Consider the following 144,179-nt stretch of genomic DNA (forward strand, 5'->3'; position numbering starts at 1 on the left):
TCCTGAGGAAGATGAAAGTACAAGACTATTCTGTGGTCGAACAGCTGAGAAAACACCGGCCCAAATCTCACTGTTGTCATTACTGATCCATTCTGAGGAGCATCGTCGGGCCCTGTTGAAGATATTGAACGAAGCTCATGTACCCAGTGAGATTTCTGTAAACCACCTGGAAACCATTGCCAGCAAGATTTTCGAGGTGAACAGGGTAACATTCTCAGATGATGACCTACCGGTGGAAGGTACGGAGCATAATAAAGCTCTATACCTAGCTGTCAAATGTGAAGACTCGGTGGTAACTCGAGTATTGGTGGATAATGGCTCAAGCGCCAATATTTGCCCACTATCTACCTTGAACCAGTTAAAGATCGACCACGGAAGGATCCACAAGAACAGTATCTGTGTCCGAGGGTTTGACGGAAACGGAACAGCTACTGTAGGGGATGTGGTACTTGAACTGACCATTGGTCCGGTCCTGTTTACCATGGAATTCCAGGTGTTGGACGCCACAATATCTTATAACCTGCTGTTGGGACGACCCTGGATTCATGCAGCCAAAGCGGTGCCTTCCACCCTACATCAGATGGTGAAGTTCGAGTGGGAAAGACAAGAGGTCGTGTTACACGGCGAGGATACAACGTGCACCATGGGCGGAACCATTGTGCCTTTCATAGAGACCGCTGATGACAATGGTCCTTGGGTCTACCAGGTTTTCGATACAGGGTCGGCCAACAAAAGTTCTGAAGGAGAAATCATCCCACACCCTAGGGTAGCTGCCGCAACGGTCATGATGGTCTCAGAAATGCTGGGTAATGGATTTGTGTCGGGGAAAGGCCTGGGAGTCGAGCTTCAAGGGATTGTCCAACCTGTCTCCCTTCCTAAAAATCTGGAAAATTTCGGATTGGGGTTCAAACCAACCGCAGCAGATAGAAAGCAAGCGCGAAAAATGAAGAAGAGGGTCTGGTTTCTGCCTAAACCAGTGCCACGCCTCTCAAGGTCTTTTGTCAAAGCAAGTGCCAAGGGGTCACCGGTCCCGAAGATTCTAGGACCATTGATCGGTATAAATGAGGACCTGAATCAGAGTTTTGAGAGGCTCTTCGCTGATGTCAGCGTGGTAGAAGCTGGGGAAGGTTCCAGCAGAACAGAGATACAGTTTGTGGGACCTGAGGCCAAGACCAACAATTGGACAGTTACTCCTCTTCCTGTCCGAGGGGAGTCTTGGTAGTAGGCTTTGATTTATGTTTTGTGTGTTTTGTTTTGTTCGGATTATCCCAGGGTGTAATCCAAATTTTACTTTCGTTTTTGTAAAAGTGTGAACCCTTTTATCCCGCAAGTTTAATAAAATTCTCTTCTTTTGCCCATTTTAATTTTGTTTCGTTCTTTTGTCTTTCTGAACAGTTCTCTTTTTACTGGTTCTAATGACATGGCATGCACAGCGGATCTTCGACCTAGTCTAATAAATCAATCTGAATCTGACTCAATGATGCAAGAGGTCGTTTGTGATGATGAATCTGAATGTGATGAAGGTGAAGCCTTCGAAGAGATAAACCAAGAATTATGCCAATTTGAAGAAAAACCCAAGCCTAACCTAAATGACACTGAGGCTGTAAACCTAGGAGACGCTGATAACGTCCAAGAAACCAAAATCAGCATCCACATTGAGCCGAATGTCAGGGAAGAATTGATCAGAACCCTCATGGAATTCAAAGATGTTTTTGCATGGTCCTATGACGATATGCCTGGATTAAGCACAAATTTAGTGGTTCACAAATTGCCCACTGACCCGGCATACCCTCCGGTCAAGCAAAAACTAAGGAAATTTAAAACAGAAATGAGTGTAAAAATCAAAGAAGAGGTGATTAAGCAGTTGCAGGCAAAGGTCATACGGGTCACTCGATATCCCGAGTGGTTGGCCAATGTGGTACCAGTCCCAAAGAAGGATGAAAAAATCAGGGTGTGCGTCGACTACCGCAACCTCAACAAAGCAAGTCCCAAGGACAATTTTCCGTTACCCAACATTCATATCCTGATCGATAATTGCGCTGGGCGCGAGATCGGATCCTTTGTGGATTGCTATGCGGGTTATCATCAGATCCTAATGGACGAAGAGGATGCTGAGAAGACAGCGTTTATTACGCCATGGGGAACCTACTGCTATCGGGTAATGCCATTCGGGTTAAAGAACGCCGGGGCAACGTACATGCGAGCAATGACTGCTGTGTTTCATGACATGATACACAAAGAAATCGAGGTGTACGTCGATGATGTGATCATCAAATCTTGGCGTCAGGAGGACCATGTAGCAGACCTAAGGAGATTTTTCCAAAGACTCCGGAGGTATGATATCAAGCTTAACCCGGCCAAATGCGCATTCGGGGTTCCATCAGAAAAGTTGCTAGGATTCATCGTCAGTCGACGGGGGATTGAGTTAGACCCATCCAAAATTGAATCCATCCGAGATTTGCCACTGCCAAGGAACAAAACAGAGGTAATGAGTTTGCTGGGTAGACTCAATTACATCAGCAGGTTCATCGCTCAACTCACAGCAACTTGTGAGCCCATATTTCGGCTGCTGAGAAAGGATGCTGCGGTAGGTTGGACGGCAGAGTGTCAGGAGGCTTTCGACCAAATCAAAGGGTATCTGTCTAATCCACCCGTATTGGTCCCGCCTAAGCCCGGGAAGCCCCTAATTCTTTACCTGACGGTCTTGGAAAATTCATTTGGTTGTGTATTGGGGCAACATGATGACACAGGAAGGAAGGAGCAGGCCATCTACTATCTTAGCAAGAAATTCACAGTATATGAAGTCAAGTACACTCAACTCGAGAAAACATGTTGCGCCCTAACTTGGGTAGCTCAGAAGTTGAAACACTACCTGTCTTCGTATACTACTTATCTCATATCCCGCTTGGACCCATTGAAGTATATCTTTCAGAAACCTATGCCCACGGGAAGGTTGGCAAAATGGCAAATTCTGCTCACAGAGTTTGATATTGTCTATGTAACGAGGACGGCCATGAAAGCCCAGGCGCTGGCAGACCATTTGGCAGAGAATCCCGTTGATGAAAAATACGAGCCCTTAAGAACGTATTTTCCTGACGAAGAGGTAATGCATACAAATGAGTTGGAATTGCCTGAGGAACCGGGTTGGAAGCTTTTCTTCGATGGAGCTGCAAACGCGAAAGGGGTTGGAATAGGAGCAGTACTCATTTCTGAAACAGGACGGCATTATCCTGTTACGGCTCAACTACGCTTCTATTGCACCAACAATATGGCCGAGTATGAGGCTTGCATTCTGGGTCTGCGCTTGGCTGCTGACATGGATGTCCAAGACGTCTTGGTCTTGGGAGACTCGGACCTCTTGGTACATCAAATTCAGGGTGAATGGGAAACACGAGATCTAAAACTCATACCATACCGACAATGCTTGCATGATCTGAGCAAGCAATTTCGATCGGTGAAGTTCAAACACATCTCGAGAGTTCACAATGAGGTTGTGGATGCATTGGCCACCTTAGCATCAATGTTGCACCACCCTGACAAAATGTATGTTGATCCTCTGCACATCCAGGTCCGTGATCAGCACGCTTATTGCAACGCCGTAGAAGAGGAAGCAGATGGCGAGCCCTGGTTTCATGATATCAAAGAATACCTCAGAATGGGGATATATCCGGAACAGGCCACTGGAGACCAAAAGAGAGCCCTTCGGCATTTGTCAAATGGTTTCTTCCTCAGCGCAGGAGTGCTATACAAAAGGACCCCAGATTTGGGATTGTTGAGATGTATAGATGCCGGTCAAGCCACGACGGTTATGGCAGAGGTACATGCTGGAGTTTGCGGGCCACATATGAGCGGATATGTATTGGCAAGGAAGATCCTTCGGGCAGGGTTTTATTGGCTCACCATGGAACATGACTGTATCACTTTCGTGAGGAAATGCCATCAGTGTCAGATACATGGAGATTTGATTCATTCTCTGCCAACAGAGTTACATACGATGTCAACACCCTGGCCGTTTGTGGCATGGGGCATGGATGTCATTGGGCCCATCGAGCCGTCAACATCCAACGGTCATAGGTTCATTCTAGTGACCATTGATTACTTCACCAAATGGGTTGAGGCTAAAACCTTCAAATCGGTAACCAAAAAGGCAGTGGTGGACTTTGTTCATTCCCATATCATCTGCAGATTTAGGATCCCAAAAGTGATCATCACGGATAACGGTGCGAATCTTAATAGCAGCTTGATGAGAGAGGTATGCCAACAATTCAAGATTACACACCGCAATTCCACCCCATATCGTCCTAAGGCGAATGGAGCAGTCGAAGCAGCCAATAAGAATATCAAGAAGATACTGCGAAAAATGGTGGAAGGGTTCAGACAATGGCACGAGAGATTACCCTTTGCTTTGTTGGGTTACCGCACTACCGTCCGAACTTCCATAGGCACAACTCCTTATTTGTTGGTGTACGGAACTGAGGCCGTAATACCAGCGGAAGTCGAAATTCCGTCCCTCCGAATTGTCGCTGAAGCCGGGATTGATGATGATGAATGGGTCAAAGCTCGATTGGAACAGTTGAGCCTGATAGATGAGAAAAGATTGGCAGCAGTGTGCCATGGTCAGCTGTACCAGAAGAGAATGGCAAGAACATATAATAAGAAAGTGCGCCCCAGGAAATTTGAAGTAGGGCAGCAGGTATTGAAGAAGATCCTCCCACATCAGGTCGAGGCAAAAGGCAAATTCGCCCCAAATTGGCAAGGGCCTTATATCGTGACCAGAGTATTGTCCAACGGTGCTTTGGGTTTGACAGATGTCGAGGGTAGATGTGTCGACATGGCTATCAATTCAGATGCAGTGAAGAGATATTATGCGTAATTTCTTTAATTATGGCAATTTTTGGTTCATTTGTTTGTATTTGGCATTTATTGGATAATGAGATGACGGAGGCAATTCTTTCTTCTATCCACACACTTTTAACCCTTGCTTCCCCCTTTGAGCCTTAAGTTATTCTTTCATACCCCTCTTTTGGAATCACTAATGGAAAAAAAAGAAGAAAAAAAGAGGAGAAAATAAAAGAAAAAGAAAATAAAAAGAAGGAAAAAGAAAAAGGAAGATAAAAATCATAAGAAATGCAAAACCGTGGGAACTACGTTTGACCTGATTCCTCAAAGAGGATACGTAGGCGCCTCACGGCTCGGTCATAGTATGCATCATAGTGAATATAGGATGCATAATGTACATAGTGTGCATAATAGGCACAGTGTGCGTAACGCACATAGCGCAACATAAGTGTAAAAAAATAAATTCCCCAAGCAAGAAAACTGGGGCAGAGGTTATGTTTTAAGTTCCAACAAAGGTTTGATTCCAAAAGTTGTAGCACATCACCCATCAAATTATTTTCATTTTTATAGCCTTTCTTTAACCCCACACCAGTGCCAACATCAACGTCCAAAAGACCTCCCGATCAATGTCCAAGAGATGCCAAGTCAGGCAAATAAGACCGAGAATAATACACCGATCCCTAGCAAAGAAGAAGATCGTAAGATCGGGAATGAATCGATGATCAAAGGAATCTCCAGAAGAGAGGGTCGTATCTACAACACCCCGATTCCTCGAAAGAAATAAAAGGAGAGAGTCTTATCGGTGAAAACCTTCACAGGCACCGAGAGGCGATGTAAGATGAGGAATATGAAATAAGAGAGTCTTATTGGTGAAAACCTTCACAGGCACCATAAGGCGCCGGGAGATGAGAGAAAAGAGAGAGTCTTATTGGTGAAAACCTTCATAGGCACCATAAGGCGCCGGGAGATGAGAGAAAAGAGAGAGTCTCATTAGTGAAAACCCCTCGAAGGGCACTATGAGGCGACATGACAGATCAACAAAAGCTACAACATTCGAAATGGACACTCCTTTATCATCCCCAGCAAATCAAACCATCGGGCAAATCGATTGATACAAATAGACTGGGTCGGGAATCGGTGGTACACGTCATGATCACGGGGACCAGTCATGTCCTCCAGATAAGTTCTTTTGAGTTTCTTCTCCCACTAAAATATTGGTTCAGAAAGATTTTCTCCTTTTTCTATCTTTTATTTCTTTTCCTAAAATGTGTCTTGAAAGGATTTTTCAAAGCTTACTACCAGAAACCGGAGGGGAATTCATCCAATGCAGGATAATACAAACAGTCTTAAAGGCCGATCCCAGGCAATGCAGTGATCGTGCCCGACAATTTTGGAGGAAGTAAGCTCATAAAGGGAGTGGTTTCGGGAGTTAAAAACAGACTCCCGCAGCATGTGCTTAAAGAGAAAGCAGAAAAGGGGATTAATTGAAAGCCAATCCCCCAGCAGGCTAGAGACCCCCAGCAGGCAACTCTGCCCATTAATCAATTATGGGGACATGGAGCAAGAAAAGGGGAAGAGAGAAAAATCGTTCGCCGGAGAGGCACCCTCTACCACCACGATTAAAACTGACTAAATCCTTTTGTTTGCTGCAGGAGAACAAAGGATTGATAATGGCAGCAAGACGCAACGCCAGGGAAACCACCAAAAACTGGGGCAGAAGATTTTCTGTCGATTGTCGAAAATTTTCTCGGAAGAACGGGGAAACAATTTCAAATACATTTAAGTTCTAGGTCGCCCACCAGTATAATGCGGGAATACATATAAGTTCTAGGTCGCCCACCAGTATAATGCGGGAATACATTTAAGTTCTAGGTCGCCCACCAGTATAATGCGGGAATACATTTAAGTTCTAGGTCGCCCACCAGTAAAATGCGGGAATACTTTTAAATTCTAGGTCGCCCACCAGTAAAATGCGGGAATACATTTAAGTTCTAGGTCGCCCACCAGTAAAATGCGGGAATACTTTTAAATTCTAGGTCGCCCACCAGTAAAATGCGGGAATGCATTTAAGTTCTAGGTCGCCCACCAGTAAAATGCGGGAATACATTTAAGTTCTAGGTCGCCCACCAGTATAATGCGGGAATACATTTTAAGTTTTAGGTCGCCCACCAGTAAAATGCGGGAATACTTTTAAGTTCTAGGTTGCCCACCAGTAAAATACGGGAATACTTTTAAGTTCTAGGTCGCCCACCAGTAAAATGCGGGAATACTTTTAAATTCTAGGTCGCCTACCAGTAAAATACGGGAATACATTAAGTTCTAGGTCGCCCACCAGTATAATGCGGGAATACTTTTAAGTTCTAGGTCACCCACCAGTATAATGCGGGAATACATTTTGTCTGTTCATTCCATATTCTAGGTCGCCCACAAGTATAAATGCAGGCATGTCATTACCAATAGGAGACGCACTTCCTCAGTTTAGTTTCACCATAGGAGACGCACTTCCTAAGTTTAATCTTACCAATAGGAGACCTGCCTGTAGAACGGAGTTTGTTGTATGTCGAAGAAAATAGAAATCAGGCGTCCACTTGGAGAACAAGGACAAAGAAAAGAAGTAATCAGGCGTCCACCTGGAGAACAAGGACAAAGAAAAACAGAAATCAGGCGTCCACCTGGAGAACAAGGACAAATAAAAGAAGTAATCAGGCGTCCACCTGGAGAATAAGGACAAAGGAAGGAAGAAATCAGGCGTCCACCTGGAGAACAAGGACAAAGAAAAGAAGAAATCAGGCGTCCACCTGGAGAACAAGGACAAAGAAAAACAGAAATCAGGCGTCCACCTGGAGAACAAGGACAAAGAAAAGAAGTAATCAGGCATCCACCGGGAGAATAAGGACAAAGGAAGGAAGAAATCAGGCGTCCACATGGAGAACAAGGATAAAAGAAATAGAAATCAGGCACCCACCTGGAGAATAAGGGAATACAATTGAAGTATTGAAGTCAAAAGCCCGCTCATATGAGAAAGGAGCACACTTAGAATCAATGAAGCAGAGGAATACAACAAGAATCCCCAGCAGGAAGCAATAAAAATCCCCAGCATTCACAAAAGGCTGGTCAAAAAAGACAACAAGAAAACAAGAGGGGAAAAGAACCCAAGGTACGGAAGTGGAGAACAGATGTGGTCCGCTCAAGAACTAGCACCTACAACTAGCGGTATCAAGGTTCAAATCTGAAGTCTGTATGAAGCACCATTCAAGACTCAAGACCAAGTTTCAGAAGACTTACAGATAGGAATCCATGTAACTAGTAGCTGATAGGCTTAGTTAGTCTTTTTTTTCAGTCTTCAATTTTTGTTGTAACGACAGGACCGCGGACCGGAACCTCAACGGAACGGCACCTCGATCGGCTCCTCACCTCGGTACACTCTACCATCTCTCTCATTTCCGAACTACACGGGGCCTGATTCCTATATAACCAAGGATATGTAGGCAGCTCAGATACCAGGGCTCGGTCACATTTCCTTTCCTTTCCGTAGCGTAGTCCCCTCCAAATAATGGTTGGGTCAAAAACACGTCTAGTCGTTCTTTGTCGGAAAACTCTTCGTGTTTCCAGTCAAAGAGGGGCAGCTGTAAGCACGTGATTTTTGACCCTCCCCGAGGATTTTCACATTTTTTAGCATAAATATGTAATTGGGTCTAATATAGTCATTTTAACTATTTTACATTATTTCGTTGCAAAAAAGAAAAATCACAAAAATATATATATAAATTTTAGTTTATGTATTTCTCATAAACTTGAAAAATACAAAAAAAAAATTGTACTTTATTTTGGTACTTTATATAAATTCGAAAATTACAAAAAATATATAATTCTATTAATGTTTTGTAGTCGTTTTAATTTTGGAAAAATACAAAAAAATATTACTTTATATTTTGTCTTTATTAAAAAACAAAAATTACAAAAAATAGTCTTATTAATATTTTATAGTCATTTTAACTTTGAAAAATACAAAAAATATTACTTCATATTTTATCTTAATATTTAAAAAAAACGAAGATTACAAAAAATAGTTTTATTAATATTTTGTAGCTATTTTAAATCTTGAAAAATATTTTAAAAAGATATAGTTTTGTTTAAATACTAGTCTTATTTTTGGTAGTTATTTTGCTTACATAGGACTAGTTAAGCAACGTGTTCTCATTTCTCGGGTCCGGGCGAAAGAATAATATTCAGGTTAAAACTACCCGGTTTTAGGCCTAATTTCGGACCTAGCCCATAATAAACCGAGTCCATGACACATGGGGAACCCCATCACGCGTGGGGAACACAAGCCTCGAACCCCACCACGCGTGGGGCTCATTTTTCTGGGCAAAGACTATACAAATACACGGACAAACTTTGAAAGAAGGGGAGGACTTTGGAATTTTTTTTTTAAAAAAAGGCCTGCACTATTTAACTCTCTTCTTCAGAAGGAAGAAGAAAACGAAAAGCAAAGAAAACCTAGCAACAAACAACCTTAACCACCTGCTTCCACCTCCGTCAAACCACCCAAACAACCACCCCTTCTTCCTCCTCCATAACCATCGTCGTCAACCCGTCAGCAGCCCTCACCCCGTCATAACTAAAACCAGTCGCGACAGTGACGACCATCGCTTTCATCCTCCTTGAATCTGCCATTGTTGCCGTTACTAGCTCCGTCCTCGACCACTGCCTCGACGACACTGCTGTTCGTCGTCACTGACCCTCCGCCAACGTCCAAACACCACCACCGCAGCTTCAGCCTCCTCCGCCATCGTCAACAAACCACGCAAAAACCCACCAGCTCATCTCCGTCGTTACTTCCCCAAACACCATCCATAACCACCAACCTTCAAACTAGCCCCAAAACCAGTGGAAACCATTTCCCTCCATCACCTTCACCAAACGCCTGAAACCACCTGCTGAGCGAGCAAAACCCAGCAGCCATCGTCGACCACTACCCACGATGACCCCCTTTGTCACTGTACTCCAAAACCACCACCCACAACGCCATAACCTCCACTCCCTCACGTAGCAACCAGCTCCCCCCCAACGCCTGAACCTAACCAAACCCTACCCCAAAACCACCTGCCGAGCCAAAAATCCAGCAACCCTCGTCGTCACCCCCCCCTCGTCGGAACGTAGGCAGCTGTTGCTGCGTTCTTCTACTCCGTCACTGTCCCTCGACCCCTTCTGCTTCATCTTTTCGCACCGAGCAGCTGGGTCGAGAAAGGTCAGTAGCAGCGAACATGGCAGGTTGTTAGCACTCGTGGGTCCGAGCTTTCTATTTCCATCGAGGTCGGCTTTGGTTCGTCGAGGTCCGGTACGTCGAGGTATTTGTCCGAGGTTCCGTCGTTGTTCAGTGAGATCCGGTTTGAGTTCCGTCGGGGGCACTATTTGTCGTTCTAGGTTTGTCGAGGTTCGAAGGTTAGTGTTCTTCGTCCTTTGTTTCATTTCGTTCGATTCGCATATTATGGTTTAAGATGAATGTCAACAATGCAATTTTCGTCGTTTTTTGTTAAAAATGTTCATCTTATGATTAGTTACTGCATATGCTTAAAGTAAATGTGAGAACATATTGTGAACTTAAGTTTTTTTGTACGAGAATGTCTACTTCTATGCATATATTTGTGTTTATTAAGGGAACAATTTGACATCCGGTGATTTGTTGCGAACATATGTGCTCGCATATATTATGTATTCTCGTTGTAATGGGTATGTGAACGTCTGAATGAAAAAAAATCATGACTACTAGCGTTTAAACCTTATTTCTCATTTGTTAGTAATGGAAGTTGGGTTTAATAACAATAACAATACGTTAGCAAAGTTAGGAATAATAGGAACCCTATTAAAATTCTTAGAATTCGGGACAGGCCGGTTAGCGAATTTCACGGCCTTTCCCAAAATAACAATACGCTAGTTGCTTTAAGCGCGTATTTAATAATGTTACCTTCTTAACTCGGGTGCACATTTATGTGACCCAAATCCAAGTCTCAACGGAGTCGAAATGTGTTTCTAATCACGGGTACATTGATTGTGACGTGGTCTGAGACGCATTTCCATAACGTTGTAAATTCTTTTTTTTAAAAATATAATAATAAAATGAGGCGAGCCTCGCCAAATAAAAGGGACAAATTGCGGGGCCCTCACAAAATATATGTATTAAATACTTAGATTCCGGGACGGGCCGTTTAGCAAATTTCACGGCCCTACCCCAAAATAATAATGCGCTAGTTGCTTTAGGCGCGACTTTAATAATGATATCTCCCTAAATTCGGGTGCACATTTATGTGGCCCAAATCCAAATCTCAACTGAGTCGAAATATGTCAATAACCACGGGTGCATTGATGTAACGTGGTTCGAGATATATTTTCACGACGTTGCAAGTCCTATAAAAATAACATTGAATGATAAAAGCGGTTAAAAGATAAAATTGGCACATAAGTTCACATTTGTATAAAATCAGATAATCAAGCCGAATATAACAGTTGAGCGACCGTGCTAGAACCACAGAACTCGGGAATGCCTAACACCTTCTCCCGAGTTAACAGAATTCCTTATCTAGATTTCTGGTACGCAGACTGTAATATGGAGTCATTCTTTTTCTCGATTCGGGATTAAAATTGGTGACTTGGGACACCCTAAATCTCCCAAGTGGCGACTCTGAAATAAATAAATAAATCCCCTTTCGATTGTCCTTTAATTGGAAAAACTCCCCTGTGCCCTAGCGGGTGCGGAAAAAGGAGGTGTGACATGTAGTATCTTCCCTATGAGCTAAAATTGCTTATGATGCCTTGGTTATTTGGATAACATATTTTATGACGCCTATGTCTCATTTTTTTGACTTATGTTCACTTTGTGCTTAATGCTTAATATCTTGTGGCTCTGTGAAACTTGCATTAGTTTGAGAATAGGAATGAGATTGTCCTTAGTGAATCATGTGCCACGTGTGGTGAGATTTTGTGCAGTTCATGTATTGTACTTGTGACTAGAACTTGCCCGGTATGTAAGTTGAAGCGAAATTTTAGATGAAGCTTGGTGTGAAAAATGATTTTAGGCTTTCTTTGATGCCTTTTCGAGCGTTATCGCTATAAAAAAATTGTCCCTAGCTAACCTTTTTGAGCCTATAGATTTTTATTTGGCACCCACATTACAAGCCTATACCATTTTTGTTCTTAATTGATATTTTTGATCGTTTTACCTCTTAAAGTACGTTAATTGTGAAATGAGCGCTAAAAGAAGTAAGAAGGGACTAAGTGTGGGGTGGATTTTGAGTGGAACCAATGAAAGGAAGAAATGTGCATTTGTTCTGTAAAGTAATACATCACTAGCAAAAACTGCAAAGGAAAAAAAATAGAGATTAATAAATTGTTGTCTTGTTCTTGCTAGTGGGTATGAATTAAAGTAGTGCTTAAAGAAGAATGGTACGTTATTAGGGATGATTTTGTTTGTGATATTGAAGGGGATTGAAGAATTTGCGCATAAAGATTATTAAGTGATGTGCAAAGTGCTTAGGAGGGTGAACTACTATTCCTAAATATATCCTTCCCATCCCTTAGCCCACATTACAACCTTGAAAAATTCCTAATTGATTTTAGATCCAGCGAGCTTGCATTAGTAGAGATTTACATTATGAGCAAGACTATGATACCAATTGCATGCATGTGACTTCTTTTGTGAGAGTGAGCGATATTCTTTGATATATATGAGTCCTTAAACTATATTTGAGCATTTGATTTGAATATGTGGATTCAACTTACTCTCTTATTCTTGTGGTGAGGGCACATAGTTCCACGAGAGATAGGTAACGTTATTAGACTTCTCTCTATGATGTTGGATATTTAAGTCATGAGTGCATTGTGATATTGAGTTGGTTTTTGAGGCTAGGATTGTTAGGAGCATATTGTCTTTGTTGTGAATATTCGTGAAGTATGGCATAAGAAAAGGAATTATGTGATTGCATATGCTAGAGTTTAATTGTTGCTATAAACCATGATCGTTGGTATGGTGTGCCTCAATTGTTTAAAAACAAATTGCCCAAGGTTGTGTCTATAAGTGTAGTTTGATTGCTCGAGGACGAGCAATGTTTAAGTGTGGGGTATTGATGTGTGGCTATAATTCCATAGTTTTGTACATTATTTGCCTTGCATTTTATATGATTTAATGATAAACTATACTTTATTTGCGTGTAATAGAGTCTATTTTGTGTGTAGGTGAATTGAAGATGAAAGTAGAGCAAAAGGGATACTTAAACGTTGAAAGTGTGCTCGAGAACAGTGAATGAGAGACCCTGGCGGCGCCAGGCTTGAATCTGGCGTTAGGCTAGCGAGGTCAGGCAAAGGCCAGGACCACCAGGCGTTAGGCTGGTGAGGCTAGGGATGGGGCGAGATCCAGCCCGAGTTTTCAAAAAAAAATTCGTCTCCTGGTTTGACTAGGACTTGACCTACACGTTTAGGTCTTTTCCTACACATATAGATAGACCTAAAAATGCCACTTTGAGGGGAGAGACGAGAGAGATTGGATAGGGAGACCAACATTAAATCAGTGATTCAACCTAAGGAGGCAAGAACACACTAGGAGCAAGGCGGAGAATTCTTCTACGAGTTTTTTCACTTCCTTCTTCCAATTTCTATTATTGGTTATGTGTGACGACCCAGCCGATCAACTTAAGAATTAACGCTCCGATCCCCTATTAACTACTTTCCCCATGTTTATTTCTGCTATTTTGATTTGTCGAGATGTTCGGTTTTGAATTTCAGAGAGTTTTAGGACACTTAGTCCCTAAACGAGAGCTTAAATTTTGGAAAATTTGAATGTAGTCGGAGCAGTGTGAAGACAACCTCGAAATGGAATTTCGATGTTTCCATTAGCTTCATTGGGTGATTTTAGGCTTAGGGGCGTGTTCGGATTGTGTTGTGGAGGTCCGTATCTAATTTAGGCTTGAAATGCCGAAAGTTGAATTTCGAAGTTTCCGGTTCGATAGAGAGATTTTGATCCGAGGGTCGGAATGTAATTCCGGAAGTTGGACCAGCTCCTTAGTGTTGGATGTGATGTGTGTGCAAAATTTCAGGTCATTCGGACGAGGTTTGATAGACTTTTTGATCGAAAGCGTAAATTTAGAGTTTAGAGTTTGTAGGCTTGAATTCGTGGTTGATTCGTCATTTCGATCTTGTTTTAGGTGTTATAAGGATTGGTATAAGCTTGGACAGTTGTATTAGACTTTTTTGTATTTTTGGTTGAGGTCCCAGGGGCCTCGAGATGGTTTTGAAAGGTTGTCGGAAGAATTGGGAGTAGTTTGAGCAGCTTCAGTTACTGGTCTTCTGTCATAACCGCACCTGTGGTTGGGTCCCGCAAGTGCATAGCCACAAAAGCGACAGAATCATCGCAGAAGCGGAAATAGGGAGAATCCGTAGGAGCCATAGAAGTGGGAGTTTTACCGCAGAAGCGGTACCACATCTGCGTATAGGGAGTCGCAGGTGTGAAAAGTTGAGGTTAGTGATTTATCGCAGATGCGACATTCGTTCCACAAAAACGGGACCGTAGATGCAGTCTTATGACCGCATAAGCGGATTAGCTGGGCAGAACATATAAATACTTGCCTTCGCGAATTTGAGTTATTTTTACCTCTTTTCAAACAAGAAGAATCCTTGGGGAGCATTTTCAAGGGAGATTTTCAGAGGAATTAATTGGGGTAAGGTCCTTGGTCCCTAAACTCGTTATTGAGGTGATTTTTATCATTATAAGCATGAAAATTTAAGGAAAATCAATGGTAATTTGGGGGTTAGGGCTTGATTAATTAGAGACCTTTGAGTGATGATTTGAGGGACCATTAGAGGTCCGGTTTTGGTACCTTTGGTATGACTGAACTCATGAGAGTGTGAGGATTTTGGAAATGTAAATTTTACCCGATTTCGAGACATGGGACGGATGGGCGTTTTGGTCATTTTACCTAATTTCGCGTATTAACTTAGAATTTATTTGTAGAATCAGTTACTTGAAGTGTTATTTACATTATGCAATTGAATTGAATAGATTTAGGCCATTTGGAGTCGAGTACTCGTGGCAAGAGCGTGGTTTCAGATTGATTTGAGCTGGTTCGAGGTAAGTGGCTTGCCTAATCTTGTGTGGGGGACATTCCCCTTAGGATTTGGTATTGTGGTAATTGAAATGCCTTGTACATGAGGGGACGAGTGCGTACTTGTGCTAATTGTTGAAAAATCCTGTTTTCACTTAAGTAGCTTAAATTGTGTTTTCCTTTCTTGCTTACTCTTTTTGAAATTTAAATTTGTTGTTAGCTTAGAAAAACATGTTTAATTTACTTAATTGCTTTATTGTTTTAAACTTCCATAATTATATTATGTGAAGCATGTTAGGTTAGAATTACCTGTTTTACTTGGTACGAAATTTAGTTTAATTGAGTATTCCTTGTATTGTTGCTGCGTGTTTTACTTTGGGACTACGTGACGGCATCCGGTGAGATCCCCTATACGTATTTATGATTTGAGTTGAGGTGCGGGATACCGAGAGATCCCTAGCACATATATTGAGGATACCAAGAGATCCCTAGCATATATTGAAGATACCAAGAGATTCTCGGGATACCAAGAGGTCCCTGGCATGTATTGAGTGTACTAAGAGATCCTCGAGATACTGGGAGATCCCCGATTATTGTCTTTGAGAAGAGTGGTATTCCTGGTGATTGTTTCCTGTTTCTGTTTCAGTTGTAGTTATCCTTATTATCCTGTATTGATTCTTATGGTTATCTTTCAACTATACATCTTTATCTTATACTGTCACACCGTATATTTTATTTAATCTTAGTAAGGCCCTGACCTTCCTTGTTGATCACGCCCAACTATGCCTTATAAAAGGACAATGCGGACGTTGCAAATATAACCTAAGTATTTATGCCCAAAGTCGAATCCACAGAGAATTAACCTATCAATTACTTTCGTTGGACTTACTAAATTCTTTAGAATCAACTTCCCCAAACGTTGTGAATAACAGTTGATGGTATATTTAATAACTATGATTGAAAGTCAATAAACAGTTGTAAACTAAATATGCTTAAGTTGTGAACAATAATGAGAAGGTTCTAAGGTAGTGATTTCCCCTATTGATGGAATCCCTTATGTTTATGTTTTATATAGATTTACCAACACATCTCTATCAATCATGAACACTCTTTTTACCATGAATCTCTCCCGAGTAATCACGATAATTTACTAGACGCACTCTCCCGAGATACGCTAGCTGACTTTGTTTATTACAGTTCACTTTATATTGCACCCAAGACTTCGTTATCCCTAATCTCGCCTTTAAACCCGCAGTTATAGATCCCTCTTATACTTTGGGAGTGATGTTGTTCAACAATTACCTAAATATGCACTCTCTCCCGAGTTATGCACACTAATTAGGCACATCTAATTGAGGATCCTGTCAATTAACTACAACAAACACGTAGTTGAACAAATAGAGATTAAACTGGCAAACTATATTAACATAATCAAGAAGTTCATCCTTCAATAGGTTCCATCAAAACTCTAGACAAAGGATTTAGCTACTCATGACAATGGGTAAATAAACTATGAAAATATTCATGATCAAAATTGCTAGAAAAATAAAGAGAAGAAGAAAATATGATGTTTTGGGTGATCTCTCACACTTGTTTTTCTTGCCAAAGTACTCTAAAAACATTCAATGCCTCCCTTGGACGAGTTCTATTGTTTAATATAGAGTTTTGAGCTAAAAATCCCGTGTTTTGCACTTCAGTCCCTCAATTTTCCGCTTCCTATCGCGGTCCTACCGTGGTTATGCCAGGACCACGGCCAACTAGCCTCTCAGAATTCGCAACAGCCTTCTTCCGCGGTCCGACCGCGGTTACGCCGGGACCGCAACAGTCCATCTCCAATTCTGGTTTTGTTGCCTTCGTGTGGTGCACTTAGCGGATATTGTAGGATTGACCTCTTTTTCTCCGTAATTGATCCCAAAAGTACTCCATATACTTCTTTTATTGTATATAGCCTGCAAAGCATGAAAAGCACTAATCAGAGCATTTTGTCATCACTTTTTATCATAAAAACTATACAAGAAGGTGGTTCTTTAGGGCCTAATTATAGTCCAATTCACCTATTATCAACACCCCACACTTAAATCTTTGCTCGTCCTCGAGCAAGTTGAACCACACTTCTAGGCCTAATCGTTCGATGCATTACCCAGTTTATGTCACACCCGCCATTATGAAAGAACAACCTAAGCAGTGCAACAGCCACACCTCAGATGAAGACTCTAATGCCATGCCACACTCGTGCTTACCTAGTTACTCTAAATAGAGGTGAAAACTTGCTTTTTCTTCTTGAGTCATATGCCCTCACATCACATTTCTGAGATAAGTTCCATACATATAAAATCAAGCAACAAGGAACTATAGATAGAACGAATCCACTCACTCTCAGCAAAGAACATTCACATGCCACACAGATACACCATAAACTTGCCCTTAGTATAATACTCTACTAATCGAGTTGTTCAGTCCAAGATCAAGAGGTCTTTATTTGGTTATAATGTAGGCTAAGGGACTAGTAGGATATATTTGGATATAGTGACTAACCTCCCTAAGCACTTTTAATACAATCGTTCCTTTTATTCCAATTTCCATGTTCAACCCAATCATTCTTCCACACTTGTTTCATAGGCTACCCCCACTTTTCTTTAGGTACAACTGGCCTTTTTTTTTTCTTTCTTTTTTTAACAGCCATTGCACCATTCAAGTATTTTCCTGATTTTCCTTTTTCCACTCCATTACTACCCCACACTTTGACTTTTATATGCTCTTTAACGATTCAAGTGCTTCTAGGAGGTACAGGTTCAAACAGTCAAACTATTCAAACATAGGGATGTAGGTTATTATAAGGATATCAAAGAACAGGCTTCAGGCTCAAAGGGGTTAACTATGGCAATATGTACAGGTGGATTCATAATTATACAGGCTACACAATGAACTGCCTCAATCATCTCTAAGGCCAAACAACTTCTATTTCGCTTTGCAAACACACAGGGCAAGTTCTAGGTATCGCATACAAGCACATAATACAAGTATTATCTCACACACACTTGGCATGTAACTCATTCCGAATTAGTTTGTCAACACACTCACGGGAGCGTTCAAGAAAGACAAGGTGTGCAGAATTAAGGCATAAAATTACGAGTCTACAAACGAGCCTAGACGTCGCACCCTCAAGTTCGTTTTAGTTATTTGCAGGTGTGTACATTACGGGTTGCATTCTTGCCTTCACCCATCTTGGTCCAATAGAGTCCTAAAAATATTAAAGAAAAATCTACCTAACCCGGTTCAAGAAAAGCCCTTGGAAAAGAACCGTGGTCAAAAGAAAAACCAAGGAGGAATTACTACACTACCTAAAAAGAAAAAAAAAGAAAAAAAATCTAAATGGACTACTTCCCTCAAGAGTACTGTCCAAGTGGTCCGTCCTCAGGAAGAGTCTCCTACATTTATTTATTTTACAACCAATGTATATGTACACTAACAATACACCACTAAAGCAAGTCTCCCACCCCACACAAAAAGAATATGGCATGTACCCATGTCATAACACAAATAAAGTGCAGAAGGGTAAGAAGATTTCCCTGAGCATCACTCGGAGTCGGAGACGGTGCTGGGATCCACATGACAAGCCCTCCCCAAAGCACGGAACCAAGCTATCATCCGGCTTTCACACCTGGCATGCCGTTTGAGGATGAATGGAAGGGATATGTTGTGGAGAGAGAGATGGAGAAGAAAGGAGGGGCAACAATGGGGGTTTGAGGGATAGGAGATGGTGTGAAAGAGAGAAGAGAAGAGAGAAGGGGATGGGGGTTGCGGGTGGTTTGAAGAAAAGAAGGGTTTGGGGGAATAGTGGGGGGTTAGGTTTATGTTTATTAAAAGGGGGGAAAAAGGGAAAAAAATCTGCAACTTACCTGGCCCGCGCTGGTCTGCTGCGGTCCTACCGCGGTTACGCTGGGACCATGGTAGACCTCTTTCAGAGGGGGTATTTGACCGCGGTCCTACCGCGGTTATGCTGGGACCGCGGTAGACTTCTTTCAGAGGAGGTCCTTGACCGCGGTCCGACCGCGGTTACGCTGGGACCGCGGTCTGGGCGTGTTCCTGCTACTTTTTTTTCATGAAGTTATGCATTACACTTACAACACATTCATGGGTTGTCTCCCACACAGAGCCTGATTTAATGTCACGACGCAGATGAGCGCTTCTAAGGCTCGCTCGACCTCTGTGGTTCAGTCAGGTGTAGCTCAGACACTTCCTTTGGTTCGCTCATGCCCACATATAGTTTCAATCTCTGCCCATTGACTCTAAATGTACGAGAGTCTTTCTCTGTGGCGATCTCGACAGCACATGAAGGGAAAACTTCGACCACTTTAATGGTCCAGACCATTGTGACCTGAGTTTACCCGGAAATAGCCTTAATTGTGAGTTATAAAGCAACACCATATCTCCAAGATTGAAATTTTGCTCCACAATGTTCTTGTCGTGCAACCTCTTCATTCTTTCCTTGTACAACCTTGTGCTCTCAAAAGCAAGATGTCTGAACTTATCGAGCTCATGCAATTCTGTGATTCTCGTTGTGCCCGCATCCTCGATGTCTAGATTCAGCTGTTTCAGTGCCCACCACGCTCTATGTTCAAGTTCCACTGGTAAATGGCAGGCCTTCCCGAACACCAACTTATATGGTGACATACCAATCGGTGTTTTAAAAGCAGTTCTATAGGCCCAGAGTGCATCATCTAACTTTTTCGCCCAATCAGTTCTTGTGGCGTTCACAGTCTTGGTTAGCACACTCTTTATCTCTCTGTTGGACACTTCAACCTGCCCACTAGTTTGCGGGTGATAAGGGGTAGCCACCTTGTGGCGTACATCATACTTTGCAAGCAACTTCTCAAAAGCTCTATTACAAAAGTGAGTGCCTCCGTCACTGATAATCGCTCTTGGTGTCCCAAATCTGGTGAATATGTTCTTTTTCAAAAACCCCACCACCAATCTTGCATCATTAGTGGGCAACGCTGTAGCTTCTACCCATTTGGACACGTAATCCACAACAACAAGTATGTACTTATTGCCATAGGAGCTGACGAAGGGACCCATGAAGTCAATACCCCAGACATCAAATACTTCCACCTCTTGAATTGGGTTCATGGGCATCTCATGGCGACGGGAAATGTTCTCGGTCCACTGACATTCATTGCAGCCCTTCACCCATTGGTGCGCATCTTTAAACACTGTTGACCAAAAGAATCCGGCCTCAAGCACTTTCACAGCTGTCCTGACCCCTCCAAAATGTCCTCCATAAGCCGATGCGTGACAAGCCTGCAAAGCAGAAGATTGTTCTATCTCGGGGACACACCTCCGGATCATATTGTCAACACAAATTCTAAATAGGTAAGGCTCATCCCAATAATACATGCGGCAGTCACGATAAAACTTTTTCTTTTGTATAGATGAAAGGTCATAGGGAACTATACCGCAGGCCAGGTAATTTGCAAAGTCTGCATACCATGGCGCTTCCTCAAGATTAGTAGCGAGCAACTGCTCGTCTGAAAAGATTTCCAGAATATCTTCAACCTCAACTGCATTGTCAGCTCCCTCAAGTCATGATAGATGATCAGCGACTTGATTCTCTGTGCCCTTAGGGTCACGAATTTCAAGGTCGAATTCTTGCAGCAGCAACACCCAACAAATCAAGCGCGACTTAGACTTCTTCTTCTCAATCAAGTACCTGAGAGCTGCATGATCAGTGTATACAATTACCTTAGAACCAATCAGATATGATCTGAACTTGTCGAAAGCAAACACCACAGCCAACATCTCCTTCTCAGTCACAGTATAGTTCAGCTGGGCTCCACTCAGCATTCTACTAGCATAGTAGATTGGATGCATCAGCTTGTCCTTCCGCTGTCCCAGCACTGCCCCCACTGCGTAGTCACTGGCATCACACAAGAGTTCGAATGATTGCTCCTAGTTGGGGGCAACAATGATAGGTGCTGTGACCAGTCTCTTTTTCAGCTCCTCGAATGCTACCCTGTAATCATCAGAAAACAAGAAAGGGTGATCTTTTTCTAGCAACTTACAGAGCGGGTTGGTAATTTTTGAGAAGTCTTTTATGAATCTCCGGTATAAACCGGCATGCCCAAGGAAGCTTCTGATTGCTTTGACTGAAGTTGGAGGAGGTAGCTTTGCTATTACATCCACTTTAGCACGATCCACCTCAATTCCTTTTCTTGACACCCGGTGCCCCAAGACTATGCCTTCTTGTACCATGAAGTGGCACTTCTCCTAGTTCAGAACCAAATTAGTCTCGATACACCATTTCAGCACACGCGTCAGATTTATCAGGCACTCATCAAATGAATTCCCCACCACTGAGAAGTCATCCATGAACACCTACATTATGTCCTCTACCATGTCAGTGAATATGGCCATCATGCACCGTTGGAATTTAGCGGGTGCGTTGCATAGGCCAAAGGGCATCCTCCAAAAGGCATAAATGCCATAAGGGCAAGTGAAAGAGGCCTTCTCTCCATCCTCCGGTGCAATGGAGATCTAGTTGTATCCTGAGTATCCGTCTAGAAAACAGAAGTGTGACCTCCCTGCCAATCTGTCTAACATCTGATCAATGAAAGGAAGTGGGAAGTGGTCTTTCCGGGTGGCTAGATTTAGCTTTCTATAATCCATACAAATTCTCCAGCCCGTGATTGTTCTTGTAGAGATCAATTCATTGTTATCATTCTTAACTACCGTCATGCCACCCTTTTTAGGTACACATTGAACTGGGCTAACCCAGCTGTTGTCAGAGATTGGGAAGATAATTCCCGCGTCTAACCACTTTATTACTTCCTTCTTCACCACTTCCTTCATGTTAGGGTTCAGCCTTCTTTAGTGTTCCCTGGAAGGTTTGTGTCCCTCTTCCAGTAGAATTTTGTGCATACAGTAGGCGGGGCTGATCCCCGTTATATCTGCCATGGTCCACCCAATGGCAGTCTTGCACTCCTTAAGTACCTGCAAGAGTTGTTGCGCCTGCACATCTAACAAACTAGATGAGATAATAACAGGTAATATGGAGTTAGGTCCAAGGAATTCATACCTGAGATGGTTGGGCAATGGCTTTAACTCCAGCTTTGGTGGTTCTTCGATAGATGGCTTGGCTGGAGGAGTCTCTCGATTTTCCAAGTGCAAGGGCTCAAATTCTAGAGTTCTATCCCAGAACCCTCTACCCTCTAATGCCAACACCCATTCCGCCAGTTCCTCTCCATTCACCTCATCCAAATTCATTAAACATGCAGCAAGGGGGTCCTCAATGGTTAGCACCTCATCATCAGCTTCTACGATTACATCCACGACATCAATAAGAGAACAATTGGTGAATTCACTTGGTCGCCTCATAGATTTCTGCACATTGAATGTTATCTCCTCATCGTTCAATCTCATCTTGAGCTCCCCAGTTTCACAATCAATGAGAGCTCTCCTTGTGGCCAAGAATGGTCTTCCCAAAATTATGGGAATCTCTTCATCCACTCTGCAGTCTAAGATCACAAAATCTACAGGGAACACAAATTTCCCTACCTGAATTAGCACATCATCCAGTATACCAGAGGGTTGTTTCACTGTCTTGTCAGCCAGCTGCAACATCATAGAGGTGGGTCTAGCTCTTCTAATGCCCAGCCTCTTGTAAATCTCCAGGGGCATAAGATTGATGCTGGCCCCTAGATCACACAGTGCTTTAGCAAAAGCAAAATTACCAATAGTGCATGGAATTGTAAAGCTCCCTGGGTCAGACAGCTTTTCTGCAATTGGTCTAGTCACCACTGCACTACATGTCTGAGTAAGAGTAACTGTGGCCAAGTCTTTGAAATCAAACTTTCGGGACATCAAGTCCTTCATCATTTTTGCATACCCAGGCATCTCCTTCAAAGCTTCAATCAATGGTATGTTTACCTGGATTTGTTTCAGCATTTCGAAGAACTTCTTGTATTGTTCCTCCTTTTGGTACTTAGCCAGCCTCTGAGGGAAAGGTGCAGGAGGTCTCTTCTTCCCAATCAACTGGGATTGATCCTTATCAGCTGCTACATCAACTACTGGTTCCTGGACTGTCTCAGCTTCTTTCTCGGTCGCATTCGGAATGCTATTTTCTTCCTAGGCAGGCTAGACTGGCACCTCCGTCAGTTTCGTTGACTCATCCAGCTCAATGGGCACTGGTATAAGTGTCTCAGCTTGTCTAGTTTCTCGAGCCCTCTCTTACTCTACATCCAGATCTCTGCCATTACGTAGACTTACCGCCATCAGTTGCTTTGGGCCTTGATCTTTTAGATTTATCTGGGTGTCTTCAAGTAGTGTCCCATGAGGACGATTGTTCAGAGATATAGAAAGTTGGCCCACCTGCACTTCAATATTCTTGATTGTTGCATCATGTGCATCCACTCTCTCATTAATCTTTGCATTAGACCCAATAACCTATTGCATCATTGCCTCAAGTCTAGCAAACCCATCTTCCTGCCTTCCGCCATGCTGCTGCTGAGGAGGGTGATACCCCTGCTGCTAATTCTGATTATTATATCCCTTTGGCCTTGGGTAAGGTGCCATATTGTTATGGGGTCTCATACCTCCCATGTTTCCATTGTTGAACTGTGGATGGACTGGCCTGTATCGCTGATTTTGTTGGCCCCAATTCTGACCACCCTGTCTCTGGCCTCCATAATTAGCCACATAATTCATGTCTTTAGGGTAGTGGTGATGATCATGTTCTGCATTCCATTGGTTACCAATTGGCTGACTAATGCAAGATGTGCACAAACCCTCATTGGTAGTATCTACAATGTGTACCTGCTGCTTCTGCCTTGACTCTTCCACCTTTTTGGTGAGTATACTCATCTGTGTCAATAAGGTGGCCATATTTTCAGCCATAGAGTTGGATGGATCTAAGGGCACTGAGTGAACCACTGGAGTGATCGGTGCATTCCTGGTTGTCCATCCCGAATTTTGTGCCATCTTGTCAAGCAGACTCTGGCCTTCTCTCCATGTTTTGCTCAAAAATGCTCCACCAGCTGAAGCATCAACAATGTTCTTCACGCTATCTGACAATCCCATGTAAAATCGCTGCCCCAACATCAGATCTGGAATACCATGGTGCGGGCATATAACCAGCATCCCTTTAAAGCGCTCCCATGTTTCATGCAGTGTCTCCATTGGTCTCTGTTTAAAACTCAAAATTTCATCAATTTGTTGAGCAGTCTTATTGGGTGGGTGAAACTTGTTATAGAATTGCCTATCTAACTCATCCCAAGTTGTTATAGAATTTATGGGAAGTGAGTGTAGCCAAGTTTGGGCAGCTCCTGTCACTGAGAATGGAAACAATAATAACTTGATTGCTTCAGGAGTTACGTTGGGCTGCCTTTGGGTTTTGCAGATAGAGAGGAAGTTCTTCAAGTGCTGCTGAGGATCTTCGACTTGCGACCCCGAAAATAGTCCCTTGTTCTGCAACAAGTGCAATATGTTATTCGTAATTTGGAATGACTCAACCTGTATCTGCGAAACTACAATGGTTGTGGACAGATTTTCAGCTGTGGGTTGTGCCCAATCATAGAGAGCAGCCTCTGGCACTATTGGTACCGTTGGGTTTTCCTCGTGATCCCCCATGACTATTTCGAATTGTGCAGTTGTTGGTTGTTGTTTGTTTTTCCGATTAGCCCGATTCAAGGCCTTGAAAACTTTCTCGGGATCTGATAATGCTTCAAATACTTCACCAGATCTCGATGAGTTTCTAGGCATGCACCTGTGCAACCAAGTCAACAAACGTTAAAATTTCAATGTAAAAATTGGGTATAGAGAAAAAATGACTACAATAAGAATTTTTGTACTTCTTTCAATTGTAATTGATAACACCGTTAATTCCCCGACAATGGTGCCAAAATTTTATCACGCCCAACTATGCCTTATAAAAGGACAATGCGGATGTTGCAAATATAACCTGAGTATTTATGCCCAGAGTCGAATCCACAGAGAATTAACCTATCAATTACTTTCGTTGGACTTACTAAATTCTTTAGAATCAACTTCCCCAAATGTTGTGAATAATAGTTGATGGTATATTTAATAACTAAGATTGAAAGTCAATAAACAGTTGTAAACTAAATATGCTTAAGTTGTGAACAATAATGAGAAGGTTCTAAGGTAGTGATTTCCCCTATTGATGGAATCCCTTATGTTTATGTTTCATATAGATTTACCAACACATCTCTATCAATCATGAACACTCTTTTTACCGTGAATCTCTCCCGAGTAATCACAATAATTTACTAGACGCACTCTCCCGAGATACGCTAGCTGGCTTTGTTTATTACAGTTCACTTTAGATTGCACCCAAGACTTCGTTATCCCTAATCCCGCCTTTAAACCCGCAATTATAGATCCCTCTTATACTTTGGGAGTGATGTTGTTCAACAATTACCTAAATATGCACTCTCTCCCGAGTTATGCACACTAATTAGGCACAGCTAATTGAGGATCCTGTCAATTAACTACAATAAACACGTAGTTGAACAAATAGAGATTAAACTGGAAAACTATATTAACATAATCAAGAAGTTCATCCTTCAATAGGTTCCATCAAAATCCTAGACAAAGGATTTAGCTACTCATGACAATGGGTAAATAAACTATGAAAATATTCATGATCAAAATTGCCAGAAAAATAAAGAGAAGAAGAAAATATGATGTTTTGGGTGATCTCTCACACTTGTTTTTCTTGCCAAAGTACTCTAAAAACATTACATGCCTCCCTTAGACGAGTTCTATTATTTAATATAGGGTTTTGGGCTAAATATCCCGTGTTTTGCACTTCAGTCCCTCAATTTTCCGCTTCCTATCGCGGTCCTACCGTGGTTATGCCAGGACCGCGGCCAACTAGCCTCTCAGAATCCGCAACAGCCTTCTGCCACGGTCCGACCGCGTTACACTGGGACCGCGACAGTCCATCTCCAGTTCTGGTTTTGCTGCCTTCGCATGGTGAACTTAACGGATATTGTAGGATTGGCCTCTTTTTCTCCGTAATTGATCCCAAAAGTACTCCATAGACTTCTTTTATTGTCTATAGCCTGCAAAGCATGAAAACACTAATCAGAGCATTTTGTCATCACTTTTTATCATAAAAACTATACAAGAAGGTGGTTCTTTAGGGCCTAATTAGTAGGGCCCTGCCCTTCCTTGTCACTACCCAACCGTGGTTAGACATGGCACTTACTGAGTACCACTGTGGTGTACTCATGCCCTTTCTGTGCATGTTTTTCATGTGCAGATCCAGGTACCTCCACCCAAACTTATCATGCTTGAGACGAGGCGTTCGTAGAGACTCCGAGGTATATCTGCCGTGTCCGCAGACCGAAGAGTCCCTTTATACTCTCCTTTTGAAGTATTAGCCCTTATGTATTTTCTGTCCTTGTTAGATATTCTGGAGTTAGATACTTGTATACATTCAAAGGCTTGTGATCATGAGATTCCGGGTTTTGGGAAATATGTTCAGATTTCGAGAGTTGTTATTATGTATGTCGAGCGACACTTTTAAACACTATTTTATTTCACTATTTCGTTCTTATTATTTCCTTCCGCAAATTAGTTTATTTTCCACATTGTTAGGCTTACCTAGTCATAGAGACTAGGTGTCGTCACGATGGTTCACGGAGGGCAAACCAAGGTCGTGACAAGTTGGTATCAGAGCTCTAGGCTCATAGGAGTTATGAATCCCAAGCCGGTTTATTAGAGTCTCATGGATCGGTATGGAGACGTCTGTACTTATCTGCGAGAGGCTATGTAACTATTAGGAAAATTCCACTTCATTTGATTTCCTTGTCGTGCGAGATTTGATGTCATAATTCTAAACTTTTTTTTCTATTCTCTCATAGATGGTGAGGACACACGCTACCCGAGATGATCAGGCACTCGCTATCCTACTGTAGTCGTCAGAGGCCGTGGACAGGGTAGAGGCCGAGGACGCGCACGTGGTGCAGCCAGAACACCTGCGCGAGCTTCCATCGAGGTACCACCAACAGTTCCAATCGGAGTCCAGGCACCTGATACACCTACTGCTACTACTACTCCAGCACTTCAGGAGACTCTAGCACAATTCATGAGAATGTACACCACTTTGGCTCAGGCAGGGTTATTTCCCCTTGTTGCAGCTACATCCCAGGCCGGGGGAGGAGCATAGACTCCCGCCGCCCGCACTCCTGAGCAGCGAATGCATGTTGAGCAGGTCCCTGAGATTATTCCTGTACAGTCTACGGTCCGAGATTAGCCCGAGGACAGGGAAGCGGTTTCCGAGGATGAGTAACTGAGTGATTATTCAAGAAGTACAAGCCTCCTGTATTCAGTGGTCTAGCATCGGATGATGCTCTGGGATTTCTAGATGAGTGTTACCGCATTCTCCGTACCATAGGTATATCAGGGTCGAGCGGGGTTTCCTTCATTACTTTCCAGCTTCGAGGGGCCGCCTATGAGTGGTGGCACACCTATGAGTTAGACAGCTCGGAAGAGGCTGCTTCGCTGACTTGGACTCAGTTTTTAGATCTGTTCCTAAGAGAGTATGTTCCTCAGAGCCTCAAGAACGCATGGCGCGCAGAGTTTGAGAATTTGCGCCAGGGTGCTATGACTATCTCAGAGTATGTTGTCCATTACACTAGTTTGGCTAGACATGCACCAGCCTTGGTTTCTACTTTTCGCGAGAGGGTTCACCGGTTTATTGTGGGGCTTATTCCCAGCATCCGATCTAGCATGGCCCGTGAGTTGGAGATGGATATTTCTTATCAGCAGGTGGTGAGCATTGCTAGGAGGATTGAGGGTATGTATGCTAGGGAAAGAGACGAGACGGATGCTAAGAGGTCTCAAGAGTCGGGCCATTATTCTGGTGTCCGTGCCCCAGCTGCAAGTCGTCATGGTTGTGGTTATATGAGTTGCCATGTTCCTTCATCTCTTCCAGCATCCAGTGATATTCTAGCTCCTCCTAGGCCTCAGGAGCCTTATTATGCACCTCCGGTATCTAGCGCGCCTCCTGCACGGGGTGCTTTCAGAGATCAGTCCAGCAGACCTGGACCGAGCCAGTCACAGCCACCACATCCTCCCAGAGCTTGTTTTGAGTGTGGTGACACATGCCATATGGTGAGGGATTTCCCTAGACTTGGGAGGAGTGCGCCTCCACAGACTTCTCAGTCACAACGCGCCCCGCATAGTTCTCAGGATATGGTGTCTCTAGTTGCTACCCCACCTGCTCAGCCAGCCATAGGTGGAGGTCGGGGAGGTAGAGGTCACCCTAGAGGGGGAAGCCAGGCCCGATACTATGCCCATACCAAGGATGTTGCCTCCGATTCTGTTATCACAGGTATTATACTGGTTTGTTACAGAGATGCATCGGTTCTATTCGATCTAGGCTCCATTTACTCTTATGTATCTTCTTATTTTGCTCTGCATTTGGGTGTACCTCGGGATTCTTTGAGTTCCCCTGTTTATGTTTCTACTCCTGTGAGAGATTCTTTTGTTGTAGACCGCGTTAATCGGTCGTGTTTGGTTGCTCTTAGTGGTTTTAAGACCAGAGCCGATTTATTGTTACTCAGCATGGTAGATTTTGATATTATCTTGGGCTTGGACTGGTTGTCACCCCGTTATGCTATTCTTGATTGTCACACTAAAACCATGACGCTGGCTATACCAGGTGTACCGCGTGTTGAGTGGAGAAGTACTTTAGATCACACTCCCAGTAGAGTTATTTATTTCCTTAAGGCTCAGCGAATGGTTGAGAAGGGATGCGACGCGTATTTAGCTTACGTAAAAGATGTCAGTATTGATACCCCTTCAGTTGATTCAATCCTAGTAGTACGAGATTTTCCTAATGTATTTCCAGCTGATCTTCCGGGCATGCCGCCTGATAGAGATATTGATTTTGGCATTGATATGTTGCCGGGCACTCAACCCATTTCTATTCCTCCATATCGTATGGCTCCTCTTGAGTTGAAGGAAATAAAGGGTTAGTTACAGGAATTGCTTGATAAGGGTTTTATTAGGCCCAGTGTATCACCTTGGGGTGCTCCTATCTTGTTTGTGAAGAAAAAGGATGGTTCTATATGTATGTATATTGATTATCACCAGTTGAACAAAGTTACAGTGAAGAACTGTTATCCTTTGCCTCGTAATGATGATCTATTTGACCAGCTTCAGGGCGCACGGGTGTTTTCTAAGATTAACTTACACTCAGGTTACAATCAGTTAAAGATTCGAGAGCCAGATATCCCGAAGACTGCTTTCAGGACTTGGTGCGGTCATTACGAGTTCCTTGTTATGTCATTTGTGTTGACCAATGCCCCAGCAGCCTTTATGCATTTGATACACAGTGTATTCTGGCCATATCTGGAGGTTCGTCATTGTCTTTATTGATGATATTCTGGGATATTCCCAAAGTCGGGATGATCATGAGCATCACCTGAGGACTATGCTTCAGACTCTGAGAGAGAAGAAATTATATGCTAAGTTCTCGAAATGTGAGTTTTGGTTGGATTTCGTGGCATTCTTAGGTCACGTGGTTTATAGTGAGGGGATAAAGGTGGATCCGAAGAAAGTAGAAACAGTGCAGAGTTGGCCCAGACCATCCTCAATTACAGAGATCCGCAGTTTTCTTGGCTTGGCAGGTTATTATCATCGTTTTATTGACGGATTTTCATCGATTGCAGCCCCTATGAGCAGACTGACCTAGAAAGGTGCTCCGTTCTAGTGGAGAGAAGAGTGTGAGGCGAGCTTTCAGAAGCTCAAGACAACTTTGACTACAACCCCAATTTTGATATTGCCTACAGGTTCGGGGTCTTATACTGTCTATTGTGATGCCTCGAGGATTGGCCTTGGAGCGATTTTGATGTAGGACAGTAGGGTGATTGCCTATGCGTCCAGGCAATTGAAGGTTCACGAGAAGAATTATACCGTCCATGACCTTGAGTTAGCTGCCATTGTTCACGCCCTGAAGATATGGTGTCATTACTTGTACGGTGTTCCCTGTGAGATTTATACTGATCATCGGAGCTTGCAGCACCTGTTCAAGCAAAAGGATTTAAATTTGCACCAGAGGAGATGGTTAAAGTTGCTGAAGGACTATGATATCACTATTTTGTATCATCCAGGCAAGCCTAATATAGTGGTTGATGCCTTGAGCCGCCGAGCAGAGAGTTTGGGAAGTTTGGCTTATTTACCAGCATCGAAGAGGCCTATGGCGATGGATGTTCAGGCCTTAGCCAGCCAGTTTGTGAGATTGGATCTTTCAGAGCCCAATCGGGTTCTAGCGTGCATGATTTCTCAGTCTTCCTTATTTGATCGTATCAGGGAGCGTCAGTACGATGACCCTCATTTGCTTGTCCTCAAGGACAAGGTTCAATATGGTGATGCCAGAGATGTGACTACTGGTGATGATGGGGTATTGAGGATGCAGGGCCAGATTTGTGTACCCAATGTTGATGGGCTTGGGAGTTGATTCTGGAGGAGGCCCATAGTTCGCGGTATTCCATTCATCCGGGTGCCGCGAAGATGTATCAGGATTTGAGGCAACACTATTGGTGGAGGCGGATGAAGAAAGATATAATTGGATTTGTAGCTCGGTGCCTCAACTGTCAGCAGGTGAAGTATTAGCACCAAAGACCGGGTGGGTTGCTTCAGCAGATAGAGATTCCGGAGTGGAAGTGGGAGCGGATCACCATGGACTTTGTATTTGGGCTCCCATGGACTTTGAGAAAGTTCGATGCTATTTGGGTGATTGTGGATCGGCTGATCAAGTCCGCACATTTCATTCCTGTGTATACTACCTATTCTTCGGAGCATCTAGCGGAGATTTATATCCGGGAAATTGTTCATCTATATGGTATTCCAGTGTCCATCATTTCAGATAGAGGTACTCAGTTCACATCACATTTCTGGAGGGCCATTTAGCATGAGTTGGGTACTCAGGTGGAGTTGAGTACAACATTTCACCCTCAGACGGACGGACAGTTTGAGTGCACTATTCAGATTCTTGAGGATATGCTCCATGCGTGTGTGATTGAGTCTGGAGGGTCTTGGGATTAGTTCTTGCCATTGGCGGAGTTTTCCTACAACAACAACTATCAGTTCAGCATTCAGATGGCACCATATGAGGCTTTATGTGATAGGCGGTGTAGATCCCCGATGAGTTGGTTTGAGCCGGGTAAGGCCAGATTATTGGTCACAGACTTGGCCCAGGATGCTTTGGAAAAAGTTAAGGTGATTCAGGATAGACTCCGTATAGCCCAGTCCAGACAGAAGAGTTACGCGGATCGGAAGGTTCGTGATGTTTCCTATATGGTTGGAGAGCGGGTTCTGCTTCGGGTATCGCCTATGAAGGGCGTTATGAGATTCGAGAAGAAAGGAAAGTTGAGTCTGAGGTTTATTGGACCTTTTGAGATATTGAGGCGTGTTGGGGAGGTTGCTTATGAGCTTGCCCTACTAGGAGTTCATCCGGTATTTCATGTTTCGATGCTCCGGAGGTATCACGGTGATTCGTCATATGTGTTGGATTTCAGTTCAGTCCAGTTGGACAAGGATCTATCCTATGTTGAAGAGCCAGTGGCAATATTGGACAGGTAGGTTAGAAAGCTGAGGTCAAAGAACATTGCGTCAGTAAAGGTTCAGTGGAGGGGTCAGCCAGACGAGGAGGTGACCTGGGAGATCAAGCAGGATATGCGCAGTCGTTACCCTCATCTTTTCACTTCTTCAGGTATGTCTTTATGCTCGTTTGAGGATAAATGAATGTTTAAGTGTAGGAGGATGTGACGACCCGGCCGGTCGTCTTAAGAATTAATGCCTCAATCCCCTATTAACTGATTTTCCCGTGTTTATGTTTGCTATTTTGATTTGCCGGAATGTTCAGTTTTGAATTTCGGAGAGTTTTGGGACACTTAGTCCCTAAATGAGAGCTTAAATTTTGGAAAATTTGACCATAGTCGGAGCAGTGAAGACAGCCTCAGAATGGAATTCCGATGGTTTTGTTAGCTCCGTTGAGTGATTTCCGGCTTAGGGACGTGTTCAGATTATGTTGTGGAGGTCCGTAGCTAATTTAGCCTTAAAATGCCGAAAGTCAAATTTTGAAGTTTCCGGTTCGATAGTGAGATTTTGATCCGAGGGTCAGAATGGAATTTCAGAAGTTGGAGTAGCTCCATAGTGTTAAATGTGACGTATATGCAAAATTTCAGGTCATTCGGACGAGGTTTGATAGACTTTTTGATCGAAAGCGTAAATTTAGAGTTTTGGAGTTCGTAGGCTTGACTTCGTGGTTGATTTGTTGTTTCGATGTTGTTTTAGGTGTTCTAAGGATTGGTATAAGTTTGGACAGTGGTATTAGAGTTGTTTGTGTTTTTGGTTGAGGTCCCGGGGGCCTCGTGATGGATTCGGAAGGTTGCCGAAAGAATTTGGAGTTGTTAGAACAGCTTCAAATGCTGGTCTTCTATCATAACCGCACCTGCGGTTGGATCCTGCAGGTACGTAGCCGCAGAAGCGGATGAATCATCGCAAAAGCGGAAATAGGGAGAATCAGCAGGAGCCGCAGAAGCGGTACCACATCTGCGTATGGGGAATCGCAGGTACGGAAAGCTGAGGTTAGTGAGTTGTCTCAGATGCGACCTTCATTTCGCAAAAGCAGGACCGCAGATGCGGTCCCATGACCACAGAAGCGGATTAGCTGCTCAGAACATATAAATACTTACCTTCGCGAATTTGAGTTATTTTCACCTCTTTTCAAATGGGAAGAAGCCTTGGGGAGCATTTTCAAGGGAGATTTTCAGAGGAATTCATTGGGGTAAGGTCCTTGGTCCCTAAACTCGTTATTGAGGTGATTTTTATCATTATAAGCATGAAAATTTAAGGAAAATCAGTGGCAATTTGGGGGTTAGGGCTTGATTAATTAGAGACTTTTGAGTGATGATTTGAGGGACCATTTGAGGTCCGATTTTGGTACCTTTGGTATGACTGAACTCTTTATAGAATTAGTTGCTTGAATTGTTATTTATATTATGCAATTGAATTGAATAGATTTGGGTCATTTGGAGTCGAGTACTCATGGCAAGAACGTGGTTTCGGGTTGACTTTTGAGCCGGTTCGAGGTAAGTGGCTTGCCTAACCTTGTGTGGGGGATATTCCCCTTAGGATTTGGTATTGTGGTAATTGAAATGCCTTGTACGTGAGGTGACGAGTGCGTACTTGTGATAATTGTTGAAAATCATGTTTTCACTTAAGTAGCTTAAATTGTGTGTTTCCTTTCTTGCTTACTCTTTTTGAAATTTAAATCTGCTGTTAGCTTAGAAAAACTTGTTTAATTTACTTAATTGCTTTATTGTTTTAAACTACCATAATTGTATTATGTGAAGCATGTTATGTTAGAATTTCCTGTTTTACTTGGTACGAAATTTAGCTTAATTGAGTATTCCTTGTGTTGTTGCTGCGTGTTTTACTTTGGGACTACGAGATGGCATCCCGGGAGATCCCCTATACATATTGATGATTTGAGTTGAAGTGCGGAATACCGAGAGATCTCTAGCACGTATATTGAGGATACCAAGAGATCCTCGGGATACCAAGAGATCCCTACCATATATTGAGGATATCAAGAGATCCTCGAGATACCAAGAGATCCCTGGCATGTATTGAGGGTACTAAAAGATCCTCGGGATACTGGGAGATTCCCGATTATTGTGTTTGATAAGAGTGGTTAATTGTAAACCGGATTATATCTGCACGACCGCTTAGTCCTTTTATAAGGCATAGTTGCACGTGATCAACCATCATTCTCTACCTCCACTCTTCGGGTATCTTCTTTGTTCTAAAAATGATATTAAATAACCTAGTGAGCCACTCCAAGCCTGCCTTGCTCGCACTCTTCCAAAATTCCACCGGGATTTCATCCGGCCCGGTCGCTTTGCCCTTGCTCATCTTATGCATAGCACCTTCAACTTTATCAACTCTAATCCGCCTACAATACCTAAAGTCACAACGACTCTTGAAGAGTTCCAAATCACTCAGTACTGTGCTCATGTCCCCTTCCTCTTTTAAGAAACTATGGAAGTAGGTCTGCCATCTCCGATAGATAAGCCCTTCATCCAACAAAACTCTACCTTATTCATCGGTGATACACTTCACTTGGTCCAAGTCATGCGCTTTCCTTTCTCGCACCTTGACTAACCTAAACAACCTCTTATCCCCACCTCGGACCTCGAGTTCCTCATAAAATAACTAAAAGATGCAGTCTTGACCATCATAGCTGCTAGCTTTGCCTCTTTCTTAGCCAACTTATAATGCTCCCTATTGCCTTATTCTCCTCCTCGTCTACATTTTTCACTAGCATCAGATATGTTGCTTTCTTAGTTATTGCTCTTGTATGTCAGGACCACGACAAGATGTAATATGATGAACTCAGAGGCGATCTAATTGCTTTTAAGAAAAACCCACTTAGACAGGCAAGTTTATCTTGAGAAAAGGAAAATAATTGCATTTAAAGCAACTGTGGCTGAATCAGAAAATAAAGATGAAGATGAAGAAGGAGGAGAACAAGATAAAAATATAGTTATGCTCTCCAAAGTACTAACAAGCATAATGAGGAGAAACAAAAATAATAGAAGAGGTAAGCCAAATTTCAGAAAAGGGAAGATGGGAAATGAAAATGACAAAAATGATGGAAGATGTTATGTGTCACGCCCCAAACCTGGGGAGGCGTGGCTGGCACTCGGCGTCGCACTGGCCCGAGCGAACCACTTTGTAACTCATGATTATTCGACCAAAACTAGAATATACATAGGTCGAGTTAGCTGAACTCAATCATTTCATAACTATCATGGGCCAACATGGCCACAACTCGTAATGTACAATTGTAAGTGGGCAAATATTATATCATTGAACCATCGTTCATAAAACATGAATACATATGGGTCGTCAAGGCCTCTGACATAAAGTACAAAATGAACCTGTGTCTACAAATCCTCTAAGGTTATTTGACATCAAATGGGATAGGGTATCGGCTGACCCATAAGTATGTAGTAAAACTCTGACACGATGACTCATAGACTCGGCTGCACTTCGAATGAGGTGGAGTCTTACCTATCCTTTGCTGAATGTCAATCTCGTCTACTATGAGGGATCGTCAAACTGATTGTCTACACCTGAGGGCATAAAATGCAGTGTCCCTAGGCAAAAGGGACGTCAGTATGAATAATGTACCGAGTATGTAAGGCGGAACTGAAACATAACACTAAGTCAACATTTATTTAAGTACATGGAAGAAACATAGAGTAAAGGATTCAACCTGTAAGTTTGGATAACTCTGTAAATCATGAAATATTTATAGTGTCATGCATATGCTTATAAATGGCATGTAATACATAGGTCTGTACGTACATATCATCATCAAGCCTCTGAGAGCATCCCATCATATCATCTCGGCCTCTGTGGGCGAAATCATCAACGTATACCAGTTGATCAGGTGGTGATGCGTATATAATGCCATAACCTTTTCCCATATCCCATATACATACATACATATATATATATATATATATATATATATATATATATATATATATATGTATATATATATATATATATATATATAGTCATGGGTAAATGCACATGTAAAAATGAATGCAATGCATAATGAAATAAGACAATATGATCTCTTGGAATGTTATGAGACCCATGAATAGACAATATGGTAGTAGGACATATGGGGAATCAGAAACATACTTAGACATGCTTGAATATCACTTTACGGGAATGAATAACATAGACATCCTTAACTGCTAAGAGTAGAACCACTTATGGAATATCATTACGTTTACGTATCGTTACTTGGATCATGCCAAAAGAAAAGGAGTGATAGCCTTAACATACCCGGAGTAGGGAAAAATCCGTATGATATTCTTGGAAGAGGTTGCACCGTACTCCTTTAGAATCACAAAACTATACGTTTGAATAAAGCCCAAATTCAATAATGCAATACAATGGAACAACGAGGTCAAAGCGATGAGGAAAGCACGTATCTTAATTGAGTAATGTTGCTATGGTTAATGAATATCCTGCCAAAATTCAAGTAAAAGAACTATTCATAGTATAGGAAAGGACCAACTTTTGTTGCTGCCTCTATTTTAACTAAGGAACTAACATTGCTATGTTTTGGATTAAAAAGTAATTTGGATTGTACCGTTTCTTATGTGCATGGTCGAAGCTCTCTTGTGATTTGGATTGTAATGTTTTCTAATATATTAGAAAGTTAATGGAATTGTATGATTTAATAATCACTATTTAAAGTTTTCATCCGTTAGTTAGCAAAATATAAGATGGAAGTCTTTTAAGATCATGGTTTGTGGCCCCCACCTATTGGGGTGACTAAGCCACTAAGCTTACTAACCTTTCCACCTATCTTATTTGCTTAAGAGTCACTACTAATTCCTCCAATTGCTGCCATCTTGCAAGTTTCAATGTTTAAGAGTCATCAAATGGGTATTGCATGGTTGCCACGTGGGGTGGGGTGGGAATTTGGTGTTGAATGTGAAAATACTATCCTTAGTTGTCTAACTTCTTGTTCATGCGGATATGTTTGCAGAGAATGTTCGAAGTTCTACTTTTTGCTATTCTAAGGACTATGAGACAACTATTTGACAAATGTTTAAGATTTGACAACCTTCCTTGCATGAGCTCCACGTGTAACTTCAATGCTTAGCAAGCCTTCCCAAAAAGTGACACCACCTAGCATTCACTTATTAGTCATACACTACTTTAGTTGTCATGGTCCCACGTGGACAAGACAATTCTTCAACTTACCCACTTAATTAACCAATTATCTCAATATTACTTAAAATATTACTCATTTTTAATACACATTAATAAAATGGTCATGTGGTATCATACAAAATAAATACATACACAATTATTTCTTTAAAACAGTCATGTAAAAATACATATATTTTCTCAACTTATAATTTTTCTAATCTCATATAAAGAGTACAAATTTTGTACGCTTAATTCTTAAAATGATAAAAATACAACCTTCTTTTCTTGTGAGAAAATAATTTATATCTTTACAACAAAGAAATTCTTTTTGTACTATAAATTCTCAAAACGGAAAAAAAGATAACTTTTCTTATGACAAGATACTATCTACTCTTATAATAAATAAAACCTTATTTATAAACTTCCAAATGTCATGTACTTAATTTAAAACTTATCACAACCATATAAAAATCGTATCTATCAATTTTTACCGAAAATGGTTCACTTCAAAGAAAATACATATCAAACCAATATATATTAGTTCCGAAATTCTTCAAACTTTCAGGTTCTTACATTCCTATCTTCATGTATAACCTTAATCCCTTCCAACTCATATGTTATTACTTTGACGAATCCTAGCGTTAAAGTACGGGATGTAACATCCTTCCCCCCTTTAGAACATTCATCCTCGAATGTTAACTCTTAGAGATTTGCAAAATTTTCACTAGGGCCCCTTTTGTAAATTAAACTTAAAATCTAAATTATATCTGAAGTCTGGACAATTCACAATCTTTTGTACCTAAGTATCTCATATTTTCTTCACCTTACTTAACTTTCACTCTCGCATTGTATCTTCTCTCTCTTTCATAACCTCCCTTTCACATAGGTGGATCTACAGTGATAGCACCTCTATTGTATGCAAAATTTAGTGGAAGCTTTATACCGACTTCTTACGACTCAGCTTTATGGCACGTTCTTGGAAACAAAAGAAGGGTAACATTTCCTAAATGCCCTATAGCCTCTCAATTATAAATATGGCGTGCAACACACCCATAAGTGAGACTCTACTAGGCACGACTTTGTAGACTCCCTAGGACACGACTCGCTCTGATACCACTTTGTCACGCCTCCCCAGGTTTGGGGCATGACATTATGAATGTGGAAAACTGACACATTCAAGAAGAATGCCCTGAACTGAAAAAGAAACTCGGCAGAAATTTCCAAAAGAAAAAGTCTTTTGGAGCATGGAGTGATGAAGGAGAGTCTGATCACGAGGAAATCACCAATATGTACTTCATGTCTATAAATGTCGACAGTGATGAAGACTCAAGTGAGCTCGCTCTCATGGCAGATGAAAGAACCAGTGATATACGTTCACCTATGTATCCTAATGCAATGAACTTCAAAAATTTATTGATATTGCTCTTGTAGACATTGAGAAGGTCCTAACTGAGCTTCGAAAGATTCAACGAGAGAAGAAAGACGGGGCTCTGAAACTTGAATTTTGTGAAATAAAAAAAAGACATGCTTCAAGAAGAAGTTCATGAACTTCAACTTTAACTGAATGGATAGAGAGAATCCACCAGTCACAATTCCATCAAATCCAACCAGTCAATTCCTCGTAATAACTTATTTAGGGCTAGAACTCATATTGCATTCATTTATTGTGGCAAAAATGGGCACAATTCTAATCTTTGCAGGTTCAGAGATAAGACTTTTGAAAATCTTATTAATCCATCTTGTTTTTATTGCAGAAAACCTAGTCATACCTCTAATAGCGACCTAAGGCCTCTAACTAGGCTAACAATCAAAACATTAACTATCCAGGACCCAAGCAGGCTTGGGTACCTAAAATAAGTAATTTTTTTGGCAGGAACACTGCAAGAAGAATCGAAAAGAGAAATGGTATCTCAATAGCGCGTGTTCCAGACACATGACATGTGACAAACAATTATACAAATATGTCACTAAGCTCGATGATGGATCTATCACTTTCGGAGACAAATAAAAAGAAAATGTAATTGGAGTAAGAAGAGTCCCCCTCAGCTCATCATGTGATGTAGATGAGGTCTACTTAGTAGATGAACTAGGTTACAACCTTCTCAACATCAGTTAACTATGGGATAGTGACTATGAGGTTAATTTCAAAAAACATAGTTGGTTCATTGAAGACGAATCAGGTAAAATTATTCTATCTGGAAATAGAGATAGAAATGTCTATACCCTCAGCAATACTTATAGTCTAGGGAATCAAATTTGTTTAGCTTCAATGATTGATGATCCATGGGTATGGCATAAAAATCTTGGTCATGCTAGCATTCATACTATTCAAAAACTTTCCAAATGTGATCTTGTCATTGGTCTTCCAAAACTACATTTTTCCAAAGATCAAATTTGTGATACATGTCAATTAGGAAAACAAACTCATTCATCTTTTAAAATCAAAAACATTGTTTCTACTACAAAACCTCTACAACTCTTGCATATGGATCTTTTTGTCCAACTAGAACTGCTAGCATTAGTGGTAGAAAATATATTTTTGTTATAGTAAATGATTTTTCTCGTTTTACCTGGGTTATTTTTCTAAGTCATAAAGATGAAGAACTAAGAATTTTTGAAGTCTGTTGTAAGAAGGTACAACGTGAAAATGGATATTACATTTCTGCTATAAGAAGTGACCATGGAGGAGAGTCCGAAGCAGAGCCTTTAAAAACTTGTACAATGATTAAGGAATTTCTCACAATTTATCTTCTCCAAAATCACCTCAACAAAAAATGGAGTGCTAGAACGTAAAAACAGAACCTTGCAAGACATGGCAATAACTGTGATTGTGAAAAACTCTCTCCCACACCACTTCTGGGTAGAAGTTGTAAGCATTGCATGTCGTATCATTAACAGATGCCTGATTCAACCCATTCTTAAAAAGACCCCATATGATCTATGGAATGGTAAGATACCCAAGATCAGTTATTTTTATCTATTTGGCTACAAATGCTTCATTCACAATAATGGAAAGGACAACCTTGGTAAGTTTGATTCAAAAAGAGATAAAGGTATTTTTCTTGGATATTCTCCCTCAAGTAGAGCATATTCAGTGTTTAATAAAAGAACCTTATCTATTGAGGAATCCATATTTATGTTGTTTTTGTGGATACTAACCCTCGCTTAAGGAATGAAAAACTTCATGAAAATGAGAAAATTTTCATGAACCCAAAGTCTGTTGTTATAGAAAAAGACTGTCACGATGAGGCGACTAATCAGCAAAATCAGTCAACTAAGGAGCACATGAAAATTCAAGAACCATCTTCTGTGGAACAATCAACTACATTGGAAAAGGAGCCAGCCACAGCTGTCCCAAATGAATGGAATAGTGAACCTGAATATCCCTACAAGTTCATCATCAGAAATCTACAGGAAGGCATTACTACTAGAAGATCTCTAAAGCTCAACTCTCACGTGGCCTTAATATCACAACTTGAGACAAAAAGGTTGATGAATCTCTCAAATATGACTACTGGGTCAAAGCCATGAAAGATGAACTTTATCAATTTGAAAGGAATAAGGTGTGAGACTTAGTTCCAAAACCATCTAATGCATTTATCGTAGGAACTAAATGGGTTTTTAGAAATAAGCTGAATGAATCTGGTCAAGTAGTTCATAACAAAGCAAGGCTAGTCGCCCAGGGTTACTCACAACAAGAAGGAATCAACTACGATGAAACATTTGCTCTTGTGGCAAGATTAGAATCCATTTGAATACTACTTGCCCTTGCTGCTCATAAAGGATTCAGACTATTTCAAATGGATGTAAAAACAGCCTTCTTAAATGGATATATCTCTAAAGAAGTTTACGTAAACAACCTCCTGAGTTTGTAAACAACAGTCTCCCAAACCATGTCTTCGCGTTGTCAAAAGCTCTATACGGACTCAAACAAACCCCCTGAGCTTGGTATGAAAGACTAAGCTCTTTTATATTAAATCATGGCTTTAAACGAGGTAATATCAATACAACTCTATTTATTAAGCGTTCAAATTCAAGTAATCTTATTACTCAAATATAGGCGATATTATTATTGGAAGTTCTACCTCTGTATTATGTGAAGAATTTTCTCATATTATGAAAGGAGAATTCGAAATGAGCATTATGGGAGAGCTGATTTTCTTTCTTGGATTACAAATCAAGCAATCATCCGAAGGAATCTTCATTAGCCAAACCAAGTACACCAAGAAACTCATAAAAAGGTTTGGGATGGAGAATACAAAACCCAATGGAACTCCAATGAGTCCATCAACAACTTTTGAAGAGGACAAAAATGGAAAAAGTGTGGATGAAACTATATATAGGAGAATGATTGGATCCTTACTATATCTCACGGCTAGTCGACCAAATATAATGTTCAGTGTTTGTAAGTGTGCAATATTTCAGTCGGCTCCAAAAGAATCTCATTTGACTGCAGTTAAATGTATCGTTAGATACCTCATTGGGACCACTAAATTAGGCTTATGGTATGTTCACTCTAACAATTTTGATTTAAAACGTTTTTCAGATACAGATTTTGCATGTGATAGGACTGACAGGAAAAGCACTAATGGCACGTGCCAACTACTAGGAAATGCTCTAATTTCCTGGCATAGTAAGAAACAAAATTGTGTTGTCTTGTCAACTAATGAGGCAGAGTATTTAGTTGTTGGAAGTTGTTGCACTCAAATTCTTTGAATTATGCATCAACTTCTTGATTATGATTTAAATCTTACTTCTACTTCTATTTTTTGTTATAACACAAATGCTATATGTCTATCAAAAAAATTTGTGCATCATTCCAGGGCATAGCATATAGAAATTAAGAATCATTTTATTCGTGATAATGTTGCTAAAGGTAATATTATGTTAAAATTCATTAGCACTGGGTCTCAACTTGCTGATATTTTTACAAAACCTCTTTTGGAAGAATGATTTTGTCTACTGCATAAAAAGATCGGTGTTATGCCTATGGCATAAAAATCTTTTGTATATTTTCAAAATATTTTACTTACTTTTTGAGTTTAATTAATTGATGGGTTTTATTAATTTTATATGAGTGCAATTATTACCTTCCATTGGTGCCGCCGAAGCAACTCCTCATAAGTATCACTTCAACCTGAACATAACCCTTCCTCTAACTGATGCAACCCTTCAATCTTCCGAGCCTAGTTAAGTACCCCTTCCCCCTCTTCTCCCTTTCTTCATCACTTTTCACTAACTTATATACCATGGATAAGAGAAACTTCTCATCCTCTACTGCCACAAGACTAAGCAGACGGATTCCAAAAATCCCAAAACCATAAAGAAATCATCAACCTTGAATCATCTCTTGAGTTAGACCCTCTCAAAATTGATAATGAGAGTAGTGACTCATCGGAGGATCTTACTCTAAGCCAGAACAAAATGGGAAAAAGACCCATGGATCAAACCCCAAAAAATGCATACAAAGAAAGGAAAAGTGGAAAGCTTGATTTTGGGCCAAAGGATAAATTGAACTTCTACGGACCAACTGAGAAATCGAGGTTTTAGTCTTATAAGTCTAAATATATTGCTTAGGGATGATTTGTAAGTCTCTATCTTATGAAACATATTCATTATAATGTGATTTAAATTTTTGATTTTCAACACATTTCTCCTCTACTTGATACTGTTGGAAATTCTGTGTATGAAGAATTTGTGAGGATGTTTTATGAAAATTTGTTTGTTAATGACAAAGATGACTTGGGGTCAATGGTCCTAGGTACTCATATTGTTCTTGATGCTTATCAATTTGAGAAAATTTTATCTGCTAAGTTTCATGGGTATGATATTTTTGTTCAAAACTCTTGGTCAAAAGATTTTGAAGTGTCCTTAGAAGAAGCAAAAGCTTTTCTATCTGAAAACCCCCAGACATTGGGCCTAAAAGTATTAAGTTTGAATATCGCGTGTTAGCTCACATGATTTTTACTACTCTCCTTCCTAGGACTGGGTCTTTCATTGCTTTAACTACTAGGGATATTGATAAGTAGGGATTTTGACTACTTATTTGCACTTTTTTACTTTCGTTTTAGCTCAAAATTGCTTAAAGGTATTCCCAAAAACTAATAAAATGTGCTTGCTTGCAGGAGTGTTAGAACATGAGCTAAAAAGATGAAATCAACTCAAGAAGGAGTAATTTTGGATAAGGACAGAAACAAAGCAAAAAAGGCACTGTGTGGACCGCATAATATTGAGTGCGGCCGCAGATCATGAAGAAGACTTGTGACAAGAAATTACATGCAAAGTGCGGACCGCACAATTCTGGTGCAGCCGCGGAAGACAAAGATCAGAGAGATGGGATTTCAAGTTCAAGAAAAAATACGGACCGCACCATTTTGTGCGGCCGCATAATCAAGAGCGCGACCGCACTCATTTTTATGCGGTCCGCAGAAGTCTCACACAGTCAAAGCCAAGACCAAGGAATGCATACCGCACTATAATTGTGCAACTGCAGAAGCAAGAGTGCAGCCACACTCATAAATGTGCGGTTCGCAGAAGTTGAAGGAGTGCGGCCGCAATCCAGAATTGTGCTGCAGAACTGGAACCTGTCAAGCCAAGTCTCATTGTGAGGACCACACACATAATTGTGCGGCCGCACAACCTCCATTAGGGGCAATTTTGTCATATATTTTCAGCTTAGTATAAATAGATCTTTTTGTTATTTTTAGGGTAAGTTGTATCAGGGTAGAGTACCTAAGCCATTTTTCTTTACTGTTTTGAGTAATATTGTACTAGATTAGCTTCTAAACATCATATTTTCTTTCCTTAATCAATTATTATGCATTCTATCTTAATTTTTTCTGTAATTTCTTCATTTTTCATGAGTAGCTAAATTTTTAGCTAGGGTTGTGGCCCAGCCCTAGTGTGGGTACTTAATGGGTGTTTGATTTAGGCTTGTTAGTGATATTTAGCCTAGTTCTTGCTTGAATTAAAGAATTAATGGTTGCAAATATTGATTCATGCCTAATCAACTTAGTCTCTACTTGAGAAAGAGAGACTAAGTTTAGGAAAACTTGGCTAACAAGAAATTGATAGTCCCAATTAAAGGGTCAAATCTAGAGATAGTAAGACTTGACTTGAGCATATATCACTTATTTTGTGCAATATTCATTTGGACTTGAAAAGGTCACATTGGGAAAATCACTCAAACTACCGAGAGGTATAGAGTGAGTAATTGCGTGTGATTTCTATATTACAACTCCGACCAATCAAACTTGTCCTAGAGTTTACAATCCCTTAGGTAACCACCTAGGTGGAAGTCACGGCCATAGATCTTTATCATTTGAAAAACAACCAAAACCAAAAATATTGTCTTCTAGTTTTATAATTCCAATCAATAGCTTAAAGTAGAAGTAGAAATAACAAACAAGAATGTGGAAGTTTAATTTGAGGAACATCATACAATTACACTAAATATATACCTAATCCCAATTCTAACTCCTTGTGGATTCGACCCCTACTTGCATTGGATTTTTATTATTTCTTTGACCGCCTCACAACCTATACTTGTAGTGTGAGTTTGGGCGACATCAGATTTCTTTGTTCTATATTGTCTTGTGAACAACAAAAGGCTTGACTGGTTTGTGTGGATCCATCGGTATGTGCTTGAAAGTAACAGGGACATATATTTTCATGCACTTGTTTACCTTATAGTCTGTTTATCTCACATATTCTTGAAGTCATTAAGGTTGATCTGACACCCTTCTCTCCCAAGTATATTTCAAGAACCTATGATAAGACAACCTTTGCTATGATGGGATACACCTTAAGTGAATATAGATGAGTCAGACATGTCAAGATTGGAAGTTTTCCACTACAAGTTGAGCCAACCACTGAACCAATAGAGGCTCAGTCGACTGCTACCAACAACTTACAACAAATTCAGCAAGGACTAGATAGGGTAAAAACCACGCTCACTGAAATGAAAGAACAGGTGGACAAGAACAGGGAGGTCGTTATTTGTGTGTATATTTAAAATAATTTCTTTTGCTATTATTTGTTAATTGCTTTTGCTTTAGTCTGTAAGAACCATCACTATGTGCGCTGAAGGCATAGTCCTGCTACCCTAACTGCTATGTTCATTACCTAATATATTATGTACTTTCTTCTTACTCTTTGATTGATGTCAAAGGGTGAGAAATATGAGAGTAAAACATAGCAGAGCAACAACTCAGGGGGAGTAGTAGTAAAGCAGAGTAGAGCAACAACTCATGGGGAACAGCAGCATCATATCACATCACAGTTTAAGTACATGAAAAGAAAGTGTGCTTTGTTACTCTTTTTGATTGTCATCATAAAAATGGGAAGATTATTACACCTAAGTTTTAATGATGACAATAGTGTAAATATAATCTAATCTACTTGATTGCGGGAAATTAGGATGACAATGCTAAATCAAAGGGATCCAAAGGAAATCAAGATGTCACGGCCATAAAAAAGGAAACAAGATCAAGTGCAGCTGTTATAAGAAGACAACTCTTACTTCAAGGATCAATTTGGTAAAAGAAATATGAAGATTCTGAAGATTGATCAATCAAGTCAAGCCACAAATCACTCCCTTGATTATGAATGCGGAAAAGAAGGAAATCATTGAATCCAACCCATCTTTTGAGCAGGATTCTAAGGCAACCCTTGGTTCAAAACTCTTAGACTACTTTGTGTCTAAATCAATGGTCAATCTGCAACGGCTAGCTCAAAAAGAAGTTTGCATGATCTCAAGACTCTCATATAAGAAGGCTGGCAGACTCAAGAAAAAGACTACGCAACTTATCATTGTTTCTATACCTTTCTAGTTCTTGGCACAAATACTGTATTCTTGAGTTTGCAAGTGTCTCAAAAGATAAGAAGTGTTAGAAAATAAATCTAGAGTTGTGTGAAGTTTAGAGAAACATTGTTGCTGAAAATCGTTGGTGGTGAACGTTCCAAAAACCACTACTATTGTAACAAATTATTAAAGATCTAAGAGAATCCTTGTGACCCAAGAGAACTGGATGTAGGTACAATACCGATACTGAACCAGTATAAAACTCTTGTGTTCTCAACCTTTAAATTCTTCTATTTCTGCTGCAAATCAAACCTGTTGAAACAGTTGAGTCAACTTATTCCCTCTTAAGTCGACTAAGTTTTTAATTTGGTTACAATCTCACCCCCTTGTACTTTCAGCAGTGTCCTAAAGTTTAAGAAAAATTGACTAATCATTAAATATATTGTAAACTGTGGATATATTTTAAACAACATGCTTAAAAGTGGCTACCTGGTGTCATTTCCATATTGTATGGGTAGGGGTGGCAATTTGAGTTCAAATTCATTTAACTCACTCAACCCACCCTAAGGTTGAGCCGGTCCCCCGCTTATTTGTTGAACTCAACCCATCTTAACTTAGCTCATATCGACCCATCTAAAGTTGAGCTGATTTTAACTCAAATTGATCCATGAATAACTTTGTTAAAATATCTTTAAAATAATTCTTTTTTATTTGATATGTTATATATGACCATAACAAAAGGAGAAAGTCTTATTTGATAATTAAATAATTAATAAGAAAACAAAGCACATTAATTAAAGCTCGGTAAGAACTGGACGAATTAAGTTATAACCCAAATTTTAGCTAATCTTAAACTAATCCATCTCAGTCCAAGTAACTTGACCCGTTTATTTATTGACTCAACCAATTTTGATCCTTCCAAAATCAGTTCAACCTAGGTAGTTGATATCTCTCCTGGATAAAGAATTGATTAAAGAAATGTAAGTGGGAAAAAACAATAAATCCTCAAAGATTTGGCATAACATATGTGACCAATCTATACATTATTATAGACAGTAATTGGAATACGCTTTTGACCTACCTCCAAATAGAATATAACCTGACCATTCTATTGATAAGATAATTAATTATTTACTTATTTAAAGAAAGCCTTTTCAGATGTATGGGAAACTATAAAAAGATCTGTATCAGTACCCTCAACTACTCTCTCCGTTTCAATTTATGTGAACCTATTTCCTTTTTAGTTCGTGCAAAAAAGAATAATTTTTTTGTCTATTTGGAAACAATTTACCTTTATGCAATGATTTATAGCCACACAAAATATATGTGCTTTATTTTACACAAACTCAAAAGTTTTCTCTATTTTTTTAAATTTCGTGCTCAGTCAAATATGTTCACATAGATTAAAATGGGAGTACTATTTTTATCTTCCCTTTTTCAAAAAGAACTGTTCAATCTCGGCCAAACAGTGGCTATAAACAGTTCAATTATAATATGAGTCTTGCCAGTTTCAACAGAATTTTCGAGTCCCAATCAAAATATTTCCCTGTATGGTGGGAAACGGACATCTGACGAAATTTCCAACTAAAATTCAAAGGAAAACTACTGCTTAAAAATAACAAAATTTTTGAGTTATTCTATGCCCAAATATTTGGAATACGGAATGTTAAACCCCACTTTTGAGTTTTGACAGAGAAATATCCATATAGTGGAGAATATATAACTTCGGATATCAGGACCACCAAGGTCTACGTAACAAGTTTTCTTTTGAAATTTAAGATAAAATTTCTACTATAAAAAAAGACAGTTTCATGGACAAAATATCTCGCATTTAAGAAAATCCGGAAAAAAACTATACCCTAAGGACCCGTTTGGCCATGAGTTTTGCCAAAATAAATTTGAGATTTATTTGGCAAACTCATGTTTGGCCATAAATTTTGCCCACATTTTGGAAAAATCTCAAATCCCAAAATCACCCCCAATTGCTTATTTTGGGCCAAAATCCCAAAACTTGGGAATACATGTTTTTTCAAAATAAAGTTGGGAAATATGTTTTGAAAACGTATGTCCAAACACATTTTTATCTTCAAATCAAACTTCACCTAAATTAAATTTTTCAAAACAAATTTGGGAATCTCTGGCCAAAGGCTAGCTAAGAGTATGACGTAAACCGCTTATCTTGTCCTAATGTTATAAGAGTACATTATTAAATTTCAAAAGTAAGAGCAAAACTAAAAGTAAGTTGAGATGTTTTTTTTAAATAAAAATGAATACTCAAATAAAGTACTCATATTAAATTGTCTGAAAAGTTACTCATTCTTACTACAATCATCCAAATATAGTATTCACGTAATAAAATAATTATCAAAGAAATGCAGCAGAGACATTAATACGGCCCCTAAGAAGTAGCAATAGTAAAACTATGTTCAAATAGAAAGTATTCTGATAGTAACTTAGTAATTAATATTGAATATATGAGATAATATCTATTGGGTATGGTATTGAACTTATTACTAGTGTCACATGGATAATGGACTAAATATAAATTATAAATAATTTAGATTTTCGAAAATCCAAAAATTCGAAGTACCAAATCCAATATACAATCCAAAATCCTAAATTTTTAAAAATTAAATCAAAAATTATGCGTAATCCTAAAATCCAAACTAAAAATTCAAAAAATTCAAATTTCGGTTTGGATTTCGGGTTTGTCCAAACTATGCGCACTCTTAATTGTACAGTTTGAAATCACTGTATTGGTCAAAATCTGATCGTTGTGCTCGGCCCAACTAGGACCTCGTCCAAACAATGGGGTAAGGAAAAAGGCCACGATTTGCTCCAAGCCACGTACTCACGGTGCTCGCTAAGTCGAATAACAATACTCAGGGAATGGCGAAAATGGACGTGGTATGAAGGTGCTTTGACCCAAAAACATAGTAAGAACTCCATGACTATATATAGGGAGGGAACCTTCCTAGAAAAGGGGGGCTTTTTCTCTCTCTTTCCTCTCCTCTTTAATCTTCTTAGCAAAAAGAAGACAAAGTAATCTTCCATTGATTATGTAAAACAGTCATGTCCATCAATTAGTGAGAAAAGAAATGAAAAACCTCAATAAGATTGATCGCCCCTATTTCATCTTATGCATCATTTTCTGATTTGCTTATAGATCTGGAGTTTACTATGTTTGACTAAAATTTACCTCTTCATCTTCATTAATTGATTTAATCAAAAAGGTCTCGATATCTTTTGGTCAAACAATTTGGTTTCGTCTGTGGGGATTTCTTAGTGAAATTTCCTAGTCTCTTCCAGATCAAAAGCCGTAAACATGATCACCCACCAAAAGAGCGGTAAGTAAACCTCACATGTCAACCCAGATCATGATGCTACACGCAAACGGAAGCTACAACTAGCATCCTCCCCCGTACGCCGGGTAGCCCAGGAACCAGCCAAAGCAAACCCAAAACCGCGCAGGGCCAAGGCACGAATAAGGAGGGGAAAGAGCTGAATACGACTGCCGAATTCAGAAGCCACCGCCCCATCAGCCATCGAAACACCAAGAAAACTGATAGCAACGCTACAGATCCACCCTCATCCAACAACCTCTCTAATCGGGGGAAAGAGAATATCATGTTGGCCAACCTTCTGATGTTCACTCAAACGGGAACGCGAGCGCCGCGCGGGCAAGCGAGAAAAGAAACGTCTCAACTAAAAAATGAGAAATTACTACAAAACAACCGAAATATTGCCCACTTGACGACCCGACTCTCCAAAAGAATTGGGACTCACCAGAGGATACCCAACTCCCAAAAAAAGGGAGCAATGACGGGTTAATATTTCGACGAAAGTTCAAAATAACATTCTTAAGGCCAAGGGCCTTCGCCAAAAAGAAAAGAAGAGTTCGACCTCGATTGAACGACGACAAGTTAATATTTCGACGAAAGTTCGAAATAACACCCTTAAGGCCAAGGTCCATTGCTGGAAAAAAAAGTTCGGCCTCGATCGAATGACGATGGGCTAATATTTTGACGAAAGTTCAAAATAACACCCTTAAGGCCAAGGGCCATCGCCAAAAAAAAGAGTTCGACCTCGATCGAACGATGACGGCTTAGTATTTCGACGAAAGCTCAAAATAACACCCTTAAGGCCAAGGGCCTTAGCCAAAAAGAAAAGAAGAGTTCGACCTCGATCGAACGATGACGGGTTAATATTTCGACGAAAGTTTGAAATAACATCCTTAAGGCCAAGGTCCATCACCAAGGAGAAGAGTTCGACCTCAATCGAATGACGACGGGATAATATTTCAATGAAAGTTCGAAATAACACCCTTAAGGCCAAGGGCCATCACCGAAAAGAAGAGTTCGACCTCGATCGAACGATGGCGGGTCAGTATTTTGACGAAATCTCGAAATAACACCCTTAAGGCCAAGGGCCTTCGCCAAAAAGAAAAGAAGAGTTCAACCTCGATCGAACGACGACGAGCTAATATTTCGACGAAAGTTCGAAATAACACCCTTAAGGCCAAGGGCCATCGCCGAAAAGAAGAGTTCGACCTCGATTGAATGACGACGGGTTAATATTTCAGCGAAAGTTCGAAATAACACCCTTAAGGCCAAGGGCCATCGCCAAGGAGAAGAGTTCAACCTCGATCGAACGACGACGAGATAATATTTTAACGAAAGTTCGAAATAACACTCTTAAGGCCAAGGGCCTTTATCGAAAAGAAGAGTTCAACCTCGATCGAACAACAACGGGTTAGTATTTTGACGAAAGATCGAAATAACACCCTTAAGGCCAAGGGCTTTCGCCAAATAGAAAAGAAGAGTTCGACCTCGATCGAACGACGACGGGTTAATATTTCGACGAAAGAAGAGTTAAGGCCAAGGGCCTTCGCCAAAAAGAAAAGAAGAGTTCAGCCTCGATCGAACAACGATAGGTTAGTATTTTGATGAAAGCTCGAAATAACACCCTAAAACCAAGGGCCATCGCCGAATAGAAGAATTCGACCTCGATCGGACAAGCGACGGGTTAATATTTCGACGAAAGTTCGAAATAACACCCTCAAGGCCAAGTGCCTTTGCCAAAAAGAAAAAAGTTCGACCTCGATCGAATGATGATGGGTTAATATTTCGACGAAAGTTCGAAATAACACCCTTAAGGACAAGGGCCATCGCCAAAGAAAAGAGTTCAACCTCGAACGAACAACGACGGGTTAATATTTCGATGAAAGTTCGAAATAACACCCTTAAGGCCAAGGGCCATCGAAGAGTTCGACCTCGATCGAACAACGACGGGTTATTATTTTGACGAAAACTCGAAATAACACCCTAAGGCCAAGGGCCATCGCCGAAGAGAAGAATTCGACCTCGATCGAACAAGCGACGGGTTAATATTTCAATAAAAGTTTGAAATAACACTCTCAAGTCCAAGTGCCTTCGCCAAAAAAAAAAGTTCGACCTCAATCGAATGAAGATGGGTTAATATTTCGATGAAAGTTCGAAATAACACCCTTAAGGCCAAGGGCCATCGCCAAAGAAAAGAGTTCGACCTCGATCGAACGACAACTGAGTAGTATTTCGTCGAAAGTTCGAAACATCCCCGGGGTCAAGGGCCATTTTAAATGAAAAAGGGTGGAAAATAAAACTGGGACACGCGGCGGGATAATATTTCGATATAAAATCGAAAGTAACATCCCTACGGCTAAGGATGTTATTAGAAAAAGCATTCGACGCCATCCGAACTGCGATAGGACGGTACTTCGACACAAGTTCGAAAGTATCGCCCCAACAGCTATAACCACCATCGAAAACCCTACTCAATCCATGTGATGCTAAATTCCCTAAGAATCGGGAACTCGCCACACACAGATCTACTTCTTTGCACAAGAGTTATGAAAAACAAAAAAAGGGAAAGAAATACAGGAGGCGTGCAACAATAAAACATTCTATACGAAACTACTGCGTAAACAGCCATAGATTACACACGGTTAAACCAACAGAGTCCAAGAAAAAGCAATAAGCAACCAATAAAAAAAAAAAGAAAACGAACAAAGACAGTTGTTCTTTTCACTTGGCGTCATCACCGCCACCCTCCTCACCACCATCTCTAGGAAGTCCTTCATCATCACCACCCCCATCGGCCTTCGGTGTCGCAAGGCCATATCTACAGTTAACACGAGCTTCTCGTGCCTTCGTCCGTGCTCCTTCATATGCAACCTCGGGAACACTGCCCGCCTCACACAAACTCTTGTAGATATCCCATTGGGCTTCAGCATAAACCCAAAGCTCATGCAAATGACGGGTAACAGCAGCAGAGGAAGATCCGACTTGAGCCAACAGTTTCTCCTTTTCGACCTCAAGAGCAGCGACCCGGTCCCCTAAGGTCGATGTCTCCCGGTCCCCTAAGGTCGAGGCCTCCCGGTCGATCTCACCAATACGCTTCTCAAGCCTCTCTTCCATTAGTGTGGTCATCGCCCTCCCCGATTCTTGCTCGGATTGGAGGACACAGATGGTGTTCTCTAAAGCCACCGCCCTCGCCAAAGCCGATGACCAAGCATTCTCGATATTTTCCAACCCGACAACCTTTCTCTCCAACTCGGTCAACTTTCCCATCCACTCCGCGCTCATCGTCTCGACCCTGATAAGATTCTGATCCATCTTAGATTACACCGACCTCAGCTTCTCCTGAAGGTATTCGCACTCTGCAGCAACCCATTTGTCCAACTCAAGCTCTTTGTCCTTTATACGAAGTTGCTGCTCGAGTACGCTACTTCTGCGAATAGCCTCCATAAATTTCTGGTCCCTCTTCTATAATTCCTCACTGAGGGATCGAGCATCAGGGTTTGCCTTCAATCGCTCGTGCATCTCACGACACTTATCGCGATAGCGCCTATATTTCTCCAGTATCGTCAGGAAAATCTTGGACCAAGTATCATCCCTACGAGCGCTTTCAATCTCCAACATATACGTCTGAAAAACAAAAGACAGGCTAAGGTCAGATCATCAAGAAAAACGAAAGGAACATAAGAGAAAAGTGAAAACGTACACCAAATCAAGCCATAGCGGCCACTTCATGCATCAAATCAATATCAGGAACATTCCAAAGAGCCTCGCTCTTGGCAGCAGAACACAAGAGGTCAAACTGCGGCACCAGGTCCTCCGTATCTCCAGAAGGTTGATATCCGATGAGATCTGGAGAATACGGGTCAGGCCTCCTGCATGAACTACCGAATGGGTAAGACCCTCTTCAAACATCCTAACGTTATCAGGATCAAGATCAGACTCAGATTCGTAGTCGTCGACCATGACACCCTTTCCCTTTTCTACGGCCGAGGAGGAAGCACGACCAGGTACCGAGGACGAAGGAAAGCATAGTAGTAACAACGGCCTCAAAAGTCTGACCCCCATCACGACAGGTTGCTGATTAATCATAACGGCAGGGATCTCTATTGATGGGGCAGACATAACGGTTGGCGCTGTCTCTATAGGCGGAATGTCATCAACTCCCGCCTTAGGTCCCGTCAAGGGAGGGTCTTCCTCTAAATGTATCACGGTTAAAGGAGCCGTTTCGGACTCCACTCGCTGCCCCTTTGATGGCCTCTCCCCTTCTTTGGCACGGGAAGACTCCCCTGCTAGGGAGGTGACAGGGGTCGGAATCTCAGGTCGAGGGGTAGCCTCTGCACATACGGCTGCATCCGTAGATTCAAATGAAGTGGCACTCGACGAAGGTCGGGCAGTAGATACTGAGGTAGGGCGAGCGGGCGAGGTAGGTTGACGAAAAGCTAGTGGAGGAGCCCTCGCTCTCTGCACTCTCCCTGGCATCGACGAACATCACATAAGAAACAAAGTAAAAAAAAAGAAGGGAAAATAGAGAACAAAAATGATATTACTTACCTGTAAGGGGATTGCATCCATATTTCTCATAAAAGGATGACCATGTGCGCCCCCCTCCACCGTATGAGGAAGGATGGCATTCACCCACTCGCGGATACCATCAACAGGTGTAGGGGTAGTTTCGCGACTACAAAAACAAAAGAACAAATTTCAAGTACTGCCCGAAGGAAAGTGGCCGAGTATCATTCCGACCAAAAGTATAGAAACTTACGTGCAAAGTTCCATTCTCAGGGAACCCTATAGGATCCGCCACAAGGTGATCGATCACACGTAGAAGTAATTTTCGCAGAAATGACGATTGGCTCTGTCGTCCATCTTCACGACCAGACTCTTCGTCCCTCGGTGGCGCATATGAATCATTGTGCTACGAATAAGTTAATGAGCAAAGATATTGAGCATGTGCCTCAAAGTGATCTCCCAACCAGCAAGCTCCACAAACTTGAGCAGCATGAGGAACAATTTATATAGATATGGCGTAAGTTGAGTCGGGCATACCTCATAAAAGCGGCAAAAATCTACCACCAAGAGAGGGAGAGAGAGCGTTTACCCAACAATGAAGGGGTAGGCGTAGAACGCATAGTATCCTGAGCGGTCAAAGTAGACAATGTCGTCCCCCACTGCCAGCAACATTTCGATATGATGAGGGGTTCCCCACCTAGCCTTCAATTCAGCGATCCCCTCTGCAGTTATAACAGAAGGAGAAGGTTCTGGCTCTTCCCCGGCGGGACTGTAGAAATTAGTCCATTGTCTCCCAGGGCGGGGCAAGATCTCAGCCGCCGTCGGAACCTTCTCATCTTCCACCACTTCTACTCCTCTAGTGTCAAGAACATCGCTTTCCAGCACCAGAGTAGTGGTAGGTTGGTCAGCACGAGAAGAATTGCCAGCCATTTGGATCAATTTGACTAAATAAAGAGATATAAGAAAGAGGAAGAGACTAGGCAAAAATTCCTGGTTAATCGGAGAAAGTCAAAAATCTGAAGTATCAGGAGAAAATATGACTCACAATTTTCCTTCAAGTAAAGGCAGAGAAGTGTGTCCATCGAATGACACCTTCTTTCTGTTTATAAGAAACATAAATTCTCCAAGCGCGAAATCCAAAAGTCACCAATCGAAACTGATAGGGCACGAAACGGTTCAATCCTCTGGGAATGTGTGTCATAATGGTGGTAACCACGAAAGACGTTTCAAGTTAAACGACCGCAACAGTCCAAGAGCATCTCAAGAACGTCGTTGCATCACTTGAATCTAAAAATCATACCCAAGGGGTAGAGTCAAATTTCTCTTAGATGAGAAAAATCATAATCCGTCTACCGGGCCTGACAAGAGACGACCCCGGCAGACGGAGGGACTAACTATATTGGTCAAAATCTGACTGATGTGCTCGACCCAACTAGGACCCCGTCCAAACAGTGGAGTAAGGAAAAATGTCACGATTTGCTCCAAGCCACGTACTCACATTGCTCTTTTTTTTTGGAATAACTGGCATTTCTTATTCATCCATCCAAAACAGAGTACATTGGTCTGAGGGTGGAGTGTATAATCCACAAACACCCTTATCTAACATGAAAGATAGAACATGCAATGTTGTGAGAGTTGAGCAGAAGAAAACTCATGGGTATTGGATACTTTAGTTTGTACGAGTTAACAAACAAAGTTTCCAACCCTAACAAAAATATACCAATAAAAATAAAAAATAACATTCTATTCGTGAATCTAAAACTCATGGTGGCTCAAAGGTAATATCTGCTCTTCTTTTATCAACAATTCGAAAAGTAGGTAAGCTCCATTTGTCCATGTTCATTATGCCCCTAACCTGCCTTGGTAGCTCATCAAAATTATGGAACAGTTGATTTTGTAAAGACTCGTGGCTTAAAGAAGCTAATTTATCCGCAACTTGGTTGTTTTCCCTGAAGCAGTGATTCAAATTAAAAACTGTTTGTTCCCTTAGACTTCTAAGCTCATTAATCTCATCTGAAATCCTCCATGGGACACAATTGTTCCCATTAAGGCAATCCACCAATAGCTTTGAATCGGTCTCTACCAAGATACAATGTAAACCATTGTTAATACACCATTTGATGCCAAACAACGATGATTGTGCTTCTACCCAATTGCTAGTTCCAGGGCCTAAATTAATAGTGAACGCAACAATCAAGCATCCCAAATTGTCCCTTATAACTCCTCCTCCTCCTCCTCCACATAAAACATTCTTACAGCTTCCATCTGAGTTTAATTTCACAAAAAATGTTGGAGGTTTGTTCCACTTGGTAATGACGGTCTTCTTGAATCCAATATTAATGTTGAATAGATGGCAGATGCTGCTCCAAATAGGTTTGGTATTGAATTTTGGGAACTGGGTGTTAACTATCTGTGAAATGGAGAAACAAATAAGGGACATGGTCCTCCTCACATTGAGTCATTCAGAGCCATATTTAACTCCACATCTAGCTTTCCAAATTTTTCATGTTGTGACGATCGGTAAACAGTTTATCAAGCACGCTTCAACAGGATTCTTTGTCTTTGCTTTCCACCAATTGACTAGTAATATTCGAAAAAGACACCCCTGTAAAGGGAATTCCCTTAGCACCACATATAATCCTCCATATATTCTGTGCAAAGGATCCCGAACAAAAAAGATGATCTATAGTTTCATTTACAGGATTTATGCAACAACAACACCGAGAAGTGCTAGAGAGATCCATCCTAAGAACCCTAGCGTCAGTCAGCAATCTGTCTCTCAATGCTCTCCAGACAGTAAAACACATCTTGAAGGGCACCTGTTTTTGCCATGTCTTGGAATCAATCCAAGATTGTCTTTTTACTTTCCTGAATATATTCCAAGCTGAGGCTACGGAGACTACTCCTTTCTCATTGGCAGTCCACACAGGAGTATCTTGAACCGAGGGACTCAACCTAATCTGCATAACTTCAATTGTACCCATAACATGGTAAGATAATAGACAATCCCAACCACCCCACCACCACTGATCATTAACTATAACATCAGAGAGCATAATGTTCCTCGGATTGCTACCTTATGGAAGAAATTTACACAATGGACCTAAGTTGGTCCAATTGTCAAACCAAAATGCAATGTCTCCTTTGCCAATCTTCCATAATATGTGCGTATCTACTTCCCTTTTAATTTTGCACACAGCATTCCAGGAATGTGAGTTCCCAGAATACCATTGCTTAATTAAAGGGTGTGATCTCTGAAAATATTTGATCATTAGGAAATTATTCCATAGAGAATCACTAGTCCTTAAATTCCACCATTGCTTTGTTGTGAATGCGTTACAAATATCCTGCAACTTCCTAAAATTAGCTCCTCCTTCAGAGTATGGCATGCAAAGCTTGTCCCCTGAAGCCCAATGAAGTCTTTTCTTCCCTTCTGAATTTCCCCAGAAGAACCTGGCCAACATTCTTTCTATTTGGTACAAGACTCCTTTATGAGGGTAAATGGCTGCTAGAAGATGGACTGGAAGGGCTAACAAAACATGTCTTATCAGAATAGCTCTGCCACCAGTGGATAAAAATTGGGCATACCAACCTGAAATTTTCTGCAACACTTTAGTGACCAACTCAGAGAAGATGGCTTTTTTTTCCTACCAACATACAATGGGCAACCAAGATATTTTATAGGAAACTCCTTATGCTCCATTCCAGTAATCTCCTTAATTCTCTGAATTGAATCTAAAGATGAATTTGGTGCAAAAACAACACAAGATTTTTTCTTATTCACCAGTTGTCCTAAAACTTTTTCATATGTTGTCAGGGCTTCCATTAGTAACTCCAATGATTTCCTGCATCCACTGAAAAAAAGAAAGAATAATATCATCAACAAAAGCTAAGTGATTAATTTGAGGTCCCCTCTTATTCATACTGAATCTAATGAACTCATTATGAATAGCAACCTTTTGTAATTTTATTGAAAGAAATTTAGCACAAATTATAAAAAGGGAGGGAGAAAAGGGATCTCCTTGCCTAAGTCCTCTCTTGGACTGAAAGAAGCCTTGTCTATTACCAGGAATACCAATTACTAGAGACATGTCTGAATATGATATCTATCCATACTTCATTAAAACCCATTCTTCTCATTGTCACACCTCCTTTTTCCACACCCGCGGGGGGGTACAAGGGAGTTTTTTCCAATTAAAGGACAATCGAAACAGGATTTTTTTATTTATTTCAGAGTCGCCACTTGGGAGATTTAGGGTGTCCCAAGTCACCAATTTTAATCCTGAATCGAGCAAAAGAATGACTCCATGTTACAGTCTGCGTACCAGAAATCCGGATAAGGAATTCTGTTAACCCGGGAGAAGGTGTTAGGCATTCCCGAGTTCCGTGGTTCTAGCACGGTCGCTCAACTGTTATATTCGGCTTGATTATCTGATTTTATACAATTATGAACCAATGTGCAATTTTTATCTTTTAACCGCTTTGATCATTTACTATTATTTTTATCAAGAATTGCAACGTTGTGAAAATGTATCTCAGACCGCGTTACAATCAATGTACCCGTGGTCGTCGACACACTTTGACTCCGTTGAGATTTAGATTTGGGTCACATAAATGTGCACCCGTGTTTAGGAAGATACAATTATTAAATACGTGCCTAAAGCGACTAAACGTATTGTTATTTTGGGAAGGCCGTAAAATTTACTAAGCGGCATGTCCCAGATTCTATGTATTTTAATATATATGCATTTAGAGGGCCCCGCAGCTTCTACATTTTTTGTTTCTCGAGGCTCGTCTCAATTTATCATTAAAAGGAATTTACAACGTCATGGAAATGCATCTCGGGCCACGCCACAATCAATGTGCCCGTGACTAGAAACATATTTCGACTCCGTTGAGATTTGGATTTGGGTCACATAAATGTGCACCCGAGTTTAGGGAGATAACATTATTAAAGGCACGCCTAAAGCAACTAGCGCATTATTATTTTTAGGTAGGGCCGCGAAATTTGCTAAACGGCCCGTCCCGGAATCTAAGTATTTAATACATATATTTTGTGAGGGCCCCGCAATTTGTCCCTTTTATTTGGCAAGGCTCGTCTCATTTTTATTATTATTATATTTTTTATTTTTATTTCGTTTTATTTTTAAAAAGGGTAAACTTAAAGTTACTACATTTTTATTTTTATCTATTTAAAGAGTTAATTCAAAGTTATTAAAATATATTGCAAGCCATGTTGTACGTAACGCACTAGTGGTTTACGACAAGTTCTATTTAACTATGTTCCAAATTGGAGCCGGGTCACATGAGATGCACCCCCGGTTCCTTTAATCTAATTAAATACAAACAACAATATTGCTACAAATCACTAATTTGACGCTATTTATAATCTATCATTCTTTTTCCTCTTAATCTTGTTTAATGAAATATAAGTTGATAATCTAACAATAAATGACAAACATCTAACAATTAGGGATAAACGAAAATATAGAATTAATAACAGAACATAACATTAACAATTGGTGATAAACTAACATGACGAGATAAACTTTAAAATACGGCAAATATATTACTACTACTCAAATTTACCGAGACAAGACATGGAAGCAAAGAACACACCGAGGCAACAAAAATAACATGAATACTCACGTTTAACAGAAACGTCGAGTTTCAACATCTCGAACTCGCCAAAAATGGACAACAACAACCTCGACGTACCGGACCTCGACGGAACTCATCCCGGACAGAACTTCTGGGCTGTTTTTTTGAACGTTTTTGTTAGGTTTCAGCTTGTGCGTATGTGTGTTTTCTTGGTCAGTCATGGCAAGGTGGAAGGGTCGTTCATGGCTGAACTTTGCAAGCAGTTGTTTGGACGTGGGGGTGACGACGGGCAGTAACGACGAAGAAGCTGGACGGGATGGGTGGAGTTGGTTGCGACGAGGGGTGCGACTGGGTTTTGGTCGTCGAAGGTTGGTAGTTATGGCGTTTGGGTTTTTTGGTTTTGTTTGGTGGTCGTGAGGCAGCTGGTGGGTGGTTTAGTTGACGAGGAGGGTGAGGCTGGTTATGGCGATGCAGCAGCATGTCGGTTTGGGTGGAGCTGGAGCTTGCAGCGGGCGGCAATAACGGACGTGGTTAGTGACGACGCAGCAGCTCTGCTGCTTGACGGTGGTTGGGTTCAGGCGTTGAGAGGGGGCTGGACGACGAGGGATTAGGGTTCCTTGCTAGGTTTTTCTTGGTGAGGAAGAAGAAGCTATGGAGGTCCGGAGTAGGGGAAGTTCGGAGTGGTGACGACGGGGAAGGCGACGGGCCTGTTTGGTTACGACAGTGGGTCGACAGAGGGAAGGGATCGTTAGGGTTTCTTCATCTTCTTTTGAAGAAAAAGAAGAAGATGAACAGTATACAATTTTTCCCCTCCAAAATTTTTTAAGCTTGTTCGTTGGTCCCCGTAGGTTTTTCTTTCTTTCTTCTTTATGAAGAAGAAAGATGAACAGTAGTTCCCTCCAAAAATTTTCCACCGTCCCCCCTTCAAATCCTTTCAAAGTCCTCCTTTTGTTCAGCAAAATGTCCGTGTGTGCCAAGAAAAATGAGCCCCACGCGTGGTGGGGTTCAAGGCATATGTCCCCCACGCGTGGTGGGGTTCCCCACGTGTCGTGGACTCGGTTTATTATGGGCTAGGTCCGAAAATTAGGCCTAAAACCGGGTAGTTTGAACCCGAATATTATTCTTTTGCCCGGACCCGAGAAATAGGAACACGACGTTGCTTAACTAGTCCTATATAAGCAAAATAGCTACTAAAATAAGACTAATTTAAAACAAAACTATATTATTATTTTCTTAATATTTTTCAAGATTTAAAATAGCTACAAAAATATTAATAAAACTGTTTTTTTTGTAATTTTCGTTTTTTATATAAAGATAAAATATAAAGTAATATTTTTTGCATTTTTTCCAAATTAAAATGACTACAAAACCTTAATAGAATTATATTTTTTTGTAATTTTCGAAATTATATAAAGTACAAAAATAAAGTGCAATTTTTGATTTTTTCAAGTTTATGAGGGATACATAAACTAAAATTTATATATATTTTTTTGTAATTTTTTCTTTTGCGAGAAAAATAAAGTAAAAATAGTCAAAATAGCTATATTAGTCCTAAATTAAATATTTAAGCTAAGAACGTAAAAATTCCCGGGGAGGGTCAAAAATCACGTGCTTACAGCTGCCCCTCTTTGACTGGAAACACGAAGAGTTTTCCGACAAAGAACGACTAGACGTGTTTTTGACCCGACCATTACTTGGACGGACTACACTTAAGGAAAGGGAGGGAATGTGACTGAGCCCTGGTATCTGAGTTGCATACATATCCTTGGTTATACAGGAATCAGGCCACGTGTAGTTCAGGAATGGGAGAGATAGTAGAGGGTACCGAGGTGGAGAGCCGATCGAGGTGCCGTTCCGTTGAGGTTCCGGTCCGCGGTCCTGTCATTACAACAAAAATGAAAACTGAAAAAGACTAACTAAGCCTATCAGCTACTAGTTACAAGGATTTCTATCTCTAAGTCTTCTGAAACTTGATCTTGAGTCTTGAATGGTGCTTCATACAGACTTTGGATTTGAACCTTGACACTTGCTAGTTGTAGGTGCTAGTTCTTGAGCAGACCACATTTGTTCTCCACTTCCGTATTTTGGGTTCTTTTCTTTCTTTTTTTCTCTTTTTTTTCTTCTTGTTTTTTTGTTTTTGTGACCAGCTTCTGTTGATCATCCCAGACTATTGATTCGCGTTCTTGAGGCGAGCTTTTACTATTTCTAACTGGGATTGAATGCTGGGGATTTTTGTTGTAGCCTTCTGCTTCCCGGAGCTGGGGATTCCTGTTGTAACCTTCTACCTTCTGGTGGGGTTACTGATTTCCAAAATCTGCAGTATAAGGCTAAAAGGTATTCCTCTTGTTATATAGGTGGGCGCCTGAAAAGAAATTTAAAGACTGAAAAGTATTCCACTCGTTATGTAGGTGGGCGCCTGACAAGAAATTTAAAGACTGGAATGTATGCCTCTGTTCTATGGGCGGGCTCCCAATTTCAACACTTGAAAGTAAAGACTGAATGTATTCCTCTGTTATTATGGGCGGGCTCCCAATTTCAACACTTGAAAAGTAAAGACTGAAATGTATGCCTCTGTTATTATGGGCGGGCTCCCAACTTCAACACTTGAAAGTAAAAACTGAATGTATGCCTCTGTTATTATGGGCGGGCTCTGGCTTCGACACTTGAAAGTAAAAACTGAATGTATGCCTCTGTTATTATGGGCAGGCTCCCAATTTCAACACTTGAAAGTAAAAACTGAAATGTGTTCCTCTCGTTATACAGGTGGGCGCCTGGATTTAGGAAAATGACTCTTTTTCAAAATGTTTTTTTTAGCATCTTAGGAGAAAGATTCATCGGACTAAGATTTTGATCCTAGGAGAAGGTTCGTCAGACTAGGTCTCTATCTTAGGAGAAAAATTCGTCAGACTAAGATTTTGATCCTAGGAGAAGGTTCATCAGACTAGGTCTTGTTTTTTTGTTTTTTGGTTATCTTAGGAGAAAGATTCATCAGACTAAGATTTTGATCCTAGGAGAAGGTTCGTCAGACTAGGTCTCTATCTTAGGAGAAAAATTCGTCAGACTAAGATTTTGATCCTAGGAGAAGGTTCATCAGACTAGGTCTTTTCTTTTTGTTATCTTAGGAGAAAGATTCATCAGACTAAGATTTTGATCCTAGGAGAAGGTTCATCAGACTAGGTCTTTTCTTTTTGTTATCTTAGGAGAAAGATTCGTCAGACTAAGATTTTGATCCTAGGAGAAGGGTCGTCAGACTAGGTCTCTATCTTAGGAGAAAAATTCATCAGACTAAGATTTTGATCCTAGGAGAAGGTTCATCAGACTAGGTCTTGCTTTTTGGTATCTTAGGAGAAAGATTCATCAGACTAAGATTTTGATCCTAGGAGAAGGTTCATCAGACTAGGTCTCTATCTTAGGAGAAAAATTCGTCAGACTAAGATTTTGATCCTAGGAGAAGGTTCATCAGACTAGGTCTTTTCTTTTTGGTATCTTAGGAGAAAGATTCATCAGACTAAGATTTTGATCCTAGGAGAAGGTTCATCAGACTAGGTCTCTATCTTAGGAGAAAAATTCGTCAGACTAAGATTTTGATCCTAGGAGAAGGTTCATCAGACTAGGTCTTTTCTTTTTTGGTATCTTAGGAGAAAGATTCATCAGACTAAGATTTTGATCCTAGGAGAAGGTTCGTCAGACTAGGTCTCTATCTTAGGAGAAAAATTCATCAGACTAAGATTTTGATCCTAGGAGAAGGTTCATCAGACTAGGTCTTTTCTTTTTGGTATCTTAGGAGAAAGATTCATCAGACTAAGATTTTGATCCTAGGAGAAGGTTCGTCAAGACTAGGTCTCTATCTTAGGAGAAAAATTCATCAGACTAAGATTTTGATCCTAGGAGAAGGTTCATCAGACTAGGTCTTGCTTTTTGGTATCTTAGGAGAAAGATTCATCAGACTAAGATTTTGATCCTAGGAGAAGGTTCATCAGACTAGGTCTCTATCTTAGGAGAAAAATTCGTCAGACTAAGATTTTGATCCTAGGAGAAAGTTCATCTTACTAGGTCTTGTTTACTTAGGAGGAAATGCATCTCCTATGGGTAAAAACTAAACTTAGGAGGAAATGCATCTCCTATGGGTGAAACTAAACTTAGGAGGAAATGCATCTCCTATGGGTAAAAACTAAACCTAGGAGGAAATGCATCTCCTATGGGTAAAATAAACTTAGGAGGAAATGCATCTCCTATGGGTGAAAGTAAACTTAGGAGGAAATGCATCTCCTATGAGGCGAAACTAAAACAATCTTAGGAGGAAATGCATCTCCTATGGGTAAAACTAAAACTTAGGAGGAAATGCATCTCCTATGGGTGCAACTAAAACGAACTTAGGAGGAAATGCATCTCCTATGGGTAGAACTCTAACGATTTCAAACTAGGAAGTGCGTCTCCTATTAATGAAACCTTCGCTTTCTCTTTTTTTTTGAATTATTTACTTACTTGTGTTGTCTTCCCTCGAAACTGTTGGGGATTATTTAGACGGGGATGACGTTCCTTTTCTTTATTTTTTTTCCTTTTCTACCTTCCCCATTTTTTATTATTATCCCCTTTTTTTTATTCCTTTTTTGTTTTGTTTTTGCATAGCTTCTTCTTTCAAAGACTACCTTCCTTGATTTACTTACCTGTTGGGGGGTAAAATGTTATCAGCTGGGGGTACCTGACTTCCAGAAAATTTTCTAAATGGAAGGAAAATTTCTGCCCCAGTTTGATAATATCCCTTGTGGCATGCGTTTCTGCATCAATGCCATTTCCTTTACCTGTTTCAACTCAAACAAAATTTGTTAGTTTAAAACATGGTGGTTGGCTGTGATACTCCTATTGGGATTGCTTTCCCTTTCTCCTTCATTGCGCTGTGCTCCACGACTTGTTGGGGATGATATTATGTGCTGGGGATAATCCCTTCCTGCTGGGGATATCCCTCTTCTTTTGTGGCATAGCTTGGAAACTGGCATTTCCCCGACCTTTTAGTCTAGTATGGATTTCGCTGAATCATGCTCACTGCTCTCCTTGCTTTGTTCACGGGCCTTGTCTTTGAGGTTTATAACCTTGGTTTTGGCAAGGATATCCCTCTTGACGCTCGTCAATCCTTTTGTCAATTCCCTTTTGCTGGGGATATCTTTATTGACACTGGCCTCGCGCTTGTTCCTTGCTGACTATACCATTTGGATGTACTAGTCAGATCTCATCTTGAAAAGCTGATGGCATATTTGAAGTCATTTCATACTTGTTCTGGCCCGACGGACTCTATTGGGGAATTTTTCTATGAAAGGAGAAAGATAAAAGAAACAAAATAAAAGACAAAGGAAACGAATGACTCTTTTACAAAAGAAACTATAAATAAAAATCTATCAAACGCAGATACCGACTCTAATGGCCATGACATGCGTATGTGGCCTATCCTCTGCCGTCAATCATCTTTTAAGATCTTCAATTGGCGATTCCCCCTCTGATTCTCAATCTTATTCGACTTGTAGTGCCCGAAGGGTTTTCACTATCAAGTCTCTCTCATTTTTGGGTTCTTCTCTCAGCTTTTATCGCCTTATGGTGCCTGTGAAGGTTTTCACCAATAAGACTCTCTCGTTTTATATCTCTCTCCAGCTGGGGATTTGGAGTGTTGCTGGTATGACTCTTTCTGTTGGAGATTAGAGTCCTTTCTGCTGTGGAACAGAATGTTATGTTCGTCGGTAAGACTCTTCATTTGTCTGACTTAGCATTTTTTGAAAACTGATGAGAAGGTCTTTCTTTGGACCGTAATGTGGGTTTTTGGATAGGGCTAGAAAAAAAAGGCTATTAAACGCTCAAAAAAAATGCATTAGTTTTGGGTTATTAGTTACAACCTTCGGAATTAGATTTATTTACAACGACCGCAACCTCTGCCCCAGTTTCTTGCTTGGGGATATCTTAATTATTTTTTTTTCATTTTTCAAAACTATGACCGAGCCGTGAAGCGCCTACGTATCCTCTTTGAGGAATCAGGTCAAACGTAGTTCCCGATTCCTCTTTTTCATTTGATTTTCTTTTTTTTTTCTTTGTTATCAATTTTCTTTTCTTTTCTTTTCTTTTTTTTTCTCTTTTTTTTCGTTGTTGTTTTCTTTCTTTCTCTTTTTTTTTTTCGTTGTTACTGATTCCGAACGAGGGGTATGAAAGAAAAATAAATAAGTCTCAAAAGGGGTAACGAAGGATAAAGTGTTTAGGTAGCAGAACAAAATGCCTTCGTCATTTCAGTCTTCAAAACATGCCAAGTGCAAACAACACACTTTTAAATTTGTAGTCTCTTCTGATGGTGCTGGACTTGACAATTATGTTAAACATTTTATTTTTCCTTTGTCATTTCTAAGCACCGTTGGGCGACACTCTCATTATCATGACCGACCCTCATGCCAATTTGGCGAATCTTGCTTTTAACGGTTTTCTTTGTGCTTAACTTGCCCCAGTTCCACATGACTCGAGCTCTGAATAATCTCAAACCGTCCTTATTTTCTTTAAATGGTCTGATCGCCTTTCCAGGGTTTTATGATTAACTTTAAAGACTAGGCCCAAAGTGTGTGCGCATTGTCATGTCCCTAGAATCGGCTTTGAACAAAAATGATAAAAGGACTAACAGAAAGATGACTGGAAATAATAAAACACCGGATTTTGTATTAGACTACCGGTGAAATGGTTTAAATAACGAAACAAACAAAACAATCCAGAACAAAATCCTAAAACAAACTGGACAAGACAACATCCGACTTATAACCCTAATAATCCGAACAACAGAAATGACAACAAAATGAGCCACCACAAGCTTTTCTCTTGCTGACCAAGGAACGAAACGTCCTCCCACTTTATCAAAATTGGCATTTTAGCCACTGAGCTTTGCATCAATACTGCCGAGACCATTACCAGCTTCAACCTCATCAACCTCCGTCGGCCAGTTCTCGAGGGGTTCGAGTGCTCCATGTCACTGTCATTAATCACAATCCGCCCTTCTTGGATCATTTTCTCCACTTCCCTTTTCAAAGTACGACAGCTCTCAACGTTGTGCCCTACGACATTGGAGTGGTATGCGCATCGCGCTGCCGGATCAAAGTTCCTTGCAAGTGGATCTGGAGTACATGCAGGGAGTGGCTCAATCAAGCCAGCATGCCTTAGCCTTCCAAACAGACTGGCATAAGATACTCCGATAGGGGTGAGAGTCTTTCCTCGTTTCAATAGCCTCTTCATACTTGCATGTTGACAGGGCCGGAAACCTGATCCAGGTGGCTTTTGGTAGGCTTGTGTAGGTGGGTAGGCATTTTGTGGAGCCGGGTGCCTGGAAAGTGAAGTATGGCGGGGAAAGAAGTGGTGTTGGGGAGCGGAGAAGCATTGAGGAGTGATGGAGCTACTCGGGTAGCTGGGAGAGCTGCCATAAGTGGGTTGGGATGGAGAGTATGGGGGATCTTCCATTATGGTGTTGGGTGCTTGGGAAATGACCGAGCTCAAGAGACTTGGCGGTGGAGGGGGTGGTGCTTTTCCCGTTATCCATGCCTGATACATGTCTGCCACATGCTGTCTCAGCATTCTCACTTCTTCTACCAACCCGCTGTTCCGTTCGATCAATTGTTGTCGGTCATCAGTACCGACCCACTCGGTTCTGCGGTTCTGAGCCATTGTCCTTTGATTTTGCTTTGCAGGGAGGAGTTACCACAACCAATCACTTTCTATATATGGACACATCAAAGGGAAGCCATCACGTTAGTGTTAGGGCATTGGACATACAATCATATATCAGAGATACAATGTACCTAAGCAGTTAGACAATTGTGCCCCCTGAAAATCTTCCACACTCTCTTTTATTTATTTATTATTATATTTTTTATTTTATTTTTATTTTTTTTTATTTTAGTGGTGGTCGAATCTTATGGAGATTGCCTACGTATTACGTCCCCGCGCGAATCAGACCTTGCGTAGTTCGGACCACTAAAAGATAAACAATACTAAACATTTTTTCATATTAGAACAAACTGGGTTTCAAAGGTTTGAAGATGACCTACAAACTCGAAAATCAAACAACCCACATATTCTAATCAAAAGCTTTACAAACTCAAAAAACAAAAGGCTAGCTCCCTTTCTCTGTTCGACAAATGCAACCAAACGGTTATTTTTGCAAATGTAGCCCCTTCAAAATTTCACATGAATTTTGAGGCCGGGGAGGATTATTTATGACACTTTACAAACTTGTCCGTTCTTTTACGAAAATAGCCTTTTGACAACTGAAAGATACTCTAAGGCTATTTCGGCAAGAACGGTTTAAGACGCGGCCGAAGCTGGCTCGGCTTATTATGACAAAATTCAAACGGTATTCACCTGACCGCTGACTCTTTGTTTTTTTTTCAAATTATAATGAAAACTTAGTGTTGCAAACACGGCCCTTCAGCGCCTCGGGGACGAAGATTTTTAAGGCTGTGTGGGTCCATATCTCAAAATGACCCAAAGGTGGCTATTTACGCAAAGTCAGCCTTCTGGCGTCCCTTTTGGGAACATTCGGCTATTTATGACAAACAACATCTCGTGACTTAGTTATGACTCTTTTATTGTTTTTCAAAAATAGGAAACTCAATATTGCAAACACGGCCTGTCAACGTCTCGGGGACGAAGATTTTTAAGGTTGTGTGGGTCAATCGGACCAAATCTTAAAAAGGACCCAAAGGTGGCTGTTTATGCAAAGTCAGCCTTCCGGCGTCCCTTTCGGGAACATTCGGCTATGTCTTGATAAAACAGCGTCACCCGACTTCTTTATGACAAAACTAAAATTTGACATGTATTTTTTTTTTATTATTATTATTATTATTTGTTTTTTGGCTTTTTTAGCAAAAGGTGGGGTTGGACCCGATGAGGGTTGCCTACGTATCTCACATCCGGTGAGAATCAAACCCGCGTAGTTCGGGCAAATAGACTATTTTTGAGAAGACCCTTTTCCATTTTCTATTCTTTTTTTTTTTTTTTTTTATATATATATATAACAAACAAACAAACTATTATTTTTCATTCATAACAAACAAACTAACTAACGTAAAACCTAAAAACATTCCTTCTTTTTCATTTGTTTTTCTTATTCTAAAGAAAATGTTTTTTTTTTTGGAATTTTTCCTTTAATAAAAGAAATGCTTGAATTTTTTAAAGAAGAATCAAAATATTTTTGATTTTTTTTTGGATTATATACATATTTATTTTGGAACAAATAATAAAATCACGTTCAACGCCTGACTCTTTTTATTTTATTTTTGGCATTTTCATAGACAAATAAAATAAAATAAAACATTTTAAAAACCAGACTCTTTTTCATTTTCATTTTCATGGCAAAACAAACTATTTTCTTTTCTATATTTTTTGACAGAACAATGATGATTTTTTTCTATTTTTCATTTGCCTTTAATATAACAAACTAATAAGACATTTTTTTTCATTTTTCAAAATTTCGGCAGAGTTTCGATACTACTCGGACATTCGTTTTTTTTTATTTATAAAAATAAGTAGTTATATCTCTACACTGTTATTTTCTCATTTTTTTCACGTTTTTTTTAATCCGTGGAAAATGATGAAGACATACAAAATCTTTTGAATTTCCATGCTTTGTTTTTATATGTATTTTTATTTTTTATATTTATTATTATTTTCAAAAATGTGGCATGGGAAACATAAGGATTTCCAAGACATCTTGGATTTCGCAAATGTTCCCCGTGCGCTTTTTCCCAACATGTGAAGCATGGGGGACATAGAGAATTCCAAGACTTCTTGGATTCCACAAATGTTCCCCATGTGTCTTTTCCCAAAAATGAAGCATGAGGGACATAGGGAATTCCAAGGCTTCTTGGATTCCACAAATGTTCCCCATGTTTTTTGATTAAAATAACACCATGCTGGAAAAACGTGCAACCTTCTTATTAAACGTGGTCAACATAACAAAGTGTGTCATTTGTCCGCCACTATCATTGGTCCGCCAAATGACCCATTCACCCTTGAATAAATACAACATGTAGCACATAGGATGCCGAAGATGGTCTATTATTTTCAGGTTGCTTGTCCTAGACGGACCCAACCCCTGTGTTGAGTCCCCTAAGTCAGATGCACATGATGCAAATAAACGTTCCTACTAGGGATCTGGCATGAAGCTGAGTTATTCTAAGTTCATAACCTGGGTATTTGTTCTAGACAGTGTACCCGAGCGGACAACTCGAGCTGAGGAAGGAGCTCCTTTCCGGGAACCAAAAGGCCAGCCGGCTTAGAAACTTTCCGAGCCTCTTTTATTTAGGGTACGACACTAACAGAATAGGGAGTCTCAACCAGTAAGCACATCCCCGGAGGTAAGAAGAGAAAGGTTTTGGCACAGTTTATATATAGTTCAAATAATATCAAAGCGGTAAAAGCATCATTTAGCACATTAGGCTCAAACATGTAAAAATCAGATAAAACCAAATATAACAATTTATCTAAGCTCGAATTTCTAACCCTGAACCAGTGGTTCTGGGTCAAATAATCCCCAGCAGAGTCGCCAGAGCTGTCACACCTCCTTTTTCCGCACCCCCGCGAGGGGGTGCAAGGGAGTTTTTTCCAATTAAAGGACAATCGAAACGGGATTTGTTTATTTATTTCAGAGTCGCCACTTGGGAGATTTAGGGTGTCCCAAGTCACCAATTTTAATCCCGAATCGAGGAAAAGAATGACTCCATGTTACAGTCTGCGTACCAGAAATCCGGATAAGGAATTCTGTTAACCCGGGAGAAGGTGTTAGGCATTCCCGAGTTCCGTGGTTCTAGCACGGTCGCTCAACTGTTATATTCGGCTTGATTATCTGATTTTATACAATTATGAACCAATGTGCAATTTTTATCTTTTAACCGCTTTGATCATTTACTATTATTTTTATCAAGAATTGCAACGTTGTGAAAATGTATCTCAGACCGCGTTACAATCAATGTACCCGTGGTCGTCGACACACTTTGACTCCGTTGAGATTTAGATTTGGGTCACATAAATGTGCACCCGTGTTTAGGAAGATACAATTATTAAATACGTGCCTAAAGCGACTAAACGTATTGTTATTTTGGGAAGGCCGTAAAATTTACTAAGCGGCATGTCCCGGATTCTATGTATTTTAATATATATGCATTTAGAGGGCCCCCCAGCTTCTACATTTTTTGTTTCTCGAGGCTCGTCTCAATTTATCATTAAAAGGAATTTACAACGTCATGGAAATGAATCTCGGGCCATGCCACAATCAATGTGCCCGTGACTAGAGACATATTTCGACTCCGTTGAGATTTGGATTTGGGTCACATAAATGTGCACCCGAGTTTAGGGAGATAACATTATTAAAGGCACGCCTAAAGCAACTAGCGCATTATTATTTTTGGTAGGGCCGCGAAATTTGCTAAACAGCCCGTCTCGGAATCTAAGTGTTTAATATATATATTTTGTGAGGGCCCCGCAATTTGTCCCTTTTATTTGGCGAGGCTCGTCTCATTTTTATTATTATTATATTTTTTATTTTTATTTCGTTTTATTTTTAAAAAGGGTAAACTTAAAGTTACTACATTTTTATTTTTATCTATTTAAAGAGTTAATTCAAAGTTATTAAAATATATTGCAAGCCATGTTGTACGTAACGCACTAGTGGTTTACGACAAGTTCTATTTAACTATGTTCCAAATTGGAGCCGGGTCACATGAGATGCACCCCCGGTTCCTTTAATCTAATTAAATACAAACAACAATATTGCTACAAATCACTAATTTGACGCTATTTATAATCTATCATTCTTTTTCCTCTTAATCTTGTTTAATGAAATATAAGTTGATAATCTAACAATAAATGACAAACATCTAACAATTAGGGATAAACGAAAATATAGAATTAATAACAGAACATAACATTAACAATTAGTGATAAACTAACATGTCGAGATAAACTTTAAAATACGGCAAATATATTACTACTACTCAAATTTACCGAGACAAGACATGGAAGCAAAGAACACACCGAGGCAACAAAAATAACATGAATACTCACGTTTAACAGCAACGTCGAGTTTCAACATCTCGAACTCGCCAAAAATGGACAGCAACAACCTCGACGTACCGGACCTCGACGGAACTCATCCCGGACAGAACTTCTGGGCTGTTTTTTTGAACGTTTTCGTTAGGTTTCAGCTTGTGCGTATGTGTGTTTTCTTGGTCAGTCATGGCAAGGGGGAATGGTCGTTCATGGCTGAACTTTGCAAGCAGTTGTTTGGACGTGGGGGTGACGACGGGCAGTAACGACGGAGAAGCTGGACGGGATGGGTGGAGTTGGTTGCGACGAGGGGTGCGACTGGGTTTTGGTCGTCGAAGGTTGGTGGTTATGGCATTTGGGTTTTCTGGTTTTGTTTGGTGGTCGTGAGGCAGCTGGTGGGTGGTTTAGTTGACGAGGAGGGTGAGGCTGGTTATGGCGATGCAGCAGCACGTCGGTTTGGGTGGAGCTGGAGCTTGCAGCGGGCGGCAATGGCGGACGTGGTTAGTGACGACGCAGCAGCTCTGCTGCTTGACGGTGGTTGGGTTCAGGCGTTGAGAGGGGGCTGGACGACGAGGGATTAGGGTTCCTTGCTAGGTTTTTCTTGGTGAGGAAGAAGCATCTATGGAGGTCCGGAGTAGGGGAAGTTCGGAGTGGTGACGACGGGGAAGGCGACGGGCCTGTTTGGTTACGACAGTGGGTCGACGGAGGGAAGGGATCGTTAGGGTTTCTTCATCTTCTTTTGAAGAAAAAGAAGAAGATGAACAGTATACAATTTTTCCCCTCCAAAATTTTTTAAGCCTGTTCGTTGGTCCCCGTAGGTTTTACTTTCTTTCTTCTTTATGAAGAAGAAAGATGAACAGTAGTTCCCTCCAAAAATTTTCCACCGTCCCCCCTTCAAATCCTTTCAAAGTCCTCCTTTTGTTCAGCAAAATGTCCGTGTGTGCCAAGAAAAATGAGCCCCACGCGTGGTGGGGTTCAAGGCATATGTCCCCCACGCGTGGTGGGGTTCCCCACGTATCGTGGACTCGGTTTATTATGGGCTAGGTCCGAAAATTAGGCCTAAAATCGGGTAGTTTGAACCCGAATATTATTCTTTTGCCCGGACCCGAGAAATAGGAACACGACGTTTCTTAACTAGTCCTATATAAGCAAAATAGCTACTAAAATAAGACTAATTTAAAACAAAACTATATTATTATTTTCTTAATATTTTTCAAGATTAAAATAGCTACAAAAATATTAATAAAACTGTTTTTTTTTGTAATTTTCGTTTTTTATATAAAGATAAAATATAAAGTAATATTTTTTGCATTTTTTCCAAATTAAAATGACTACAAAACCTTAATAGAATTATATTTTTTTGTAATTTTCGAAATTATATAAAGTACAAAAATAAAGTGCAATTTTTGATTTTTTCAAGTTTATGAGGGATACATAAACTAAAATTTATATATATATTTTTTGTAATTTTTTCTTTTGCGAGAAAAATAAAGTAAAAATAGTCAAAATAGCTATATTAGTCCTAAATTAAATATTTAAGCTAAGAACGTAAAAATTCCCGGGGAGGGTCAAAAATTACGTGCTTACACTCATCATATTGCATAAGTATAGCCATGAAACTCTATCATAGGCTTTGGTCATATCAAGTTTGAGCATCACATTACCGTCTCGATTAGGCTTGTCAATATCTTGGATGATTTCTTGGACAAGGAGTATGTTCTCAATTAAAGATATCCCTTTAACAAAGCTACTTTGGTTCCCACTAATGATGTTAGGCAGTATTTTCGATAGTCTGCCGTTAAGAAGTTTAGCAAAAATCTTGCTAACAACATTGCATAGACTAATGGGTCTGATGTCACTAAAGTGCTGAGGTGAGGTAACCTTGGGTAACAGAACAATATAGGTGTGGGTAAACCACTTAGGAAGATTATCCATACAGAAAATAAATTTCAATGTCATTGTGGCGGTAGGTGCAACTTTTGTCCAGGCTACTTGAAAAAATTTAGCAGTAAAACCATCAGGCGCAGGAGCACTATTTGGATCCGTGGAGAAGATGCAATTCTTTATCTCTTCTTCATTCGGGAGTGCAATCAAATCATTGTTGACCTCCTTTGTGATCATGGGGTCAACATCATGAAGGTCGGAGTAATTATTAACTTCAGGTTCTTCATAGAAAATACCCTGAAAGTATCTAATAGCGGCTTTAGATACCTCTTTAGTCCCTTCTACCCATTGATAATTCTCATCCTGAATTTTGTTGATACTCAATCTCCTTCGCCTGTCCTTAATGACATTATGAAAGTAAGCTGAGTTAGAATCATCTTCAGTGAACCACTTCACCCTTGCTTTTTATCTAAGAATAGCATCTTGGATTTTAATATACCTTATATAGTCCGCTCTAGTTTTGTTGAGGTTGGACCTTTCAGCTCCATCATTATCAGAGATCATTAAACCTTCAAGCCTAATCAACTCACTTTCTAGTCTTTTATGCTCTTCATGGATAACTCCAAATGCTTCTCTGGACCATGTGCTGAGTTTGGAGGCAGTTAACTTTAGCTTATGGTGCAGATTCCACATGGGATTACCAAAGCATTCATCATCCCAAATGTTGTTAATGACTTCCATGAATCCTTCATGATCAGTCCAGAAATTGAGGAATTTAAAATACCTCACAAACTGGTCCGAAGTAGATTTAAACTATGCTAACAGAGGAACGTGATCAGAACATGCACTAGCTAAATGATAAACAATGGTTCCATTATATAAGTTAAACCATTCAGAATTGAGTACCATTCTATCGAGCCTTTTCCAAATAGTATCAGGTGCCCCTCTATTATTGCACCAAGTGAATTTGTTCCCCATAAAACCCGCATCTTGCATCCCACATTCTGATAAACATCACAGGAAGTCAAAGATTTTGTCAATCCTATAAGGAGAACCACCACACTTCTCTTCAGAATCAGCTATGATATTGAAATCTCCAATGATAGCCCAAGGACCAATAATTCTATTGGAAAGATTACACAACTCACTCCACAGGTCTCTTCTTAGGGTAGTTCTGCACTTAGCATATACCACCGAGATATGAAAATCCTTAAGAGGAGCCAATGTGGGAGGCTTTGCATGTGACTTGTTGTTCCGAGTCTTCAAGAATAACAATATCAAACTCATTTGACCAAAATAGCCAAATCTTGTTATTGAGATTAGCATAGCAACCTTGCCTCATATAAGTGTTCATCTTCTCTGCTTCGACAAAAGGTTCTTGCAAGGAAATGAAAGTGATTTGTGTTCTAACACTCCTAAGTCGAATAACAATACTCAGGGAACGACGAAAATGGACGTGGTATGAAGGTGCCTTGACCCAAAAACATAGTAAGGACTCCATGACTATATATAGGGAGGGAACCTTCCTAGAAAAGGGGGGTTTTTTCTCTCTCTTTCCTCTCTTATGTAATCTTCTTAGCAAAAAGAAATCAAAGCAATCTTCCATTGATTATGTAAAACAGTCATCTTCATCAATTAGTGAGAAAAGAAATGAAAAACCTCAATAAGATTGATCGCCCCTATTTCATCTTATGCATCATTTTCTGATTTGTTTATAGATTTGGAATTTATTATGTTTGACTAAGATTTACTTCTTCATCTTCATTAATTGATTTAATCAAAAAGATCTCGATATCTTTTGATCAAACAATCGCCCTTCACTAGCTGTCATTTACTAGCGTTATTGGTAAAGCAGTATACATAAACTAAAGTTGGCGAGCTAATAATGAAAAAAGAATTTTGGTCTTATATGGAGTATAATATTTCAATAACACAGCATGCTCACCTGACAGCATAATCTAAATCCGACCACTAGGAACGCATGGGACCTCACATGTGTTTTTACTGATTGGCACAAGCCACATAATTCTAAGACATGTTCCTTTTTCTTTACACAAACCTTTTTATTTATATAACTATCCTAGTTACTGTTAGCTGTTGATTTGTTCAGAAAAACAATTTAGTTGGCAGATTGTGACATTTAAGCACTGTAGGTCACTAAAGATGGTTAAATATCAAACTAATTTAACGAAGTAAAAATATATATTACTTAATCATGATTACGAGATAGAACTATATATGCTAACAAAAATGTCATGCAACGTATCATAGTTAAGTGATTTAAGTTAAAATATTAGTTAACCATTATTAGAAGATAGAACTATACGTGCGAGCAAATATCATATTTTTATTGGTTTGGTATAATTATTATTAGTAATTTTTAGTTTGACACATTTTCTTTACCGCACATTTTTCATGCGTGTGTAGTCTTCGTCATCTGGTCCCACGGATTCAGTACACTTTTTTCCCTGTAGTTGTTACTGTTACCCCATCCAATTTTCTTGGCAATGACAACCTGGTTTTACTGTCCAATTATCTTTTAATTCCAACCAAATAAGCAAACTCAGATATTGTACGCCATACATGAGCTAGGTGGTACAGTAGGTAAGAGAAAAGAGAGAAAAAGAACATACTTCTAGAGAAAAGTAACGCTTTTTCTCTTTTAGCTGAAATGAAATGAAACTCAAGATTTGCATAGTTGCATTTATTTGCTTTACCTTTATGCTTTAGTGGAGAAGAGCAGAATCCCACAGCTTTTTGTTCCTTCTTTCTTTCTTTTTCCCCTTGTCATGGCGCTTGTCTGTGTGGTTATTTGATTTCCTGTAAGTAAATTTTCTGGTCCCACCACCCATATTTTCTCAAGATTTTGCTCTGCTTCTTTTTCTTATTATGCTTGACTTTTGAGAGTTAAAAGTATTCTATTTGTCTGCTCCATTATCTCCTTTCATGGAATATGTCTCATTTCACACTCAACTGTTCCTAGGTGGGAAAATACTGTTCATGTCCTTCTAGTCTGAAACTGAAGCTACCTACTTTCTCTTTTTCCTTTTTAATATGCTTCTACGGTTTTAACTATTACTGTTTTTCTTGGTTTATTTGGAGTTTTCTTGGACTCCATATCAATTTCTGTAAATTAGCATGCTTTAAGCTTTCTTTAATCAGTAACTTGAGGGTGTGTTTGGAATTCTTGATGTTATTATATACTATGTATTATTTCTGTTAATGAAAGAGTTGTAGTTAATTTACTAAATTGTTCCTAATATGTGCCTTAACAGGGTCAAGGTTGCACCTTTTTATCCCAAGTTCATAATGAGACTATTTTGGACATTGATATTGATATTTCTCTACAATGGGTATTCTTCAGAGGGGGTTAATTCAACTCTTTCTGCAAGGCCTAAAGTTGTGAATGTTGGTTGTATGCTAAGTTTCAATACAGCCGTCGGAAAAGTTACCAAAGTTGCTGTGGAAGCTGCCGTGGAAGATATTAATTCCAATCCATCTGTTCTTGGAGGAACTAAGTTGAATGTGATATCATTGGATAGTAATTCCAGTGGATTTCTTGGAATAGTTGAGGGTAAGCCCTTTTGCAACATCTATTATATTCTGTTGGTTTTTGTGTACTTGGATTTTCATAGTTTCAGTAATTGTCTTATACTCTTTGAGTTTTATGTGAACCATTTCATTTTTATATAACAGCTATCCGCTTCATGGAAACGGATATTATGGCCATTATTGGCCCCCAATCTTCTGTTATAGCTCATGTGGTATCAAACATCGCGAATGAGCTTCAGGTCCCTCTATTATCTTTTGCAGCCACAGACCCTACTCTTTCTTCGCTTCAGTACCCGTTTTTTGTTAGAACTTCCCCAAGTGATATGTTTCAGATGGCTGCAATAGCTGAAATAATTGAGCACTACGAATGGAGAGAAGTGATTGCTATATATATTGATGATGATTTTGGAAGAAATGGTATAGCTGCATTAGCAGATCAGCTGGCCAAGAGACGATGTTCGATCTCTTACAAAGCAGCTATGAAACCTGAAGCAACATTGGATGATGCTAGGGATGTCTTGGTTCAGGTTGCTTTGAGAGAATCTCGAATAATGGTTGTTCACACTTATCCTTCAAAGGGTCTGGACATATTCTCTATGGCACGGTATTTAGGGATGATAGATAATGGATATGTTTGGATTGCTACGCATTGGCTCTCGACTATCCTTGACAGTGACGGTCCCCTTTCTCCTGATAAAAAAGAGAATCTTGACGGGGCAATCACTTTGCGTATACACACTCCAGATTCAGAACTGAAAAAGAAGTTTGTCTCGCGGTGGAGCAATTTGACAGGGAAGGCAGGAGTTACTGGTGGAATGTCAACTTGCGCGCTCTATGCCTATGATACTGTGTGGCTACTTGCTCGTGCCATAAACGAATTCTTTAACCAAGGGGGAAACATTTCATTTTCTAAGGATCCAAGGCTAACTGAACAAAATAGTGGAAGTTTGAATCTTGATTCTATGAGCATCTTTGATGGAGGGAAGCTATTGCTTGACGACATATATAAGGTCAATATGACAGGTGTAACAGGACCATATGGTTTCACTTCTGACAGAAATCTATTCCGCCCTGCTTTTGAAGTCATTAATGTTGTTGGTACAGGTTTTAGGAAAGTTGGTTATTGGTGTAATTACTCTGGTTTATCAATTGTTCCTCCTGAAACACTCTACTCTAAGCCGCCAAATCGTTCCTCTTCAAATCAGCAATTACATAGTATAATATGGCCCGGACAAACAACAGAGAAACCTCGTGGATGGGTTTTTCCAAACAATGGGAGACAACTGAAAATTGCAGTCCCTAACCGAGCTAGCTTTCGTGAATTTGTTGGCAAGGTACCAGGCACTACTGACTCATTCAGAGGATACTGTATTGAAGTCTTCACTACAGCCATAAACTTATTGCCTTATGCTGTCCCTTACAAGCTTCTTGCCTTTGGGGATGGCCATAACAATCCAGAAGATACAGAGCTAGTGCGCTTAATCACAGCAGGAGTGAGTATAAGACTACCAATGTTCTACTCTAGTGTCAGTTTAGCAGTGTGTTTTCTAACTGTGTATACTTGGTCTTTCTTTTCAGGTTTATGACGCTGCCATAGGCGACATAGCAATTACAACTAATCGGACAAAAATGGTTGATTTCACTCAACCATACATTGAATCTGGGTTAGTTGTAGTGGCACCAGTTAAGCAGCAGAATTCTAATGCTTGGGCTTTTCTCAGGCCATTTACTCCTAGGATGTGGATTATCACTGGTGTTTTTTTCTTAGTTGTTGGCACTGTAATTTGGATTTTAGAACACAGATTGAATGATGATTTTCGTGGACCTCCGAGTAAGCAGATTGTCACTGTTCTATGGTGAGTTGACAACTACTTGTGCATGTACGTATTATATCAGGATCTTGATTGTGAGAAAAATTATGCAGTTTAGCTTTTTTTTCTGTTCCAATAGCATTTAACTAATAAATTAGCATAAATCAACTTGACGAACAAGTCTGTCATATATTCTCTACTCTCTCTGAACTTTCTTCTATTATCTAGTCTTTCTACTTGCCAGTTTCATTCTGTATGTCAAATTTTGCTATTGTTATTTGTGGCTTAAATTATTTCCTTGTATTTTTAGGAAACCCATATTTCCTATAGGTTTAGGAAAACCCATTGTCCTAATAGAATTGGGAAAGGAAAACCTATATTCCTTGTCAAATTGGGAAACCTTTCTCATATATGTTTGGGACCTTTTGGGATCTATATATAGGGGTTGTAGTTGGGGATTCTATAGATTGTATTGTGCTTCTTTTCTCATTCATAGTGGAAAACTCTCTCTGCTTTTGCCCCGAGGATTAGGCTTGGCCGAACCTCGTTAAATCCTTGTGTTGATTTTTCTTCTCTATTTGCTTTGTGTGTGATTGTGTGCTAGTTAACCCACGATATTCCGCAACAATTACTATCAAAGCAAGGTTTGGGTTTCTATAAATAATTTAGGGTTAAGATGTCTTCATCATCTTCAACAAAGTACGAAGTAGAGAAATTTGATGGAGGTTCTAGTTTCAGTGTATGGAAGATTAGGATGAAATCGTCCTTGGTGTTACAAGGATTATGGAAAGCAATTGATGAGTATTTTCCTGAAGATATGAAAGAGACAAAGAAGGAAGACCTGAAGGAGAGGGTTTTGAGTGCGATCTTCATGAGCGTTACAGATAGCGTTCTTCGGGAAATTGCTGAAGAAACTTCTGCAGCAACGGCATGGAAGAAGCTGGAAGATCTGTATTCTAAGAAATCGCTGACAAACCGCCTCTACCTGAAAAAGAGGTTATACAATCTCCGTATGAACGAAGGTACACCTGTTAAAACTCACCTTGATGAGTTTAATTCAATTATAATGGACCTGAAGAATGTGAATATCAAAATTGAGAGTGAAGATCAGGCCTTGATTGTGCTATGTTCTTTACCACAGTCTTATGATACTTTTGCCGATACATTGCTATATGGGAAAGATAGCATTTCACTAGAAGATGTTAGTAATGCACAAAAATCTAAAAAGTTGAAAAAGAGCTTTCCAGACAACAGAATTGAGGGCGAGGGTCTTGTGATTAGAGGAAGAACACAACAAAAGGACTTTAACAGGAAAAAGTCAATCGCAAGATCAAAGTCTAGAGCAAGGAAGCAAAACTGTTATGAGTGCGGGGAGCAAGGTCACTACAAGAAAGATTGTCCTAAGTTGAAGGAGAAAAGAGGGAAGCAAAAAATAGATAATTCGGCAAATATTATTGACACTGGCAATAATTCTGATGATAGTGATTATGTAGGAGAAGTTTGTGCTGTGAGTTCTAGTCATGGGCAAAATTCTTGGGCTCTTGATTCTGGTGCTACTTTCCACATGAGTCCACACAAGAATTGGTTTGCAATTTACAAACAAATGAGTGGGACTGTCTATATGGGAGATGATAATCCATTACCAGTAGAGGGGGTTGGTAACATCAAATTGAGAATGTTCGACGGAATCATCAGAAACATTGAGTGTTGGCATGTTCCTCAGATAAAAAGAAATTTGATTTCTCTTTCGACTTTGGATGATCAAGGGTATAAATTTCACTCCGAGAATGGAATACTTAAAAGTGTGTAAAGGCTCCATGGTACTCATGAAGGGTAAACTACATTCTAAATTGTATCATCTTCAGGCCAGTGTAGTTGAAGGGGAAGCTGTTGTAGCTTCTGGGAAAAGTGATCTGAATCAGTCTCAGTTGTGGCACTTGTGACTTGGGCATATGAGTGATAATGGATTGTCTTTGTTGAGTAAGCAGAATTTGCTGAATGGGTACAAAAATCAAGCTTTAAATTTTTGTGAGCATTGTGTGTTTGGTAAACAGACAAGGATAAAGTTTATCAAGAAGGCCAAGCACAAGACCAGTGACAAGTTAGATTATATACACTCTGACTTGTGGGGTCCAAACAGAGTTCCCTCCAAGAGTGGTGCCAGGTATTTTATGACTTTGATTGATGATTACTCAAGGATGGTGCGGGTGTATTTTCTGAAAACAAAAGATGAGGCATTTTCGACATTTGTTAAATGGAAGACGATGGTTGAGAGGCAGACTAAAAGAAAAGTTAAGCGTCTTCGAACTGACAATGGGTTGGAATTTTGCAATTCTGAGTTCGATAATTTCTGCAGCAGGGAGGGCATAGTGAGACACCGTACTTGTGTCAGAACACCACAACAAAATGGTGTTGCAGAACGTATGAATAGAACGCTTTGTGATAGGGCACGAAGCATGCTTTCACACTCATGTGTTAGCAAAGATTTTTGGGCTGAAGCAATCAATACAGCTTGTTATTTGGTCAATAGATCTCCATCCACAGCTATTGAGTTCAAAACTCCTTTTGAGGTATGGTCCGGTTCGCCTGCAGATTATTCAAATTTAAGGATATTTGGTTGTCCTGCTTATGCTCATGTGAGGGATGGAAAACTTGAAACGAGGGCAAAGAAGTGCATATTTCTAGGGTATGCAACTGGAGTGAAAGGTTATAAGTTGTGGTGCACAGATCAAAAGACTCCAGGGCTAATTATCAGTAGGGATGTAACATTCAATGAATCTGCCTCACTGGACAGTCAGAGGGAGAAGGCAATAGCAGAAACAGATCGTGGTGTCAGTGACCGCATAGAGCTAGAAATTGAATCTCCACTAGCTCAACCCAGTAGTTCTAAAGTAGAGGAAGTGGAGGAGGTGCAAAATATTGATCAAGACAATAATGTTGATGCACCTGTGCAACAACCCTATAGCATTGCAACAGGCAGAGAGAAGAGAGTGATCAATCCACCACAAAGGTTTGCAAACGTAGCTGATGGTAATTTTCTTGGATATGCTAATTTTGTGGAGTTCGCTCTGTCTGTTGCAGAGACCATTGATGTGTTTGAGCCTAATAGCTATAAAGAAGCTATTTCTAGTCTAGAAGCAGATCAGTGGGTTGGTGCTATGAGTGAAGAGATTGAGTCTCTTCATAAGAATCAGACATGGAAGCTTGTTCCATTGCCAAAGGGATAGAAGGTACTAGGCTGCAAATGGATTTTCAAAAGAAAAGAGGGCAATCCAGGGGTTGAAGCATCAAGGTACAAGGCAAGATTAGTAGCTAAAGGTTTTTCACAGAGGGAGGGGATAGGTTACAATGAAGTGTTCTCTCCAGTGGTAAAGCATAGCTCTATCAGGGTCTTACTAGCTTTGGTGGCTCTTCATGACTTAGAACTAGAGCAGTTAGATGTGAAAACTGCATTTTTGCATGGTGAGTTGGATGAGCAGATTTATATAAGTCAACCCGAGGGATTCATTACTCAGGATAAGAAAAATCATGTTTGCTTGCTTAAGAAATCTTTATATGGTCTGAAACAGTCGCCTAGGCAGTGGTATAAAAGATTTGATACATTCATGATTCAAAATGCATTTTCTCGAAGTGCATATGATAGTTGTGTGTATTACAAAAAGCTTGAAGACGGTTCTAGTGTATATTTGTTGCTATATGTGGATGACATACTTATTGATGTTAAAAGCATGTCACATATTACCCGATTGAAGAAGCAACTAGGTGAGGAGTTTGAGATGAAGGATTTAGGTGCTGCAAAGAAGATATTGGGGATGGAGATTACTCGAGATAGAAGGGTTGGAAAGCTGATGTTGTCCCAACGGTCCTATATTGAGAAGGTCCTCTAGAGATTTAATATGATAGGTGCTAAATCTGTGTCCATTCCTTTTGCTTCCCATTTCAAGTTGTCTGCAAACATGTCACCAAAAACAGACGAGGAGATGGAACAGATGTCTAGTGTTCCATATTCGAGTGTTGTAGGTAGCATTATGTATGCTATGGTTTGCACTCGCCCTGACATTTCACATGCTGTTAGTGTTGTGAGTAGATACATGGCGTGTCCCGGTAAAGAACATTGGCAGGCAGTGAAGTGGATCTTGAGATACTTGAAGGGTACTGCAGATGTAGGCCTGACTTTTTACAAAGACAAGTTGAGTGAATCCTTAGTTGGCTATGTCGATTCAGATTATGCAGGGGACTTGGATAAGAGAAGATCTCTGACAGGTTATGTTTTTACTCTTTCTGGTAGTGTCATCAGTTGGAAGGCGACTTTGCAGTCTGTCGTTGCTTTGTCTACCACAGAAGCTGAGTATATGGCAATTACGGAAGCAGTTAAAGAGGCTATTTGGCTACAAGGCTTGGTAAGTGATCTTGGACTAGCTCAGAAGAAAACACAAGTTTTTTGTGACAGTCAAAGTGCCATTCATCTTACTAAGAATCAGTTGTTTCATGAGCGGACGAAGCATATTGAAGTCAGGCATCACTTTATTCGAGACATTATATCAAAGGGGATTGTTAAAGTGGAGAAAGTGTCTACGCATGATAATCCAGCTGATATGATGACCAAGGCAGTCACGGCCAACAAGTTTAGGCATTGCCTAGACTTGATTGGTGTGTGCAGTACTCAATAGAGCCCTTGCGAGGGCTGAGGGCAAGGTAGAGAGACGTTGTTCCTGTTGATGAAGAGAATTCAAGCCAAGGGGAAGATTCGTTATTTGTGGCTTGAATTATTTCCTTGTATTTTTAGGAAACCCATATTCCCTATAGGTTTAGGAAAACCCATTGTCCTACTAGAATTGGGAAAGGAAAACCTATAGTCCTTGTCAAATTGGGAAACCTTTCTCATATATGTTTGGGACCTTTTGGGATCTATATATAGGGGTTGTAGTTGAGGATTCTATAGATTGTATTGTGTTTCTTTTCTCATTCATAGTGGAAAACTCTCTCTGCTTTTGCCCGGAGGATTAGGCTTGGCCGAACCTCGTTAAATCCTTGTGTTGATTTTTCTTCTCTATTTGCTTTGTGTGTGATTGTGCGCTAGTTAACCCACGATATTCCGCAACAGCTATCTATCTTTATACAACAAAGGTTTGACCTTTTCCTATGTAAAACTCTTTTTGCAGGTTCAGCTTTTCAACTCTCTTTAATGCCCACAGTAAGTAACTCATGCTAGTGGAGTTATATCTACACTTGCACTTGAATGAGCTTCCTTTGACAAAGATCACTTTTGCATGCAGGAGAAAACACTGTTAGCACCCTTGGCCGCATTGTCCTCCTTATATGGCTATTTGTGGTATTGATAATTAACTCGAGCTACACTGCCAGCCTCACCTCAATTCTTACAGTGCAGAAGCTTTCTTCACCAATTACAGGAATTGAAAGTTTAGTAAATACAAAGGACCCCATTGGTTATCAATTAGGTTCATTTGCCCGTAACTATCTGATTGAAGAACTTGGCATTCATGAATCTAGACTTGTTCCTCTTAACCTGCCCGAAGATTATGCTAAAGCTTTAAAAGATGGTCCTAGTCACGGTGGTGTTGCTGCTATAGTAGATGAGCGTGCCTATATGGAGCTTTTCCTCTCAACGCGTTGCCAATTCAGTATTCTAGGTCAAGAGTTCACAAAAAATGGATGGGGGTTCGTAAGTATTTCTCTGTCAACTTCACCTTTCCTTATACATGTGAACCTGCTTTTGCCTTTTTGTGAATTTATCTCACACTATGACCAATTGATCATACTAACAGCTTATTAAAAATTATTTGCAACATAAAGAGATGATGAAATTATGAATCCTGTGACTTCAGCCTAACCAACTAACGAATGTGATAATGCATGAGAAGTAGAAATCTCTACATCTAAAGCTTGCAAATAGGCCAACAAAATACACTTTTCACTGATGCATGGTTTTTTCCCATTGTTCCTTAGTTATAAGTTCTGCTTGAAACATGCTTCTGAAGGTGAATCATACTGTTAGCTTGATATTTGGAAGGAGAGGAGATTAGTATATCTCTCTTGACATAACATGGTGCTTGCTTCACACAGAAGTCCTTGACTAGGCTTGAATATATATTTTTTCTTTTGGTACCTTCAACTTATAGAAGGAGAGCTTTGGCGTAACTGGTAAAGTTGCTGCCATGTGACCAAGAGGTCACGGGGTTCGAGCCGTGAAAACAGCCTCTTGGAGAAATGTAGGGTAAGACTGCGTACAATAGACCATTGTGGTCCGGCCCTTCCCCGGATCCCGCGCATAGCGGGAGCTTAATGCACCGGGCTGCCCTTTTTTTACCTTCAAATTATAACGATTTTGTTATGAAGGGTTTATGCATTGATCTGTCTACATTTGAGAATAATGTCCTTCATTTTCTTTGTTTTCTCCTAGGCTTTCCCTAGGGACTCTCCTCTAGCGGTTGACATGTCAACTGCAATTCTGAAACTATCAGAAAATGGGGAACTTCAAAGGATCCATGATAAATGGCTTTCTGGAATTGCTTGTACTTCACAGAATACAAAACTTGAAGTGGACAGGCTTCAACTGAAAAGCTTCTCAGGTTTATTCTTCATATGTGGGTTAGCATGTTTTCTGGCACTGCTCATATATTTTGTCATGATAACATGCCAATATTGCCACTATTATCCCGAGTCTGAGTCCTCTGGGGGAAGCTCGCGATCAGGACGACTCCAGACATTCCTTTCTTTTGCTGACGAAAAGGAAGAGTCAGTGAGGTCTAGGTCCAAACGAAGGCAACTGGACGCGACTTCAGTTAGAAGTGTTGATCAAGATGCATCAGTAAATGGTTCAAGGATTGACCGTTCTGAGATATACTCAAACAGGGTTGTAAGTTTTAGAGAATCTGCGTAGTTCCTAACAATGTGTACTAGTCTTCCCAAAATGTAATTATATAGGTCGAATGAATCTTTATTTGCAAGGCGCTGCTATCATATTTTACCAAGTGTCCGTTGTCATTGGAAAAATAGCCATGCAACCTCAGAATCCTGCTGATCCTTGTGTGTATACATCTGTCCTTGCCTAAAAAGGCTTTTAGCTCAATATTGATTATGACAAGTGCAATGTTAAGCTCATATGCCAATATCTGCCAAATTCATGCAAGGGAAAGCAATTTTCGAGCACTAGTTCTGCCACCCCACCTATAGTGTTTTCTAGTTTGACATGTACTGCTACTAAACGCCCTTTGACGGCCGGGGGGCTAAAGACAAGTGCACTTCTAAACTCTTGTCGTGAATTCTCCATAAAAATAAAAAGAGTACTTAAGAAGCTTCAGGATTGAGGTCTCATTAGCCGTAGAAGCCCCTGGCCAATCCACGTGGCCGCACTGCCCAGCTCTCAGGTTATAGACCCCAAAAGAGGGGGGAGGGGGTGATCTTATTTTTTTTTTTTTTTTATGTAAGCATTTCCAAATAGCGGAGAAGAAAAAGAAAGCATCTCCATCTAACACATCAACAAAGCAACCAATTCTGTCCAATCGCTGAACAACGAAAAATAACTTGGAGCATTAAGAAAGAAAGAAGTGAAATGTTGGTCGACATAAATATACACTTCAATAAGAATATATAGGTTGATCATATTTACATATATAGACTACATTACATGTTACATCATACATTCAGGTATTGAACAAGATTCAGGCGCTATTTGGAGGAGTCAGAGTACACTGCTTGTGAAGTACTTCTGGAAACATTCTTCATTTCTACAGTAATCTGACATCACTTTATACACTTCAATTAGTAATTTGGGAAACCGACACCTAAAATAGCCATCAAATCCTTCTGGTACAGTTCCTAAAATTTCCTGAAATGATGTTGAGAAACATTGCAAGTCAGCCAATAAAAAGGTATTAAATCAGAGGAAAATATTTGAAAATCTGAGGGAACTTCATATTCGTCTAAACTCTAAAGTAATAAAGCTTTCCGAATATATATGTAATAATTCAAGTAATCAAATGAAGAAGACGAGAAATCAACTCAGAGGAGTTGGTAGATTTACCATTACCAATTCCTCATGGAACACTATCGCCTGACAAATTAATGCTATAATGAAATTAGTTTTTTTTCCTCTTTTTCTCTCCAATTTTTTTTTTGGGGGGAATTGGAGAACGACCTAAGAGATTTCCAAGGACAGCTACTTTCTCTCCAATAATAAATAAGACTCAACATTTATCAAATCATGAAAAACTTGGAAACCAAACACAATCTGAAATCTACATTAATTAAATCCTCCAAGGGTTCTTGCCAAATTTTAAGTATACACCAATCCTTCGAATAACGACAAGGAGTATATAAATTTATCAGAACTAACCTGAATTTCGGTGGGAAGCTCTCTATAATGATTTAGCTTGTTACGCATGACTCGCAGCAAATCACGAACACTGTCGAATTTATAACGCCTGTAACGACCAATATTGTTGATGAATGGAGGTTCCATCTTCTCATCCCATTTCCCACCCAAAGCAACTGGTGCTGTACCTTCCAATGCTTTCAGGAGATCAGAAGAAGTCTCCCTGTCTTCGAATTCCACCCTGTCGCTTGAGTCACGAAGAAATGACAATCGCATCTCAGATGTCCAAAAGAAAGGATGAGCAAGCACGTCCACGGCCTTCGGTCTTGGACACACAAAATTAAGAAAAAGAAAAAACAAGAGTTTAGCAAAGGCAATTGCACTTAGTATATCTACTAAAACAACAGGCGCTTTATCCATGAGATCACTATGGTCAATTTTTCCATTACAATGTTAATTGTTTATTGATTGAAACCATATGCAGAAATCTTGATATATCCTCTTAAATTTGGTCTCTCTCACGATGTCTGTTTCAAGTTTAACATGACGTTGAGAATCCAAAAGCTATATTTTTCTCAATTTCATAAGAGCATAGTCACTATACTATAATTAAACAAACATGCTTTTACTGATCAAAACTTTTGCATGTTCTTTGCTCCATCAGATACTCTTCTGGTGAAGTTTACGTATCATTGCAGCAAATAGTTCTTTCGCCCAAACAGCAAGAAATAACTCAATTAGGAGGTTTCTTAGAGATTTCGAAACAATCTAAGCTTTCAGAGGAAGTCTGAGCTCTCCAAGTGGTTAAGAAGATTTTCTGCGTCTCTGAACAACGAAGGAAAAATTACACAGCCTACTTAAAATGTCAAGTAGTTCAGGACTTACCAAGCATTACTTTACTAAATTGAGCTGAAAGTTTTATTTAGCTAAAACTTGAAAAGTACACCTAGATTGTCATAATCTGTAAGCCTTCTTATTTTTTATGAATAAGCATAAAATACTGGCTGAACTTTGAAATGACCGTTCAGCAGCTGCAATTATAAAGGGAGATAAAGAAGGGCATAGTCATCTCCATAAACATTATTAGAGTAAGAAGGTAATAATGCAATTCAAAGAGAAATTCCTGCCGTAACTGGCCACAAGAATGTCTATGGCCAATAAGTGACTCTGTCCAAAATTATTTGCTACATGCGCTAAGTGTTTGACTTTTTAGTATATAAACTCAAAAGAAACATTTTCACTTATTACCTCAACTCAGCATTGGGGTCTAATAATTGAGAAAAGAGATCCACAGCTTCAGGGATATGTTCCACCAAGAAAAGATCAATTTTGCTCTTTGTAATGTTAATGTCACGCTCAAGAGGGCTTCCAAAGGGATGACTACCATCAGTCACGCAGAAAAACAGAACACACCCCAGACTGAATATATCAACAGCACGTGTTTGACGTCCATGAAGAAGCTGTTCAGGAGCTTGCCATCCTGAACTTCCATAACCTGCAAAATTCATCGCAAATAAAAAGAGTGGAAATCTAAGCAACAAAAGTTAAAGACAAGATGCTCAGGCAAGCAGGAGCAGTGCTCGTAGAAAATTTAAAAGCTCAGAGGCTCCAAAAGAAGAGCCTAGTGTGAGAATGACCTCAATTGTCAGTCAAACAATCTTCTCCAGTAAGCAGCAAGGACGACAACAAAGTGTCATGGACGCATAGCAATACTCAGTATGTCATGCAAGTTAATTGATAACAGAGCATACAAATGGTGGTGGGACTGAACATAAGTTTATCATGCACTACCAGCTAATGTAAAACTACTTTATAACTACTTGCCTGTCGCGTGATGACCTAATGAAGACATATCTCCAATGAGGCGCTTGCTAATTCCCATGTCAGAAAGCTTAGCACCTAAGAATCTTTCCTTAGTTATCAAAACATTTGGGGGCTTCAGGTCTCGATGAATGATCCCCAAATCATGAAGATGCACAAGACCAGATACCACATCCCTGTCCTCCAGAAAAAAATCAGAACACCAAAAGTGTGCCATACCCAGTCAAATTGCAGTTCAGAAAACTATATGGAATTAAAAGAGACAAGAAAATTGGTCCAATTTTTTGTTCAAAGGCGCTGCAAAGATTACAACTTCCATGTACGGAAACAGAAATATAATTCTTCTAAGCGCTTATTAACCAAACAGCAGTTTAGGCCTTTGCAAGATGACAGTCTAGAAATGCAAGATGCAGAAAACTTTTATAGGTTTGATAAAGGACGGAGCAGTCATACAGGCCCCTTCTTTTCCCCACTGCAGAGAGGGGGTAAATCTTGTAGCAGATAACCTATTATACCGAAGGCAGAAAATAGTAAAACTGTAAGAGAACACAGATGAGAAAGCACGGATGGAAAAGCACCAAACCCTAAAAACCATGAAGAGCAAAGTGCTAAGGCTAATTATAAAGCCATTATCTCAAGAAATTATGAGTCAGAAGAATGAGAATTTTCTCGTCAAAGTGTTTTGCTCTATACCGCCCACGCTCTATCCCGCTGTGGGCGGGATAAGCAAGAGTTGAACAAAGTGAAGTTCACCTAGTTCTTCCCCTAAATAAAGGACTTCTAAAGACCTGATGTCAAGTCGCATAGGAAGCAAATGATCTTTTGGAGTTAACCAGGCGAAGAAGACCTGAAATGATGCCACATAAATTAATCACTATGAAAACATGTGATATGTAAAAACGTTACTAAAAGAGCATCATAGAACAATATGCCAAGAATGAATTTATGATGTATAATATCACCTCCCTCCCTCCCTCTCTCCTCTGTGCACGAGTGCTATGCAAAACAGGCAAACACAGAAAAAGGAAAGAATAAAAAGAGCACCCTTCCTTGTGAAGTATCATCCTTTCTTCAAGTCACCATCTAACGGGTTGCAGAGTAACCCACCGTATACCACGAATTAGAGGCACAAAATCAAATTCATTATGAAATAATTCCACGAACCTCATCAATTTGAGCAACAAAGGGGAAGGAAAACCATTTTCTTTCCTTAACTCAGTATCCAACATAATACCCTTCAAATAATCCAAATGAATTCTACGCTTTGTAGATTCTGCATCCAAGTTCTGATTAAGACGTGCATTTACTGTAGTGTCGGCATAAATCTGAATAAGGTCACTCAAGCTGCAAATGCAGCGTTCCAATGCAAGATAAACAAAATCTTGGTCTTGTTCCACACCATACCACCGAACAATATTTGGATGTCGATCAGATGCAATAAGATTCTTTATTTCTTTGAAGGCAATATCATGATGTGCCCGGACAAGCCTTTTCACAGCAACTGCACGACCATCATAAATTCCTTCAAGGACAACTGTACCATTGCTCCCTTTAGCAATCTCTGTACTGGAGACAAACAACTTACCGATAGTGCGCCCACCTTTGCCATATATACTTGGTTGAATAAGGTTAAGCAACAGTTTATTATCAGCATCCACATCTGCATACTGAAGTCCACCATCAGATGAGGGGCCTTTATCACTTTTCTCACCATTGCTCCCATTCTTTCCAGACTTCCGAGACTTTTTCCTTTTTGAAGGTACATTTGGTGAATGTGAGTTGCCGGGCTGTCTGACCAACTTGACTTCAGCCACTGAATCACGATTGCGTGTTAAAGCTCCCACAAGAGTGGCTAAAATATTGCGAACTGGCGTGCTCAATCTTTCAGAAGACTTGGTTATTCCTTCTTTAAATTGGGTTTTAACATCTTCTGAATTTTTCTTTTTGATGATTAAAAGTATGAACACCACCAATATGCCAAACACAGTTCTTTTTATAACATATTCCAAATAGGAGGTGTCTGCATTAGCTGCATTATCAACATTTGTCTCTGATGAGGGGAGCTCCGGACGATGAGCACCCGGGAGCATCTTCTCCTGCTGACTTCGACGTCTGTGGATAAGGGCCCTTGACTGACATGGCAATGGCATATCGAAATGTACGTCAGGTTCAGATCTGTCAGAATCCAGAATATCCCCACTAAATGGATCCTCGATGTCTTTGCAAAGAGAAGCAGCCCCTATTTCAGCAACAGTCATGTTCCACAACACTTGGTCTGAGTTTGGAATAAAAGATGTCAATGCATAGTCTGTTCTGGTGATGTAAAGCGTGTATGTGGGCAGACTCTCTTCATCAATGGTGCCATTATGATGAAAAGTAATGTCATTGTTGTTAGTTGCTGGAGAGTCAGGCATCCTATATGTATAAATCAGGCGGCCAGTCTTAGCATCAACCAGAAATGCAGTAGTTCTTTTAGATCCCAGAACAATCCCGCCATCCTCAGCTATTTGTGGAGTTGAACTAATATACTCGTCAATATTCTTCATAAGTTTCTGTACAAAAATATGGAGCAATAAATTAGACACTATAGGCGGATGAATAGGAAGTACAGGAAGGATTTCAAGATGTCAGTCTCTTACTTCCAAACATGCTTGTCGTTATAAAAGTGAATCTTAGTCAGCAAGCTGAATAAATTTCGCATTTCTCTAATAATAAGTACCTCCAACGTACCTTATCTCCCACTGCCCCTCCCGTCACACACCTCAAACCCTCCCCTCGTCAAGTGTAATTTTCTTTTTGCTCTCAACTCAACTCCTCGGTTGTCGGCTTGTCGCCGTACTCTATTGCACCTTTTTTTTTTAGAATTGGTAACTATTGTATATATTAAAAACATCAGTACATAGGTTGCACTGAAAACCAAATTTACATGAAGAGGATTAGTAGATGTTCTGATTTGAGACCTAGCAAGATCCTAGTATGTCTATGATTGTCAATGTATCTTCTGTGTAAATCTGTTTACACCAAAAACAAAAAAGAAGAATACAATTGAGTTTGATCTTCTGCACTGGATTGCTTCTATCTTCAAAACATCTAGCGTTCCTTTCCCTCCAAACTGTCCACCAGATACAAGCCGGGACAGTCCTCCATCTATCTCTACTAGTTGCTTCAGCTCCAGCTTCTTCCCAACTATAAAGAACATCTTTAAGCTTGTATGGCATTGACCATGAAATACCCCTAAGACTAATAAAGATTTTCCATAGTTGGTCTGTAATCTTGCAATATAGAAATAAATGGGTGACAGTTTCAGCATTTTCCCACATAGAAAACATCTTGAACACAGAGAAATTCCCCTTTTATGAGATTATCCTGGGTTAATACCGCCTCCTTTGCTAGTAGCCAAGTGAAGCATGCTACCTTGTATGGAATCTTTGTTTTCCATATATGTTTCCAAGGCCATGGGTCTACCTGTTGACTATTATGATTCAAAATCTTATATGCATCCTTCACCCGGTAAACCCCTCTGTTGTGCCTCTGCCACCAAAGTGAATCAAACCCTTCCTGTAATCCTTTAAATGTTTCCAGCTCTTTGTAAAGGTCAGCTAATCTTGTTATCTCCCAGTCATTCAACTGTCTTCTGAGAGCGATTTCCCAACCTTGATGACTCCTCATATCAGCTACTGTCCTATGCTGGTTTTGTGCTAAACCAAACATATCGGGGTATCTTTCCTTTAAGCTTCCGTGTCCTAACCAGTTCATTCCAGAATGATGTGTTCCTTCCGTTGTTCACTCTTATGGAGGAGTGGTTCTTCATTATAGGGCAAAGTTCTCTTATGGATTTCCACACACTTACTCCATATGATGTTCTGACATTTTTTGATACCCAGTTGTTTTCCTCACCATACTTAGCTTTGATCATTTTGCCCCATAAAGATTGGGGTTCTTGAGAGTACTTCCATAACCATTTCATTCTAAGAGTCTTGCTTTGATTCTTCAAATTCCTTATTCCTAAACCACCTTGTTTTTTAGCCATTGTGAGTGTCTTCCATTTAACTAAATGGAAGACCTTTTTCTCCTTATTACCTTGCCAAAGGAATGATCTTCGTACTTTGTCCAATCTCTGTAAAATGCCAGCTGGAATTGGGAACAATGACATCATATAAGTAGGAAGTGAGTCTAATACTGAGTTGATTAGAACTAGCCTGCCCCCCAATGATAGATATTGCGATTTCCATCTTGACAACTTCTTCTCACACTTTTCTATGACTGAATTCCAGATCTCTTTTGATTTGGATCTTGCACCAAGAGGCATCCCAAGGTAAACAGTTCGTAGGGACCCAACTTCTCCTCCCAATATCTGTGTCAGTTGCTCCATGTTGTTAACTTCATTAATGGGGAAAATATTGCTCTTTCTCCAGTTGATGTGTAATCCTGAAACTCCCTCAAATAAGACCAAAATGATCCTTAGGAATCTAAGTTGTTCCTTTTGAGCGTCACAGAAGACTAGAGTATCATCAGCATATTGGAGATGTGTGATCTCTAGATTGTTTGCCCCACTCCTGTTTACCTCAAAACCTTTAACCCATCCACTGACTTTAGCCGTTTTAATCATGTTGTTCAATCCTTCCATGGCTATAATGAATAGAAAGGGAGATAAAGGATCACCTTGTCTTAGACCTCTGTGTGCATGGAAGAAATCTTCACGAGATCCATTTATGAGAATGGAGAAATTAACAGTAGATATGCAAAATTTCATCCAACTGATCCATTTCTGCCCAAAACCCATTTGTTCTAACAATTTCAGTAGAAAGCTCCAGTTGACATGATCATAAGCCTTCTCAATATCTAGTTTGCATAGGATTCTGAGTTCTTTCTTTTTGATTCTTGAATCCACAACTTCATTAGCAATCAATGTGAGCACGTGATTTTGACAATCAACACTACATCTATTACTTGTCTTCCTTTGATGAAAGCCATTTGTTGAGCATCTACTACACAAATACCAGCCCCTCAGTCGCCATTCCTTTTCTTCTTTTTTCCTTCCTTTTTCACACATATATTTCTTTTATACACTTTTTAGGTAGCTAAATCAATTCCAAAATTGTCCTCAATCAACCAATATGTAGATATGAGGGTATATTGGTCAAATTATGCTCAAAATTAACACCTTCATGATGATAAAAAGGGGAGTTTAGAATACGTTTCAAACTAAGGAAATGTACATTTCACTTTGTTAGTCTAGATCAAGGTCTAGTTGTTAATAGTACCTCCGGTCCATTTTAATTATCATTAAGGTTTTGGCACACTCACTAAGAAGACCATTAAGGGTTATTTGACTAAATTACCATCTTTCTCTCCCCAAAATGAATAATAACTGTTCAACGTTTTAGAAACTTTTATAGATCATTTAACAAGGATAGATTTGGAAAAGAAGTTAATGCCTTCTTGGTTTCCTAAAGCAACACTTATTTCGGACCAAATTTTGTTTGGCTAAAACGACATTGAAAATGGACCGGAGGTAGTACTACATTAATTGATGCATCATGTCTCATTATCATTCAATGTTAAGTGGATATCATCTCTTGTTATATAGCACCAAAATTGCAAGAGTAATCCATGTAGAATAATGAAAAGACTCGTATACCAATTTGCCAAGCCTGTTGTGTGCATACAATTCCCAATCATCCCCACGGCAGTCAATGAAATAACCACTTCCTATATCAGATGATGCCTCCCTGTTGTCATTATAGTTTATAGGAGCCTGATATGAAGAGTAGATTGATGGGCCAGATCTGAATGACCAGAGTGTTTTCTCAGTTTTAACCTCCCGTAAATGAACAGTACCATCCAGTTCAGCAACCAGTGCTGTCTCAGGTTTCCTGGTTCAGGAAATTGTAGCAACGCAGAAAATAAATAAAAAATTAATGAATCAGAAAGCACACTACAGATATATAAAATTACCAGCATGACACAAAGTGAACATAGAAAGGCAAAAAGGAACAAAAAATAAAAAGGATTTTAGTTTATTATTTCCAAAGAGAATTTAGTTTACAGCTCATGGATCCAGTTTGCAGAAATTAAGTTGATTTACCTTAAAAGAGATCAACTAGAATGTTTCTGGGTTAAAGAAGTAAGCAGAAATGTCAGTGTTCTTTTCTCCTAGATCCTGTTCGTTTTTCGAGAAGTCAAATATGCATCAAGCATTATACGTAGCAAAACATATGATCCATAATAACTTATTCTCAATAGATACTATCCCATCGCTCATTAAAAGCACCATTTTCCACATATTAGATTGTAATTTACAGGGGAAGACATAAACTAATAACCAAATAGTAGGATTCTGCTTTTATAGAAACTGATCTCCTCCAAGAGTATGTTGTAATTTCAAGACCAGACATCCTGAAATTGTTACAGTTGTAGTTGGCATGGTTCTCGAACATAGAGTAATGGAAACGAAAGAAAGTCGGGATGAACAAGCATCCATTTTCCTGATGGCCAAAAAAAGGAGCATAAAACTCTTTACTCTTCTAGTTCGGATGTATAAGGAAACTAGAATAACATATCTGTTTGAATAAAACACAAACTAAGGACAAAGCCTGACTGAAATATGGGTTAGCTGGTGTGATGCCAAAATTAGGCAAAACAAGTTCTATACAAGAGTGTGATTGTTATGGAGTTGGAAATGTTTTCCAAATTTCTCATGTTTGGTTGGTCAAAATGTTCTGGAAAACAAGTTCCTTAAAATCATGGAAGCCACCTGATGGGAGTAAGGAAAACAAGTTCCATAAGTGGGATTTCACGCTAACTGTGTCCTTCCCACCCCCAACACCCCACCCCCGACTAATCGCTCCACCCCCTAACAACTACCGCCCCTCCGCCGCCCACCTCCCCCAAACCCCCTGCAAACAAGCTCCCCCCACTCTGACCCCCTACCCTTCGCCACCCTCATATTGTTTGTAGTATATTATACATAAATGCTTTTGGGACAATATTTTCTGCTTACTTACCAAACACCGGAAATAAATAAGAAAACCACTTATTTTCCAGAAAAACATTTCCTTCATACCAAACACACCCTAAGTAGAATTGGGAGCATATTTAACGATAATCCAATTCTTTTACTCTCCAGAAGCATAAGAAAACATGTAAAAAGCAATTGAAGGGATAATTTGAACCAAAATACCAAACTATGCATCAGTAGAAAATGAAATTAAAACATGAAAAGATCCTCCAGAAGCAATAATAAAGCTGAAATCTTGTGTCATTTCTAAATTTTAATAAAATAAACAGATGGAGTAGCAAAGAATTTTCTACAGAAGCTCCAAGAATTCCTATATCTTTGCACAATTTACTAAAAAAATTACCACACCATACCAGCAGTAAATCCAAATGAGCAGAACATGAAATTCTCAAAACAGCAAGAACAGAAACTAACCTTAACTCTGACAACAGATTCCTCCTCGCCGGAGCTATCGTAACTCCATCGGAAATTCCCTCAATTGAACTACTCGGCAAGCTCAATAACTCACTTGCCAAGCCCGTAAAGCCAAAAAATAACAGTAAAACACAGACCAGGATCACCCAGTGCCGTTTCATCGACGATATTCAACCTAAAACCAGAAATTAATCGCCGATTTCTTTTACACGGTGATTGTTATTAATTAATTTATTTATTTGTGGGGTATGGGGTATTAAATAAATGAGGGAGGTACCGTATGATACAGCAATGGGTTACATGGGAAGATTGAGATTGAGGAAATCTAGGGAGGGAAAGCGCAATAATTATGAGATTCGAAAATTGGAAGACGGGGCGTAGTTGTAGAGGATCTTTGGTTTGATTGAGGTAAACAGTCGTCCTTTCTTCTGGGATTGGGTTCCTGATATTTCGTCTGTCCACGGTTGCCTTTGTCCGTTCTCAAATCTCAACTGTTCTGTTTTTAGTCAACCTTTAAAATTAAACAAACAAGTCCCCGACGTTTTTAAAACTAACTAGTTTCAACTAAGTGATAATTTTATATAGTAAACCAAAATATTTTTCATGCGTGTAACTATTTTTTATGCGTGTAATTTCAGTTTACCTTTTATATGCACTCTTTCTCCAAGTCTATCCTTCTTCAATAAGTGGTTTGTGTGTTAATAAAATAAAAATTACATCTAAAATTTATGAGATTGAAAAAATAGTCATAAGTATCAATTAATTATGTAAAATATAATTCATAAATTACTATAAAGAATTACCAAATAGAGTGTCCTCACTAAATTTTGCCGCCTTTTCCAAGGATACAAAATTATTTGAAATATTTTTGGGTGGAAATGTCATCGACTGATTGCTTTACTATGGTGTTGTTTGTAAAACTTATTTCAAGTTTTTTGTGCACTGAAGTGTTATTAGGGTTGACACGATTTAATTAATCATTACTACTATATTAGCTCTTATTTGGTTTGAAGAAGTCCTTTCACTTTTTCACATGAGTATTGAAAGGGGTTGCTTAGATATTTCTCCACTATTAAAGACTTAACCAACAAATGATATCATTAACAAAGGCAATATGAATAAGTAAAAATTATAATAAAAATTTAAAATTGTATTACCTCTTCGTCGATTAATATTATAGTACCGAAACACTTCTGTGTCGGAGATTTTTATTTAGCTTTACTGAACCTCTTCGAATTGCTAATACTTTTATCACTCGGTCAAAAGAAAACTGTTAATAGGTACACATTATTTTGTTAATTTTAATTCGCTTACCATTTTGACTGAATATGATATGGTTAGGTAGATAAAGCAAAATAAGTATAATAGTAATGATATATAAGATAGATTTTCTACTTTCTACCGTGATCAACATTATTTTTTGAAATAGATAATAAATTAAAATAATTTGACATAGTAGCCTATTGCGTGACCGAGTAATTCAAGTAGCCTATTAGAAAGAGAACATAAATTTATATTGGATGCAATATTAAATCTGTAGTGAAAAGAATAACAATTTGCAAATGAAAGTTTGTACTGAACAAATACCAAACTTTGAGAGTTCACTTCAAATAATTAAACTTTCTTGCAAACAAACCATTGACTTAAGCTAAATTTATCGCAATAAGATTTGGTAATTGTAATGGTCATAAATAAGATTATATGGGAAAGAATGTACTGTAAATAATTAGAATATTCTATTCTTTTGGAAAAAAAGAATGAAAACAATGCATTGAAGATCCCATAATTTTAACGTTGAATTTTAACATTACATGTTTTACTCATTATAATATATAATTCTACTACACTACTTTGGTTATCTTAAAAAATATTACGACCACAAAAGTTTCTCATATCCTACTTTTATTCTTTCACAATAATTTTATCTTCTATTCTACTTCTATGAAATACAAAAGTAATAAAATTTCACTCTAAGAAGATTAGACCATCCATACTGCCAACTCTTTTATTATTAATAGTTTCAATTAAGAGACAACGTACAATGAAATAGGATAGTTATACTATAAAATATTTATACTACAAAATTACTTTGAGAATAAACAATCTTTGCACCAATTTGAGATCATGAGAGTAAATACTCTTTACACTTAGATATTGTTAAGAGTTAATGTTATTTTATAATTAAATATATCATCCCACAATTTTCGAAATGAATTTCACATGATTCCATGCATGTAATTATGCAACATATATATACATACGCCATGCTTTTTGTCCGTGCAATAACAACTAAAAAAATATAAAATAATTAATTTAGCATGTATTTTAAGATCATCATAAATATATCATCTATCCTAATATTTTAAAAAATAAAACTAACAAATCACAAAAGGTAGGAATTCATAATTAAATAATAAAGTAAAGTTAAAATAATAGAACCCGATTTTTATTGAGTCTCATCCCAAAAATTTATATATCGTCAAAAACTGCCCGTTTGATTGCGGTCAATGCTTTTCATAATGTTCCTTCCATTGACAAGGTTTGAGTGGATTTCTATTTCTCATCTTCGAAATGCATTATGTAGACTCCTTTGTACGAGAAGATGATCTACAAAGGCAGCAATCATCAATTGACAAACCTTTTGATAGCAATGTGTCCCTCGTGGAAAGATATGCCACAATACACTCCTTGACACATATAGAAAGGAAATATAAAATGAACAATTGTGTCTTTCCCTCCTTTAGGCTCAATAAAGCAGTAACCGTTGAACATCAGTAACTATTAACTATGAAAGGTTGCATCTCTTCATACAAATTTAATAAATTTTTACTTTAATATGATATTTGATTTAATTAGAAGGGCAATTATGTAATTCAACTTTTTAGTTAAGGTTTTCCTACTTTTAATATAATATAGATATAGATAGATAGATAGATAGATAGATAGATAGATAGATAGATAGATAGATAGATAGATATAAATATAAATATAGATAATGTACTATACTACTAATGGTTCTTTCCCCTTTTAGACTTTTGATTTTGTTTTTATTGTCTATATTCAAGTATTCAACCTAACGATAATAATTACTAGTAGTTTAGATAAAATGAATATAGTCAATAGTGGAGTTAGGAATTGAACTTTATGGTTCAGGATTATAATTCTTTTAAGATATTGGGTTCTAGATTAGTAATTTATACATATTTATTGAATTTCTTAATACAATACAGAGTTTGAATAAAAGTTAGTCTGTTACCCGCAACCAACACTATAGTTTCGCCTTAAATATAGTTGACCATCAAAAAGTTTCTTTACCATGGTTTTCAAGTTCAGCATATTCTTCAATGAGCCTTATTTACTAGTGGTACAAATAGTGGCAGTGGCAAATGCAGTGTGTTACCATCGGGTTTAACTGAATCCATTGTATGGATCAAAATCTACCTCGAAGAGATTTAATATGAAGAGGTATTATAAAAAGTAATTTGATCGAGGTCGACTAGTAAACAATTTTCATAACCGGGCACCCAATGATGGTCAAAGTCAAATGTCAGGAGCAATAGTAATAACTAGTTTTGTAATGAGATCTTTAGGAGAATATTACATTGAATATTCTTTGTACTTGTACTTTTAGGGTTGATGAGGGGCATGTCCCATATGAATAGATAAAGAGATAATATGAAAGGCATGTGAGCATGTGATTTTTGCCCTATATGAAATACTTCTATAAAATCAAAGAAAATAGATTCTTTCCAATTATTTGCCATTTTTATAGGATTTTTGTAGGATTTTTCACTAATTATTTGCATTTCTGCGCATGTTTACTTTTATTAAAATCGGAAAAAATACCAAAAATATCATGCATTATATTTAGATTTTGTGTTCACATTTTAGGATTAATTAATTAATTGCTTTATTAAAAATAAAAATCACAAAAAATGGCTCATTTTTACATTTTTTATTTTTAATTCTTAGATTAGTGTTTTTTCTCTTTTAATTTAGGATCAAGTAATTGTTATAAATATTATAATTAGATAATTAGTTTAATTTTATAATTTAGATTAATTTAGGGTTTTTAATTAAAGAAAAAGAAAAAAAGGAAATAAAAAGGGTAATTGAACAAAAGGGTTTGCTTAAACCCGTTCCCAAATCAACCCAAACCCAGGCCCAAAACCAGCCTTACCAGGTCCAGTCCCCACCCTCCTAAAAACGACCCTGTTTTGCCCCAAAATGATCCCAGTCGTTGATCATCACAAATCAAACGGCTGGGAACTGGTCATCCAAATAGTATATAACTGTCCGAACCAGGTTTGACCCCCCCCGTTACCTTTTCATTCAGTCCAAACCGTCTCTAACTTCTGAAACCCTAGCTGCCTTTTAATCCATGTCGCCTCCGCCGTGGTCCCCGATCGGAAATCGCCTCATAGCGGCGGACCACCTCTAAACTCCCCCAAATTAACACCGCATAATTTCATTTCCCTCCCCTTTCCAAATCCACAAACCGTTTCCATCAAACCCTTACCAAATTGCTCAAATCTTAGATCTGAAAGTTCAACCCCAAAACCCTAAATCACCCAAACGGCCCCAAAATCACACCCCCACAATCCTCACACTCTATGAACCCTAAACTACAATCAATTTTCCGAAAATCCCAGCAATTTCTTCGAATTTCAAATCTAAGATCCTCTAACCTTAATCTTGTACCCTTTATTGGTTTTTAGTTATAGTTTGGTCATTTGAACCCCAAACTTTCATTAGTCGATTGTTCTTGTTGACAACAATTGATTAATGTTAGTTCAATGTTCATTTTACCTTTTCGAAGCTTGGTCAAGATTCGTTAGTTGGTCCAGTTTGGTTTAAAAACGAGTATAGGTAACTTCTTCCACCTTCTCTTTATTTTTCTTTTTTTCTTTGTTGATTCCTCTTCGTGTTTAATTGTTTATGTTTAACCGTATGATTTTAGGGTTTTTATTCTTTTAAACTGTTAGTTGTTTGTTTACACGTTGTTCATTAGATTAATCAAAGCATGCTAAGACTTCATTTCAATTTTGCATAGGTTTAGCTTAACTAGGGTTCTGGTGAATTGTTTGTTCTACCATTGTTTCCATTTCTCTTGTTTAACTGCTCCTCTCTTGTATTCTATAATTAAATTTTAACATGTTAATTCATAAATTGAGTAATTTAACTTCTAGGATTTCTTTGTGGTTTTTCCTCATAATTTTGGTTTGGTTATTGTGTGTTGATACCCAATATTTTCCTATATTTTTTATATATGCATAAATACCTTCAAAATAGTATATATATGCATATATAAGCATGCACAAGGTTTATATAATTTTTTCCATAATTTTAAGGATTTAAATTAATTTATTTCCTTCCTTTTTATTCATAAAATTCCCAATAGTTATCTCTCAAATTATTGTTGTGGTAATTTAGTCATTTAATTTCTATATTTATACCAAAATATGGTTAAAATATTTTTATGCATTTTTTATAATTGCATTTCATATTTTTAAAGCTAAATTGCATATAATTGTAATATTAGCCCATTTAATGTATAAATACATTTATATGCGTAAAATTGATCTACTATATTTTTAAAATGTTAAGTATTTATTTTAAATCATTTTTTGTACACAAAATTATTTTTCAGAAATTATTTATTATTTATTATAAATGATATAGGGAAAATTGGCTATTTAAATTATAGCCAGATTTACATTTCAATTGTAGCCTAAATTAAACCCAACCCCAGCCCAATTTCTAACCAAACTACCCAACCCAGACCCTAAACCCGCCAAATCCTGGCCGTTGATCTAAAAGATCAACGGCCCTTATCTGTTCCTTCCTTTTTTATCCCAAACGACCCTTAACCCTAGCTTATAACTCAGAGACCGTCGCCTCTGAATTCTCTCATCTCCTCTACTCTCTCAACCCTCCCCCAACCTAACCCTAGCTCTTCCAACCGCTGACTTCCTTCTCCGATCTTCTCCGGTGATCTCCCTTCAACTCCTAAGCCTCCAATGGCTCCTCTATTGCCATGCTCACCTTCTCTGAGGCCTTCAAGGGCCCTGGGCCACGCCGACTTGTATTTAGGGTTTGCTATTTGGCTGTTCTTGGCTAATCCGGTGTAATTTCGAGCAAAATCACACTGTATTTGTCACGATCTTTGGGTTTCTAAACAGGTTCTTTCATCTCTACTAGAAACCCTAATTTTTGCTTACATCTCCTACATCTGTACGATTTTTAAACGATTTGAATCTGTTTCTTTGATGTTTACAATATCCTTGCAACTCTTTACAAGAATCATCGATTTCAAAGTGTTTTCACCTTCTTCTCAAATTAGGGTTTTCGAAACTTCTTCTAAAACTTCTTTTAAACCGATTCTTTATGTTTAAACTTCTATCTCTTGCATATTTCGACTGATTCTCTGACTTTACTACTTCTTCAACTTGCCTATGTTTAAAACCCTAATTTCTTAGTTCTAATCTTGGGTTTCTGAGTTTTGTTTTGATAACTTGTCCAGTTAATCTATATGTTTTTGTGATTCTATGATTTTATCCTATGATTGTTTGTTAAGGTTCCTAATTATGGCTATCCCTACCTATTATGTGATTTTACCCTATTTGTTCACCAATGTTTCTGATTCTTCACTTCTCCTACCTGTATGATGCCTATTCTACTAATTCAGACTATGCTCTACACGAATCCCTAATTTATATACGAATTTTGTCCTACTCGACCTCTTAGAGTTCTGGTTTTTGCTTACTATGTGCTTGTTCTTATAGTTTGTGCTAAATCAGTACTATTTTCTACTTTTGGATCCTCGAGTCTTTGTGATTGATCTTTCACTAATTTTGCATGATATCTCTACTGATTTTTAACCTTGTAGAATATTTTTTGACCTTATTATGCTACTAATTGATTTCTTAAGTCCTTTCCTTGATTGAAATATGCTGAACCTAGCCTCTATTACATGTTGTGTATTTTTACCATGTAGAAAATATTTCCTTATTTGTTATGCTCAGCCTTATACGATTTCCTTCCTTATTTGCCACATGTTTATTACCGTTTGAAGTTGACCCCTCAATTAAAGGGAGTACTTACCTTGATTTTGCTCTAATTGATTCTGAGTTCCATAATTACTGATGAACTTAGATTCTTACCTTATTTGCTACCTGCTTTCAAACTATATATACTCACTCTTTCATTAACACAACACGGACACTCTTGGTTCAAAAAACTCTCTCTCTCTCACTCACTTAAAACTTTCTGCTCTCTTTTTGTGATACTTGCTACTACTCTAAGTTAGCCGGTTGCAAGCCAAGGCTAACCATTGTGTTCTCCTGCTCTTTCACTTTGCTTATTGTCTTCTTTACTGGTATATTCTAGTTTCAATTCAAAGTTCCAACAATAATATGATTCTTTTATTGCTTCAGTTCATCCCGTTTCTAGTTTGCTTTTACTTATGATTTTGTTGTGAAACCTGCAGTTAATATGCTTCCATGATTTGCACTATTTGAACTCCCCTTCCTTAGAATCAGTGTAAACATGTTATCCCCTCTATGTCTGATCAATTGTTTCTGAGCATGTCTGTACCAAGTACCTCTGCTTGTTATTTGTTTATAATCATGTACTCTATGTACCCCAAATCCCTTGACCCCTGTTTGTGACTGCTGAACTTGCTTTGGTTCCGTGACTCCTGGTTGTGTATGAACCTGTCTTAAAGGTGTTGTGTTTAGACTATTGTTTACTACTCCAATCTCTTTTCAAATTGTCTCTGTTGTTTTACTAGATTATTTTCAAACAAACTTCCTTTTAATACAGTTTTTCCATTCAAACCTTTCAACTTGTGTCAATCACTTTTTACTCTACTCCTAAGTCAATAAGTTCTGCCCCCTCCAGTATGTGTACTGCCTTGGGATCCTCTTGAAAACCCTCTGAACTCTGGCATATTGAGGCTGGTCCTTCCATACTACACTTATTCAATTTTGGTTACCAAGTCTAGGTCTAAGCACTGCCTGGGATCCTTGAGATCCTTAGGGAACTTTGATGCACCTAGACTATGACATTGTCTATGGAATTGAGGCATTTGAGGCTATTGGAGGCTTTGGAAATCTGGGCCTAATTGAAGGCTCTCTATAGAACAACTTCTTATTTTTTACTTATGTAATTCATTCATATGGTCTGTAATAATTTGTAAACAAATATTGGGGTAATTAGTGAAAAGTGATAGGTGGCTACATGTTTATGGAGTAATACGGTTAGAAATCATGCTTATAGGACTTTACATTTTAATCTGATTGCCTTACCAAGTAGAAATCATGCTTATAGGACTTTTCATCTTGTCATGTTTATCTCACCATATTAGAAATCATGCCTATAGGTTTCAAATAATTTTGTAATAAAAATCATGTTTACAAGTCTTAAAATCAGCCTAACAAGTAGATGTCATGCCTATAGGATGTAATTTAACCCATATTCTGTTATGACAAGTGTTTATGTATGTTTCCATGTGTCATCATGCCTTCCAGTCCTTAAAATAAGCATTAAAGTTAGATATCATGCCTATAGGGAACCATACTAGAAATTCTGCCTGTCAATCTAAACTAGTCTAAATAAATCAACTTAGTCCATGTTTTTGTTCACTTCTTGGTTTAATTAAGTGGTTGATATTTCCTGAAACAAGTTCTTTCAAAACTGCCTCAATTTACCATTAGATAGCATGCCTATGGGGATTAAAAGGTCCGTTTTAAAACTTGCCTTTTTTCACTATAAGAACTAGTTATCAGTGTTCCGCATAGGCAAGCCTGTGGGGCGTTTCTTCAAAACTTGCAATTTTGAAACTGTTTTTCTATGACTTAATGTCTTTCTAATCCTAACAGGCTTTAAAAACCAATAGGCAACTGCTAGGATCATTACTCCTGAGTTTGTAAAAATAAATTGCTTGCCTTCTGCGTATTCACCTATAAATCCTGCCTTAGGATACTGTTTAATAAAAGCCCTTAATTGTTCTTGAGTCGTGCTGTTTATGTACCTTGTTTGAGGAGGAAGCTTTGAGCCTCTAATTGTTCCCTTTTATCTTATGTGTTAAAGTCCTAGTTGTTGTGCCTGTCGCCTTAGAATTTTCACCTTTAAAACCGTAGGGGTCTGTCTAGAACCACCTATAGGTAGAGGTCCTAAATCCCTCCAGGACCATTAAGAAGGGACGGGTAACAGCACACAATAGAGATCGGTGACCACACACTCGTTTTGCATGACCACTAAGGGGATGGGAAGGGTAGATATGGGATATGAGGACTACGCGCTAATGTCATGTATAGCCCTTCATCAAGGAGTGTTTACCGGACATTGTGTGGGGTGATCCTATAGGTTAACCAACCTAGGACTCCTCCTTTACCAAAATTCCTTTTTCTATCTAAAACTTTCGTTTTACAACTTGTTCAAAAAAATCTTTATCTTATTACTTGAGTTACCAACGTGCTTTACTTGTAATCTATTTGATTCAACTATTTATTTATATGGACTAATTTGTGAATATAAGTTCGGCCAGGACCTACAGTTGTGGACTAAGAGGGGTGCCTAACACCTTCTCGTCGAGATTATTTTGAGCCCTTACCCTAAATCTCTGGTAATGCAAATCAATCCAAAAGTTAATCACTCTAGGTGCCCTAACGCATCATAACTCGTTAGGTGGCAACTCTTCAAATCCAATTCCCAAAAGAAAATGAGTTATCACACCCCATGTAATGTCGAAACCCGGACCTCTCTCCACGGAGGGAAAAAGGGGGCACGACACTGTGCAGATGCATTTAGCCGTTTAAGTCTAGTTTTGTTTAGGTTTAATTCAATAAAATACTTTTATTTACTGATTAGGTTCTTAGTCTAAATTGCATCATTTTTCAATTTTGTTTGCTATTTTGATTTGCATTCTAATCCTTTCCAGTCTTATCTTTGTTTGCCTAAATTTGTAAATCAGTAGAAACTTCATAGGGGCTAATTAAATAAAAGAAAATTTAAGGGATTATAAAGGGGGTGGATAATTCTGAAATAGGATAAAATCCATGTTGGAATGTTCTAGAATAAGGGGCAGCTGGCCTCATTTGATTAGTACAAAGTACTGAAACCAATATGGGACAGTTAGCTGTCTAATTCTGTTAGAATATGCTCTTTGTGGCTGATGGAATAATTCCTTAAGCACATGGCTTCTTTGGTGCTTATATACAGTACCTTTTCTATATAAAAATCAGATTTTCAAACCCTAAAAAACATTTTGAAAGGTTCAGCTTTACTGTTTCATTAAGTGTGGATCAAATCTTCTATTTTTAAAAGAAAGTTCGAGCAAAACTTTCCTGAGATTTCTGATGATCTAAGTTAAAAACATGGTTTAAGTTTTGGAGCTGTATGGTTTGATGTTGTATGCTGCTGATTCCTTGAAATTTTCCTTGCTGATTTTTGCTGTCTCTCAGAGATTTTCTCATTTTTATTCTTTGCTATATCCGGATATTCTCATGAGCCTTGAAATGACAAAATGAAGTTGTAATATGTTGGCTTGAAATAGAACTTCAGATCTTCTTATTTGCATAACGCCTTCTATTTTCTTTCTTTTATTCCGTAGCTTCTTTCAGTTGTTTAAGTCTGATGTCCTACTCTATAACTTAGTCATAATATTTAGGTGTTTGAAAATTTGAATTAGTTTTAGTTGTTTCATGAATGGTTGGACAGATTGTTATGCCTAACAATTGTAATTTAATGGGACTTTTTGATAAAAAATGTTGATTGTACGTGGGTATTATTAGTTGAGTCATCTCGAAGTTTGATATTGTAGATTAATGGCATGTTTGAGTTTAGGATAATGTATGAATGAGCTCAGGAATTGAGCAGTCTGATGTACTAATCTACTAATTTAGTGATATGCAGTATGCACTCATATTGAATCACGCCATGCTTGTCTATAGTCAGAAATTTCATCATGTTTCTTGAATTATAGTAGTATTAAAGTGATTGCATGTTTAAGTTTGATGTGGCTCATGAATAAGTAGGGTTTACATTTTATTTGTTAACACTAATAGCATATTAATGGTTAGACTTAAAATATGCCCTTGATTTGTGCTAAAATTCTTAATACTCTGGGCTGCAATTGATTTAAAGGAAGTTGAATTTCAATTGGACCTAACATTGGCCCAGATGAGACAGCCCAGTCAAGTTTCGAACTGGGGTATTTCTGCCATGACCCAGCTTCTGTTTTGGGCTCAATTCAGGGCCCCAATCAGCTCTAATAATTTATTTTATTAAGTTTACTCCCAATGTAATCAGAACATGTTTTAAACATTAAGAACACGTCTTTGAAGAGTTGGGCCTGGTATTGGCCCAATTGAAATTGCCAAGTTTATCAGGTCGTCTGCCCCCTTCCTTTTTGGCTTCAATTTTGAGCCCAGTTCTCACCAGCCCTTCTGCCTTTAGAGATTTTCTTAGATAACAAATTGGGCCTGTCAAAGGCCCACTCCTTCTCAAATAATTAAAGGCCTAGTGTATTACCCTAAGCATGTATATAATTAATAGCCTTATTGAAACATAAAATTAGTTTTAAATATGAACCTCTTTAGTTTGCTTTAGTTGAGGACAATTCTTTAAATGTAATTTGAGGTGGGTCATACACAAACAAAATCCATAACTTATGACCCTCACATTAATGCAAAACTAATGCTTTGAATTTCCGTAGCTTGCTTTAGGCGCGTTTTATAATAAATCATCGTGACTATGGGTACGGTTCCCGTGGCATAGTCATGATACCTAATTCCTAAATTTGGAGGTACATTTCATGTAACCCGATCATAACAACTTCGAATATTAATAAAATACACATGTCGTGAATCACGGGTGCATCTCATGTAGCGCGGTCCGCAGCGTGTTCCAAAACAAACAAGTGTACAACAATCGTAACTTGTTCACGAAATAATTTCATAAATTTTAAAAAGCGTTAAAATAATTAAAAGTGGTTATAAAATGCACAATAGGTTTCAACCTGTAATTAATCAGGTAATAGGCCAATTTTAATAGTTTAAGCGACCTTGCTCGAACCATGGAACCCGGGAATGCCTAACACCTTCTCACGGGTTAACATAATTCCTTATCTAGAATTTTTGGTTCGTAGATTTTTCAATAAAGTAGAAAATTTCCTCGACTTGGGATTTTAAAATAAACTGGTGACTTGGGACACCATAAATATTCCAAGTGGTGACTCTGAAATTGAATAAATAATCCTATTTCGATTAATGTCACTTTAATTGGAAAACTCTCTTATATCCCCCTCGGATGGTAAAAAGGAGGTGTGACAGCTCTGGCGACTCTGTTGGGGAAAAGAACCCAGAACTTTTGGTTCAGGGTTCAGAATTCGAGCTTAGAATAATTGTTATAGTTGGATTTTATTTATTATCTGATTTTTCCGTGTTCAAGCCTAATGTGCTAAATGTCGCTTTTTACCGTTTTGATATTGTTGAACTGTATAGAAATTGTTACGAAACCTTCTTCTCTCTGAGTCTTCTAAATCATCTAGGAAGTGTGCACTTCGTGTGACTTCTCTTTTGTTAGACTCATATCCCAATTTTAGAATGAGGTTCCGATAAGTTGCAAAGTCAGTGAAGCTTATGTATTCCCGGTACGCTGCCCCCCCCCCCCCCCGGCTCGAGTTGTCCGCTCGAGTAAGCCAGGTGTAGAACAATAAACCCAGGTTTTTAAACCTAGTATAATACAACCTCATGCGGATCCCTAGTAGGAATACTTATTTGCATCAGGTGCATTTGACTTTGGGGATTCAACACAAGGGTTGGGTCCGTCTTGGACAGGTGTACCCGAAATCAAAAGACCATCCTGAAGCATTTTACTTGCTACTTGTACATTTATTTGCTTCGAATTGCATGTTGATCGGCTTCTAGAATAAGGGAGAAAAGTTGAAAAAATCAAATTGAGGTATGAGAGAGATACTTACCCGTCTTTGAAAATCTGGGGTCCAAAATATACCAAAACTCTACCGAATTTTTTTTTTTTAAAAAAAAAAGAGAAAAAGAAAAATTGTTTCAAAAAAATAATATTTGGTGTTGTTTTCTGTTGTGTCAAAACTTCCTGAACTACGCAAGTTTGATTCTCACCGGATGTGGGATACGTAGGCAACCCTCATCGGGCCCGACCCCATATTTTGCAAAAATAACCCAAAAATTTGAAATGTTGCCGTTTTCATCATAAATAAAGTTAGGTGATGTCGTTTTTATAAATAGCCAAAAATGTCCCAAAAGGGCGCCGAAAGGCTATTTTTGCAAGAATGACCACCTATGATCTTTTTTCAAATTTTTGGCCAATTAGCAAACACAACCCTGAAATCTTCTTTCCTAAGGTGCTGAAAGGGTCGTATTTGCAAAAGTGTTTTTGTTTTGAATTGCAATTTTGAAAAATTGATAATCTTCTTTTGAGTCAAAATAAATCATGGTCTTTTAACTGATCACTTTAAATAAATGTGCAGGATGAACACTATTTAAAATGAACCTTTCAAAGTTCTAGAGAAAATCCCGCTAGAACTCCATATGTTGTGGAATGACCTAGGGGAAGTCAGTAGAGGTGCTGCGATAAAAGCTTTGGGCGGTCTCATTGGTCTTTTAAAGATTAAACTAAGGTTGGATATAATTGAGGCTTTAATACCTTTTTGGGACCCGACGCATAATGTGTTCCATTTCTCTGATTTTGAGCTAACCCCTACACTTGAGGAAATAGCAGGCTATGCTGGCCTTAGTGGGAATCTCAGGAACCGGTACCCAGTGGCACCAAGAGCGATGACTCCTCACAAGTTTCGGGACCTTCTGAGTATTAGTCGGGAGTCAAAGATGGAAATTTGGCTGAGGGATTTTGCATATTCTACTTCCTGTACCGTCGTTAGGGGGATCCCCCATAGTTTTGAGTCTCCGAATACCGGTCTAAGTCATACAAGGAATAAAGGCAAATGGTAAGCACATCGGGACTGGCCTTCGTAGTGGCCTTTTTACGCACCTTAATTTACCCGAGGAAGGATGGGCATATAGAGTTAGGGCTCGTAGGAATGGCTGACTTCATGATTAAAAAAGCTAATGGCATTATTGTACTGATGATCCTAGCAGAGATTTATCGAGCTTTAACTGTTTGCTGAACAAGGGGAAATTTTTTTGCGGGTTGCGACATGATTTTACAACTTTGGATGGAAGAACACCTTTGACATCGTCCGGGGTACATGAACTATGGTATGACTGGTCTTAACTACATTGAAGAACATGAAAACCGGGTGGAGGGTCATGAGTTTCCAGAAGGTACGGAGGCATGGTTTGCACATTTGAGTTCTTTGACTACCATCAAAATTGAGTGGACATTCGGTTGGCTCCCTGTCACTGAAGTCATTTATATGTCGGCCGAAGTATATTTTCTTCTATTGATGGGTCTTCGGAGTATTCAACCAGATGCTCCACACAGGGTTCTGCGCCAGCTAGGCAGGTACCAAACTGTCCCTCATGATGAAGATTTGAGTCGACAAGTCATTAAACTAGGTCCAAAATTTGAATTCCCGGAAGATAAGGTTCGCCAGATTTGGCATCAGTGTAGGTTCCTGGAGCCACAAACTTGGGTACGGAATTTGTCCAAGGGTGAGTTAGAGCCTAGTTACACGGGCTGGTATGGTAAAAGGGTTCAAGTCCATCAAGATCCTGAACGGCCTGCCAAAAGGCCCCACGTCCAACAGTTCACTAATGGGGTGCAAGAACAATGGGATTGGTTAGCAAAGGAGAAAGGCTACAGGGCCACGATAAGCAAATTGGAGGGGCGAATAAGAGATCTTAAATTTGATAGTAGTGTACAGGCTGCTGCTGATGAAGGGGAGAAGAAAAAGATGGCCCAAGAAAACAAAGCCCTTCAAGCCCAGATCCAAAGAATGAAGATAGCTACTGAGAATCCGGAAAGGAGCCGAATGGATGAAAAACTCATAAATGGTCTTAGTAGGAAAATATGTGAGTACGAGAATAATTTGGAAAAAATGAAGGTAGTCTGGCAAGAGCCCGAGCACAGTTGGCAAAAAACGCAGAGGGACGGGCAGAGCTTGTTCGGCAATCAAAAGGGAAATATGATAGAGAAGTCGCAAACATGAAGAAAAAGCTAGCTACCCTCGAGAATGAAATGGCTAAGCAAACAAAGAACTTTAAGGTAGAGGGGGAACATTGTTATGCATTAATGACCCGATTGGAGGAGGACATGCAACAATTACAGGAGCAAAGCCATAATGACACCCAAGTTTTGGAAACTAGATCTCAACAAATTGGCGCCTTCTCCAAGAGAAAGGCATCATTAGAGAGAGGATTAGAGGAATTGTTGACTACATCGTCATGAAATGCCATGAGTCTGGGGACATGATTAGATCCACCTTCTTCGCCGCAGTGATAACCTTTGTTCGTTAGATAATGGATGACTTGGATCGTCTCCAAGGAGATCTTGCACGGGCCTCTAGAGTAGTTTTGGAAGCACTTATGTATTCCTGATTTTTCTTTTCGAGTCTGTATTTCAGTTCCCTTTTAGAGTCTGTTTTAGTTTTCCAAGTTCTTAAGTATGTATGATCGAGTCTTTGTAATAGAGAAAAATTAGAAGTTTTTGTTTTAATGAAAATTTGAAAACCCCCAAAAACATTATTTATTTCTTTTATTTCACATTTATCCCTTGAACTGCGTGATGATCTGATTCACGCGGCATCGTGATATATAGGCAATCCCCATCGGATCTGGTCATGGTTTTTGATAACTCTATAATAGAGAAAATGACGAAAAAAGAAAACTAGAAAAGAGAAAACCAGAAAAAGAGAGAAAACAAGAAAAAGAGAGAAAACAGGAATAAAAGAGAAAACAATGCAAGAAAGAGAGTACAAAGAAAAGAGAGCAAAGAATGAAAAGCACCAAAAAGAAAAGAAAGATGCAAAGACCTAGGAGATAAACAAAAGCCGGGATGAGATACGCAATCGTTGCAAAACATGTAGAAACACATTTAACTATTAGGTGCATTGCATTCCCCAACGTGTGATACCCTATTTGTTAGCTGTCTCAAACTAATCGGGTTGTTGTGTATGCTTTAAGAACAGGTTCTATTTTTAGGTTGGTTGGTTTTGTGGTAACCTGGCTTCGCACCCTTACTTTACAAGATCCAAGGGAAGTGTCGAAATGCGTCAGAAAGTCATCTACCAGTAATTCCCATCCTAGAGGACAACCCATTGTTGGTTATTCCGACATTAGAGTCAGCAGCTGCTAAAGAGAGCAGGGCACTGCTGCATGTTGGAAATGTGGGATGCTTGGTCTAACGATAAAGAGCCGCCTAGCGCAATACCTGGTTTTTCCGAGCTGATTCCCAGAACAATTGGAACCTCTAACATTCTTATAAATTACCCGAACACCCCATTTGGATACCCCACCATGTCATCCCACTTCGCCAGAACGCCTTCTGAGGTTCGCCCCAAGCACTGATTTTGGGAGTGGCTTATAACATATTCACTGCACCGCCAACCTCGGTTACGGCACAACCAACATTGCCCAGACCAAGCTTTGAGCCGTCATTATTTACTTTCCAAATACCACCATTTCCATCAGACACAACTCATTTCACCACAAACTTCTACCCTCAACAACCTCGGTATGGGTTTACTACGGGACAAGAGAGAACTGTAAAGAATCCTGATCAAGATGAGATCACTCGGAAAATGAAAAGCATAGAACAAAGTTGTGAGCACGTGATTTTTGCCTCATACGAATTACTCTAAAATAATTCCAAAACTTAGGTCTTTTCTTTAATTATGTGTTATTTTTAGGAAATGTTGTGCGATTTTCCTGTTTATTTGCATAAATTTGTGTGCATGTTTAATTTTATTAATGCATTACAAAAAATAAAAAAATATATATAGCATTTGCATTTAGGATTGGATTTTTATATTTTTGGAATTAATTAATAATTAGGCGTTTTACAAAAATAAAAATTCAAAAAATAATAATAACATATTTTTGTAATTTTAGTTAAAATTGTGTGATTTTCTTTTAATTTTGTCATTTAATTATTTGTGATAATTATTAGTTAGAGTTAATTAGTATTTTTAAGTTAATTTGGTGTTTTATAATTTAATTTAAGATTTTGAGTTTTAATTTTTGAAAGGAATAGAAAAGAAAAGGAGTTAATAAAAGAGGAAATCAAATTTGGGCCAGAAGATATCAAGCCCAAACAAAATCCGTCCAAACCCACGCCAAACCAGCCCAGACCCGTCTACCATACCTGGTCCACCCCCACCCGAACCAAACGACGTCGTTTGGACACGTTTCAATCTGGACCGTTGATCTCAGCCGATCAAACGGTCCCAAAGCTTTGGCCAAACCCGACCCCGACCCGCTTACCCCGAACCACACCCGCCCCAGCACTACCCTAAAATGACATCGTCTCCAGGTGATGAACTAATCCAGGCCATTGATCGTGCCTGATCCAACGGCCAGGATTAGACCATCCCTTCCGTATATAAACTTAACCCCTCTCCTCACACCCCCCCAGTCCAAACCCCTGTTCATCATCATCTCAGAGACGAAGCCCTTCCATTAAACCCTAGCCGCCATGGCATTCCTTCGCCTGAAACCCGGTAGCAACGACGCCGTCGGCCACCAAAATAACACCCCTAAACCTCCTAACCACCCCCAATCCAAATCCAGTACCCGTTTGTTTCGAATCATCCTCAAACTTCTCGAATCTTCATTTTAAGATTCGAGCAAAGCCTGAACCTACCCCAATCCACCTTAAACTCACACCAAGGCACCCCCTGACCACCCTCGTACGGATCTGTTGGTTGCTTGCCTCGAATCAACCTCCAACTTCTCGAATCTTCAATCGAAGATTCGAGCAGGACCTAGATCTACCCCAACCAGTCCCAAACTCATACCAGACATGTCCCTGACCTCCCTCGTCACCAAACCACCGTGGGTTTGGTTCGAATCTGACCAGAACCGTTCGAACCCCAAATCAAACCCCCAAGAACCCTAGCAAGCCAGAGGGTGAAATATGTCCCAACTAAAGCAGGGTTTGGGGTCTAACCGACTTTAGTCGAAGTGTTCTCAGTTGAGAACACTCGATTAAGGTCAGTTCGACCTCAAAAAGTTCGAGTTTGAGTTCGATTCAGGGTTGTCCAGGTCCCGAGTTCTTGAGGTATTTTCCATTTCCTATTTGTCCTAGTTTGTGTTTGTTTATTCTGTTGATTTATTTAGTTTAGTTTTATTGGTTTTTCAATTTCTTTTGTTGATTGTCCAGTTCTTCTCCCTCAGACCTTTTATTTGGTCGAATTTGTTTCTGCTCGTTGTTAATTATAGGATGTGTAGTCGATTCGAATAAGTTCGTCGATTAGTTTAGCTTTATTATAAATCCCTATTCTTGTCATTGTTACTTGAATGGCCTGATTATCTACTTCTGAGTAATTGCTGTCAATTGTTGTAGGCAATCGTTTAATCAGTTATCATCGATTAAGTCAAGTTTTATCAGTAGTTTCGTAAAATGATTTAAGGTCGAATGTTGTGTATGCTTGATCTGTGGACATTTAGCTTTAGGGCATTGTCAATAGGCTGACAATGAACCTGCATTCATGTTCATTTTTGGTTCAGTTTCAATTTCAGTTATAATAATTCTGTTGAGTTCTGTGTTGTGATTCAAATTCAGTCCATGGGTTTCAATGGGAACTCGACCTTAATCATTCAGTTTGTTAGGAGAATTGGTTATAGTTGTTTAATCAGATTTAGTTTTAAATCATTGTTAGTTTGAACATATTTCAGAATTAAAAGTTTAAATACAGTTGAATAATTGTATTAGGGGCAGTAATATTAAGGTGTTTCAGGGGTGATTTGGGAATGAAACAATTAGGATAATATTTTAATGTTAGTGTTTTGATTAGTAGGATATTAGTGTCTTTAAATTAATATGGTAATGGGGAACAAAAGGGAATGAGGGTTGAAAATAAGGAAAAGTTTTCCTTAGTGGGATTTTAAGTGGAAAAAATTCAGATTTTTAGTGGGAGAAGGGGGTCGGGCAGTAAGTTTGAAAGGAGGGCAGGTCTGTATAAGAGGGTAGATTAAGGAGAAAAGGAGAGAGGAATTTTTTGGACTGGACTGAATTCTGAAAGCTGGAAAAAGTTGAAAAAAGAATAGCTATTTCCATTATTTGTCTGGTTTAGGATCTGAAATTAGCTAGAACTGTCTTCCTTTTACTTCTGCTCTATACTTGGGGAAGTATATAGTTGCTGGCTATTTGTGGTTGCACTGCTGGTTGCCATTTCTGTTGCTACTACTGCTGCTGACCCTCTTCTTCCTCTTCTTATATTATCAATACCAGGTACATGCTTCGAATTCCCTTGATGTATATCTTCAAAACTTGTCATGGAATTGAATATTGACTAGCATGTATGAAGATCTGGAAACTAAAGTCGAAGTTTAAATGGGGACATTAAAATTTTGATGTAATTACTATTAATTACTACCATTATGTGTGATTAAATGCTTCTGTTTTGTGGTAATTCAGTTTCTAGTTCATGTTGGTTTGTTGGTTCATGCTAATAGCTTATGGTGGCTTAGTTATATAGATTAAGTGTGTAATTTCAGAGTATGTGGTATTGTGATATTATTCGAATTCTATTTGTGTGAATAAACTATCAAATATTTTGTAAGGGAAAGCTGCTTGAAGGTGTCATTAGTTTTCTTGGTTTGACATCGAGGCTTGTTGTATTGAGTACTGTCCATGACCCTGTTTTGTACTCTGAAAAGCATCACAGTGTTGCTTTAGTTTAAAAGTTTTTTTATGGTTGATCAGTTCCAATCCCATATGTTTGTTTATGGGAAGTTAGCTTAAGAAAAATTAGAATACAAGCATGAACATTTCGTTAATTATGACATCAACATGGTTTCAATAAAGAGGGTAGTAAGTTAGAGGTTCTTGGGCTTGTCTCATGAGCCCAATAACTTGGGTTGTTATCGTAAGGCCCTTCACTTAGTAAATTTGATTCAAAATGCAGGCTGAGATAAAAATTGCAAGTTTATGTTAATAACTTGTACTCGAATATTGAAATTTAGAGGTGAAATCGTTAATATAATAGCATGTCTCGATTAGATTTACATTCTGATGATGCTTATGCCATTGACGGTTTTGTATGTCTGAAATCTGGGTTTAAGCAAGCCCAGCAAGGGAACACCCTTTTTCTTGTTTGGACGTCTTGCAATCCTAACGTATGCTCCTTCTGGACTCTTACTGTCGCCATTAACCCTTGGGCCTCAATCTAGGCCCAAGCTTTGAAAGTTGGATTGTGGATAGCTTTATAATTAATAAGTTGGGTTTGAGCATTGACTTAAAAATAGCCATAGTTTTCTTCAAAATTTCATTTGGTTAATCTAGTTAGTGGAGGTATGCCATATTAAACAAGAATAGCTCATGGCCCTCATGTATTAATTTAGAAATGTTCCAATTAGAGCAAGCTGATTTGCACCATGCCAAACAAAAATGACAATTGCATGGCCCTCGTCCAATTAATTTTGTTTAACCTTAGAAACCGAGGCGTGCCGTTTAGTGAATTTCATGGCCTTCACAAAGTCGCTAACACGAAATTGTTTTAGGCGCGTACTTTTAATAACTTACTTTCTTAAACTTGGTACACATTTATGTGACCCAAATCCAAATCTCAATGGAGTCGAAATGTGTCGCTAATCACGGGTACATTGATTGTGACGTGGTTCGAGATGCATGTCCATGACGTTGTAAATTCCTTTAAAAAATAATGAATGAGATGAGCCTCAACAAACAAGAATACACAAACTGCAGGGCCCTCAACGGACAGTTATTTCGAATGCTTAGATTTTGAGACAGGCCGCATAGCAAACTTTACAGCTTTTCTCAAATTAACAACGCGTTAGTATCTTTAGGCGCGTATTTAATAATGTTATCTTCCTAAACTCGGGTGCACATTTATGTGACCCAAATCCAAATCTCAACGAAGTTGGAACGCATCGAAAATTGCGGGTACATTTATGTGGCGCAATTCGAGATGCATTCTCACGACGTTGCAATTCTTTGAATAAATAATAACAAAAGCGGTAAACAGTTAAAATTTGCACATAGGTTCATAATTGTATAAAATCAGATAATCAAGCCGAATATGACAGTTGAGCGACCGTGCTAGAACCACGGAACTCGGGAATGCCTAACACCTTCTCTCGGGTTAACAGAATTCCTTATCCGGATTTTTGGTGCGCAGACTGTTAAACAAAGTCAATATTTTCCTCGATTCGGGATTCAACCGGTGACTTGGGACACCATAAATCTCCCAAGTGGCGACTCTGAATCTTTAAATAAAATCCCATTTCGATTGTCTTTTGATTGGAAAAACTCCCTCTGCGCCCTTTGCGGCGGCGCGGGTAAAAAAGGAGGTATGACAGCTCTTTCGACTCTGCTGGGGATTTTTCCCAGAATCTCTGGTTCAGGGTTCAAAATTCGAGCTTAGATATATTGTTATATTTGGCTTTATCTGATTTTGTTACAGGTTTGGGTCTAATGTGCTAAATGCTGCTCTTACCGCTTTGATATTATCTGAACTGTCTATAAACTGTGCCGAAACCCTTCTCTTCTTACCTCCGGGGAGGAGCTTGTTGGTCGAGACTCCCTATTCTATTAGTGTCATACCCTGAAATAAGAAAGAAGCCGGACAAGTTACAAAGTCGGACGATCCTGCGGGTCCCCGGTACGTAGCCCCCTCCTCGACTCGAGTTGTCCGATCGGGTACACAGTCTAGAACAAATACCCAGGTTATAAACCTAGAATAACTCAGCGTCATGTCGGATCCATAGTAGGAACGTTTGTTTGCATCACGTGCATTTGACTTTGGAGGCTCAACACAGGGGTTGGGTCTGTCTAGGACAGGTGTACCAAAAATGAAAACGACCATCCTGATGCATCTTACTTACTTCTACTTGTGCATTTATTTGTTTCGGACTTGCATACTGACCGGCTTTTGAGGAAAGAGAAATAGCAGTGTAAGGGTTAAAGAGAGTTAATCGCCTGTTTGAAAAAAAAATCATCAATGTCCGAACTGCGTCGAAACTCTGTCGAATTTTTGAAAACGAGAAAAAGGGAGTTTTTTGTTTATGAAAAATATCTTTATTTGTCAATAAAAAGAGTCTTGTTTTAAAAAAAAAGAAGTTTGTTTTGTCGGCCCGAACTACGCCGGTTTGATTCTCACAAGGTGCGGGATACGTAGGCAGCTCTCATCGGGTCCAACCTCCCCTTTTGCAAAAATAACCAAAAATGTCAAATTTTAATTGTCAACATAAATAAGTCAGGTGATGCTGTTTTGGCAAGAATTGCTGAATGTTCCCGAAAGGGACGCCGGAAGGCTAACTTTGCATAAATGGCCACTTTTAGTTGTTTTTGGAATTTTGACCGGCGGACTCACCCAGCTTTAGAATTTTCGTTCCCGAAGTGCTGAAAAGCCGTGTGCGGAACCGAATTTTCCTTTCAGTCAGTTTGTTGAGTCAAATAATTTTTATTTCTTAATCACCTAAATAAATGTGCAGGATGAGCACGATGCAGAATGAACCTTTTTCAATAATGACCAAAATCCCTTTCAAGTTGCGGTTGTGGTGGGATGATTTAGGTGGTGAAGAGCAAGATGAGGTCAAGAAATATCTGAAAGGTCTCACGGGTTTATTGGAAATCCAGCCTCGGGGGGATATCATAAGAGCTTTGGTCACCTACTAGGACCCGACACACATTGTCTTCCACTTCTCCGATTTTGAACTCACCCCGACTTTGGAGGAAATAGCCGGGTACATCGAAAATGCTGAAGTTCCGTTGAGACAAAAATACCTGGTGGCTCCAAGAGCTGTCATTGTGCATTGGTTCTTAGATTCGTTAAAGATACCTAGGACGGTCCACAACCCAGATTTGGCCGCAGGTTTTTGTAATCCGCACTTCATATACGACAGATACGGTCATGTCGGGGGATTCAACAACCCGGACAACAAGTTATACAGCAAGGGTAACCGTCAGAAGTGGGACAAGCATAGACGAGTGGCTTTTATGGTAACCTTTTTGGGCCTTTTGGTATTCCCAAGGAAAGACGGAAACATTGATCTGTAAATAGCTGGGGTCATCAGTATTTTGCTCATTCAAGACAAAAGCACTCTTGCGCCTATGATAGTATCTGATATCTTCAGAGCTCTCACTTCCTGCAAAGCCAGAGGGAGTTTCTTCGAGGGGTGTAACTTGTTGCTACAAATATGGATGACTGAGCATCTCTGTCACCGTTCCCAGCTCTTGAGTTATGGTTCCTCGAAGAAAACTTGCATAGAAGAGTTCTACACAAGAATCCAGGGGGCCAGTCTACCCGAGGGAGTTACAGCATGGACATTATTCTTTCGGACCCTCACTGCCAGCCAAATACAGTGGACACTAGGATGGTTGCCCGTAGATGAGGTCATCCATATGCCGGTAGCTAGGGCCCACTTTTGATTGATGGGGCTCAAGAGCATTCAACCTTACGCGCTATATTGAGTTTTGAGACAACTCGGGAGATGCCAAACAGTGCCTCAGGAAGAGGGTCTTAGTGCTCAAGTAATTGAGATTAGCCCTGATGGACAATTCCCTGAAGCAAGAGTTCGTCAGATCTGGAGTGAATGCCAATATTTAAAAGCAGATACTTGCGTACAGGATCGGGCCAAAGGCGAAGTGGCGCCAGGATACCTTGCTTGGTACATGAGAGAACTTGAGCACGAAAGGCCAACCAAAAAACCTCACATTCAAGAGTTCGTTGAGGCGTCACAAGAACCGTGGGACTGGTTGGCCAAAGAGCGCGAATACCAGGCCGAAGTAGGCAAGCTGAAACAACAGATCAAGGATCTGAAATTTGAGAACAAGTGCAAGTTGCTGCCGATGAGGGAGAGAAGAACAGGTTAGCCCAAGCAAATGAGGCTCTCAAGGCCCAGATCCGACAAATGAGTATAGATGCTGACAATCAGCAAAGGAGTCGGTCGGATGAAAGATTGATTTACGAACTAAAGAAGGAAATCGGTGAGTGCCGGGATGATTTGAAGAAATTTGAGGGTACCATAGCACGACTCCAGGTACAATGGGCAAAGAGAACGAAAGAGCGCACACAGTACATACAGAAGGCAAGGGAAGATTTTGAAAAGACCATTTTCGGTCTAAAAAGGAAGGTGACCACCCTAGAGAGCAAGACGGTTGTCTGGTTCGGACAAAAGTGTTGAGGAGGAAAAGATAGAGATGCAAATGATGAAGGAGGAAGTAGACAGGTTGAGACAAGAGATAGTTGGGATGCATCTAGCCTGGGCTAGGGGACAAACATCACCAACCCTTCCCCTACTCCTACCCTCTCACCGGCTCGGACTCCGGAACACCCTCCCACTGGTCCATCAACAAGCTTCCCCATTGCCCAATACTATCAGGGGGAAACTTCCTATAGTCCCCAAGCTTCACCACCCAAACAAAACCCTCCTCCACCAACTGTTCCGAGAGGTCCTTCCCCTCACTACCAACCCAGACCCCATTACCCAAATTATCCACACACTCCATACAACCCTCCACAACCCTATTATCCACCATAAGAGCCACATTTCTCCGTCCATCACGCCCAAACTTACACCCAGCCTCCGGCTCGCCCGCAATGGCGTGCGCTGGCTCCCCAACATACATATCCACCTCCACAAAACACATATCCACCACCAAGGGCCTACAGGAATCCTTCAAGGCCAAGCTTCCGCGGAAATCAGGCTTTAAGGAACGAAAGGGTGCAGAGGCCGAGAACATTCACTCCACAGGGAGAAACCTATACTACTCTGTTCCACAAGTTGAGGCAGTTAGGCCTATTAGGTCCTGTTGAGCCCAAATTGCCAAATCCCTTTCCCAAAAATCTGGACCACTCAGTAAGCTGTGAATATTGTTCGGGGGCTCCCGGGCATGATACTGAGAAGTGTTGGAAGTTGAAGACCGTCGTACAAGATCTTATTGACACAAATAAGATCGAGGTTCAGGCACCAGAGGCACCCAACATCAATGAGAACCCGTTACCAGTGCACCATGAGACCCACATGATCGAACTAGTGCACAAAGGAGGGAAGCCCAAGAAACCCTCACAAATGGTAATGATGATTCGTGCCAGTCCAAGCAAAAAGCCGACCAGTGGAAAGGCAGTGGTACAGTTGGGAAGGGTAGATGACAAGCCAGTTGTGGTAATGGGAAAAGGTTCGTCTGTTGTTACGAGGAAGCCATAGCCGGTCAAGGTGGTGCTACAGGGAGTATCAAGCACACCAGTGTTGGTGGTGAAGGGGGCCCGCGTAGAACCAGTTGTTATCAGGCCAGTAATGCAGTTGCCGATAACAAGTGAGAAAGCCGTGCCCTGGAGCTACAGTCAAGTGACAGTGATGCATAAGGGGAAGGAGATTGTGGAAGAAGTATGCGAGGCCCAGGGGTTAACTCGTTCGGGAAGGTGTTTTGCTCCCGCAGAATTGAGAAGGGCCAATCCTGTAACAATAAGGAAGCCAGTGACGGAGGAGGAAGCAGAGGAGTTTTTAAAGAAGATGAAGGCACAGTACTACTCCATTGTAGAGCAGTTGAGGAAGACCCCGACCCAGATTTCGTGGCTATCCTTGTTGATCCATTCAAGCGATCATTGTCGGGCATTAGTGAAGATTCTGAACGAAGCCCATGTTTCGGACAAGCTCTCCGTGAACCATTTGGAGTAAATAGTGCACAGAATCTTCGAGGTAAACCGAGTAACATTTTCTGACGATGAGTTGCTAGTAGAGGGTACAGAACACAACAGAGCACTCTACCTGACTGTGAAATGCGAAGACTCGATGGTCACTCGAGTACTGATTGATAACGGGTCCAGTGCCAATATCTGTCCTTTGGCCACTCTGAACAAACTGAAGGTGGATGATGATAGGATTCACAAGAACATCGTCTACGTCCGAGGTTTTGATGGGGGCGATACTGACACAGTGGGTGATATCATACTGGAATTGACAATTGGTCTGGTCGAGTTCACCATGGAATTTCAAGTGATAGATGTGGCGGTGTCGTATAATCTTCTGTTGCTGCGACCTTGGATCCACGCAGCCAAAGCAGTGCCTTCTACACTGCATCAGATGGTCAAATTTGAATGGGATAGACAAGAGATTGTGGTACACGGGGATGACGGTACACATGTCGTTAGTGATGCCATTGTGCCATTCATAGAAACCGACGATGATAAGGGCCCATGGGTTTATCAGGTTTTTGATGCAGTCTCAGTAGACAAAGTTCCCGAGGGTGGGGGTCTTCCACTTCCCAGAATCGCAGTTGCGACCTTCATGATAGCCTCAGAGATGTTAAAGAGCGGGTTTGTACCAGAAAAATTTTTGGGGGTTGATCTGCAGGGTATTGTCCAGCCAGTTTCTTTGCCCAAGAACCTGGATACTTTTGGGCTGGGATTCAAGCCTACGGCAGCAGATGTAAAGCGGGCCCGCAAGTTGAAGAAAAGAGTCTAGGTCCTCCCTAAGCCAATCCCGCGCCTATCCAGATCATTTGTCGGAGCAGGTATTAGAGAGTTGTTGGTCCCGAAGGTTCTCGGACCACTGATCGGTCCAGATGGAGATTTGAATGAAGGCTTTGAAAGGCTGTTCGCCGATGTCAATATGATAGAAGCTGGAGAAGGTTCCAGTAAGGTAGACATACAGTTTGTGGGGCCTAGGGCCAATGTCAACAATTGTACAGCTACTCATCTTCCTACTCGGAGGGAGTCCTGGTAGTTGGCTTTGATTTTCCTTCTTGTTTTCTGGATTATTCCAGGATTGTAATCCAGATTCCTTTTTATTTTTATTATGTTCATCAAAGTGTGAAACCTTGTTATCCCATAATTCAATAAAATGAAAAGTTTCTTCTTCATTCCTTATTTTTATTTTTTATTTAATTTTGTTTTCTTCTTTTCTGTTTCTGAACAGTTCTCTTTATACTGGTCTTAATGACATGGCATGCACAACGAATCTTCAACCTAGTCTAAAAGATCAATCTGATTCCGAACTAATTCTACAAGAGGTCGATTATGATGACGAATCGGAATACGATGAGGATGAAGCCTTTGAAGAGATAAATAGAGAATTAAGCCAGTTCGAAGAAAAACCCAAGCCCAACTTAAATGACACAGAAGCCATCAATTTAGGGGATGCAGACGATATCAAGGAAACTAAAATAAGCATCCACATTGAACCAAATATCAGGGAAGAACTAGTCAAAGCACTCATTGAATTCAAAGACATTTTTGCATGGTCGTACGATGACATGCCGGGATTAAGCACTGATTTAGTGGTTCACAAATTGCCCACTGACCCGGCATGCCCTCCCGTCAAGCAGAACTTGAGGATGTTCAAGACAGATATGAGTGTGAAGATTAAAGAAGAAGTAACCAAGCAGCTGCAAGCAAAGGTCATTCGGGTCACTCGATATCCCGATTGGTTGGCTAATGTGGTGCCAGTGCCGAAGAAAGATGGAAAGATCAGGGTGTGCGTCGATTACCGCAATCTGAACAGGGCAATCCCAAAGGATAACTTTCCATTACCCAACATCCATATCTTGATCGATAATTGTGCCGGACATGAAATCGGGTCTTTTGTGGATTGTTATGGTGGGTATCATCAGATTCTTATGGATGAAGAAGACGTGGAAAAGACGGCTTTCATTATGCCGTGGGGGACTTATTGCTACCGGGTAATGCCATTTGGTTTGAAGAATGATGGGGCAACGTACATGAGAGCAATGACTACTGTGTTTCATGACAGGATCCACAAAGAGATTGAGGTGTACGTGGACGATGTGATCATAAAGTCCAAGCATCAGGAAAACCACGTAGCAGACCTAAGGAAGTTTTTCCAAAGACTTCGAAGGTATGATATTAAGCTCAACCAGGCCAAATGTGCATTTGGTGTTCCATCTGGAAAGCTGTTGGGATTCATCGTTAGTCGGCGAGGTATTGAACTGGACCCATCAAAGATCAAATCCATCCAAGATTTGCCACCGCCGAAGAACAAGACAGAAGTAATGGGTCTATTAGGAAGGTTGAATTACATCAGCAGGTTTATTTCTCAACTCACAGCAACTTGTGAACCCATTTTTCGGCTACTGACGAAAGATGCTGCGATAGAATGGACAGCAGAATGTCAGGAGGCATTTGACCAAATCAAAGGATATTTATCAAATCCACCTGTGTTAGTTCTCCCTGAGCCGAGGAGACCGTTACTTCTTTATCTAACGGTCCTGGAGAATTCGTTTGGCTGCGTGCTGGGGCAACACGACATTACAGGAAGGAAGGAACAATCTATCTATTGTCTCAGCAAGAAGTTTACTGTATATGAGGTTAAGTACACTCAACTCGAGAAGACATGTTGCGCCCTAACTTGGGTGGCCCAGAAATTGAAGCATTATCTGTCATCATATACTACTTATCTCATTTCATGCTTGGATCCACTGAAGTATATTTTCCAGAAGCCTATGCCCATAGGGAGGTTGGCAAAATGGCAAATATTACTCACAGAGTTCGACATCGTCTATGTGACGAGGACGGCCATGAAAGCCCAAGCACTGGCTGATCACTTGGCTGAGAATCCCGTTGATAAAGAATAAGAGCCATTGAGGACGTATTTTCCTGATGAAGAAGTGATACATATAGATGAGTTGGAAATGACCAATGAACTAGGTTGGAATCTCTTCTTTAATGGAGCCGTAAATGCGAAGGGAGTTGGAATAGGAGCGATACTTATTTCTGAAACAAGACATCATTATCCTGTTACGACACATCTACGTTTCTATTGTACCAATAACATGGCTGAATATGAGGCATGCATTTTGGGTCTACGACTAGCTGCAGACATAGATGTCCAGGACGTCTTGGTCTTAGGAGACTCGGACCTCCTGGTGCATCAGATTCAGGGTGAATGGAAAACAAGGGATTTGAAGCTCATACCATATCGACAATGTTTGCACGATTTGATCAAGCGATTTCGATCAGTGGAGTTCAGACACATCCCAAGAGTTCACAATGAGGTTGCCGATGCTTTGGCCACTTTGGCATCGATGTTGCATCACCCAGACAAAATTCATGTTGACCCATTGCATATTCAGGTTCGTGATCAGCATGCTTATTGCAACATGATAGAGGAAGAAATGAATGGCGAGCCATGGTTTTATGACGTCAAGGAGTATCTCAGGATGGGGATATACCCGGAGCAGGCCACCGAAGATCAAAAGAGAGTCATTCGGCGATTGGCAAATGGATTTTTCCTCAGTGGGGGAGTGTTATACAAAAGAACACCAGACTTGGGATTGTTGAGATGTATAGATGCCAGTAGAGCCGCGACAGTTATGGCAGAGGTACATGCTGGAGTTTGTGGGCCACATATAAGCGGATATGTATTGGCGAAGAAGATTCTTTGAGCAGGGTACTATTGGCTCACTATGGAGCGTGATTGTATCAATTTCGTGCGAAAATGCCATCAGTGTCGGATACACGGAGATTTGATTCATTCTCCGCCGACAGAATTGCATACAATGTCAACACCATGGCCATTTGTTGCCTGGGGCATGGATGTCATTGGACCTATTGAGCCGGAAGCTACCAACGGTCATAGGTTCATTCTGGTGACCATCAACTATTTCACTAAATAGGTTGAAGCTAAAACTTTCAAGTCGGTAACCAAGAAGGCAGTGGTGGATTTTGTTCACTCCCATATCATCTGTAGATTTGGGGTCCCAAAAGTGATTATCACGGATAATGGTGCTAATCTTAACAACAATTTGATAAAAGAGGTATGTCAATAGTTTAAGATTACACACCGCAATTCCACCCCATATCGTCCCAAGGCGAATGGAGCAGTTGAGGCAGCCAACAAAAACATAAAAAAGATACTTCGGAAGATGATAGAAGGATCCAGACAATGGCATGAGAAATTACCATTTGCATTGTTGGGTTATCGCACTACTGTTCGTACTTCAGTGGGTGCAACTCCTTATTTATTAGTATATGGAACTGAAGCAGTGATATCGGCAGAAGTTGAAATTTTATCCCTTCGGATTGTCGCTGAGGCTGAGATTGATGATGACGAGTGGGTCAAAACCCGTTTAGAGCAGTTGAACTTGATTGATGAAAAGAGATTGGCAGTTGTGTGTCATGGCCAGTTATTTTAAAAGAGAATGGCGAGAGCCTACAACAAGAAGGTGCGCCCCAAAAAATTTGAGGTGGGGCAGCAGGTGTTGAAACGAATCCTGCCACATCAGGCCGAAGCAAAAGGCAAGTTCGCCCCGAATTGGCAAGGACCATTCATCATAACCAGAGTATTGTCCAATGGTGCTTTATGTTTAACAGATATCGAAGGGAAATGCGTCGACATGGCTATCAATTCTGACGTAGTTAAGAGATATTATGTATGATTTCTTTTAATTGTAATTGTTGTTTGTTTGTACTTGGCATTTATTGGAGAATGAAATGACGGAGACAATTCTTTCTTTTATCCAAACACTTTAACCTTTGCTTCCCCTTTTGAGCCTTAGTTATTCTTTCATATCCCTCTTTTGAAATCAATAATTAAAATGAAATAAAAAGAGAAGAGAAAATAATGACCATAAAGACCAAAGAAAGTCACAAGAAAAATAAAGGAATTAGGAACTACGTTTGACCTGATTCCTCAAAAAAGGATACGTAGGCGCCTCATGGCTCGGTCATAGTGTAACATAGCGCACGTAATACAACATAGGGTAACAAACAAAAATAAAAAAATAAAAATCCCCAAGCAAGAAAAACTGGGGCAGAAGTTTGTGTTTGTAATTTTGGAAAGAAAGTGTGATTCTAAGAGTTGTACTATTATAACCATCAAAATTATTTTGAACTCTTGATACCCCATTTCTTTAGCCATACACGAAATCCATATTGATGTCCAAAAGACCTCCCGATCAGTATCCAAGAAGTGTCAAGTCATGCAAACGGAAGTCGGGGATAATACCCCGATCCCCATAAGAGAGAATCATATCGTCAGCACTCCAATCCCCAACTAAAAAATAAAATAAAACGAGAGAGTCTTTTCGGTGAAAACCTTCACAGGCACCATAAGGCAATGGGAGTTGAGAGAAATGAGAGAGTCTTATTAGTGAAAACCCCTCGAAGGGCACTATGAGGCGACAAGGCAAGATTGGCGGAAAGGGTCCACATTTGGCAAAGAGTTGAGTGCTTGTTTATCCCCAGCAAGATGAGGCCGTCCGAAAGATTGATTGATACAAATAGACTGGGTTGATTAGTCCGGAATGCACGACATGATCGTTGGGATTGGTTTAAAAACTTTACCTCCCTGGCAGTTTTTTTTAAAAGGATTTTCAGAGCTTATTACCGATTGCCAAAGTGGTGCAAAGCAAAATACGAATAGGACATGCCAAAGATAAGGCGACAAAGCGAAAAGAAGTTGGTCGAAAGACCAAATGATGAGTGGGTCTAGATCCCAAGAGGACCAAATTTCCAGGGGAAGTTGGAGAAAAACGGAAAAGCAACAGTTAAAAGGTTATGAGGATCCCCAGCAGATTTGCGAGATACAGGGACAACTCCGATAGATTCTCGACCAAGTTCCGCAATGGTCGGACAACACAGAGCGGGGAAAAAGAGAAAAACCATCCCCAGCAGGAGTGTCATCCTCAGCAAATAATATCATCCCCAACAAGTTTTGTAATAAAACACAAAGCAGGGAAAGGGAGAAGGAAAAAAACCATCCCCGGCAGGAGTGGCACGACCACTCACCACATTTTAAACTAACAAATTTTTCTTTGATTTGAAGCAGGAAAAGGAAATATTATAGACAGCAGGAAGACAGGGCCACCAAGAAGATTATCAAACTGGGGCAGAAAATTTTCTCTCATTAAGAAAATTTTCTTGAAATCAGATAGCCACTTAGGGAAGAGAGAAGATAACACGAGTTTTGAAGGAAGTAAAATCCCCAGCAGTGTACGAGAGAAAGCGATACAAGTTTTAAAGAAAGCAATCTTGGAAGAGGCAAGATAACCCAAGTTTTAAGGGTAGTGGTCTTTGAATCAGTATCATCCCCGCCAGTTAAAGGGAGGAAAGTAACTAGTCTTAAAGAAGGAAGATAATTCCCCAGCAGCGATATCCCCGACAGGTTTCAGAGAAGTGAAAACACCAGCTTGAGGAAAGTAGTTCCAAGTGGAAGAAAGGCACCAGCTTTAAAGGAAGTAGTCTGTGAAGAAGGAAAATAACGTAGTTGTGAATAAAACACTGGCGTCGTCCCCAGTAGATTTCAGAGGAATAAGACACCAGTTTTTGAGGGAAGCAGTTGAAAGAAGATGATTGAAGTTGTTGAAGTCAGGAGCCCGCCTGGAGAATGGAGGTGTTATATTTTGAAAAAGTTGTTGAAGTCAGGAGCCCGCCTGGAGAATGGAGGTGTTACATTTTAAGAAATTGTTGAAGTCAGGAGCCCGCCTAGAGAATGGAGGTGTTGTATTTTAAGGAATTGTTAAAGTCAGGAGACCGCCTGGAGAATGGAGGCTGATTTATTTTCAAAGTTGTTGATGAAGTCAGGAGCCCGCCTGGAGAATGGAGGCTGATTTATTTTCAAAGTTGTTGATGAAGTCAGGAGCCCGCCTGGAGAATGGAGGTGTTAAAATTTTTAAGAAGTTGTTGAAGTCAGGAGCCCGCTTGGAGAATGGAGGTATTTTATTTTCAAAGTTGTTGATGAAGAGGTGTTAAAATTTTAAGAAGTTGTTGAAGTTAGGAGCCCACCTGGAGAATGGAGGTGTTACATTTTAAGAAATTGTTGAAGTCAGGAGCCCGCCCGGAGAATGGAGGTGTTGTATTTTAAGGATTTGTTGAAGTCAGGAGCCCGCCTGGAGAATGGAGGTTGAAATTTTCAAAGAAGTTGTTAAAGTCAGGAGCCCGCCTGGAGAATGGAGGCTGATTTATTTTCAAAGTTGTTGATGAAGTCAGGAGCCCGCCTGGAGAATGGAGGCTGATTTATTTTCAAAGTTGTTGATGAAGTCAGGAGCCCGCATGGAGAATGGAGGTGTTAAAATTTTTAAGAAGTTGTTGAAGTCAGGAGCCCGCTTGGAGAATGGAGGTATTTTATTTTCAAAGTTGTTGATGAAGAGGTGTTAAAATTTTAAGAAGTTGTTGAAGTTAGGAGCCCGCCTGGAGAATGGAGGTGTTATATTTTAAGAAGTAATTGGTGTTGAAGTCAGTAAAGCGGAGGAATACAACAAAAAATCCCCAACGGGAAACAACAAAAATCCCCAGCAGAGGAGGGCAGTTCAAGATTCAAAGGGAAAATAATGCGAAGCTCGCTAGAAGGAAATAAACAGTTCGAGATCGGTGATCAAGGGATAATACAAGTCAAATTAGAAGTAAAGAAATACCAGAGGAAACACAAGGCAACAAGGCAGCAACAGTCACATGACCAAGCTCGAGAATAAATCTTTGTAATTCATAGATCATAGCTTAGTATAACTTCTTTATCTTTCGTCAAGGAGTAATAAGGAGGTCAGTAAGTGGTAACATCAGCAGCAACAGCAGTAACAACAAAAGGCAGTCCCAGGGTAGTCCCAGCTACCCAAAACTTCCCGAGCTACATTGACCTGATTCCTTTATAGTCAAGGATATGTAGGAAACCTTTGAAGTAGAGGTTCGGTCAAATCTTTCAAAAAATGCTTCCCACAGAGTATTCAAACAGGCAAAAATCGCTCGTATCCATTCACTTTATCTTTGCACGAAAACTCTTCGTGTTTCCGGACAAAAAGGGGCAGCTGTGAGCACGTGATTTTTGCCTCATACGAATTACTCCAAAATAATTCCAAAATTAGGTCTTTTCTTTAATTATGTGTTATTTTTAGGAAATGTTGTGCGATTTTCCTGTTTATTTGCATAGATTTGTGTGCATGTTTAATTTTATTAATGCATTACAAAAAATAAAAAAATATGTCGCATTTGCATTTAGGATTGGATTTTTATATTTTTGGAATTAATAAATAATTAGGCGTTTTACAAAAATGAAAATTCAAAAAATAATAATAACATATTTTTGTAATTTTAGTTAAAATTGTGTGATTTTCTTTTAGTTTTGTCATTTAATTATTTGTGATAATTATTAGTTAGAGTTAATTAGTATTTTTAAGTTAATTTGGTGTTTTATAATTTAATTTAAGATTTTGAGTTTTAATTTTTGAGAGGAATAGAAAAGAAAAGGAGTTAATAAAAGAGGAAATCAAATTTGGGCCAGAAGATGCTCATGCCCAAACAAAATCTGTCCAAACCCACGTCAAACCAGCCCAGACCCGTCTACCATACCTGGTCCACCCCCACCAGAACCAAACGACGTCATTTGGACACGTTTCAATCTGGACCGTTGATCTCAGTCGATCTAACGGTCCCAGAACTTTGGACAAACTCGACCCCGACTCGCTTACCCCAAACCACACCCGCCCCAGCACTACCCCAAAATGACACCGTCTCCAGGTGATGAACTAATCCAGGCCATTGATCGTGCCTGATCCAACGGCCAGGATTAGACCATCCCTTCCGTATATAAACTTAACCCCTCTCCTCACACCCCCCAGTCCAAACCCCTGTTCATCATCGTCTCAGAGACGAAGCCCTTCCCCCAAACCCTAGCCGCCATGGCATTCCTTCGCCTGAAACCCGGCGGAAACGACGCTGCCGGTCACCAAAATAACACCCCTGAACCTCCTAACCACCCAAATCCAAATCCAGTACCCGTTTGTTTTGAATCATCCTCAAACTTCTAGAATCTTCATTTGAAGATTCGAGCAAAGCCTGAATCTACCCCAATCCGCCTCAAACTCACACCAAGGCACCCTCTAACCACCCTCATTACGGATCTGTTGGTTGCTTGCCTCGAATCAACCTCCAACTTCTCGAATCTTCAATCGAAGATTCAAGCAGGACCTAGATCTACCCCAACCAGTCCCAAACTCATACCAGACATGTCCCTAACCTCCCTCGTCACCAAACCACTGTAGGTTTGGTTCGAATCTAACCAGAATCATTCGAACCCCAAATCAAACCCCCAAGAACCCTAGCAAGCCAGAGGGTGAAATCTGTCCCAACTAAAGCAGGGTTTGGGGTCTAACCGACTTTAGTCGAAGTGTTCTCAGTTGAGAACACTCGATTAAGGTCAGTTCGACCTCAAAAAGTTTGAGTTTAAGTTCGATTCAGGGTTGTCCAGGTCCCGAGTTCTTGAGGTATTTTCCATTTCCTATTTGTCCTAGTTTGTGTTTGTTTATTCTGTTTATTTATTTAGTTTAGTTTTATTGGTTTTTCAATTTCTTTTGTCGATTGTCCAGTTCTTCTCCCTTAGACCTTTTATTTGGTCGAATTTGTTTCTGTTCGTTGTTAATTATAGGATGTTTAGTCGATTCGAATAAGTTCGTCGATTAGTTTAGCTTTATTATAAATCTCGTTCTTGTCATTGTTACTTGAATGGCCTGATTATATACTTCTGAGTAATTGTTGTCAATTGTTGTAAGCAATCGTTTAATCAGTTATCATCGATTAAGTCAAGTTTTATCAGTAGTTTCGTAAAATGATTTAAGGTCGAATGTTGTGTATGCTTGATCTGTGGACATTTAGCTTCAGGGCATTGTCAATAGGCTGACAATGAACCTGCATTCATGTTACCTGCATTCATGTTCATTTTTGGTTCAGTTTCAATTTCAGTTATAATAATTCTGTTGAGTTATGTGTTGTGATTCAAATTCAGTCCATGGGTTTCAATGGGAACTCGACCTTAATCATTCAGTTTGTTAGGAGAATTGGTTATAGTTGTTTAATCAGATTTAGTTTTAAATCATTGTTAGTTTGAACAAATTTCAGAATTAAAAGTTTAAATACAGTTGAATAATTGTATTAGGGGCAGTAATATTAAGGGGTTTCAGGGGTGATTTGGGAATGAAACAGTTAGGATAATATTTTAATGTTAGTGTTTTGATTAGTGGGATATTAGTGTCTTTAAATTAATATGGTAATGGGGAACAAAAGGGAATGGGGGGCTGAAAATAAGGAAAAGTTTTCCTTAGTGGGATTTTAAGTGGAAAAAATTCAGATTTTTAGTGGGAGAATGGGGTCGGGCAGTAAGTTTGAAAGGAGGGCAGGTCTGTATAAGAGGGTAGATTAAGGAGAAAAGGAGAGAGGAATTTTTTGGACTGGATTGAATTCTGAAAGCTGGAAAAAGTTGAAAAAAGAATAGCTATTTTCATTATTTGTCTGGTTTAGGATCTGAAATTAGCTAGAACTGTCTTCCTTTTACTTCTGCTCTATACTTGGGGAAGTATATAGTTGCTGGTTATTTGTGGCTGCACTGCTAGTTGCCATTTCTGTTGCTACTGCTGCTGCTGACCCTCCTCTTCCTCTTCTTATATTATCAATACCAGGTACATTTTTCGAATTCTCTTGATGTATATCTTCAAAACTTGTCATGGAATTAAATATTGACTAGCATGTATGAAGATCTGGAAACTAAAGTTGAAGTTTAAATGGGGACATTAAAATTTTGATGTAATTACTATTAATTACTACCATTATATGTGATTAAATGCTTCTGTTTTGTGGTAATTCAGTTTCTGGTTCATGTTGGTTTGTTGGTTCATGCTAATAGCTTATAGTGGCTTAGTTATTTAGATTAAGTGTGTAATTTTAGAGTATGGGGTATTGTGATATTATTCGAATTCTATTCGTGTGAATAGACTATCAAATATTTTGTAAGGGAAAGCTGCTTGAAGGTGTCATTAGTTTTCTTGGTTTGACATCGAGGCTTGTTGTATTGAGTACTGTCCATGACCCTGTTTTGTACTCTGAAAAGCATCACAGTGTTGCTTTAGTTTAAAAGTTTTTTTATGGTTGATCAGTTCCAATCCCATATGTTTGTTTATGGGAAGTTAGCTTAAGAAAAATTAAAATACAAGCATGAGCATTTCGTTAATTATGGCATCAGCATGGTTTCAATAAAGAGGGTAATAAGTTAGAGGTTCTTGGGCTTGTCTCATGAACCCAATAACTTGGATTGTGGATAGCTTTATAATTAATAAGTTGGGTTTGAGCATTGACTTAAAAATAGCCATAGTTTTCTTCAAAATTTCATTTGGTTAATCTAGTTAGTGGAGGTGCGCCATATTAAACAAGAATAGCTCATGGCCCTCATGTATTAATTTAGAAATGTTCTAATTAGAGCAAGTTGAGGTGCACCATGCCAAACAAAAATGACAATTGCATGGCCCTTGTCCAATTAATTTTGTTTAACCTTAGAAACCGAGGCGTGCCGTTTAGTGAATTTCATGGCCTTCGCAAATTCGCTAACACAAAATTGCTTTAGGCGCGTACTTTTAATAACTTACTTTCTTAAACTTGGGTGCACATTTATGTGACCCAAATCCAAATCTCAATGGAGTCGAAATGTGTCGCTAATCACGGGTACATTGATTGTGACGTGGTTCGAGATGCATGTCCATGACGTTGTAAATTCCTTTAAAAAATAATGAATGAGACGAGCCTCGACAAACAAGAATACACAAACTGCGGGGCCCTCAACGGACAGTTATTTCGAATGCTTAGATTTTGAGACAGGCCGCATAGCAAACTTTACTGGTTTTCTCAAAATAACAACGCGTTATTATCTTTAGGCGCGTATTTAATAATGTTATCTTCCTAAACTCGGGTGCACATTTATGTGACCCAAATCCAAATCTCAACGAAGTTGGAACGCATCGAAAATTGCGGGTACATTTATGTGGCGCAATTCGAGATACATTCTCACGACGTTGCAATTCTTTGAATAAATAATAACAAAAGTGGTAAACAGTTAAAATTTGCACATAGGTTCATAATTGTATAAAATCAGATAATCAAGCCAAATATGACAGTTGAGCGACCGTGCTAGAACCACGGAACTCGGGAATGCCTAACACCTTCTCCCGAGTTAACAGAATTCCTTATCCGGATTTCTGGTGCATAGACTGTTAAATAGAGTCAATATTTTCCTTGATTCGGGATTCAACCGGTGACTTGGGACACCATAAATCTCCCAAGTGGCGACTCTAAATCTTTAAATAAAATTCCGTTTCGATTGTCCTTTAATTGGAAAAACTCCCTCTGCGCCCTTTGTGGCGGCGCGGGTAAAAAAGGAGGTGTGACAAAAGTCTCAAGAACATATAAGGCCTGAGTGGTCAGAAAAGTGTCTCCTATGCTGACTTGTGCATGTTTCCGCATGTTCATCTGCCTATCGGTTTTATGACTCCATGTTTGAAAAGTATGACACACATGGGGACCCCATAGCTCACCTAAAGAGGTATTACAATCAGTTGAGGGGAGCGAGCAGAAAAGAAGAGCTCTTAATGGCTTACTTCGGGGAGAGTCTAGTTGGAATTGCGTCCAAATGGTATATGGACCAAGACATCTCCGTTGGCACATATGGGATGACTTGGCCCCAGACTTTGTTAGACAGTTCCAATACAACATGGACATAGCTCCGGATAGAAACTCTTTGCCTAATTTCAAGAAAAAGTCTTCGGAGAGCTTACGAGAGTATGCTGTCAAGTGGCGTGAGCAAGCTGCTAGGGTGAAACCCTCAATGGATGAGACCGAGATAGTCAGCATCTTCATATAAACCCAAGAGACTGATTACTTCCAAAACACGATGTCCACTATGGGCAAGCCATTTGCGGAAGCCATAAAGATTGGGGAAATGGTAGAGAATGGTTTGAAAACGGGTCGCATCCCGAGCGAATCGACTATAAGAGCTACTTCTCAAGCAATCCAGAGCGGGTCAAGGGGTGCAGCAAACCAGAAAAAGAAAAAAGATGTGGCAATGATGGCCTCAGGTCTAAGAAACCCCCATCAAACCCGAGGTTACTTCGGTTCCTCCTCAAACACCCCGCAACATTATTACCCTCGCCAAGATGCGGCATACGCCATGACTCCTAAGTCCTATTTAGTGATGAATTCCCATCCATATGCTCAGCCACAACAACAGTATAACTAGAACCGAGCTCCACCTCCCAAAAATAACCCTCCTCACCAAGCTCCATACAATCCCCATCCCCCACAGAATAACTTTCCATATAATGCCCGTGCCCGTGAGCTACCTGGAAAGAACAACTTCACACCGATTGGGGAGTAGTATTCCAGCCTCTTCCCAAAGTTGGTCCAAATGGGTCTGTTGCAGACCGTACCTCAAAATAGGCAAAATACAGAGTCGCCCTCCTACCGACACGGTACCTGATATACTTATCATTTAGGGGCAGAAGGGCATGACACTGAGGATTGTTGGACCCTAAAAAAGGCGGTTGAAAACCTGATAGAACAAAAACGGGTAGTGCTAAGGGATGAAGAGGTACCTAATGTAACCAACAACCCATTACCAGCTCACAACAACGGGCCGATTATTGGGATGATATGTGAAGACAAAGAGTTTGACCCGACTTTAAAAGCTATCATTGCTATTGTTGATGTTGAAAAGAAGCCCAAAACAGCAACAAAGCAAGCTAAGGATGAGAATAAAAATAATCCCATTCCTCAAAGTGTAGAAAAGGTTATGGAAACCAATACCGGGGCATTACCTCCTAAAGATGTCATTCTATATGTTCCCAGGGCACCCAGGAAAGAACAGTTTATGTTGAGTCCCCCCAAAAGGTTTGAGCAAAATAAGGTCACGCTGACTGTACCAAAGATGTACGTACCAAATGGGATTTATGTGGCGCGGGGGCCGGTAATTTCACCCAGGCTGACTGAGACCGTGGTAATCAGCCGCGCACCATAGAAGCCCATGAAGGATCCCACTGTCATCCTATGGAACTGCAACAAAGCGGTAGTGACGTACATGGGAAAAGAAATCATGGGGGAAGTGAATGAAACAAACCCATCTAGGAAGTACCTAAATCTGGAAGAAGTGAAAAATGCCAAACATAAGTATTTTCCACTTAAAAAGCCAGTCAGTGCCGAAGAGGCAGAGGAATTCTTCCGAAAGATGAAAACTGCGGACTGTGATGTAATTGACCAACTTCGAAAGTCTCCTTCCCAAGACTTACTTTTGTCTCTACTCATAAGCTCGAGTGAACATCAGAAAGTGCTGATAAAACCCCTTAATGAGGCATATGTTCAGGTCAAGACCACTGTTGAACAATTGGAAAGAATGGCAGAACAATTTTTTAAAGTCAACTGGATCTCATTCAGCCGAAATGACTTGCCTCCGGAAGGGGCTTCCTACAACAAAGCTCTTCATCTGACTATTAAGTGTGAAGGATACTACGTGAAAAGAGTCATGATGGATGGAGGATCTGGGGTTGACATCTTCCCTCTCTCAACTTTGGAAAAAATAGAAATTAGGACTGAGAGAATCAGGCCTAACAATGTTTGTGTCCGTGCTTTTGATGGCGTCAAGAGAGACACAATAGGGGATATTGATTTGATCTTAACTATTGGTCCTGTGGATTTTGAAGTGACATTTCAGGTCTTGGACATGGACACCTCATACAATTTTCTCCTAGGAAGGCCCTGGATCCATACAGCAGGGGTCATACCTTCTACTCTCCACCAGATGATTAAGTTTGAGCATGAAGACCAAGAAATCGTGGTTCATAGAGAAGATGAGCAATCAATTTACAGGGACCCATCAGTCCCATGTCTGGAGGCTATAAAAGGTAGCGAGCACATAGCCTACCAAGCTTTTGAGATTGTGGTCGCAGACCAATATGAGGAAGGAACCCCGTGTCCTCAACCCTTCTGGTCCAAAGCATCAATCATGGTTGCTAGTGAGATGATCAGGCATGGCTACAAGCCTGGGAAAGGGCTCGGGGCATCTTTACAAGGCATTACGGAGCCCATCACCTTGAGTTCCAGTGAGAACTTCTTTGGTGTCGGTATCCAAGCTACAGAAACCGATGTGAAATGGGCTAAAGAATGTAAGAATGATGGGTGAGTTCTACCTCATCCGGTCCCGCATCTCGCCAAAACTTTTGTTAAACCAAGGTATATAGAGGAAGAAGATGAGGCCTTCACGGCCAAAGAAATTGAGGACATCTGTGCAATGAGGCAAATGTTATATGAGGCTCATATGGTCCAGCCGGGTGAAGGCTCAAGCACTGCTAAGGTGCAGTATATAGGGCCCAATGTCAAGCTTCAAAATTGGAAGGCTACTCTGTTCCCAGTCAGGTGGGAATCCCGGTAGTTCAGTCTTGCCATCTTTTCTGCATTCTGAGTTATTTCAGGGTGTAACTCGAATGTCTTTAGTTTATTGTCTTTAAAATTCCAATGTAAGCCCTTCTATCTTCAAATTCAATGAAATGAAATCAATATCTCATCGTCTATGAATCTCTTTCTTTATTCTTTCTAATTTTTTTATTTTTCTTATTTCTTCTTTCAGTTCTAATAATGCAGACTTAAATAACATGACATGCTTGCGGACTTTATGCTCAGATCCTAACACGCTGTCTAATTGTGAAATAATGAATCAAGAACCAGAATACGATGAAGATGAGGCTTTTAGGGAAATAAACCGAGAATTAGAACAATTTGAGAATAAGCCTAAGCCAAAATTAAATGAAACCGATCCAGTTAATTTGGGTAGTTTAGAAGAGGTCCAGGAAACCATGATAAGCATTCACACTGATGCAAGAACTAGGGATGCATTGATATAATTTTTGTTAGAATTCAAAGACGTGTTTGCCTGGTCCTATGATGATATGCCATGACTGAGTGTTGATTTAGTGGTACATAAATTGCCAACTTACCCCGGTCACCCCCTGTTCAACAAAAGTAGAGAAAGTTTAAAACGGATATTAGTGACAAGATTAAAGAAGAAGTTGTCACACCTCCTTTTTCCGCCACCCGCAGGGGTACAAGGAGTTTTTCCAATTAAAGGACAATCGAAACGGGATTTGTTTATTTATTTCAGAGTCGCCACTTGGGAGATTTAGGGTGTCCCAAGTCACCAATTTTAATCCCGAATCGAGGAAAAGAATGGCTCCATATTACAGTCTGCGCACCAGAAATCCGGATAAGGAATTTTGTTAACCCGGGAGAAGGTGTTAGGCATTCCCGAGTTCCGTGGTTCTAGCACGGTCGCTCAACTGTTATATTCGGCTTGATTATCTGATTTCAAACAAATATGAACTTATGTGCCAATTGTGTCTTTTAACCGCTTTTATCATTTACTGTTATTTTTATCAAGAATTGCAACATTCGTGGAAAACACACCTCGAATCACGTTACAATCAATGTACCCGTGGTTAGAGCTACGTTTTAACTCTATTGAGATTGGGATTTGGGTCACATAAATGTGCACCCGAGTTTAGGAAAATAACATTATTAAATACGCGCCTAAAGCAACTAGCGTATTGTTATTTTGGGAAAAAGCCGTGAAATTCGCTAAACGGTCTGTCCCGAATTCTAAGTATTTTACTATATACATTTAGAGGGCCCCGCAGCTTGTGCATTTTTTGTTTGTCGAGGCTCATCTCATTCATTATTTTTTAAAAGGAATTTGCAGCGACATGGAAATGCACCTCAGACCACGCCACAATCAATGTACCCGTGATTAGAGACACATTTCGACTCCGTTGGGATTTGGATTTGGGTCACATAAATGTGCACCCGAGTTTAAGAAGGTAAGGTTTATAAGGCGCGTCCTAAAATGACTAGCGTATCATTATTTTGGAAAGGCCGTGGAATTTTGCTAGACGGTCCATCCCGAAGTCTAAGCAAATTTTAAAACAAATATTTACTGAGGGCCCCGCGATTTTTTGTATTTTTCGGCGAGGCTCATCTCATTTTTATTTTTAAGGATAAACCTACAGCAACTCCATTTTTCTATTGAGTCCGTCTCTAAAATAAAAGAAAAACTCTTAATTAATTACATGCTGAAAAACGTAACTTATTAGTTATTAGTTTACGGCTAATGCGAAATGAAAATTGCGATCGAGTTTGTATAAAGAAAACGGTTTGCATTCTATATTCTATTATTCAACAAAAACTGAAACACGGGGTTGACACACAATAGTATCGAAGCAGATTATTTCTAGATGAAGAAACTAGACATATGCAACCTTGTTTATTGACGGGCATGCACATGAGGTTCAGTTAGTGATCCCTTACATACTTGACGTTAAAAAAGAACGAAACAATTGAAACCGAACCTATCTAACTTAGCGTGATATTGATGTATGTATGACTACACGATTTTTCCTTTTTTGCTATACCCAGATTGCCTAGCGTGCCTTCGAAATATACGTTATATACTGATGAGTTAAGGCGAAGCACATGTGATTAATGCATTCATTTCAACAGACCCTATATAAAACCATTGTTGGCCCAGCATCATTACTATCCAGCTGGCCTCTTTCTGACTAACATACCACGATAGATTACCATACCAAACTCCTTATGGACTAAAACTATTGCATTACATAGTTTGAAAACCAAACTTTTCGTGTTAAGCACACAAATATTCTACACTACAAACAGCAGGACAATGGTAGCATATTGCGTACTAGCGATACACAAAATGGCTCAAGTACAATCAATAAAAAAAGGAATTTCAGTTTATAGCTTCAGCTTCTGCAAGTGTGTACTCATGCTTCAAATGCCAACTTCAAACATGGAATTACATCGATTAAGTATGTGTACCTGGATTCAGATAACCAAACAAAAGAAAAGGAAGGGTGTCAGCAGCAAGCAACCAAGCAGCAGTCACAGCAGTAACAGACAGCAACAGCAGTTCCACAACAGTTATGAAGCCCACAAGTGATCAAAAACCAAGCAAACAATCCCCGAAACAGAGTAGTAAAACAGCCGAGAAAACCAGAATGTTCAATGCAATAGCAACAACAATCCAATGATCACAAACAGCTCGGCAAATAACCAACAACAATTGGCAAAGACAGCTCGACCAACTTAAACTCTTATGCAGTTTTCAGACAGTGTTTGGTTACAGTATTCTGGAATTTTCTTTGTGTTTCTTTCTTTCAGTTTTTCCAACTTAAAACCTCTCTGAAGACTAAAAAATGTCCAGCCCCTTCTTAGCTAGAAATAGCTCTATTTATAACCTAAAAGAGAACCCCCTCAGGTCTGCCTAGAATTTCCAGCCTAAGGTCTGCCCATCCCCTTCATTCCCCATGCCTAAGCATCTTCTTGATGCAAGTCATTTGGTTCCCCACGCCTGGCCTATTGCTCTATTCAAGAGTCATGGGTTTAGTTAAGTATTTAAACTCCCATACTCTTATGTTTTGTCCCCACTAATACTAGATTAATAGTATTTCTGATTAAACAATTGATAGCCCATTAATCCTGAATATTTAATCAGTCTTTGCCCAACCAAGATTACCCAAAAGGCCCTTGATCATTACTGCCTTGCCCCACCCTTTCATTCTATTGTATCTGCCGGTTGTTTCCCATTTGAGAACTAGTTCGAACCCCTCCCACAACTAACAAACAGACCTATAATCAGTCCAACACAACCCTTCAACTAAATCAGCCAGTAAGAGTTAGGTCGTTCACCATTTTAATACTGTGAAACAAACGACAACATGTGTCGAGTCGGCTTTGCGAGTTATAACGTATACTAATTAGTTGCTAATCAACTAAACTCAAAACAGAACAAACTGAGTGATTCAGGCATTTTTCGGATAATAATGGAACTTTACGACACTTAATTATGTGACGACGTTACTCATGTAGACTATACGAACTATTATACGTAACAACATTGAATAAACAGGGCACCAATTTTATTTCAAAACTCGGGTCATTTAACATGGAATTCACAAAACTTAACTAGTCGACAACGTCAATCGAAGCGAATAGACATCTTATAACACACAATTAACACTTAAGAAAAGAAATCGACCAAACAAAAGGGTCTTGAAGATGGACAGAAAAATAGTCAAAAATCTAGAACAAATCCATGAACATATGCATAACACCTAGACAAAAGGAAAGAAAAGACGATTACATCGGAAACTTACCTCAAAACGAAACAGGTCTGGTTTTTAGGGTTCTTGAACTCAGATTTGGGATTCAAAAAGTTCTGCTTGTATTTGACCGGAACCAAAGCTGATTAGGGCCTGAGGGATATTAGGGGAGTGACTAGGGTGAATTTGGGACTCATCCGGTGACTTAATGTTTTGGCTCGAATCTTTGATCGAAGATTCGAGCACCCTGGAGGTGATTCGAAGTTAAGTGGTTAGGGATTTGTGTTCAGGGTGGCTCGTAGGGCCCGTGGTGTAACTATGGTAGCCACCGGCATCCTGGCCGCCGGATTTATGTTGAAAGGGCACCAGGGCGGCTGCTAGGATTTCGGGGGTTTGGGGTCCTTTCTGAGAGAGACGAAGGAACGGGGTGGGGCTTGCGTAGGGGGGCAGGGTAAAAGGGTTAGGTTTATATATGCATTGAGGGTTTAGATCCTGGCCGTTGGATCAAGTGAGATCTATGGCCAGGATCTATTCACTTGGGAAGAACGACGTCGTTTAGGTGTGTGGCGGGTGAGACCGGGTGGGGGACTGGATCGGGTCAAATTTTGACGGGTCTAGGGGAAGGCCTGGATCCGTTGGATCAATGTGGATGAGTGGCTCAGATTGAGTTTGCCTAAACGGCGTCGTTCTGACTTGGCTGGGGCTGCATTGGGCCGTTTGATTGCAACAAATCAACGGCTCAGATTGAGGCGCAGATACGTCGTCGTTTGAGCTATGCCTGGGCAGCCTGGTTTGGGCTGGGTCAATTTTAATTGGTCTGGGCCTGATTTTAGTTTCATTTCTTTGGCCCAAACAGATTTTCTTCACTCTTTTCTTTTCTTCAATTTACCAAAATTGAACTAAACTCCAGATAAATTGTAAAATTAAAAATACAATTACGCACATATTGGTTAACAGCTTACAGTAATTAACGCACAGTTTCAACATTAATTAAAATCACTCAATGACAAAAGACACTTAGGATTTTCTTTTTTTTCTTTTTGCAGTAATTCCCGCGAAACAAAAATCACGTGCTTACAGCTGCCCCTCTTTGCCCGAAGACACGAAGGGTTTTCGTGCAAAGATAAGCGAGCGATTTTTGCTTATTCGAGTGCTCCGTGTGAAACATTTTGTTGAAAAAGATTTGACCGAACCTTTGCTTCAGAGGTTTCCTACATATCCTGGGCTGAACAGGAATCAGGTCAATGTAGTTCGGGAAGTTTTGGTAGCTGGGACTACCGTGTCACTGTCATGTTCGCTGTTGTTGCGTGCTGTTGCATGCTGCTGTAGGACGTTACCGCTTACCAATCTCCTTGTTACACCGTGCTTAAAAATAAAAACAAAAAGCTAGGCTAGACTACGGATCATAAGATATCATCTATTTTCAACTTGTTCTTGTTGCCTTGCTTTCTTGTCGTCTTGTGTTTCCTCCGGTGCTTTTTCCCATGAATTTGGGGAAGACACTGGTCCTTTGCCCTTCTGAATGCCAATTTTCATCATTTTGCTTGGTCCGCTGGGGACATGGCTTTCTTCATTAAGCTTTTCAGTGGTTCCTCTGGTGGGTACGGCTTTCTTCATCAGATTTGTTATGCTGGGCATGATTTAATGTTCACATGCCACTTCTTTCAAAACGTGTCCTTTCTTCCTTTTGACTCAGGCGCTTGAATTTATGCTGGGATCTCTTGCTGCAACCTTTTGCCTCCTGGTGCTGAGGATTTTTATTATTTCCTGCTGGGCATTCCTGTTGTAACCTTCTGCCTTCTAGTGGGGTTACTGATTTCAAAATCTGCAGTATAAGACTAAAAAGTATTCCTCTTGTTATACAGGTGGCCGCCTGAATGCAAAAATATGAAATGTATGCCCGCATTATACTGTGGGCGACCTAGAACATGAAATGTATTCCCGCATTATACTGGTGGGTGACCTAGAACATGAAATGTATTCCCGCATTATACTGGTGGGCGACCTAGAACATGAAATGTATTCCCGCATTATACTGGTGGGCGACCTAGAACATGAAATGTATTCCCGCATTATACTGGTGGGCGACCTAGAACATGAAATGTATTCCCGCATTATACTGGTGGGCGACCTAGAACATGAAATGTATTCCCGCATTATACTGGTGGGCGACCTAGAACATAAAATGTATTGACCTAGAACATGAAATGTATTCCCGCATTATACTGGTGGGCGACCTAGAACATGAAATGTATTCCCGCATTATACTGGTGGGCGACCTAGAACATGAAATGTATTCCCGCATTAGACTGGTGGGCGACCTAGAACATGAAATGTATTCCCGCATTATACTGGTGGGCGACCTAGAACATGAAATGTATTCCCGCATTATACTGGTGGGCGACCTAGAATATGAAATGTATTCCCGCATTATACTGGTGGGCGACCTAGAACAAAAATGTATTCCCGCATTATACTGGTGTGTTTCCTCGTTCCTCCGAGAAAACTTTTGGACAACGACAGAAAATTTTCTGCCCCAGTTTTGGTGACCTTTCTGGCATCGCGTCCTTCTGCCATCATCAACCTTTATTTTCCTGCAGCAGACAAAAGGACTTTGTTAGTTTTAATCCTAGTGTTAATTTTCCGGTTTTCTTTTCTTGCTCTGTGCCCCCACCACTGGTTGGGGAACAAAGTTGCTTGCTGGGGGTGACCTGTCTGATGGGGATGGTTTTCCATTTATCCCCTTTTTGCTTTTCTCTTTACAGAATCAAACTGTGGGAGTCCGCTTCCCTCCCGAAACCACTCCTTTAGGAGTGTTATTTCCTCCCGGAATTGCAAGGCATAGAATTGCATTGCCTGGGGATATCTTGCACCGGATTGATTTCCCTTTCTTGTGGCGCCTGACCACTTCGGATTTGGGTCCGGGATTTATCAACATTCTGCGGGGAAACCTTCTCGGAACTTGGTCCACAAGTCCTTCACCCGTCATTTTCCGCTCTCTTTACGTCACCCTTCTTTCTACACAATTCGTCCTTTGGTTTTGCAGCCGATGCCTTTTGTCTTATTGCCTCAGCTCTTGGCCTATCCTTTTCATATTTTGCTTTTGTACCCCTTCGGCCTCTGGTAGTAAACTTTGAAAAATCTTTTTCAAAACGAATTCTTAGAAAGAAAAATGAAAAAGATAGAAAAGGAGGAAAATCTCTCTGAACCAATACTTGGTGGAAAAAGGAAAAGAGAAGAACTTATCTGGAGGACATGACTGGTCCTTG

The 144,179-nt window shown here is 39.8% G+C and overlaps 4 protein-coding genes and 1 non-coding gene across 10 annotated transcripts; 2 read left to right on the top strand and 3 right to left on the bottom strand.

The window, feature by feature from the left end:
* Nucleotides 1-24,039: 24,039 nt before the first annotated feature.
* LOC142179638 (small nucleolar RNA R71) lies at nt 24,040-24,146 on the top strand. Its single transcript, XR_012708183.1, has one exon. It is a non-coding gene; the product is annotated as a small nucleolar RNA R71 (small nucleolar RNA).
* A 31,757-nt stretch (nt 24,147-55,903) lies between these two features.
* Nucleotides 55,904-56,416, bottom strand: LOC142177525 (uncharacterized). The gene has a single exon (XM_075246525.1). The coding sequence runs from the start codon at nt 56,414-56,416 to the stop codon at nt 55,904-55,906; it is 513 nt and encodes a 170-aa protein (XP_075102626.1).
* Nucleotides 56,417-56,437: 21 nt separating this feature from the next.
* Nucleotides 56,438-57,500, bottom strand: LOC142177527 (uncharacterized). Its single transcript, XM_075246530.1, has 3 exons — nt 57,427-57,500; nt 57,012-57,214; nt 56,438-56,952 (listed from the first exon to the last, which is right to left on the bottom strand). The coding sequence occupies exons 1-3, from the start codon at nt 57,498-57,500 to the stop codon at nt 56,438-56,440; spliced, it is 792 nt and encodes a 263-aa protein (XP_075102631.1).
* Nucleotides 57,501-75,397: 17,897 nt separating this feature from the next.
* Nucleotides 75,398-85,384, top strand: LOC107777844 (glutamate receptor 3.6). Of its 6 annotated transcripts, none has more exons than XM_075250025.1 (7): nt 75,398-75,506; nt 76,178-76,476; nt 76,599-77,947; nt 78,033-78,310; nt 83,428-83,459; nt 83,542-83,948; nt 84,687-85,384. In XM_075250025.1, the coding sequence occupies exons 2-7, from the start codon at nt 76,212-76,214 to the stop codon at nt 85,164-85,166; spliced, it is 2,811 nt and encodes a 936-aa protein (XP_075106126.1). In that variant the 5' UTR covers nt 75,398-75,506; nt 76,178-76,211; the 3' UTR covers nt 85,167-85,384. The 6 variants fall into 6 exon arrangements, with proteins under 6 accessions (XP_075106126.1, XP_075106128.1, XP_075106125.1 ...); XM_075250027.1 differs by having other exon boundaries at nt 75,434-75,547; XM_075250024.1 differs by having other exon boundaries at nt 75,471-75,724.
* Nucleotides 85,385-85,832: 448 nt separating this feature from the next.
* LOC107777834 (serine/threonine-protein kinase/endoribonuclease IRE1a-like) lies at nt 85,833-96,359 on the bottom strand. Its single transcript, XM_075250030.1, has 7 exons — nt 95,857-96,359; nt 94,063-94,297; nt 89,586-90,973; nt 88,425-88,597; nt 87,849-88,095; nt 86,622-86,925; nt 85,833-86,114 (listed from the first exon to the last, which is right to left on the bottom strand). The coding sequence occupies exons 1-7, from the start codon at nt 96,015-96,017 to the stop codon at nt 85,968-85,970; spliced, it is 2,655 nt and encodes an 884-aa protein (XP_075106131.1). The 5' UTR covers nt 96,018-96,359; the 3' UTR covers nt 85,833-85,967.
* Between the last annotated feature and the right edge of the window lie 47,820 nt (nt 96,360-144,179).

Source organism: Nicotiana tabacum, chromosome 3, assembly GCF_000715075.1.
Source record: "Nicotiana tabacum cultivar K326 chromosome 3, ASM71507v2, whole genome shotgun sequence".
NCBI classification, from domain to species: domain Eukaryota; kingdom Viridiplantae; phylum Streptophyta; class Magnoliopsida; order Solanales; family Solanaceae; genus Nicotiana; species Nicotiana tabacum.

Coding starts and splice junctions, on each gene's coding strand:
- LOC142177525 (XM_075246525.1), bottom strand. CDS start 56,416: ATGCTCTCTGATGTTATAGTTAATGATCAGTGGTGGTGGGGTGGTTGG.
- LOC142177527 (XM_075246530.1), bottom strand. CDS start 57,500: ATGAGAAGAATGGGTTTTAATGAAGTATGGATAGATATCATATTCAGA. Junction 57,215..57,426: donor TCTAGTAATTGGTATTCCTG/GTAATAGACAAG, acceptor TCTTTTTTTCAG/TGGATGCAGGAAATCATTGG. Junction 56,953..57,011: donor TGGTTGCCCATTGTATGTTG/GTAGGAAAAAAA, acceptor AGAAAATTTCAG/GTTGGTATGCCCAATTTTTA.
- LOC107777844 (XM_075250025.1), top strand. CDS start 76,212: ATGAGACTATTTTGGACATTGATATTGATATTTCTCTACAATGGGTAT. Junction 78,311..83,427: donor CAGATTGTCACTGTTCTATG/GTGAGTTGACAA, acceptor CTCTTTTTGCAG/GTTCAGCTTTTCAACTCTCT. Junction 83,460..83,541: donor AACTCTCTTTAATGCCCACA/GTAAGTAACTCA, acceptor TTTTGCATGCAG/GAGAAAACACTGTTAGCACC.
- LOC107777834 (XM_075250030.1), bottom strand. CDS start 96,017: ATGAAACGGCACTGGGTGATCCTGGTCTGTGTTTTACTGTTATTTTTT. Junction 88,598..89,585: donor TTGTTGCTCAAATTGATGAG/GTTCGTGGAATT, acceptor TCTGGAGGACAG/GGATGTGGTATCTGGTCTTG. Junction 86,926..87,848: donor GACCCCAATGCTGAGTTGAG/GTAATAAGTGAA, acceptor TGTGTGTCCAAG/ACCGAAGGCCGTGGACGTGC.